The 144,179-nt window shown below is 33.7% G+C and overlaps 3 protein-coding genes and 1 pseudogene across 4 annotated transcripts; 2 read left to right on the forward strand and 2 right to left on the reverse strand.

Annotated features, from left to right (window-relative positions):
• Positions 1-9,802: 9,802 nt before the first annotated feature.
• On the forward strand, positions 9,803-10,336 carry LOC120077252 (cold-regulated protein). Its single transcript, XM_039031150.2, has one exon. The coding sequence runs from the start codon at positions 9,913-9,915 to the stop codon at positions 10,144-10,146; it is 234 nt and encodes a 77-aa protein (XP_038887078.2). The 5' UTR covers positions 9,803-9,912; the 3' UTR covers positions 10,147-10,336.
• A 39,895-nt stretch (positions 10,337-50,231) lies between these two features.
• Positions 50,232-51,086, forward strand: LOC150038449 (uncharacterized). Its single transcript, XM_090315452.1, has one exon. The coding sequence runs from the start codon at positions 50,471-50,473 to the stop codon at positions 50,897-50,899; it is 429 nt and encodes a 142-aa protein (XP_090171578.1). The 5' UTR covers positions 50,232-50,470; the 3' UTR covers positions 50,900-51,086.
• A 4,514-nt stretch (positions 51,087-55,600) lies between these two features.
• DEG7 (DegP protease 7) lies at positions 55,601-111,551 on the reverse strand. 2 transcript variants are annotated; one of them, XM_039046278.2, is made up of 24 exons: positions 110,779-111,551; positions 108,821-108,891; positions 104,869-105,003; positions 103,554-103,612; positions 102,249-102,285; positions 101,080-101,205; positions 100,886-100,975; positions 87,714-87,779; positions 87,563-87,619; positions 87,197-87,262; positions 84,647-84,754; positions 83,887-83,967; positions 83,137-83,186; positions 72,448-72,613; positions 71,539-72,054; positions 69,176-69,358; positions 68,994-69,099; positions 65,309-65,479; positions 65,154-65,233; positions 64,845-65,072; positions 59,391-59,606; positions 59,136-59,293; positions 57,856-57,967; positions 55,601-56,050 (listed from the first exon to the last, which is right to left on the reverse strand). In XM_039046278.2, exons 1-24 carry the CDS (start codon positions 111,065-111,067, stop codon positions 55,874-55,876), a joined length of 3,348 nt encoding a protein of 1,115 aa, XP_038902206.2. In that variant the 5' UTR covers positions 111,068-111,551; the 3' UTR covers positions 55,601-55,873. The 2 variants fall into 2 exon arrangements, with proteins under 2 accessions (XP_038902206.2, XP_090172000.1); XM_090315874.1 differs by having other exon boundaries at positions 110,639-111,284.
• On the reverse strand, positions 98,750-99,646 carry LOC150038450 (mitochondrial import inner membrane translocase subunit TIM50 pseudogene; annotated as a pseudogene).
• Positions 111,552-144,179: the final 32,628 nt, after the last annotated feature.

Raw genomic sequence — 144,179 nt, forward strand, 5'->3', positions numbered from 1 at the left:
AGTTTAAATGAAAATGGTTCAGATTTTTTTTTTTATAAAAAAAACTAATTAATATCCATACACACGCATATATATAATTTGTAAAGTATCAAATAACCATCTTACCATTAATCGACTTTTAATAAGCTATCTAGATTCTTTTGATACCTCTCTCCATGTTCCATAACAAACAGAAAATGATTCCCGAATGTTGGTATTCCAAATTCTTGGACATATTTATCCAAATCAATATTTCGATAGTATCTGCTGGCCATCCTACTAGTCGTACAATTCACCTTTGAAGAAATTATACGTTGGTTTAACTACAAATTGAATATAAATTATACAAATTATACGTTAGTTTAAAAATTGGTTTAAATAAAAATTATACATATTTTTATAAAAAAAATATGTGTATCTAAAATAACCTGAATTCTCTTCTACGGAGGATGATGCACCGATATGCTTGACTCTAAATACTCCACTAAAGCCTCCTCATTGGTGTGACCTACCATTTTTCCTATGCAAACAAAAATATATATTATACAACAATACATATGTTGCTAAATGAAAAAGAATTTACATGATTATCCCGTATCATTAAGATGTTCATCGAGACTCAAACTCCTATCAGAAGATGATTGTACATCCTCTTCCTCATAATTTATGAAGTCGTCATCAACTCGCTGAATTATTTGTTCTTCTACGACTATAGGATCAACATCAACTCTATATAAACTGATATCATTCATTGATTCATCAATTGTATAAAGAACACTATTCACAACTTCTAATAACTCAGATTGGTCATCCTCATGTTCTTCTACTTCTGGCATGTCCCATACACACTTGTTTTGAACTACTTCACCACTTTCCAATTATTGCCATATTTGGGATCATTGAGGTAAAATACTTGTTTAGCTTGACCGGCAAATACAAAAGGCTCGTTAACAAATCGACGATGGGTTGTATTAATTAATATATACTCCAAATCCATGTGTACTTTATTGGTCTTTTTAGGGTATGTGTCGAACCATGTACACTTAAACATAATTACACGTCTTCTTTTGGCATACTGGAAGTTCAAGACTTCATTGATAACACCACAGAAATTATGAAGATCACTCCACCTTCACTTTTTGAAGGCACCATGATCCCACTATTTTGCATACTCGAACAATTATCACGCTCAATACTATGATGGCGTACTCTATTAACAATAAATTCACTGTATGATCACAGATCTGAAGCCGACCCCATCGCTAGTGAATATATATCATTAGAAACATCTCTATTTTCACGCAATGAAAGAACCTGTTAATTCAATATAACACACTAGATCTTGAAAACTAATGTCACTCACATTAATTTAATGGAATTGTTACTTGTCTTTTAATATCTCACTGACATGAGATTTGAACCAATCAGGAGAGCCTCACTGGTGTCTTTCATATAAATAAACATGACTTTGAGTTTCATGTTGAATTAGTCTCAAATATTGCCTATAAGAAAGAGGCATATTTCAAATTTCTATTTCACAATTTGTATCAAAATCATCAATTAGGGGTTGTTTGGGGCGTTGAGTTGAGATAGGATGTCTAGAGTTCATATGTCTGTGTTTGGGGTGCAGAGTTGAGTTCATATGTCTGGGTATATAATGTAGTTTTTTGAACTATAAATAACATGCTTTTATGATTACTATTTTTGTTTTGAAAGTTTTTTATTCAATAATTCTACCCATCATTGTTTGAATAAAATATGGATTGCAATTTTTTTCTTTTAATTTATAAAACTTTTCTTTCTTTCTTTTTTGGGAAATGAACGAAAATTAACCCATTACATTTCTTGTAGAAATATGGTTAAATAAAATGAGAAACTAAAGCGAAATCAAAACATTTGATTCTTGCTAATTTTTCTCCATGAATTTCATTATTATCTTCTTCTTTTTCTTCTTTTTCCTATTGTTGCTTTATATTTTTATTATGTCGTAAATTTTTTAATTAAATCTTCTCCATCATCGTAACAGCCAATGGAATGTCGTCACATTTCTTCAACAGTTCCACTTTCATTTCCTCTAAATTTGGAGGATCATTAGAGAACAAATCTCTATTTTTCACAAATTCTTGCTAGAAAATGTTCCAGGAAAAAAAAAATTTATTTTATAGTTTTTTTTTTGTTATATGTTACATACTTTTCAACTACATACTTTTTGTCTAAACATTCTTAACACTCATTTGATATGTGAATTCATTACGTATAAATATTGCATTTAATGTAGACAAAATAATAATTTTTATATAATCAACAACCTTACAACATACTTTAACAGCCATTAGTCTTATAGTAGTTGAAGTAGTTGTTGAAGTTGATTATCGAAGATGATTTTTGCTGGAGTTTGTAGTGAGAGGTAGTTTTCGAAGCCTGAAGTTGGTCACATGAAGGTGTATTGGAGTTGGTTGTCAAAGTTTGTCATCAGAGGTGGTTTTCGAATATCAAAGTTGGTCGAGCAAAAGTGGTAATTGAAGTTGATCGTTGAAAATGATTTTCAGTGAAGATTATAGTCGGATGTGACTGTCGGAGCCCAAAGTTAGTTGTATGAAGGTGGTATTAGAGTTGGTTGTCGTAGTTTATCGTCAAAAGTGGTTGTCAAAGCCTCAAGTTGGTCGTCAAAGTTGCTCACTCAAAGGTGATCATCGAAGGTGGTTTTCATCGAAGTTTGTAGTCGGAGATGGTTGTCAGAGCTTCAAAGATGATTGTTGGAGTTAGTCATCGGAGTTTATTGTCAGAGCCAATTGGTCATCGGAGTTGGTAATGAGAAGGTTGTTTTTGGAGTTAGCTCACCGGAGACGGTTATTGGAGGCCAGAATGGGATTTTGGAGTTGGTCGCCGGAGCTGCTATCTGAGGTGGTTGTCGGAGACTGGATTTCATTGTCAAAATTTTCATCGGAGATGGTTGTTGGAGACTAGAGTTGGTCGCCGGAGTTGTCACTAGAGGTGGTTGTCAGAGCTCGGAGTTAGTTCTCAAAGTGTGATAGTGGCCGATGGGTGAAGTTATTGAAAACATGGAAGAAGGGAGAGTTTGGGTGAGTTGGTATAAACTCAACTCCACCAACATTTAAAGTTGGTGGGCCAAACAATGAGTTGGTATATTATACCAACTCAATTCAACTCATGTTGGTGAGCCAAACACTCCCTTACAATAAAATGTTCAAAACATACTTTCGATAAGATTTTATTTCCATGCAATTGTTCAAGATGTACCAATGTGCACTACATTTCTCTTTTCTCGATAATGTCCTTACTTTTGATACTCCTAATGGTCGTGTATTTTGTCTAAACATTGAAATTCACCATATATCTCATTCCCTATAATTCTGTCATCATTTCTTTCATCTATATTGAACCTCGTCTCAATTCCAAGAATAAAATACCAACGACTCGTTCATTATATACACTTTTGCCATAGAACCTTCAGGATGTGCTTTGTTTCTTACATATTGTTTCAATGTCCGTAAACTTATTTCGATAGAGTACATCCAGTTATAACTAATTAGACCCACAACTTTTGTTTCATAGGGTAAATGGACTACTAGGTGCATCATTACATCAAAAAATACCGTGAAAATACTTTTTCTAACTTACAAAGTATGATTATAATGTCTCTTTGTAATCGATCTAAATCCCCTATAGATATTGTTTTTGCACATAGATCATAGAAAAAATTGTATAACTCAACAACAACAGTGGACATATCTTTTTTTAAGTATGAACACCAATTGGAAGAAGCCTCTGAAGCAGAATGTGATAGTCGTGAGTTTTTAGCCCCTATAGTTTTCCATCCTTCTCACTCACACATCTTGATATATTTGATACAAATTCATCAAGAAATTTGACTGATTTCATCCACTTACAGAATGCAACCTTGTCACTAGTAGTCAATGTGTATGCAACGTGTGGCTTTACAACTCTATCCCCTACCTTTTGCAGGTATAGTTCTTTTCGTATATTTAGATCTTCTAAATCCAAAAGAGCATTAATTGTATCCTTATTCTTTCTTTCAATATTTAACAATATGCCTACCAAATTATCATAAATATTTTTTTTTTGATATGCATAACAACCAATTTATGTCTTAATAAGAGTTTTAACCAATATGGAAGTTAGAAAAAATCTACTTTTTTTTATTCCAATTTAAACTTTGTTTTCATTTTTTTTGCATTTCTCTGGATGTTTTTTAAGCATGAAAAGGTTTAAAAAGTTCACCACTCATAAGATATTTTCTCCATCCATGAAAACTAGAGGAGGTCTGCGTTTTACTTTTCCATCATATCGCTTGCTCTTGTGCCAGTTGTGATTCTCTGGAAGATAACGTCAATGCCCATAAAACATTATTTCCTCTTAGCCTTAATAATGATGTATCCTCTTTACAAATAACACGTACTTGGTAACCTTTGGTACTCCATCCAGATAGGTCACCATACACAGAAAAGTCATTAATAGCCCATAATAAGCTCGCGCGTAGTTGAAAGTATTCGCTGCTAACACAATCATAAGTTTGTACACCATGATTCCATAACTCCTTTAGTTCTTCAATCAATGGTTGTAAGTAAATATCAATTTCCTTTTTAGGAGATTTTGGCTTGGGTATAAGAAAGGAGACCATGAAATTTGTCTCCTTCATGCACTTTCAAGGTACAAATTGTAAGGAATGAGCACAATTGGCCATATACTATACGAAGTACTCATATTCCCGAATGGATTGAAGCCATTTGAAACTAGTCCTGAAGGAACATTTCGTGGGTCTGGAGAAAACTGAGGAAACTCGATATCACAATAAAACTGAGATGTGTGACTCTTGCATCCTCTAGACAAGTCGACTAGGTCTCAATGATATATCCATTGAGGATACGATAGAGAAATTCCATTAATGAATAAATGATGTTCAACTCCATCTATTGGCTCCCACATTGCATTCATACATTTTATGCATGGACATCTTGTTTTTCCCGAGTTATTAACAAGAAGTTTTGCAACTTCAAAGAATTGGGGTATTCCTTCTGCAAAGTCAGTTGATAACTTGCTCCTAATCTTAATCCACTCTTTATCCATTCTTAATAATATATGTGATAAGTTGAACCTATATAATTTAGACAATTAGTTATAATATAACTTATGGCTTCAATCTTTAAGTATTAATTTTTTGTTAGAAGTGTTCTTTTATTTAAGAACTATATTCGACCACAAATAATAAACCCAAGTTAAAATATATATTAATACTTTTAATTTCGTTTCATTTTTTCTTATTTGTGTTTCTTTTTTGGGTGAATTTCCCCAATCATCCTTCAAAATAAAGTTTTCGTTTAAGGGTCTCTTTCCTTTATTACAAGGATTATCATTCCCATCTGGGGTTGTTTTTTTTTTTCCTTTTTCTTTTTTTCTTATCATTTGCATTGTGGTTTTCAAATCCAAAGCCATTGGTTTGAATTTGGAGATTTCATAGGTTTTGCATCTTTATCACATGTTGCCAGTAAGAATTTAAATAAAAATGAAGTACTGAAATAGATAATAACAGGAAAAAAAAATGAAAGAGAGAATCACACACAATAATTGAACACATAAGAATCAAAATAGAAGCTAGGTGCAACTAAAATAAACAGAGCAGATTATTCAACACCTACATTTTCACTCTAATTCTTAAATTCAACAAACTCCCTAGAAATTGAACAAAAAAGAAATAGTTTAAAGTAATCCAATCAAACAAAGAAAGATCAAAATGAAATAGAAAAAGATGATGCAAGAAGAAGTAGCTGAAGTAAGAAACTTCCAAGAGTTTGGGCAATAAACAAGTTCGGAACTATCAATGAATTTAGACACAAAGGTAACATAAACACAAATATGGAGCTATTGAACTTAAATCTCAATTTAAACTTAAATTTAAACATAACTATGCATTTACCTTTATACCAAGTTATGTTAAAAATTTGTATTAAGTTTTATGGGAGACCAAAAGTAGAATTTAACGAATAGTAAAAAAATTAAAAATTGAAATTTTAGAGGTTACAAGAAATTGAAGAACAAATCAAACTAACACAATTTTAAAGATTAAAAAAAAAAAAAAACACATACCTCTTGAAGAACAAATTAAACTGATGTGGTAAAGATGGAAGGAACATTGTTCGGAACAACATAAGCTATAGAAGAAAACGAAACTAAATTGAATACTTAAACTAAGTAAATGTTATCTAATATGAATAAAAATATGAACTACAATACATATGGAATAAATCAAGAAGAATATAAGGAAATGATGCCAAAAAAAAAAAAAAAAAGCAAACATGAAAAACCATTGTGATTAAATGATTTCAATCACTACTCCCTTAGGGGATAATAACTCTCACGACTTTTCAACAAAACTTTCATCTACCTCATTTATAATTTACACTTATTTTTCTTCAAAACAATGTCATTCTCTAGGAACTTCAATTTTCTTTTCTAGCCAAGGCCTATCCTTTGTACTCACAAGCGACCACAAAATGATAAAAGAAAAATGTAAGTACATTAGTGATTCAAACATCGAGCAGGCAATCAAATAACACATCATTACGTTAGGAGGAAGATGATAACAATAAATCAGAATTAAAATTAGTTAAACAAAAATTTCCCTAATTGTTAAAAAATGCATCAAATTGAAAATTTTCGATTTCGACAAACTCAATCATGAATGAGACGAAATAAAAATTCGATCCACTAGTAGAAATGAAAGATCTCAAAGAACTTAATAAATAAACGTCGAATCAAAGAAATTAAGTGCAGAAGCACCACCAGTGGTTGGCTCAACAATAGCACCAATCAAATGATGTGGGCTCTCCGACAAGGATGACGTGGGTTGAGCTCTCCGGACAACATGGTATTTGGAGAACAAAAGAGAGAAAAAAACAGGGGAGAAGAAAAGAGCTCTCGGACGGCAGCTTTTGAAAAAGGATGTGGGAAAAGATGAGGGTTTTAATTCTATCCCGATGCCCATAAAACCGCTGGGCTAAGTACGTTCTCTAGTAACTTTAATAATATTTTTCCAATCTTTTTTTTAAACTCGATGCCTCGTCTATATCGTCGGGATATGCACTATCTCCCGACACTGCAATCTTAGCGTTGGGAGAGGCCAACAAATTCTTTTCTAATGTGTTTTATATCGACGGTCCAAGAGAATGGCATCGTGAGAGCCAATTTTTCTCGAAGTTATTAAAATTTTCGTTGGAAAATTATCTTTTTCCCAATACCAAAAAAAGCCTCAGGAAAAATCAGCTCTCACCACGCTTTTTTTGGCGTTGGAAAAAGTTTCATCGAGAAAAAATCAAAATTCTTATAGTGATTTTTGAAAAATTATAAAAACAAAAAGATTAACAATGTGAATTAATGAAGAAATATTTTACGCTTTTTTAACAAGTTAACATGTTTACTACTTAATTATATTTATTTAAATTAGTGATATTTTGTTGTTTATTTTTTATATCTCATGAATTTTTGACAATAGAACGAAAATGTCGATTCACCTTTATTGTCGATGTCAAATTCAGTAAAATGTGGAAATATAGATAGAAATATCGATTTGTTAGCATAAATTTAATATCATAAAATACAAAAGAATTAGATTAAATGTTTTAAGAAAATAATTTTAAAATAGGGCACTCGTAAGAATAGCAAAAAAACATTCTTAAATTTACAAATTTAGCCATGGTTTTTAAAAATTTGTGAATCTAGTAAAAGACATAAACCGAGATTTTTGCTTTTATTATTCCACATTTATCTTTATTGGTGTATCTGCATGTATATCAATAATTTATCTGATATATTTATATTTGATAGATTAGACATTTAATATACTTTATATTTGGTATATTAGTATTCATAAACTATATTTACTATTCATAAACGTATATACTAAATTTACTATTCATAAACTATATTTATCAGTCAAAAAGTGTCTGTTAATTTACTATTATTTATGGACTTATTTTCAATCATTTATTGGTTTGTCATAGAATATTGTTTTTCTAGTAAATTATAACCAACTTATAATATTTCAATACGTTATGTTAGTAATCATTTTGAATGAATGTTGATAAACTATCGATAAACCAATGTTAGCTTGAAATTGATTTTGAATACATGTTAATATATAGTTGATATAATTGGACAATTTTATTTTTAAGAAGTACTGATATATTAATGATATATCAAGGTTTTATATTTGAAATGAATTTTAAATTAATGTTGATATAATACTAATACATCAATGTTATACTTAAATTTTATTTAGAAAAAATGTTGATATATTACTGATACGCTAATGATGTACTTGAAAGTAGTTTTTTATGAGTATTGATACAATATTAATAAACTAATTTATACTTTAAATGAGTTTTGCATAAATGTCTAACTATAACTATGAATGCACTAATAATATATATACTTTTTTCTCTCTATATATATATTGAAAATGAATTTTGAATGAGTATTATTGATATATTATTGATATAGCAATTCAATACTTCAAATAGTTTTAGATCATGAGTGATATATTATTGATACACTAGAAATGTACATAAAATTGATTTTTAATGATTACTGATATACTATTGATACATTCATGTTACAATTTTAAATAAAATATGGAATGTTGATAAATTAATTTAAGTATCATTTTAAATAATATACTTCATATTTGTTATATAAAAAATATTATTAATTTGTTTTTTTTTCTTTCTAAATCAGGTATATCAATACATTAATATATAAAATATAAAATATTTGTTATATAATTGATATACCAAATTAAATATAACTTATATAATATTGAAATCATATAAAGAAAATTGAAAATATAACAAGTTAACTAATATAATTTATATTTGGTATATCACTTGACAAAATTAATGCATTTAATATATACCATCAATATCAACTATATCTAGACGAAAAAAATTAAAAATAATACATATCATAATCAAACAAACAACATCAGTCATAACACAATTAAAGTCATGATATATCAGTTGTATAAATGATATTCTTTAAATAAAGTATATAAATTGATTGATATACCAAATATAATATATATCAGTTGACTGCTATACCAAAATATAAATTATATCCGATATGGCTATTGATATACAAATGGGGTAAAATCGTAAAAATAAAAAACATCGGAAACTAGATTTAATTTTTTTGCTATATTTGCCATTTTCAACCCTCGCTATATTTGCAAATATCTTTATATTTTTTTGCTACCTATTACAAATTTTCCAACATTTTGGTTTGAAATTATTTGGAAAAATATGACGGCTCTTTTGTTCTTTTTACGTATTATTTTAGTTTTTTTACTTTACACAAAAAAATGTCAAACTAGACATAACACAATTGACTTGTATCATTGACTCGTTTCTCCACTTTCCACCAAGTAAAATGACATTCGCTGATATAGTTGCTCAACCTTTTTCCACATCAAATGAATTTAAAATCACTTTTGTTTTTTTTTTCCCTTTTTATGAAATATTATTTTGCTCTCCAAATTTGGAGGATTGTTCAAGGTAGAGGTGGAGAAAATTGGGCTTGTTTAAAACTGGCAAAAACAGACTGGGCCTACTTTTGGCCCATTAGCAACATCGGTTGGGCCCAAATTCAAGTAAGCAGTAACACCAAGACATCTGTACCACTCTCCAACTCTAAGACACGTGTCTAAAAACTTTTCTGAAGCCACCACGTGTCCATTAAAATCCCAAATTTCCATAAACCCTCCCTCTATAAATAAAAATTCCTCGAAACCCCTAAAATTCCCAAATTACCTATTTTGACCTAATCCATTCCCTTTCACAGTCGGCGCATCTTCCTCTTCTCCATTAAACTCCGTCGTGTTCCGGTGACTAATACCGGCGAATGGCTGTTGGAATCGGCGTTCCGATCTGCATCGAATGTGGGACCCACAGCAATCCGTGTAGGTGCAAGGTGGTGGGGCCGACCCTGGGGTTCTTGGCCTTCGCTGTGGCGGCGGTGGTGGAGTGGCCGGTCGGAGTTCTGGTTTACTGTTTCCGCCACCACAAGGGCCGCCGTATCATGGGGCATCCGGCCACCGTCGTTTACCCGTCGGTGTCTAATGCGGTTCCTATTTGAGAGACGCATTTAATGCGGTTCCTTAACATGCTTTTTTTATTTTTATTTCATTTTCTTTTTCTGTTTAAGTTGAATGTATACTAATAATAGTGGATGACATGTAAGAGTAAAAATAATAGTCTAAATATACCCTATGGATAGCCCAAAATAATAATAATAATAATTTAATAAATAAATCTAGTTGAATTCAGTTATTATTGCAAATTTTTTTTTTGGCCAATTAGTATAAATATAATTAAATTTATGAGGTAGATCCATGACTCAACGTCTTGTCATAACACAAGAATGAATGTGTTTGAACCTCAAAATATATTTTCATTTTCTATTTAATATTTATTTCTACTGTTTACAAAATTTTAGTCCTTTTCTAATTAACAAAGAATATTAATATCCAATTATAGCAATATTTTTTTACATGCAAACATAACAAACAAATACAACCACCAGGGGGCTCTAATCAAGACGGTAAAAACATTATATGGACGAGATATCCATGGGCGGGGACGGGGTAGGTTTTCCCATCTCCATTTCGGCTCTCAATCATTCTCCGTCTCCCCTAAATTTCCATTGAGGAATTTACGGAGATTGGTTATCGTTGAAGAAATTTCTTCGTTTTTTATTTTAATATATTTATTTTTAATATTTTTTTTTATTTTCAATCTAAATAAAATTATATGCATTAAATGAGTTATTTTTAATATATTTTTTTATTAAAAAAAATATTATAAAATTTTTGGAAAAGTTAATAAAATTATATATATAAAAATATAATTTATTCTTACATAGTTTTTTATTTAAACAAAAGCTATTTGTAGAAAATCTTAAATATTTAAAATATTTAAAAATATTTAAAATACAAAAAAATTGAAATAAAAATTAGAAAATAACTTATTTTTTATATTGTATAGTGTGTATAGAAACAATAATAAAAATTATTTAATTATTATAATAATTATAAAAGTAATAATAATTATTATTAACTGTAAAAGATATGGGTTAATAATAATAATAGTAGTAATGATAATAACATGCTTATTTATTGTAAATTTAAGGAGCACAACAAAAAAATGTTAATATTAATAAAATATAATCTTAAAATAAATATAATATAATAAATATTAGAATAAATTAAACATAATATATAAATATATGAAATAAAAAAAAACAAAATTAAATAAAGAGGTGGATCACATAAACATTAATAATGTGTAATATTGAGATACATGGACAACACTTTGGAAAATGAGAGCATGACACATGGTCAATGGACACTATACATGAATATTTAATGGACATTTATTATCATAATATTTATAATACTCCCTCTTAGATACTCATTATACATATGAAATATGTGTTGGGATTGGTGTCCTAATTCTCCCGAAGTCTCGTAATTTATAAATGGTACACATTGTTATGAATAAAATAAGAGTTATTTTATTTAGCATTTATTCACTTATATTCAATAAACAAAGCTCCATGGTTATTATATGTAAACTTAAGCATGTATATGAGATATATAAGTGGATTATGTCTTAAGTGATAACCTAAAAAGGTCTGTAGTATAAGAGGATTAAGGAGGGATACCTGATCCTGGTAACACTACGAATACGACCCGCTTTGTAGAGGCTTACAAGTATTGTGAACTACTACAGATGGTAGATCCTGACCATTCATATGGAGACTAGTCTCTTTATATAACGCTGTTGATACTTGAAACTTATATCTCACCTAAACGACTAAGGGTGACATGACCTTAATCTTGAGTGTTTTGGGAACTCTTGCCTTTGAGGGCGGTCCTTTGATTAATATGGGCGAGAGTGGCCAGATTGCCAACTCAACATGCCTATCTTTTTGGGGATTTGTCTGATTTGGAAGCTAGAAACTCAATTACACAAGATGAAATTCACTCCTTCCCCAAAGCAGGGGTAAGTAGATAGATTGCTCTCTTAAGGGCTGATTCTAGGTCTTGAACATAGTGGTCACAACTTCTCTTTAGTAGAGAGGATTCAATCATAGTCCTCATAGTAGGACTATGACTTATGTTCATTAGAGGGATTAGTGGTACTTAAGAAGTTAGATGTAATTACAGGAGCATAACGGTTATTGGCCTAGTTGTACTTGCGAACGATCTGTGAAGGGTTATCGTACTGTTGATTGGTTGATATGGACACAAAATATATCTGTAGTAAGGAAAGTGTGGCTGTTAGTCTTTACTAGAGTGCCTAGCAGTTAACAGATGGTGGATCCCGTGACTAAAGAGTTTAGGTTATTCACGTACCGTTAGAGCTTCAAGCTACAGGTTCATAAGGTCCCCTTGGTAACTCATTGGATTCAAGTTGAGAGTCAGTTCTTGGTGTTGATTTAAAATGTTCAAATTGATAAGAGGAAATTCGATTATATATGATATGATCGGTGTGATGTATGAGATACATCAAGTGGGGGATTAATGTAAATGTGATTTATAATAAGTACCATAAAGTAGAAAAAGAGCTATGGTTTATATGTTTTATGAGATGAAATATTAAAACTATAAGTTATAAATATAATATGGTAAGTTTGTTATCATATATATTTATAATAATATTAATTAATGGATAATTATCTCTTTTTCTCTAATAACCAATTAAGTGGGAGGTTATTGGTAATTTTATTGTAACCGTGAGATAAAAAGGAAAAATGTTTTTCTAAATAAAGAGGAGTTTCTATTCTCGGAAAGAAACTCATGGTTTGCTGTCAAGTGGAATTGTTTCACTAAACGATAGCTGAAAGAGAGACTAAACAATCGTGGAGTGACACTATACGATAGTTCACTCAGCTGGTTGTAGCTAAACGATCACAGCTTTTTCTATACGATTGAGCATTCATCTATATAATAGACACTTCTTATCTCCCACTTGCTCAATCGTCTACACGATTGTTATTCCTCTGGTATCTTCCTCTATCCAATTCCACACAGAGCCCACACTTCTGGATTCTCACACCGAGAATACCAAGGTAACCATTATGGTGGTGTCCTCACTGAACTTGATTGTGTTCGAGGTTTTGGAGGCCATTCGTTGGGTTCGTGATCTTGGAGATCGTTGATTTCGTGTTTGTTGTTGATCGTGTTGTGTTGCGGTCGTTGTGTTTGAGTGTTCGTGTGTTACTGTCTTGGAGACTGAACGAGCGTTCATGATCGAGGGAGTTTGAAGCATGAGTTTTCAAAGGTATGTATACTTTATCCCTTGATCTCTTTTGAAAGCATGCTGTAATTTCGTATTGTGCATGACCTATGAGTTTTCGTTTCTTTTACTGTAATTATGTATGTTCAATTTCGAATGGAATTTGAAATGATCATTCTGTCGCTTATGGAAATCCTCATGTCTGCTTTTCTTCAATATGACTTGTTAAAACCTTATTAGGAAAAAATCCTAGTAAAGGGGCAAAAAAAGAGTACATATTTCATATATTTTATACTTTTAAAAAATATATCTACTCCTCCTCATAGAAATATCACTTGAAATCTCTGAGCTGCTGCATTTCAATGATGTGCACCAGTTTTTCAAAGATTGTGTTAGGTAATGTCTTTGTAAATAAGTTTGTCAGGTTATCTTTCGAACAAATTTGTTGTACAGTGATGTCGCCATTTTCTGCAAGATCATGAGTGTAGAAAAGCTTTGGTGAAATATGCTTTGTTCTATCTCCTTTAATATATCATTATTTGATTTGGGATATGCATGTTGTGTTGTCTTTGTATAATATTGTTGGAAGATTTTTATTAGAAGCAAGCCACATGTTTTACTAACGTGATAAATCAATGATTTTAACCATACACATTCTCGACTAGTCTCGTGAATTGTAAGAACTTTAGCATGATTTGAAGAAGTAACCGTTATGGTATGTTTCACTAACTGCCACAATACAACAGTTCCTCCACATGTGAATATATAACCTATTTGAGATCTAGCTTTGTGTATATATCCAAAATTTGCATAATCAATTAGATCAAAATTTGATTTATTTGAATAAAACAAACTCATATCAATCGTTCATCAAGGATAAGGGAGTATATGTTTAATTCCTTTCCAATGTCTTTTTATTGGAGAAGAACTATATCTTTCTAATAAATTTACTGAAAATGCAATATCTGATCTTGTATTTGTTGGAACATAAAGAAAGCATGCAATAGTGGAAGCGAATGATCGATAACATTCTAATTACATAAAACTAAGAATAAGCATGCATAAAGGGTTAGAAAATACAACCTTTATAGAATCCACTACAATCTTCCTCTCTGTGCTCGATTGACACCACCAATGGTAAATCCTCGCTATTCTTCAGTTGAAGAACACGGTGGTGGGATCGTTTTGTTAGTGAAGACAAGGGAATTTCACTCTAGAAAAGTGGAGAGTAAAGAGATTTTGGTGGAAGAGTCAAGTAAAAAGACAAAGAAGCATTAGTTTTTACACATTTGAAAAACCAAACTATTTAAAGACAAATTTCAAGCAAAATCCTATTTTGCACGTCTTCCACATCAAAATCCACTAGCATGTAATCTTTAGGTGTTAAGCTTGGGAAGTGACACTTCAAAGTCCACTTAGTTAGTGGGAAAATCCAACAATTGAATTTTTTCATGAACTAATTGAAAAGATAAATAAATCAATATTTTATGAAAAACATTTTCATAATTTAGAAAATATTTAAAAATAAATTTAATATCACATATGAAATTATTTTTTACACCTAACTTTGATTAATCACATTAATCAAGTTTAAAAAATACTTTCATACTAATGTTAAAAAATATTCTAAAAAATAATTAATTAATAAATAAATTATTTTATTGTAAATTATATCTCATATAAAATACAAGTTTTCCTAAAGCCCGAATTTGAACATTTCAAATTCTCACTTCACCTAGTTCTTTAATTTTATCTGTAGTGAGCTAGCAGGAAGACCTGATGAACCTACAGATCATGGGCTTCAACGATCCGAGTCTAACCGGCCAAACTCTTTAACCTAGTTAATCAACATTCGTTAACTAACAAGACTGTCCACTATAGCTTGTAGTTGCACTCCCTTCACTATAGATATATTATGTGTCCATTTGATATAACCTCGATGAGTAAGTCAACCCTTCATTGGATATTTATAATAATGGCTGGTTCATAAGTTGTTTTACCCCTCGAGATTCCATCTTGCTCCTTAAGTCCCACTGATCCTTTAATGAACAATTGGTTTGTGATCCAATCATTAAACCGAGTCCCTCTCGGGCCAATGAGAGGGTAGGGCCCTTGTTCAAGACTTGAAGTCAGCACTTAAGGGAATAACCTCTCTACTATCCCTAAAAGCGGATAGGAGTAAATTTCGTCTTGCACCCTATGTCCCCAGCTATTTGTCCAGTCTTACTCCTGAAATGGGAAGCTTATTGAGCCAACGTTATTGAGTCAACCCCCACCCATACAAATCTAAGGATAATCCCAAATAAATAGGAGTTCATAGTTAGCTCAAGATTAAGGTCAAGTTACCTAGGTCATCGCTTTAAAATAGCCAGTCTTAAATAGTAAACAACACTATAAAGTAAGAAGGACTTAATTTTTTGTCCGATCTTATGCAAACTCATTGCATAGGATGCCTCCGTTCCTCATATCAATGCATGAATGAATCATGATAAATTCATTTGTAATACTTTACAATAAATTGTAACAACTATAGAGTGGGCTGCATCCGATAGTGTTACTAGAATAAGGTACCCAGCGTTATACGTATACTATAGATTATTTTGGCTATTTACTGAATTTGATTCATTCTTATGTCTCCACATAAAGTTCATGTATTCATATAATAGTCATGGATCTTTAGTTTATTGGATTTAGACTTTACAAGTGCAATTCACATATTCAATAATAGTTTTATTGAATAAACATCAATAAAGATCAATAACATCTTTATTGATAATAGAATAGGTTTAACACGAAAAATTGCAAGTTTTAGAACATACAACCCAATAGTGTTATTAGCAAAATATATAAGTGCACCAATTACACTAAGATATGGTACTTCAGGACTAAAAAGTTCTTCATTATCATCTTGAGGTCGAAATATATCTTTCTTCATATTTAGTGAACGAACTTCCGTTGGAATATTTAAGGGATGTGCTTTGTCCATGTAAATCATATTCAAAACTTTTCCTATATAAGTTGACTAATGAACAAATATCTAATTCGTTAAATGTTCAATTTGTAAACCCAGGTAAAATTTTATTTTTCCAAGATCTTTCATCTCAACTTCTTTCTTAAGATATTCTATTGCCTTTGAAAGCTCTTCAGAAGTCCCAATTATATTTAATTTACAACATATACAATTATAATAACAAATCCTGACTGTGGTTTCTTTATAAAAACACATGGACATATTGGATTATTTTGAGATCTTTCTTTCAACAAATTTTCACTCAGACGATTGTACCACATTTGTCCTAATTTTTCAATCCATATAGCGATCTTTGTAACTTTATTGAATACAATTTTCAGGAATTTGATTTATATGTTTCAAGTACCTAAAATTATTTTGGGATTCTCATATAAATATCATTATCAAGAGATCCGTATAAATATACTATGACTACATCCATAAGATATCAAGATTTTCATACACAATCAAACCAATCTTAGTGTAATTACATCCACAACTAGAGAATATGTCTCCTCATAACTAATACCAGGTCTTTTTGAAAAACCTTATGCAACCAGTCTTGCTTTATATCTCGTGACCTCATTATTTTCATTTCTTTTCCTCACAAACACCCATTTGTATCCCATAAGTTTGACACATTTTGGTGTTCGAATTCCAAAAACCTGACTTTTGAAAGTGAGTTTAATTCTGCCTCGATTGCTTCTTTATACTGAAGCCAATCTTTTCTTTGTCGACATTCTTCAACAGATTTTAGTTCAAAATCTCCATTTTCAAATATAATATCAAGAGCAACATTATACACAAAAATATTGTCAATAACTACATGAGTTCGGTTCCATCTTTTTTCTCATGACATAGTTTATTGAAATCTCATTATCATCTTTATATATTCCACCTTCCTCATTAGTCATGTCATGAACTTCTTCATGAGTATTTACACCCACAACCAAGTCTTCTTGACTATTAATTATTTTTATTTTTTCGAGGATTTTTATCTTTGGAATCCACTAGTCTACCACGCTTTTGGCATGTTCCAAACTCATTAGTGATAACTTACTGTGTTGAGATATCAATTTTCAATGGAACATTTGCAACTGGTATATGTGACTTAATTACTTTCTTTGCATCTATAAATGCATCTCATGTCAGATTTGCTATATTTTACAAATGAATTGTCTTATGAACTTCAAGTTCACATTGATCTGTACGAGGATCTAAATGAGACAATCATGATGCATTCCATGTAATTTATTTTTTCAGATTCTTAATTTCTTCCCCTAATATTAGAAAATTTGTCTCATTAAAATGACAATCAGCTGACATGTAGTAAATCATCACCCGTCAGAGGTTTAAGATATTTAATAATTGATGGGGAATTCTATCCAATATATATTCCTAACCTCCTTTGAGAACCCATCTTAATACGTTGTGGTGGAGCAATTGGAACATATACTGCACATCTAAACATTCTCAGATGGGAAACATTTGGCTCATGGTCATAAACTAAATGTAATGGTGAGTACTTACGATAAGATATTGGCCTAATGCATACAAGTGGCGTTGCATGCAAAATAGCATGTCTCTATACAAATGTAGGAAGCTTAGCTCTTATAAGTAATGGTCTAGTAATTAACTGCAAACGTTTTATGAATGATTCTGCTAAACCATTTTGTGTATGAACATGAGCTACAGGATGTTCGACACTTATCCCAATTGACATACAATAATTATCAAAAGCTTGCGATGTAAATTCACTAGTATTATCAAGATGAAGGGTCTTAATTGTATAATCAAGAAATTGTGCTCTTAACTTAATTATTTGAGCAAGTAATCTTGCAAATGCAAGATTTCGACTTAATAATAAGCACGCGTGGGATCATCTGCTGGATGCGCCTATTACTGCCATAAAATATCTAAATGGTCCACTTGGTGGGTTAATAGGTCCACATATATCACCATGAATTCGTTCTAAAAATGTAGGGAATTCAATTCCCACTTTAGCTGGTGATGGTCTAATTATCAATTTTCCTTTCAGAGCAAGGTTGAAGAATCTTCTGGCTCTTCAATGAGTGTCCATTTGAATTCTTAATAATTCCCCTCATCATTATAGACCTTGGATGACCTTATCTGTCATGCCAAATTGTAAATATGTCTAGGTTCATTGTTGCATATATTTCAATTACTCGTATATAAGTATAATATAATCTAGAAGATAAAATAGACAACTTTTTTCCAATATACTTTTTTCATATATTCTTTCTATCAGTCTCGATATGATAATCATTGCAACGTATATCTTTAAAACTAAGTAGATTTCTCTTTGATTTACTAGAGAACAATGCATTGTCAATTGTAAATTTTGTTCCTCTAGGCAAAATAATATTTGCTTTTCCAAAGTCTTCAATTAGGTTTGCAGAACCCGATATCATATTGACTTTTTCTTCCAACATTGTCAGTTTGGAAAAATATTTTCTACTTGTAAGTATTATATGTGTAGTTGTACTGTCTGCCAAACATAGTTTTTTTTTACTCATTTTTTAGTCACCCAACATATGAAAATGATCTAAGTTTCTTCACTAAAAGAAAATAATTACAATAAGAAAAACAACAATGGGAATATATAAAGGTTAACATCTACTAAGAAGAAAAAAAAATATGGATATGAATAAAAAAAATAAAATTAACTCTAGATATTTTCAAAGTCAAAGGAAACGCGTGATGTTCCATCAATTCTGCCGATTTAAAGAAGTCAGCCACATCCAAATTTGTCATATGGGATGGGTCAAATATGTCATTATCCTTGTATGCAAAATTTGCTTCCATATTTTCCTCTTTTTTTCCTTCAGGTATGCTTGATAGAGATCAACTAAGTGTTTTAATGTACGATAAGTACGTGACCAATGCCCAGTCATCCCGTATCGAAAGCATTTATTTTTTATACTTTTTGAACTCTTATCTTGTGACCATCATTTTTTGTGGTTCTTTTGAAATTTGAATGATTAGAACAACCACTACGAAAATAATAGTTATTTCTTCTTTTCCCACGGTCACGACCTTGACCACGACCATGATTGTTATTAAAATTCACAAAGTTCATTTCAGGGAATGGTGTCGTCCGGGTTGGTTGAGATTCATGACTTTTCATCAATAATTCGTTATTTTATTCGGCCACGAGAAGACATGAAATAGTTCAGAATATTGTTTAAAACCTTTCTCTCGATATTGCTAATATAGGAGCATATCCGAAATGTAGAAAAATATTTTCTCTAACATATGGATTTAAAATTTTGGAGCCTCAAGTGCATCCATTTACGACGAGCTTTAGGAAGAAAAATTATTTTTCGATGATCATATTTTTATAACATCCAGGTGTATTTTGGCATCAAGCACTAATGATAAAGAATTATCGCCATTAATATCAAATCGTACAAATTCTAATTTTGTAATATTTTTCATAGTAACACTATTACAAAATATTATATTTATATTAGAAATTTAATATATATCAAATATGTAAAACAAAATTTAATTTATTAATTATAATGCAGAGAGAGAAAAACCAATATACATTTAGGATCTACCTTTAGCAGATAAAACGATAGTGCTGGTACTGATAAGGTGTTGTGAATTTGAGGAGCACAACAGGAACACATATACCAATAAAATATAACATTAAAATAAATAAATATAATATAATAATAAAATAAATAAATATTAAAATAAATTAAACATAATATATAAATATATGAAATAAATAAATAATAAAAGTAAATAAAATAAAAAGGATGGATTTCTCCACTTTCTCCAATCTTTTACTCAATGTGTATCTTCCAAAACCCACCAAGTGCCACTATTTACAAGCAATTTGGCAAGTAGGAGGTGGATTATATGGACACTAATAATGTGTAATGTTGAGACACATGAACAACAGTTTGGGAAATGAGGGCATCATGATACATGGTCAATGAATACTAAGAATGAACATCTAATGGGCATTTATTATCATAATATTTATAATATTATCATTATTATATAAATATAAATATATATTATATTCATTGGAGTAGAATGGGGAACCAGGGGGGATGGGGTCGGTGACGGGGACAGGGAATATAATTCCCATCCTCGTCCTCGTTTGGTCAATGGAAAAAAAATCAACCTCACTCCCTCCCCTATTTCCCGTCCAATCGGAGATTTTTCACCTTGTCTAGGATGGGTCCTTGTGGGGCCCTGACCCCAAGGGATAAATAAACATCTCTAATATGGATAAACATCTTTCCACATAAAAAAACATCCTTAAGAGGAAGCTTGGTTGCGATGTTACCAGTAGGTTTGTTCTCCTCTCAAACCATATGATAAAAATTAACAATAATTAATAATATTAACTATTTTGAACAAAAAAAAATCTTCAATGAGGATTTCAATATGAGAAAAAGAAAAATTATCTGTATTCAAAAGCTTGATAACCTCTAGTGCATCTCAAATTTCACTTCAATAGAAGGGCGGTTACTAAACTACACCTGCTCGATCGTGCATAAATCCTATAATAATACTTTCACTTCCAACAAACTGACTCTTCCACACCTTTGGATCAACTTGCAACCTCCCAAAATCGTTTGACCCTCATGTTCGTGAACCAACTAGTTGAGCCTGCCTCTGTCATTCACCTACGACCAAGTCGCATCTAGGGGAACAATCTCAGCCATCCATAGAATCCTTAAACTGGGAGTTAATCCTAATCTTAAGCAAAACAAGATCAGACACCTCCTTTATTAAAGGAGATCTTATTTCTTAAATTCTATAGACTCCAAATATTGACCAAAGCCCTGTCCAACACTTCTCTCAAATATTAGGATTGTAAGCAATCTTAATACTTGAAAAGAGACCACCTGCCCTTACCAATGAGCCAAAAAAAAAAAAAAGAAAAAAAGAAAAAAAAGAAAAAAAAAATTGAAATGAAAATTACATAAACCTCTTATATTCTTTTGAAAATATTCCCTTTTTAATTGACGTTTGTGGTTAGGCTCTCAAATTTTATTTTACTTCATATACTATTCTATAAATCTACCTAAATTCTATTAAAAAAATCAAATAATCCCTAGAAAAAATTGATTTTGTTTATGGTTGTGAGGGATAACTCTTCAAATTGATTTTTGTTTATGGTTTAAGAGGATAACTAGTTTGTACTTAGAGATTTTTACATGAGAAATCCAAATTTTTCACCGAATGTTTTTAGGCTTAATTCTGGACAATTTTACCCTTATTTCCATATTTTAATGTATTCCTTTTTTCATTGTAATTAATAAATCGCTTTTTCTTTTGGTTACTAATGATTTTTTTTTTTTTTTTTTTTTTTTTTTAACATTTGGTTGTTATAAATATTTATTTCTATTATAATGCATTTAATATGCGATTAATGAGCTATTTTTCTTTAATTATAAGGGGTGTTATTTCATCTTCTTCATCCCTTGATTAAGGATATATGCTTGTCCTTAATTGTAGGAGTGTTTATTCGTCTTCTCCATCCAATTGCAGAATTATGATTTCAGATATTCATTTTTTTGCTTTTTATGTACATATACAAGGCTTATTTAAAATATATACAATGGTATTTCAAATATATATGAGATTATTTCAAATTCAAATATATAATTTATATTATATGCAACAAATTAGACCATAAACTGGAAGGGTTTGGAATACCCCAAAGCGGAAGCATACGAATGTGCATGTCTCGATTTTCATTTTACAGAATATGGAAAACTTAGAGGACGAAAACATGGATAAACTAAATTAATTAAACATGCTTTCTCTACTATGAAATTCAGAGAGGAGAAAGGATTGAGATTCACCCTTGAAGAACATAGTCTTCTCGCTTCCTCTCCAACACAATACGAACTCGAGCAAAACTCCTAAGAAAGAACAATAATGCAAAACGTACCGTAGTAATAGCACACCACCACAATGTCTTCCTTGTTATTCTCTAGGATGAGAATCAAAGTGGAGTTTTGTGGGCTCGCTTGTAAGAATTTTGGTGAAAGGGAACAAATTTTTCTTTTAAGAGAATTTTCACACACATAGGAAAGATTGCAAAAATCAAAGGATGAAGATGAAGATGCAGTTTCTCTGTCTCTATATTCACATTGTGATGAGAGAATAAAGGGGTGAGGGAAGTTATAAAAAAAAAAACCCTCCCATTTTGAATTTTCAATAAATTCAAATTAATGAATTTAATAGAAATAGTGTATATATATATATATATATATATATATTAAACCATATGTTATATCACATATAATATATAACCTATAGTTTATATTATATCACATATAATGTAACTTATAGTTTGTTATTCTCTCATATAACCTATAGTATCAATATGAATCATATTCATATTAATTTTAATCTATAGTTTTTATATGAATCAAATTCATATAATTAATATTTGAATTATATTTAAATATTTATTTCTCTCTACAAAACTTTATATTATAATATATCATATAAATTATATAAATTATATCTTATATAATTAATTCCCTTTAATTAATCTGAACAATTCAAACTAATCCAAAATTAATTTTATTCTCATTAATCCTTATTGATCTAACAAGGGGATCTTATAGACCTATAGATTGAAGCTTCAATGATACTTGATTAATTAATTAAACTCTTTAATTAAATCAATCAACCTTCATTAATTGTCGGTCACTCCACTAAAGATCGATAACTGCACTCTTCGCACTATAGATATATTTCTGTATCAGTTGGATATAATCAATCAACAAAGCATTGACAATTCACAAATTGCTCGTCAGTACAGCTAGGTCAAAATTATCGTTTTATCCCTATAGTTACATCTAACTCCTTAAGTACCATTGGTCCCTCTAATGAGGGATTATATAGTCCAACTATAACTGAAACTCTCTCTGGCCAGGAAAGGGTGTGGCGACACATTGTTTAAATCCCAAAATCAGCTATTAAGGGAGCAATTTACTAACAATAGGAAATGAGTGAATTTCTTCTTGTATAGTTGTGTTCTCAACTCCCCAATCAGACGAATCTCCAAAATGGTGGGCTTATTAAGTCGGTGAATCTATCTACTCTCACCCATACAAATCAAAAGACTACCCTCATAAGCAGAAGTTTATAACTCACTCATGATTTAGGTTAAGCCACTTATGGTCATCCTAGTGAAATGTAAGTCTCTTCTAGTTATAGTATTATAAAGAGAGACTATTCATTTCGTTGTCCAGTCTTACACAAGCTCTTTGTATAGGATACCTCCGCTCATATATCTCCACATGAATAACCAAGATCAGATTATTTGTAGCACTTTACAACAATTATAATAACTAAAAAATGGATTGTATCCGTAGGTCGCCAGGATAAGGTACTCAACCTTATCCATCTATTACAGACCGTTCAAATTATCACTTAAACATGATCTACCGAATATCTCCACATACATATTTAAGTTACATCTAATAACCTTGGATCTTAGTTTATTAGTTTTTGGGTTAATGCAACTAAATGTCAAATAAAATACAACCTATTTTATTAGATAAATAATATGTTTGTACAAATATAATTACAAACTACAAGACCACGAGATTTAGGATATCAAACCCAACAAAACTAAGATAGATGACAACATCAAGATTTTAAAAAATAAACCAAATTCGTAGAGTTCAAAATCTTATGTTAATGATCCAAAATGTGCTAGTAATCTTTTTTCTCCTTACCATACAAATATTCAATTGAATATTTGATATATATTGTAGGAGAAAATCGTAGGAATATACAATATCTAGTCAAATATAACAGACTAACATATTTAAACAACAATTTATATTTAAACGTATATCATAAAGTAACTATGTTTAAACAATAATATATATCTTTCAAAAGAAAAAAAAACAATATATATTTAAATGAATATCACAGACTAACTATATTTAAACAACAATAATAGATGATATTATAGCCACAATAATCCTATATATATTTGAAATTGAAAACAAAATGTACAAATACACCCAGATATCCGTCATACATCTAGTTGTAACCTCAGATCCATTGTCCAGATCGACTAAATACATATAGATTATATGAAATAAACCCATATATATCGAGCGACAAGACCAAGATCCATCATGGACACCCATCTTAGCTTCATTGGTTTGTAACCTTAGATCTGATTTCATTTTGCTCTTCTCAACTCCCTCATCCATCTACGGAGCTTTACAATCTCAGATTTCGCGTCGCTAGCGAAGATTCGGTGTCGATCAACCCATATCCATCATGGACGTCCATCCTCTCGTGGATCTTTACAATCTTAGACCTGGCTTCATCCTTTCATTGCCAGCTTCGACTAGCTTTACAACCTCCTTTGCTCGCTGGTTTCAGAGGAGGGGGAGATGATTTTGTAATTTGAGGAAGACATTGATGAAGGAAGAAGAAAAAAGGATTAGGGAAGAAGAAAGGAAAGGGTGAAGGAACTCTAATGAGAGAACCTTGAGCGGAAGCGAATTGACCAAATTCCATTTTCATTGAATACAAAATTTACAGTAAATAAACAACAAGATATGCATTTAATTCTAAATTACAACATGCTTTAGAAAGAAAAGGTTTCAAGAAACCTCAGCTTTGAAGACCTTTCTTCACGTTTTCCCTCGAACAAGTCATGAACTCCTTGAAGACCTTCTTCAAGATTACTTCGAACAAAACTAGACATTACCACAAAAGTTACCTTGGTATTCTTAGGGTGAGAACCCAGGAGTGGTGGCTCTGATTATTTTGGTTAAGAGGGAAAACTTAATGTAGAGGAGGAAGATTGAGAACTTTCAAAAAACAAGACAAAACACAGAACTCTTCTGTAATTTTTTCTTTCTAAATCGTCCAACCAACAGCCTCGAAGAAGAAGAAAAACCTTTTTCTTTTATTCTTCTTGCCATAAGTAACCCCCACCCACTTACGTGGGTGGAGAGAAAAGAGGGGGAAGGGAGTTGTAACTCCCTTCCTTATTATTAAAATAAAAATAATAATATAAATATAAATATGATAACTAAATCATTATATATTATATATATATATATATATATATATATATATATATAATTATATAATTATATGTTATATCAAATATAACATATAACCTATAGTTTTAATATTGTATCACATATAATATAAACTATAGTTTCTTTTCTCTTTTATATGACATTTAATATAAATCTTATTTATATTAAACTTAACAACTATGAAACCAATTTACAGAAATTATATTTGAATCTCCTTCAAATATTTATTTCCTCCCATTAAGTTATAATATATCAGATATATTTTGACAATTATATCACATTTAATTGAAACAACTTAATTATATCATATATAATTAAATCCCTCTATTAATTTGAACAATTCAAATTAACTCAAAAACTGATTCTCAACTAAATCCTATTAAGCTACCAAGGGGACCTCATGGACTTGTAGTTTGAAGCTCCAATGGTACATGACTAATTAATTAAAAATTTTAATTACATTATTCATCATCTGTTAACGGGCACTCCATTAAAGACCGACGGCTGCACTCTTCGTACTACAAGTATATTTCTGTGTCCATTTAATATAACCAATCAACAGTACGATGACCTTTCATAAATTGCTCGTAAGTACAGCTTGGCCAAATTATCATTTTGCCCCTATAGTTACATCTAACTCCTGAAGTACCACTGATCCCTCTAATGAACAATAGATCATAGTCCAACTTTGACTAGACCCCGCTCGGGCCAGGAGAGAATGTGACACCATATTGTTCATGTGAACTCCGAGCCCTAATTTCTCTACTTGAGTATGTTCTCTACTGAGACCAGTGTGGTGAGTAGATTAATGTGGAAATTAATGTGTAATTGTAGAGAAAACGGTGAAAAATTAGAAGAAAAGTGTGAATTTGAAGGCTTGAATCTTGGGTAAAGAAAAGTGTAACCCATGCGTTAGAAGCTAAAAAATTGGCTAAGTATTGTTCCATCGTTGGCCTTGCTCATTTAAAGGTTATTTGGACGTTGAAGAAAGCCAAAGTGTGGCCAAGAGAAACGCATGCAGTAGCCAATGTCGTTAGGTTAGCAAAGCATACGCGGGCATGAGTGCTAGACAATCGTGTAGAAAAGAAGTGGTGCTATACGATGAGGTAGCCGATCGTATAGTAAGTAAGCAGCGCTACACTATGAGGTAAGCGATCGTGTAAGCGGGCGCTGGACGATCGTGTAGCAATGCGGTATGCAATCGTGCGGTAAAGTGCAACGCTAGACGATGCAGAAAGTCGGGCTAAACAATAGCGCTATGCGATGGGGTGATAGCATTAGACGATGAGGCATTAACACTACACGATCGGCATCAGCGTTAAACGATGACGCTGGGCAATGGCACTACACGATGGGCGTGTGAGCTAGACGATAGTCATGCTTCACTAGACAATGGGCGTCAGCGCTACATGACGAGCAAGAGCTATGCGGCAACACTATGCGATGGTGCTATGTGGCAATGCTATGTGATGGTGCTATGCGGCAACGCTATGCGATGATGCTATGAGGCAACGCTATGCGATGGTGCTATGCGGCAGTAGTACTAGACGATGAGCTATGCGGCGATGAGACAATCCATGGTGGACGCATTGTGAGACGTCTTGCGTTGCTAAGGCTTGCGGTACATAAGGTTATTATGCGTTGGTGATGTGCTATATGCATTAGACATCCGAGGGCATGTGGGCGCATAGGACAAGGCTAATAGTATGCGTTGGAAGATTGTTGGTCATGATCCTAGTTGAACACATATGGCAAAGGTAAACCATGCGAAAGAGAAGGATATGCGGCCAAAGATGAGCCTTGCGAGCATCTAGCATATGTGACCAAGTTGCGTCAATTGAATGCACAAGGTAAGATTTAATGAACGCATTTTGATGTTGGATGATTGCATTTGAGATTGAATGAACGCATTTTAAGGTTGGATGGACGCATTTGTGGTAGATGGACGCATTGAGATAAGATGGGCGCATATGAGATTGGATTGATGCATTCAAGGTCGTCATCCGGACATGTGGCTTGTTGGGGAGAAATCTTAGGCCTTAAGCAAATGAGGTGGTTGCACAAGAAGACATGCAAATTTAAGCATTTTGTGTTGGCTAAGGAAGAGGAAGACACCTTAGATTGCGGTGACTTGAAAGTTGCGTTGATAGTATGGGGAAAAGACACTTGGACATGCGGCCAAGTAGAAGGTGTCGGCCTTGGAGAGATTTTGGATGCCTATAAATAGGGCCAAGGACTTCATATCATAACCTAAAGAACAATAAGAAGAGTGTATGGAGGCTGATTATGAGGAAACTATGCGTTGATAGCAAAATTATGTGTCAGTCATAAAGCTTCAAGAGGAGACGCAGTTGGATAGTGAAGTCAGGAAATAGCATTAACTTGGGACGAGGAGTTCTCCCAGCATACTCATGCATTTGGAGTGATTCTAAAGCCACTTGAAAGCTTCGCAAGTCTAGTTTTCAGGAATCGGAGAAGAAGCTTCAAGGAATCGGACTGGAAAGTGAGGAAAAGACAGAAGGGTCAAGCTATAGGGTAAGCTTGGGCCAGTCTTGAGAATTTGAAGATTTCAATCAAACCACAAGAATTTCTGAGCTAAGATTTTAAGGTAAGCTTTCTGAGACATTGTAGAGCATGTTTACAAAAGGAAGTATCTCAAGATAAGACTTAGAACTATGAGTAATTTGAGCTTTAAATTGAATTTGGATCTTAGGGTTCAAAAGGGAGCCCGAGGTAACCAAGGATCTTCTAGAGAGAAAGGTTCCGAAATGATCAAGGTGAGTGACTAAATATTTACAATTGTTTTAAAGAAACCATGTTTTATAGAAAAATTATTCTCATGCGAGCTAGTTTTACAAAGTAATTTCCAAGCAAATCATGAGTTACATTTTAAATGCATGCCATGTATGAAAGTTTATTGCAGAACTATTTATGTGTGTTTAAATACACCAAGCATGCGTTAGTATCTTTAAAGACATGTTTTCTATGTGTTATGCTTTACATGCTTTAAAGAGAAAGTCATTTTATGACTAGATTTACTTGGAACGTGATACCGAAGGAAATTTGAGAAGGTATCCGACCAACTCAATACCGAAGGACATTTAAGAAGGTATCCGACCAACTTGATACCGAAGGACAGTTGAGAAGGTATCCAAGTAGCTCGATACAAAGGACAAGTTTAGAGAAGGTATCTGAGTAGAAGTACCTAAGGTATAACGGTACTTAGTATGGCCACGTGCACGCAGGTAGTTAAAGTCAGAGATGGAGCAAAAGGGTTCTCTCTTGACTAGCAGTCAGAGATTGAGCAAAAGGGTTCTCTCTTGACTAGTAGTTGACGTTGAGATTTAACCACAACAGGGTTATTCTCAACTAAGGAATAGTTTTAATAAAAACAACTTTAGATGCTTTATGCTTGGAAATTGTTTATACTGCAGTACAAGGTTACTGTAGAAGTTTATATTTCAGTTTAATCTCTTTATTGAGACTTTTGCATGAGAATCTGTTTTCTTTCTTAAGTCATTCACTGGGCTAGCAAGCTCACCCCATTTTCAAATGTTTTCCTTTCCCCAGGTAGCGGTCAAATCCTCAGGAGATAGTTCTGCATCTGTTCTGCCACTAAAGAACAAAGATATTGTAACCCGTCTGTTAGGTGGTTACTATAAATATTGTACACATATTACAGTTGTTCATATAGAGACTAAGGTTTTGAGCATCGGGACTTGTGAAACTAGTAATGTAATCACTCTAAATATGTTGTGTTTTTAAAATTAATAAATTTGGCCTAAGAGGCATCCGCTGTATATGAGTTTGTACATTGGTATCAGAGTTATTTCCACAAGAGTTATCAGGCAGTAAGTATCAACAAAAGGGTTGATAACTACTGCAGTCATGTCCTTTCCTAGGCTCACAGAGTAGTCTAGGACGGGGTGTGACAGTTCAAGACCCGAAATCAGCCTTTAAGAGAGCAATTTATCTGCTTACCCCTACCACGAGGAATAAGTGAATTTCATCTTGTGTAGCTGTGTTTCTAGCTCCCTAATCAAACGAATCCCCAAAATAGTAGGCTTGTTGAGTCGGTGATATGGGCACTCTCACCCATACAAATCAAAGGACCACCCTCATAGGCAGAAGTTCACAACTCACTCAAGATTCAGATCATGTTACCTATGGTCATCTTGGTGAAATGTAAGTCTCTATTATGAACGACGTTATATAATAAGACTAAACATTTCGTGGTCCTGTCTTATACAAACTCCTTTATATATAATATTCCCGCTCGCATGTCTATACATAGATGTGAAGGAATTCTTATCAAAGAGAACTTGTGAGCGGAAACAAGATCGTTCCAAATTTATTGTGACAGAAAAACAAGCATTCACAAACACGCACAGTAGTTATGCATTTCAAAACAAATTACGACATGCTTCTAACAAATAAATACAAAGGACCGAGAGACTCACCTTTGAAGAACACTTATTCTGCTTTCTCTCACTTTCGTCAGGAATAACACCTATCGCTGTCGTTGTGATCGCCAAGCCAATCGTCTACCAAATCTCGTTGCTGCTCAACATCGAACAGTCTTCTACACGAACAAGCAGCAACTTGGACACCAGTACTCAGTGACCTTAGTATTCTCGGAGTGAGAATCCAAGAGGTGTGGGTTCTGTTGGATTTGGTAAAGGGAAGGAGGAAAGACGATCGTATTCAACGACCAAGCAAGTGAGAGAGTTTAGAGTCTATCGTATAGACTGGTGCTTGATTGTTTAGTAAAAGGTTACGATCGTTTAGCAAATCAGGTTGTTCTTTTAGACGATTGTTTACGTAATCTCGCTCTCGCGCGCGATCATTTAGTAAAAGCTATACGATCGTTTAGGTAGACTGCATATGTACACGATCGTTTAGGAAAGCTTGAGCTGTCGTGTAGGCTCTGGTTAGCTAAACGATAGACAATGTACAATCTGTGAGGCGATTATCCGATCCCTTTGCAAAATGAAAACATTTTTCATTTTATCCTTTCAGTTATGAAAACTGAATGCAACCTCTCACTTTTACGCACAATTATGGAGAAAACCACAAAAAATTATCTCATAATTGTTTTAATTATAAATAAATATAATGATTAACTTATCATATTATATTTATAACCTATATTTTAATATCACACCATATGCAACATATAAACCATAGTCCTTTTCTCCTCCACTAAATATAAATCATATTTATATCCTTTTCCACCAATTAATGTATCTCATACATCATGTAAACTATATCATATATAATTGAATCACTTTAATTATATCATATATAATCAAACTCCCTTTTGTCAATTTGAACACTTTGAACTGACCCAAAAACTGATTCTCAACTTGAATCCATTGAGTTACCAAGGGGACCTTATGGACCTGTACCTTGAAGCTCCAACAGTACGTGAATAACTGACTAAACTCTTTAGCCACAAGATCCACTATTCGTTAACTGTCGGACACTCCATTAAAGACCAACAGTTGCACTCTTCTCACCACAGATATATTTCTATGTCCATCGGATATAACCAGTCAACAGTACGGTAACCCTTCATAAATGCTCGTAAGTACAGCTGGGCCAATTTACTTTTTTGCCCCTGTAGTTACATCTAACTTCTTAAGTACCACTGATTCATTTAATAAAAAATATCTCATAGTCCTACTATGAGTGGACACCTCTTGGGCCATGAGAACGTGTATGGCGTCACATCATTTAAGCCCCAGAATTAGCCCTTAAGGAAGCAATCTATCTACTTACCCCTGCTTCGAGGAAGGAGCAAATTCCATCTTGTATAATTGAGTTCCCAACTCCCAAATCAGACGAATCTCCAAAGTGGTAGGTTTGAGTCGACAATCTAGCCACTCACACTCATGCAAATCAAAGGACCGCCCTCAAAGGTAGAAGTTCCCAACTCACTCAGGATTAAAGTCATGTTATCTATGGTCATCCTAGTGAATATCATGAACGACGTTATATAACGAGACTAAAACACTTCGTCATCCGATCTGATACAAACTCCTTTGTATAGGACGCTCCCGCTCGCATGTTTCCACATGAATGATCAGGATCAGATCATCTATAGCACGTCACAACACTTGTAACAATCTACAAAATGGGCCGCATCCGTAGTGTCACCAGGATAAGGTTTCCCTCCTATATCCATATACTACAGACCATTTTGGTTATCACTTAAAGCATGCTTCACTTGTATGTCTCCACATACATACTTAAGTTACAATGACAACCAGGGATATTAGTTTATTGATTTGTGGTAAAGAAAATAAAACATCTCATGTTTCATAGAAATAATGAAGAAAATATCATATATTATTATATCACAAGCATTTGTTCAATACAGACATTTACAAACTACAGGACCCAACGAGAGTTTAGGGTATCATCCCTGATAGAATGATCAGGATCAGATCATTTGTAGCACTTTACAATAATTGTAACACCTACAAAGCGGGCCATACTCGTTGTGTCATCATGATAAGATACCCAACCTTATCCATCTACTTCAGATTATTTAAGTTATCACTTAAACATGATCCACCCGTTTGTCTCTACATATATATTTAAGTTACAAAAAAACCTTGAATGTTAGTTTAATTGTTCGTAGTTAATGCAACTAAAATATCATATATTTTATAATGAATAAAATATCATATATTTTGTTAAATACATAATGAGTTTGTTCAATAATGTTTACAAACTATAGAACCCTACGAGATTTAGGGCATCAACCTTGACAAAGGGAAGAGGAAGAGAAATGAGAAACACATAAACTAGAAAAAATTTTGGGGAAAGGAGAAAAATGGGAGATTCAAATAATTTTTTTTTAAAAAGAAATTAGTGAGTGCAAGGGTACACGAAACCTTAGGTTATGCATGGATGGAGGAGATATACAAAATCTTAGGTTTTTTTTTTTTTTAAAAAAAATTGTTTTGTTTCATAAAAATAGTGTCTTAATGGTAAATATACCACAACATTAGGGAAAGTTTGTAAGTCATTGGGTTATTTATATAATAAATAGAGTGTAGAAGACAATAGTGTAATATGAACTTACAATTGAGGCCTTCTATGTAGAAAGCCTTTGATTTTATGGGTTCAAAATGTTTTTTTAAAAAAAGATAATGATGCGTATAATTTTTTCAAAATTTTAAAACGAAGTCTCCAAAAGAGTAAGGACTCTTGTGTATATTTTGCAAGGAAATTAAAACTAAAAAGAAAATTTTGATATAAAATTGAAGAGTAGATGAAAATTTATAAAAAGAAAGAGAATAAAAAGGTTGATATTTTTAGTCCAAGGACCTACTTTTCAAGAGGTATTTGGAGTACTTGAGTTTGTTATTATAGTTAGTGGTTATTATAGTATGAGGTTGTTGTTGGCTTTTTGGCCCTTAATCTCAAATTAATTAATTTTAATTAATTAATTAATCAATATTTTGATGATAAAAAACTCAATTTTTTACTGAAAATCATAGTGTTTTAATATGTCCATAGTGTAGAGCTCGGAACAACGATTCCAACACCTCTTGAATCACTCAAATCGGAGTTAAAACGAAGACGATATAACCGAAACAAGCCTATAGAGAAAATACCATAGTGAATGACGTGGCATAACCAGACCATTTGCATGTAAACATGTGGCAGCATATTAGTTGAATGGTGGATCATTAAGAGATTAACATATGATGAACTTTTGATTTTTGGATTGATTTAAAATAAAAATAATTGAAATTTAAAAGAAATTTAAAAGGAAAATAAATTTAATATTATTTTATGTCTGTGTCTAACGACTAGTTTTTTACACATAGTATGTTTTTTTATTTTTGGATTGATTTTTAAGAGAATGAATTTTTAAAAAAAAATGAATTAAAAGGAAAATGAATTTAATATTAGTTTATGTTTGTGTCTAAGGATTAGTTTTTGACACATGGTATGTTTTTTTATTTTTTGGATTAATTTTAAAAAGAAAATGAATTTCAAAAGAAAAGAAATTTAATATCATATTTTGTTTGTATCTAACAACTAGTTTAATTTAAAATCTCCACCATTAATTTTTCTTTTCCAAAATCCAATGGTCCAAATTAATTGTGGTTTCTAAAAATTTTTCCATCTCTATATAAACCATCTTCCTCTCCAAATTTTAAACCAACAAATTTTACATTTCATAATCCTCCAAAACTCAAAAGTTCCATTGTTGCTCTCTCTAAGTTCCCAATTTTTTTTTCTTTTCATCTTATTCTTGAGAGAGTGTTATTGTATTATGAGGATAAACTTGTTGAGTGCTTAAACATGTAAATCCACTCTAGTGAGAGTTGTATTGTGTTCTTCAAAAATTCCAACATTTGTAACGGTTTGATCATAAACTGTGGAAAGGAGCGGTGGTGTAACGGTTGGGTTGGGCTTTAATTCGTGGAAAGAGTCTCAAAGATTTTATTCAAATTCCCAAGAGGCACTTGAGGAGTGGAGTAGGTTGAGTTTGACCGAACCACTATAAAAATTATGGTGTCTTCTTCTCTAACTCTTTCCTTTTTATTTTTGCAATTAATTTAAGCAATTTATTGTATGTTTAAGTTTGTTCTTATTTATTTGCTAAAATTTGATAGAATTAAATTATCACATTTTTTGTCATCTTATTTGTTGCATAATTTGAATTTTTCTTATTATTTATAAAAAAAGTGTATTAATTAGTTTAATTGAGTTAATTTAGAAAAAAAAGTATAATTAAACCCTATTCACCCCTCTAGGGTTACCATATCGATCCAACAATTGGTATCAGAGTAGGTTGTCTTCTTGAAATATTTATTTCTTGATAAACTTAATTTTTTTTTTTAGCTATGGCAACTTTTGGTTTTATCCCTTTTACCGATAGTCAATCTATTACAAAGCCTCCTTTCTTTAATGGTACTAATTATAGTTATTGGAAAAATAGAATGAGATTTTTCTTGTTTTCTATTGATTATGATTTATGGGATATTGTTGAGGAAGGTTTTAAAATTCCAACAAAACATGTTGATGGTGTTAGCATTATTAAATCTAAGGAAGAATGGCCAATAAATGAAAAGAAAGCATGTTCTTTAAATGCCAAAGCTATTAATTGCTTATTTTGTGCTTTGAATGAAGTTGAGTATAATAGAGTGTCTATTTGCAAAACCGCTAAAGAGATATGGGATAAATTAGGAACTACTCATGAAGAAACTAGTCAAGTAAAAGAAACAAAGATTGACATGTTAGTTCATCAATATGAAATATTTAAAATTGATGAAAATGAAGCTATTTCCGATATATTTATTAGATTTACTAACATTGTCAATGCTTTAGAAGGACTTAGGAAAAAGTACTCAAATCTTGAGAAGATAAAGAAGCTATTGTGGTCTTTGCCTAAACAATGGGAGCCTAAAGTCACCGCCATTCAAGAGGCAAAGGATCTCAAATCTCTCTCCATTGATGAACTCATGGGCTCGGTATTGACGCATGAGATAAAGATCAAGAAAAACATGGAGGATGAGAAGGAAAAGAAAGAAAAGAGTATAGCTTTAAAGACCATCTCTTTAGAAGTCAACTCCCAAGATGAAGATGACTTTGATGAAGATGATGTTGCCTATCTTTCACGTAAGTATAAGAACTTCATCAAGAGAAAGAAGCAATTTAAGAAGCATCTCTCCAACCAAAAAGAGTCAAAAGGTAAAAAGAGCAAAAAGGATGAGGTAATATGCTATGAATGCAAGAAGCTGGGTCATATTAGAACCGATTGTCTTTTTCTCAAATCATCCAAGAAATCCAAGAAGAAAGCAATGAAAGCTACTTGGGATGATAGTGATGAAAGTGAAAGTGGGAGTGATAATGAAGAAGTGGCCAATTTTTGCCTCATGACTCATAGTGACAAAGAGGATGAAAAAAATGATGAGGTAACTCTAGAACCTCTTTCTTATAATATATTGTTCGAAGCTTTTGAAAATATGCCAAATGATTTAGAAAAACTTAGTTCTAAGTATGTTATGCTTAAAAAGAAATACAATGTTTTATCTAGTAAAAATAATTCTTTACTTGAAGAAATTGCTTGCTTAAAAAAGAATGAGCATGATGCTATGCATATTGATGAAATGAATATCTCTTGTGACAAACATGCTTTTGATTGTGATGAGAAAAATGCCTTGCTTGACAAAGTTAAATTTCTTGAGCATGATAGTTGTGAAAAAGATAATTTGATTAAATTACTCAAAGAAAATAAATTTAGTGCTTTGTAAGAACTTGATAAGGCTAAAGAATCTATTAAAAAATTGACAATAGGTGCTCAAAGATTAGACAAGATAATTGAAGTAGGCAAGCCTTTTGGTGATAAAAGAGGTTTAGGCTATATTGATGAATGTTCTACTCCTTCAAGTTCTAAACCTATCTTTATTAAAGCATCTCATAATATGTCTAAGCTTAATATGCCTAAGGTTGTGTCTAAGTATGTTAAATCTAACTTTGTGCCTATATGTCATTATTGTGGTGTTAAAGGCCATATTAGACCTAAGTGTTTTAAATTGAAATATGTTCATACTACTTCTCCAAGAAGAAATTTTTTTCAAAGGGCAAAGTTTCACAATGCTCCAAGGAATAATTTCTCCAAGAAAAGTAGAGTGTATAAATTTGTTGTAAGAGATAAATCTTTGCATAATGTTTGTTTCTCATGTGGCAAGTTTGGACATACAACTTATTCTTGTTACTTGTCTAAATCCAATGCCTTAAATGTCTATGCAAAAATGAAATGGATTCCCAAGTTTGTCAATGCTAACCATCTAGGACCCAAACAAGTGTGGGTACCAAAGAATCAAACTTGAACATTTGTGTTTGTAGGTTTGTTTGAAAGCCTCTAAGAAAAACAAGTGGTACTTGGATAGAGGTTGCTCGAGGCACATGATGGGAGACCCATCCAAGTTTGTCTCTCTCTCCAAAAAGGATGGAGGTTTTGTAACCTTTGGTGACAACAAGAAAGGTAAAATAATTGGTAGTATAGGTAATGAATCTTCTATTTTAATTGAAATTGTACTTTTGGTTGATGGTTTGAAGCATGATTTACTTAGTATTAGTCAATTGTATGATAAAGGCTTTAGAGTTGTGTTTGATAAAAAGAATTGCATAATTGAAAATACTAGTGATAGAAAAGTTATATTTGTTGGAAATAGAGATGAAAATGTTTATACTATTGATTTGAATGATTGTCTTATTAATGATAAATGTTTATCGGCTTTGCATAATGATTCTTGGTTATGGCATAGAAGACTAGGACAGTTAGCATGCACTTAATTTCAAATATTTCCAAGAATTCTTTGGTTAGAGGTCTTTCCAAATTTAAATTTGAAAAAGACAAAGTTTGTGATGCTTGTCAAATAGGTAAGCAAACTAAGTCCTCTTTCAAATCTAAAATTGTAATCTCTACAACTAGACCCCTTCAACTATTATACATGGACTTATTTGGCCCTTCTAGAATTGCTAGTTTTGGAGGGAACCATTATGCCTTAGTGATAGTTGATGATTTTTCAAGATTTACTTGGGTTTTGATGCTAAAACATAAGGATGATGCTTTGAAAAGTTTTTTCTAGTTTTGCAAAAAGAGTTCAAAATGAAAAAAGTTTTTTGATTTCTAAAATTAGGAGTGATCATGGAGGAGAATTTGATAGCAATGCTTTTGAAACTTTTTGTGAAGAAAATGGTTTTTCTCATAATTTCTCCGCTCCAAGAACTCTTCAAAAAAACGGTGTAGTTGAAAGGAAAAATCGTACTTTGCAAGAATTTGCTAGATCAATGTTGCATGAGTATGGTTTACCTACATACTTTTGGGCGAAAGACGTTAACACCGCTTGTTATGTTTTAAATAGAGTTTTAATTAGACCTTCTTTGGATAAAACTCCTTATGAACTTTGGCATAACAAAATTCCAAATATTGGGTATTTTAAAGTTTTTGGTTGCAAATGTTTTATTTTGAATAACAAAGAAAAACTTGGAAAATTTGATTCTAAGAAGGATGTTGGTATTTTCCTTGCTATTCCTATACTAGTAAAGCTTATAGAGTTTTCAATAAAAGAACTTTAGTAATTGAGGAATCTATGCATGTAGTATTTAATGAATCTTTCAATGTTATTTCTAATGAGCCTATTTATAGTGATGTTTTAGAAGGAAATTTTGGAGATTTACTTGTTAGTGACAAAGGCAAGGAAATTGTTTCAAGTAAGCAAGTGAGCTTAATCGAAAAGAACGAAGTTGGTTCTTCATCCATGCCTAAAGAGTGGAGGTATGTTCCTTCCCATCCCAAAGAATTAATTCTTGGTGATCCCGAACAAGGTGTGAAAACTTGTTCCTCTCTTAATATGTTTAATAATCTTGCTTTTGTTTCTCAAATTTAACCAAAAGGTTTTAAAGATGCCGAAAATGATGAATTTTGGATTTTAGCTATGCAAGAAGAATTAAATCAATTTGAAAGGAATAAAGTTTGGGAGTTAGTCCCTAGGCCCTCTCATGCTTCTATAATTGGAACTAAATGGGTCTTTAGAAATAAAATGGATGAAAATTGAAATATCATTAGAAATAAAGCTAGACTTGCAGCTCAAGGTTATTGTTAAGAGGAAGGAATAGATTATGAAGAAATTTTTGCACCCATTGCTAGATTAGAAGCTATTAGAATGTTGCTTGCTTTTACTTCTTATAAGAATTTCATTTTGTATCAAATGGATGTGAAAAGTGCATTTTTAAATGGTTATATCATGGAGGAAGTTTATGTAGAACAACCTCCGGGATTTGAAAGTTTTGATTTTCCTAATCATGTCTATAAGTTGAAAAAGGCTCTTTATGGTTTAAAACAAGCTCCAAAAGCTTGGTACGATAGACTTAATAATTTCTTGCTAGAGAATGGATTTAAAATGGGTAAAATTGATACTACTCTTTTTATTAAGACTAAAGAAAATGATATGCTTTTAATACAAATATATGTGGATGATATTATTTTTGGTTCTACTAATCCATCTTTGTGTGAAGAATTTTCTAAGTGTATGCATAGTGAATTTGAGATGAGTATGATGGGAGAACTTAGCTTCTTCCTTGGACTCCAAATCAAACAACTCAAGGATGGTATTTTCATAAGTCAAGAAAAATACACAAGAGATTTGCTCAAAATGTTCAAATTCAATTAAGGTAAAATTGCAAAAACTCCTATGAGCACATCCAGTAAGCTTGACAAGGATGAAAAAGGTAAGTGTGTGGATATAAAAACTTATAGAAGTATGATTGGATCTTTACTTTATTTAACCGTTAGTAGGCCCGATATTATGTTTATTGTATGTCTTTGTGCTAGATTTCAGTCTTGTCCTAAGGAATCACATTTACATGCCGTTAAAAGAATTTTTAAATATTTGTTTGGTACTATTGATTTAGGCTTATGGTATCCTAGAAATGTTGAATTTAATTTGGTAGGCTATTCCGATGTGGATTTTGCGGGTAGTTTACTTGACCGTAAGAGTATTAGTGGGATTTGTCAATTTCTTGGTAGTTTCTTAGTTTCTTGGTTTAGTAAAAAGCAAAATTTGGTTGTCTTATCCACTACCGAAGCGAAATATATTGTAGTTGCTAGTTGTTGTGCTCAAATTCTTTGGATGAAACAAACTCTTTGTGATTTTGGATTAAAGTTGGATAATGTGCCTATATTTTGTGATAATACTAGTGCTATTAATTTGACTAAAAATCCTATACATCATTCTAGGACTAAGCATATTGATATTAGGCATCACTTTATTAGAAAGCATGTGCAAAATGATAATATTACTCTTGAATTTGTAGGTTCTAATAATCAATTAGCGGATATTTTTACCAAGCTTTTGAATAAAGAAAACTTTTGCAAAAATAGGCTTGAGCTCGGTATTATTCGTTGTGATGCCTCTTGATTTTATAATTTTACTTGTTAAATCTTTTAGAAGGCATTTTGATAGGGGGAGATATATTCATGTTTTTAAGGGAAACATTTATGTAGTTCAAAATTTTTCTTAATTATTCTTTTTGATGATTCCAAAGGGGGAGAAGTCTAAGAAAAATATGCTATAAATTTGTTATGATTTTGATTGTATTAATTAGGGGGAGAATTTATTTTTTTGAGTGAATTTCAAGAATGATCTTTATGGTGATATGTTGAATTTTATTATGTGCTACATATGGTTTACATGTATTTCAAGCTATTTTTCTTGAATGGTTTGTCATAAAAAAAAATGGGAGATTGTTGGCTTTTTGGCCCTTAATCTCAAATTAATTAATCAATATTTTGATGATAACAAACTCAATTTTTACTAAAAATCTTAGTGTTTTAATATGTCCATAGTGTAGAGCTCGGAACAACGATTCCAACACCTCTTGAATCACTCAAATCGGAGCTAAAACAAAGATGATATGACCGAAACAAGTCTATAAAGAAAATACCGTGGTGGATGACGTGGCATAACCAGATCATTTGCATGTAGATATGTGGCAGCATATTGGTTGAATGGTGGATCATTAAGAGATTAACATATGATGATTTTTTATTTTTGGATTGATTTAAATAAAAAAAAAATTAATTTAAAAGAAATTTAAAAGGAAAATAAATTTAATATTATTTTATGTTTGTGTCTAATGGTTAGTTTTTTACCTATGTTTTTTTTATTTTTGGATTGACTTTAAAGAGAATGAATTTAAAAAGAAAATGAATTAAAAGGAAAATGAATTTAATATTAGTTTATGTTTGTGTCTAACGACTAGTTTTTGACACATGGTATGTTTTTTTATTTTTGGATTAATTTTAAAAAGAAAATGAATTTAAAAAAAAAGAATTTAATATTATATTTTGTTTGTATCTAACGACTAGTTTAGTTTAAAATTTTCACCATTAAATTTTTTTCCAAAATCCAATAGTCCAAATTAATTGTGGTTTTAAAAAAATTTTCCATCTCTATATAAACCATCTTCCTCTCCAAAGTTTAAACCAACTAATTTTACATTTCATAATCCTCCAAAACTCAAAAGTTTCATTGTTGCTCTCTCTAAGTTTCCAATTTTTTTTTCTTTTCATCTTATTCTTGAGAGCGTGTTATTGTATTGTGAGGATAAATTTGCTGAGTGCTAAACTTGTAAATCCACTCTAGTGAGAGTTGTATTGTGTTCTTCAAAAATTATAACATTTGTAACGGTTTGATCCTAAACCGTGGAAAGGATCGAGTTTGCTCTTGAACTCGTAAAAGGAGTAGTGGTGTAACGGTTAGACTCTAATCTGTGGAAAGAGTCGGAAGATTTTATTCAAATTCTCAAGAGGCATTGGGGGAGTGGAGTAGGTCGAGTTTAACCGAACCACTATAAAAATTACGGTGTCTTCTTCTCTAACTCTTTCCTTTTTATTTTTGCAATTAATTTAAGCAATTTATTGTATGTTTTAGTTTGTTCTTATTTATTTGCTAAAATTTGATAGAATTAAACTATCACATTTTTTGTCATCTTATTTGTGGCATAATTTGAATTTTTCTTATTATTTATAAAAAGTGTATTAATTAGTTTACTTGGGTTAATTTAGAAAAAAAAAATTAATTAAACCCTATTCACTTCCTCTAGGGTTGCCATATCGATCCAACAGTTGTAGGATATAATAGTATGTGTTTGGAATGCAAACTATTTTAGTTTAGGTTTGAAAATGAAAACGTAAATGACGTGACCATAGGCGGTTTGAAACTGTTGAGATGATTGTAAATATGTCACATCTTACTTCAGTTGATGATGGGAATGTCCTTCTATTGTCAATGTGCCACATCAGATTCTAATTGCATTAGGGAGTGATCCTTCTATTATACATGTGTCGCATCAGACTCCTATTGTAAAAGGGTATTGTTCTTCTTTTAGAAAATATGCCTCATAAGACTGCGATTATAATAGGATGTGGTCCTTCAAAAGTTGGGCCATTGGTGAGTATTGTTAGAAGTGGAGACTTGATCTTGCATGCACAATCTTCTTAGGGGTAGATAGGCCAAATTTTCTTTTGTAAGAATGACTTACAGACGAGGTTATCGATGTTGGCCATTGTTGGGTTACGGAACAAAGGCCTTAGGTACAAGTATACACTGCCAACAAGTAATATAAAATGGACAAGTCTAAGTATCAAATCCCAATGGAAATGAGTAAAATTGAACAAAGGAAGACCTCATCTTAATTTAGAATCAATGGTAACTAAGAAAATTGATTTGATTTGTAGTGTACTTTAAAAGTAACCGATTGTAATGTTGGAAAACAATCAAGAAAATGGTAAAATGAAATATGGTGTGAAAAGATGCGAGAAAAATGAGATTCAAAAGAAAGTTTCAACCTGTATATTGCATCCACTATGTGTTCACAATTATGCTTCAATTAAATCCAGACACAATCTCACATGCTACTTAGATGCACCTGCATCTTTGTTCTGTCTAGTTAATATTGTTGATATTTTTTATATATTAAAGATAAGTAAATCATTCGAAATGATATACTTAAAATATAATATTGGGTATTTTAATTTTATAGTATTACTAATTCAAAACGTATTTCAAATATATCATTAGTATCAATAATATATCCTCCTTCACTCAAAATGTAGTGCTCAATATTGCATTAATAGTGTATAGTAGTTATCAAAATTCGTTTACACTTTAGCAGTGGTATATCATTATTATATTAATTAGTAGTCATTAGAAAATCATTTTTAAGTATATCATTGGTGTATTATTAGTATATCAATCTTCTTTAAAATACATTTATTCCAGTATATCAATCACGGATAACAACTCATTCACAATTTAATTTAAGTGTAACATTGATGTATCAATAAGTTATCAATATACATTTAGAATAGTTATTAGCAGGATGAATTGAAGCAACTAATAATTTTGGTATACTGAATGGTAAATTTGGTATATTAATTACATAACTAACTGATCTACTAAATATAAAGTATATAAGTTATCCGATATACCAAATATATAGTACACCGATTAACTAATATCAAAACATAAATTGTATTAGATATACTCTTAGATATACATGCCGGTACATCAAAGAGACACTAAGACTAAAACAATAAAAAATGGAATTCAGATATGATGTTATTTTCTATATTAGTAAATTTTAAACACCAATGGTAAATTTACAAATTTTAAAATATATTTTACTATTCTTGCTATTGCCTCCTTATTTTAAGTCTATTTTATTAGAAACTTTCTTTAAATATTTTCCTATTAAACAACCTTGAAAAAGTATTTTATCGTGGTGAATTTGAGGAACATAAAGGTACACAATGAGACCACATATATAGAGAAAATATAATATAATAATAATATATAATAAAAATAAATAAAATAACAAAGAATGGATTTCTCCACTTTCTCCAATCTTTTTGGATTGATCACCAATATGTCTTTCAAAACTCACCAAATTTTACTATTTATAAGCAATTTGGCAAGTAGGAAGTGGATTGCATGGACACTAATAATGTGTTATCTCGAGACACATAGACAACACATGAGGTAATGGATAAGTGATACACGACTAATTGACACTAATAATAGGTGTCTACATTACACCTAATTTAATGTATTCATAATATTCAGAAAAATGTAACTTCTAATAATATAAAATTGACACAAAGTGGTTATTAATCTCATATATAAATGAAAAACTTAGGCATAACCAGCCAATATTTCTATTTTATTTTCCCAAACTCATATATATGATATCTGTTAGAGAGCAAGAGTTCTATAATTTGAATCTCTCATTCTTTATTGTATTAAAAAAGATGGTAATCTTCGGTTAGATTTTTTTAATATAATTAGAGGTAGGGGAACTCAAAGCGCGAACTTCATATTTTCTAACTCAATTGGATGTCAATTAAACTATGCTCGATTTGGCCTAATTAGATTTATCCCCTAAAGTTATTTGTGTGAATCAAAGTTGTGATACAAATAAAACTTAATTGGGATAGAAAAAAATTCCTTTAAACTATAACTCAATTATAAAATTCAATAACTAAGGCGTTTAGTAACCATTTTGTTTGTTTGTTTTTATTTTTAAAAATTAAGTCTATAGACATTACTTCTACTTCTAATTCTTTGCTTTGTTATTTAATATTTATCAATAATTTAAAAAACCAAACAAAAATTTGAAAACTAAAAAAATAGTTTTAATTTTTTTTTTTTTTGAAATTTGACTAAGAATTCAATAATTATACTAAAAAAACATACAAATTATTGTAAGAAAAAAAATTGATTACCAAATGGGTCTAAAAAATTTTATTTTTACCAACTGAATATTTTATATTGAAAAGTAAGACAGTATAAAAGAATTGGATCCCTCTGGTTTAAAAGAATGGCACTTTCATTCCCTTTAGAAAAGAAGAGGATCAAAGCCATAGCTTTTCTTTCATCTTTTACATTCAAGAGGGTATATGATTCCTTTCTTCTTCCCTTCTATTTTTCTCCAAACATATATAAGATTTATAATAATCTAAAACAGAAAAAGAATAATTAACTTGACCATAATATAGGGTCAAAAGGAGGAATTAACATTTATAATATATAATTAAAAAATTGGACATATAAAATTATATTAGTACTAATAAGATTAATTAAGATGTAAATTTGGTCTTCTGAAGTTTATTTCTGTTCCTACTTTTTGGTCTTTGATTTAACAAAAAAATATATTTTAGTTATTTTGAGTTTTAATTAGTTTAAAATGGTAGTGACAGTTTTAAAATTTTGAGAAAATTAAAATCATTTTTCACCTATAAATTTGGTAAGCTCCTCAATAATTTTTATCATAAGCTTTTTTTTCATTAAATTAGACCTTTAAATTAATATATGTTACAAACTTTTACTTTAAACTTTGATGAGTGTTATTATCTTCTAAAAACTTTCGTTTGATAAATAGTTTGAAAAATATTGAAGCATATACGAAATTGACATTAAGTTGAATTTTTGTTGAATTTCATGAGTGTTGGGAGACTATTCATTGACCAATAATTCTAAGAGTAAAGATTAAGTTACACCTAATTTCATATCCCATAAAAAATGAAATAATTCATTTTTTAAAAAAACAAAACCGTTAAATGATAATTCTTTATTGGAAAGGACTGCACAAAGATAGGTACAATCCAAACAACACCTAAATATTTCTCTAATCCTAATATACACAACGCAAATATTTGATTTTTTTTTTAAAAAAAATGTTTAGTTTGTATGTTGAAATTAATAAATTTTAGGGTATTTATACTTGTTTTTTCTTTATTAAAATTAGTGAATGAATTTACCAAAAATTGAACGGGTTTAAATGTCAATATTTATTAGAGTCTAAGTTGAATTTCTTTTTTCTTTTTATCTTTTTTTGTTAAAAATATAGGTGACATGATTTTTTGGATTAAAATACTATTTTTTTCTCTTTATTTTGAGAATTTGTTTTATTTTAGTTCCTAATTTTTAAATGTTGAATTTTAATCTTCTTATTTTTAATAAATCTTAAAATTAATCTCTATTATTAGTTTATAATCAACTCTTCTAAAACAAATTTAGAGTCTATTAGTTTTTCATTCCATATATTCTAGAAACATTAATCACACTGTGTCTTGTTTTGAATACAAATTAATATGTTGATTTTACCAATTTAATAAAATTTAACTCTAAATTAATAATATGATCTATTTTAAAGATTTATTTGAAGTAAATAATAATCAAACTTTGGCATTTGAAACTATAGACTAAAATAGATATAGTCCAAATTACAAATATTAAAATTGTATACATTTTTTCTTGCTCTAGAACTATTGATCTTACCAATTATACATTTTATTCATTCATTCTTTATTCTTCTTTTTTTTTTTTTGTAAATTCAATAATTATAGGATGAGAAATTTAAAATTGATATTTTATTTACTAAGACAAAAATGAAAAAATTTGAAATATCAAAACGATATTTTACCTATGTAATAATTATATATACATATAATTTTAAGGTGAAGACTCCTTTCTCCTAGAAGTCGAAGGTTCAATCTCTTAATTCTACAATCATTTTAATAAAAAGAAAAAATTAAAGTGAAGGAATATATGTCATGGTATTGATACAGAACACTTTATCTATAAAGAAGAGAAAAAGGATTCATTAGCTGGAAAGAGATTGTTAGCCCCTTCCTAATGACTCTTTAAATCTCTTAAGACTTTAATAAATGATTTATTTACAAAATTCAATTTTAAATATTTAGAGAAGAAGAATTCTTCCCTTTTTGGAAACATGATGAACTTTGGACCAAAATAAGAGAGTATAATCACTTTATGATTAGTGTGTACTGGAGCGGATCTATGAAGGAGCTAATGTCTTCTCACATCGGATCGTTTTACATATATATATATACTTTGTTTTTTATTAGATATAAAATAAATTATATTTATATTTGCAATATAAATTAAAACGTGCCCCAAAATACTGAAAGTAGCTTGCTTCAATGGTTAAGAGGTGTATAACTATATAATTTTAATATAGTTAAAAAAACTTAATTCCATTTTTATTTTTCTCACATATATGTACATGTTTATATATAAATATATTTTTTTTAATTTTTAGATTTGTTTAGTAACTATTTGGTTGTCGATTTTTAGTTTGAAAATTATGGTATGTAAACACAATTTTTACATATGCTTTATTATTTATTTTTCCATTCAACTTTTAATTTCAACAACTCTAATAAATCCCTTAAAAATGCCTCATAATATGTAAACTTTCAATTTGGTATCTAAAAATCTCATAAAATATTAAAAACTCTTACAAATTAACCGTTGTATTAGATAATTTCTTTTTAAAATTAAACCTCAAATTTTCAATCTTGTAACCAATAGTTACATTATTTTTTTAAAAAAACCATGTACTATATATTAGACACACAAATTGAGTTGTCAATAATCTAATATATATTTTTTAAAGTTTAAGAACTATATATGATACAAATTTCAAAGTTAATTGGCTAAAATTTTAACCTTATATAAATTTGTGCCTCTAACATGAAATTCTTGATCTACCACGATTAGTAGGTCAATTAGCTATGCTTACTTTGACAATATTATATTATTTGAATATTTTATCAATGCAACTAAAATTATATTTATATAAACTTGTGCCTCCCCTTACTTAAGATCTTGGATCCGCCACTATGTATGTATATATTTTTAGTTTTTTTCTGAATTTGATGTATGTATTTGACGTCGTATCTACTAAGTTATGCTGAGATGTACAATTTGTCATTTTCTAAACAAGCTTTTAATGTTTTTTTTAGTTTTAATTTTATTTTCTACATTATAAAACTTTTTTTATTCAAATTAATCTCTCTACTCAGTGTTGAGAAGGATGATAAATCAGGTATTTATAAAATGTTTATTTCATATGAATGGAAGTTTTTCAAATGTTTAATATCTACTTTACTCTAGTTAATAATTTTAGAGAAAATTCATTTTATATATATCCTTAAATTTGGGGTTGTATCACTTAAAACTTATAATTTATAGCTAATAACTATATTAATTTAAACGAAAAAGTTTTACAATTAAATATATTTTAAACCATCTAATATTTGTTAAGATTCTATTTAAAAAACTGTTAATGCCTAATTTTTGCACTTAGATAAGACTTCTTTAAATGCAAGAGAAAATATAATATTAAAAAATGCTGCAATCGTTTATATATAGTAGCAACTTTTCATTAATATATGACTATATGGGTGATTGTCAACTTCGAGCTTTCGTTATTTTTCACTACTTATTTAGTAAAAAATTTATGTGATCTAAACTGATTCATTAACTTAATTATATAGTTATTAGTTTGAAATTTTAATTGAATATAATTTCATTTTATTTACACAAATTCAAATAGATTCAATGAATTAATATATGTTTGGTAAATCATTTATTTTTCTTAAAACTGTTTATTTCTGAAAATTTTGAAACAACCCATTTTGTTTTTATTGTATCTAAACTTTGATAATATAGTATATTTTCAAACACATTTTGAGATCGTTAAAGGTTCGATTTTTCCACCTCATACATTAATTACAATATTTTTTAAAAAAAACACACATTTTGAGAAAAGGTCAAATAAAGATTGAAATTTTTAAATCTATTATTAAATACATATAATAAAAACAATAAAAATTGAAATACAATTAGAATTTTGATTGAATTTATTGTTTTTAAATTTCTATTTTCAACGCATTAACCAGACCATGCCCTTAATTTTAATTTGTTATTGGGTGGAAATTTAATTAAAATTTTTAGAAGAAAACATCCATTTATACCCATAAATTTTGGATTTGTACCAATTAGAAACTGAATTAATAATTGTATCCATTTAAATTCTAAACTTTCATAAATGTATCAATTTACACCTTACACCCTCTGTCAAATTTCATTAGACTATTTTCATGTGAAACTTATAATTTAAATCAACTAATTTCCTTAAACTCTTCATTATAATTACCTTTGAAAATCTTTATTCATGCATTAATTCTTAAATGTGTGTGGACTTCTTCAAATGTCAGTCTTAAAAAAATAAACAATCAGAGTAAATGCATAAACGATTTTCAAAGAAAAATTTGCCATTGATTCATTTATGAAAGTTTAAGTGTTTAATTGATACAACTATAAGTTTCAGACAAAGTTTTTCCAAACGAGACATAATAGATGATATAATTGATATATTTACAAAAATTTAGAATTTAAATTGATATAAACTATAAATTTTAGGAGTATAAATTAATATTTTCTCAAATGTTTATACCACTAAAGGAAGAAAGGTCAAAACAAATTAGAAAAAGATGAATAAATGGATACCAAACACAAAGGGAACATATTCCAAACAATATTTTGTTCCACTTTTGGTTGAAATAATATACTTTTTCTTAGCTATTGAAGAGTTGGATGCATATGAGGGGGGTTTTTTAAGAAGCATTTCTTTAATTTTATTAGAAATGATTTTGCAGATTAATGTGCAAAATCCATCAATTTATTTACTTGGAAGAAATTTTGGAAGATTGTTTTTTTTTTTTTTCCTGTTTTCATTATTGTAATCACTTTATCTACATATTAATTAGAAATTAAAATATTAAACTACTAGTTTGATAACCAAAGTTTACATGTATTTAAGTTTTAAATATTATACTTTAGTTTCTCATTTTAGACTAAATTAGAAGTTTAATTAATCTGTTTTGTATTTATTAATTCGGTGAATTTTCATTTTTTTCGATCTAATAGATCCCAAATTCAAAATATTTAAAAATTAATTGATCTAAATCTATTAGATATAAATAGATATAAATCTCAAAGCTGGGAGACAAACCTTAATTATAAAAACAAATTATTCGAAGAAAATATGTGTTTATATAGGTAAAAATTGGATAAAATTACATATTCAAATTCCAATTCATTTTTCTTTACGTAATATAGGTAAAGACGAGTTGTCTACCGTTAAAAGTGAGCTCAATTCAATAGTAATTAAGAACACAAACACAAAGTTTTTGATTCCGCATATTTTATAATTATTTTGTATAGGAAAAAAATTATGGTTGAAGGGGAAGTTGAAAAGAGAAAATTAGGTGGAATGAGGTCCCTCACATTTACAACATCCACATGCAATTCACTATCTAAATCATAGCAAACCCCTTTTGAAAGAGTCCCTCACAAGTCATACCCTTTCAAGAATTATTCATATTATTCTTTATTTCCATTCTTTTTAAAAAGCCACAAATTTTGTTTTTGTATTTTACTACTTAAAATTATATTTTCTTTTTTCTAAATTCAATTATGTCTCTTTTTGTTTTTATTTAGTTATTTGGAACTAGAAGTATAATTAATCCAACTTTAAAATATTTTTCTATATATTTTCTAAAAAATTTGTCGGTTTAAATTTCCTCTCCTAAAAATACAACGTCAAAATGAAAGATAGAATTGTATTTTGTTTTTATGGTTTGTTTCATTAATAAAGAAAAATAGAATTGTATTTGATATATAAATGTTCTTTTTATGGATAAAAATATCTGTTTCTTGTTAATGAAATTTTAAATTAGTATAAGTAAAATTCAATATAAATATTTTTTTAAATTAAATAAAAAAAATTAAACTATATATTTATTATGCATTTTTAAAAGAATAACAAATATACCTATAATACATTTCTTCGTGTTTTAGAAAGATCATATCAACAAACAACAAGAAATTTGATTTTGTTGTTTTCAAAATTCTACACAACTTTGAAAAGGTTTTAGAAAAATGAGAAGTGGAATTCTTTTATACTAAAAAAAAAAAAAAAAAACTAGAAACACAAACAAAATTAAGCGAGTGCTTAAAGTTTTTTTTTTTTTTTTTTTTTTTTCCATTTGTCTACTAAAATTTTCATAATTGAGATATTATATAATATATATATACATAGAAGTTTGAAAACGGAAGTTTGCGATTGAATTATAAATCTGGCCTCTATAATTAAAATAAATTAGAATTTATTTCATATGATTTTAAAAATTATAATATAGTCCTTATGATTTGATAAAAGCATCCTAAATAATCCTTATGATTGATAAATCTCTTATAAATATTTCTCACGATATTTACTATTTAAGAGGATTTTACCAAATCGTAGGAACTAAATTCTAAATTTTTCAAATTATAAGGACTAAAATTGTAATTTAACCTAAAATTATCTTTTCTCACACACACCTCTACCCACCTCATATATTTGTGAAGTAATATTCTCAAAAGACAAGAAGTATAATCTAAAGTTGTAGGCTAAAAATTCATATATAATAGAAGTAAAAATACAAAGAAATAAATAAAAAGTGCAAAAAGACCAAAAAGCCCTTCCCTTTCCCACTATTCCCATGCACCTAACATAAGCAAATAACAGCCCAACACTCACCTTCACATTAATTCCTTCTCTCTCTCTCTCTTCAAAGCTCAATCCTCATAGATTTCAGAGCTCCCTCCTACCTGAAAATGGCGCCTTCCGCCGCCATTTTCCTCTCTCTTCCTTTCTTCTGCCTCCTCATTCTTCTCGCCGATGCCCAAACCTCCGCCCCGATACCGGTAGATCCGCAAAATCCCGACGCTGAAATAAAATGTGGATCATGCCCTTGTTCTAACCCATGTGTTCAACAACTACCGCCGCCACCGCCACCTCCACCTCCTTGTACCCCGACGTTGCCATCTCGACCGCCGCCTCCGAGGTTTATTTATACTACGTCATCGGCTCCACCACCACCTTCGAGGTTTATTTATACAACCGGAGTTCCCGGTGACCTGTACCAGGTGGATGCGAATAATCGTTGGTATTACTTCTCTAGCACGACGAGGAAGCGACCGGCCATGGCGGCGGTTGTGGTGGCGCTTGGCTGTGGAGCTTTGGATCTTATGGGGGTTTGGTAAGTGGTGAAGGATGAATAGAATATAAAGCAACTTAACGATGTGTTAAATTTGGTCTAATTATTAAAAGAATTACTCTCTCCAAAGTATAAATATATATATATATATATAAGATCTTAGATGTCTATCTATTTACCTTTTTTTCAACAAAATTAATTTAGTATTCTGTCAATATATTTTTATAGTTAAATTTTGGTGTTGATAGGAACATTGAAGAATACAAATTTATGGTGAGATATATATTGATGTTGATGGATGTTTTTAGAGACAGTAATATATACGAAGACTTGTAAAGATAGAACAAAATTTAAAGGGATTTGTAGAAGAGTGTTGGGACAAGATGGTAGGCTTTATTAAAGTTACTTTTTTTTAAAAAAAAAAAAGTATTTTAATAAAAAAATACATAGACAAGTTTAGATAATTTTTTTTTTGGTCATTAAAAAAGTGGATTGTTTTCTCACATTTTTTATAAGTTCATCATCTTTCTTAAACATATATTCGAATTCTAGGCCAAAATTCAAAAATCAGAAACTGAAGAGATAAAATAGTTATCGAATAAAGCTTTAATATATATATATATATATAATTTTTTTTTATTGAAGTTACTTTTATTTAAGTATGTTATTAAGAATTACATGGGGAAATTTTGATAACTATATTATTCTTTTTTCTTCAAAAAATTATGATTGTTTTCTGACATTTTTTATAACTTTTTCATCTTTCTTAAAATCACATTCGAATTCTAAGCCAAAGTTCAAAAACGAAATGTCAGAATATAAAAGTGAATAATAGAGAAACAAAGTTATAGGTGGAAGTAAAATCTATCACATTAATTTAATTTTTGAAAATGAAAAAATGGTTATTAAATACGGACTTAATATTATATTTTAGTTTTAATATCATAGAAATGTTTTCTCTATCTGGTTGTATAGATTTTTTCGTGTACTACTTTTCAATAAATATTTTTAGACATTAGAGAGGTTGGCAAAAGAATTGTGTATAAGTGAACACTAAAAAAGAAGAGAAAGTAGGGTATGAAAAATGTGATTAATGAGAGAAAAAGATGTGTATGAAGAGGAAGATTACTGAGGGATTATACACAATACATATGAAGTGAGAGAGTATATAATTAAAGTTTGAGAATATAGAAAGATTTAATTAAAGTTTGAGAACATAGAAAGATTAGTGAGAAAAAATGAACACCATGTAATCTCATTTGGTAATTATTTGATTTTTTTTTAAAATTAAGTTTATTTCATCTACATTTTTTTTACAATGATTTGTATCTTTTTTAAGTATAATAGTTGAATTCTTAGCCAAATTCTAAATTTCAAAAATAATTTTTTGAAAGCTATTTTTTTAGTTTTTAAATTTTGGCTTTATTTTTTAAACCATTGATGAAAAGTAGATAACAAAAAAAAAAATGGAGATGAAAGTAGTCTCCATAAGCTTAATTTTTAAAAACAAAAATAAAAAATAAAATATTAACTAAACGGGGCCTAATTTATTAAAAAAAAATTATGCAAAAATTAATTAGAAAAAGAAAAAAGGAATTTTTATTGAGCAAGTAATTAATGTCAATGAAAACTACTAACTAGGTAGAAATTTTAAATGATCATAGATGTCGAATCTATAAATATTTAGAATATTGATGAAAAAATTAAGGACAATTACATTGTATAACAAATATATTTTAAGAAATCAAAGTTATGACTTCAAACTTTTTGTAATTACAAATATGACAATCACATAAAAATCACATAGAAATCAGTTAGGAATCACATAACAATCATATAGAAATCAGATAGCAATCAAATTTTTAGGCGGAAGTTTTTTGACATGTTTGCAAAAAAGCAAAACCTTGGACACGCATCTAATTTTCGATTTTTTTTCTTCTTAAAGTTGCAATTGCCCCAAATATTCACTCGCGACAAAAATTAATGCCCTAATAATAAAAAAATAATGAATGGAAGTTAACTAAAACATTTGATAAAATATGTCTACCAATAATCTAAATGGTTTCAAGTTTTTCGAATATTACTTCTACATTGTAGTGAATAAAAACATTTGAGACTATTTTCGTTTAAGATATAAACACTCAACATTTCATAACTAGAAATTTAATACTTGAAGTAACTTTTCTTATATTTTTGCCCATCATATATTAATATGTCAAAAAAAGTTGATATATATAATATAGTCTCATAATTGTAAATTTATCTCGAAGAACATATATGTTGGTTAATTTTATCTGTTATAACAAATATTTATTTGCTAATTGAGATAGTTTAGTTGGTTAATATATTAATAATTCATTTAAAGACTATAAATTGTAATCTCTAACTCTTTTGTTTGGAACATCAATTGACCAAAATTTGTAACAAAAAATGTGCTATGGACAAAAAAAAAATTACTGTTATATATCGGGGGATTTTTGAAAATAAAAATAAGGGAAACTATTTACACAAAATAGCAAAATTTAATCTTCTTTTATAAATGTTGATAGAGGTTGATAGAAGTCTATTAATGATAGAAGCTGATAGAAATCTATCATTGATACTATCAGTGATAAAAACAGATACAAGCTTATCACTGATAGACACTGATAGAAATATATCATTGATAGAGGTTGATAGAAATCTATTGATGTTTATCAATGATAAAAATTGATAGAAGTCTATCATCGATAATACAGTGATAGAAATTTATACAAGTCTATCACTGATAGACGCTGATAGAAGTCTATCAATGTCTATTAGTGTTTTTTTTCCTATTTCTATAAATAGTTTGATATTTTTTCTATATGTGAAAATTTTCTCTTGTATATATTTGTACGTCTTTAATTGAACATTCATTCAATGTGTACTCAATGCCAAAGTAGAATTGGAAGTAAATGATAGTATACGACATTGCTAACGACATTATAAATTTAGAAGGTTTGAATGATACAAGATTTTAGGCCATGTTTACTGCAGTTGAAAGACAATCCATTAATGGTAATGTAAAAGTGGGTCCTAGTTGATTACTTATGTTATCAATTACTTGCTATTTGTAATCGTAATGGGATGTAGGACCGCCTTGAAATCTGTAATCAAATTATGTAATCTAATGGAAGAATGAAGGGTGCTCAATCTAATTGTGATTAAAAATTACGTGGTACCTACTACCTTTATCGTTACTATTACAGGTATTGTTATCTTTACCGTTAGAAAATTATGAATTTGTTATATTTATTGTTATCGCTATCGTTACCGTTAGGATCAAGCAATAATGGTAGCGATAATAGTAATGATAACGGTAGTAATAAAATGTGACAGATTCATAATTTTAAGTAAACACGATCAAAAGCAATCTAATTATATATATGATTCAAGTTTATTATCATTCATCGATCAATGAAATCTTATTCCAATTATATCAATTTTCATTACGATTCGATCAACATAACCTTAATGGGCTAAAAATGAAACAACAAACCCACGTCACATTAAGTTAGCACAACTTGGCAATTATAATGACATCATTTCATAGCTTCAAGTGGCCTTTTCATGTCAGACACCGTCACAATCTAATTAAATAAATGACCCTTCTTTCATATAGATCAGATTTTACTTTGGTTCTTTTCAGAAAAATTTACCACATTAAAAAAACATTGGAAAAAAGAATACTCTTTTATACCCAAGTCTTGATCAAGTTTAGTTTGTTGCATAGATTTCAACGTGTTATACTCAAATAGTTTTGTTTTGTTTTTATTTAATTTCAATATATATTGATTTACACTTTATGTTTGAATTTTTACGGAATACTCTCCTTAATGTTCATACCTATAATTAATTTAAAATAAACAATTATTGAATTAAATTAGTTTTCACTCATTTTTCATCACTAATAAAATTAATTTAAAAAATTTTGCATCAAAATTATTTTAAATTAATTGATTGCAAGTTGACACCTAAGATTAAATGTGAGCATTAGTAAAAACAGGAAGTAAATGTGAAAAGTTTTGAAACTTATAGACTAAATAAAAATTCAAATTCAAAGATAAAAATGTAACATTTTGAAATTTAGAAACTAAATGGAGAATTAAATTCAAAATTCGAGAATAAAAAGTAATATTTCAAAGCTTAAAGAAACGAATGGGAACTAACTAAACTCAAACCTAAAGACATTTGCTAGATCACAACTATATTTAATGAATGTTTTTAATAATAAAGCAAAATTTTGAAGGAAAAAAGAAAAAAGACGTAAGCCCCACTTTCTAACTATTTGATTTCTAAAAATTGTATTTGTTTTCTTATAATTTATTGTAATGGGTTTCATATTTTTTTAAAAAATATTTGAATTATTAACCATGATCGGGAGATTTTCAAAAATAAAAAAATAAAGAAAACTACTTATACAAATAACAAAAATTTAATCTTCTTTGATAAAGATTGATAGAAATCTATCAGTATCTATCAGTATTTTTTTTTTTACTATTTCTGTAAATAATTTTTTTTATCCGTGAAAATTTCCATAGTTATATGTATATTAAAAAACAATAATAATAAAAATAAATAAGGCAGTTGGAAATGCATTTTCTATCCTCAACTTGGAAGTAATTTTAAGCAAAGTAGATACTGTTGCCATTGGTGCCCATATTATTTTCTATTGATTTTTTTTTTTTAAATTATGATTAATAACAAACCTCCTAGACAAACTATATTTGTAAGTAGTTGTTATTATATTCATGTTATTATGTTGGAACTTCATACAAATAATACAAATATGAACATCCCCCAAACATTAAGATATTTATTTACTAGAATATGGACTCATGTGACAGTTTAATTTAAAAAAATGTTACGAAATTTCTCAGCTGGTTTCAAAATTGTGAGGAAGAAGCTGTAATAGTAATTGACTTCAATCTCCAACCTTTGATGTTCCTCCAGGAATTGTGCTCTGCAACCGGCACTAATTTAAGGATATGACTGCTCTTCACAGCTTACTCGAGTCCAATGCTTTAATTGTCACACGACGCCACATTGCAGTGTCGGGATCGAATCTTAATTCCCATGTAGGCCAATAGTGTAAATTCTGCTTCAGTGTTAGAACACGAGGCTTCCCATTTAGGTGGACCGTCCTCACACGGACGAACTGCTCGTGTTCTAGTTCCTAATCCACGTACAAAATAATTATATTCATAAGCATCTTCACCAAAGTGAAAGATTTCAGAAATGATCGCCTTATATATCCACGTCAGAGATAAAAATGAAATACATCCAAGCATCCAAAGGTTAAGAATATATATTGGTAAACAAATACATTTGTGTTATAAAATCATCTATCAAGTTCTTCAAATTACTTGGATATTTCGAAAAATAAGAAAATTTCGTAAATATTCAAGTAATTTGAAGAACTTGGATAGCGACCTTTCGAGTAAGCTTAAGCCTAAACAACTAAATCAAGTCTCCACCCCCGCCTACACACACTGTTTACAGCCGATCTTACTAACAAACCTCTCAGCTAATTACTGATATGCCCTTCTTAATACTGATAATAATTCTGACATATACTCCAATAGTATTCTCAACACTATATCAGATAGATAATATGTTTTTTAAGAATGGTTGATGTAAGATCGAGTTAAGAGAGATGAGAATCATTTGAGGTATGGGGATGATTCAAGTAAAAGACAAGTTGTTGCTGCCTTTTAGGAGCGATGTATTTATAAGGTAGGTATGCATGAGGAAGTTGTTTCAGATGTCACGTATGTGGAGCAGTTTACTAAAGATCAATTCCAAAAAATTATCGAGGCTTTTCCTTTATTTTATAGTAGAAGATCATGGAAAGATTCCTCCATTTACTCTCAATCCAAGGATACTGAAGGAAGAAACTTGTACTGTGCCTCTGTCCGACGGATTTCTTGAGTGTTCGCTTAGTGAGGAAACTTGATTGATGACAACCAGGAAATTGGAGGGTCACTCATCCACTCAGATTTTTTTTTTTTTTTTTTTTTAAATTAGTGAAAAATTTAAAAATACCAGACTCAAAGGTGCATATGTTTTAATCTTTTGAAACGATCCAATCAATCAGAAAAGAAGTAGATGCACTTTGAAAGATGCAGGATTTGATGATAACTTAACTCTGATACAGTGTTAATAATATCGCTACTAGGTTGAATGAATCAAGAATTAGTAGCCGAAAGGGTTATCCAAGTAGTCATGTGAAAGGACATTTTTATTCACGTATGTGGAGCTGTACACTTTTCAAAAATGGTTTCTAGATGCTAGTTTTTTGTAGTGCAGCAGCTTGGTGCACCTTCGTGGGAGTAGTTTTGGTTACTCGGCTTGTTGGCTTGTTGGCTTGTTGAAACCTTATTGGGCATTTCTCCTTCAATATTTTATTTTTGGCTAATGTAATTAGGAGATTTTCACTTTTTTTTTTGTTGTCTTTCTTTTCACTACCTTAGAGTTTGAGAGTTTGTACTTTTCTATCTTTTCATCTATCTACTTATAGTTTATTACTTGTTGAAAATACAAAAGCATTGAAAAAAGATCAAGCTCTTGAAACAAAGTGGACAAGTGGCTGATTGTTTAAGAAGAGCTTGATGTTTTTTTTTTTTTTTTTTGTTTGGGGGGGGGGGTGGGGGTGGGGGGTGTTTAAGAGAATAATTCATGCGTGTGTTATGTTGATGGAAAGTGAGGAAGATTATAGATTTAGGAGAATAAATACTTTGATTTACAAGTATGGATAATATTTATATTAGTAGTGTGCTTTTGATAAAGTAAAAAATAAAAAATAAAAAAAATAAAAAAAACCACAATTACATATTGGCTTAGACCTTAAATGGAAAAAATATTATGCTAATATGGAGATAGAGAGAGTTCATTATCCTAGGAACCAGAATTTAATAACACAACAAAAGGAACTGGAGAGAGAATATTGGGTGAATGTGTTATTCAAACTACGGAACGTACCTTAGTCACATTAACAAAAGTATCTAAATCAGGAGTTAGCTTCCCATTCACTTCAACTATCCATTGAAGAGCATAAAGACCATATCTATGTACAGGACTACCATGGCACCACCTGGAAAAGTGACGTGACAGTCATCATGGAGAACATATGCAATATTAAGAAAACTTCTAAAACAATTACGACAATTAATATATAAAAAACAGACTGAGTTCTTACTATCTAATTTGGTTGGATCTATGATCGAAGGTTTGACTTGGAAAAAACTTAACAAAAGAAGTTTTGACTTGGAAAAAACTTGACAACAAAAATTAATTTCAAATTTGAAAGATGAAGGAAATAAAGATTGAATGTAATGTTACCTCTAAAAAAGCATGGAAACGAGACAAACAAGATGGAGTATAGACATGATCAGAACATTATTGCTAAAAATTTAAGACACGGACATGAAAAAGACTATATATGATTATTTTAAACCATTTCAATGTTTCTGACGTTCAAAACTTGTTTCAGCATATGATATTTTTTCTAATTAGAAACAATGAAAAAAGAAATTAAATATGTAGTGAAAACAATTGAAGAAACTACCTAGTTTGCCTAACATCATGCAAAAAAAAAAAAAAAAAAAAAAAAAGAAAAAAAGAAGAAGAATCATTTTTTCAAAATGATTTAATATCTTCTAAAAAGACACTTAAAAGTTTAATATTTACACATTCTTTTTAAATTTGTGGATTATCTTGCGCCCACCTCGACTACTCACAGGATGGCTGTTTGACCAGCTACATTTTAGTTGCCTAGGAAATAATATCTTCACATTTATATGTTTAAAATAATTTTTCTTTTACCTCAATTTATTATTTTTTTCCTAATTTCTTTTCATGTACACTGTTATTTTAAATGAATATAAATAAAAGTCTGAACACTTCAATTCTAAGTGTGTGTGACAGAAAATGCTTAACAAGTATGAGATATGCCTAGTCTGCTAAACAACTCAACTATGCCTAACAAGTAGTGTCTATTGTTCAATTTGTGTACTAGTGTCCATTGTTCAATTTGTGCTCAACAAGTATCTCACACATGTCTAGCAAGCATTGGAAACTTCGGTACACAGCAGACAAAGATGTGTTATCCTATCGAACATGCAAGTACCTCTAGGGGGTTTGAAATTAAATTTACCCTTATTAATTCATTTTATGCAAGGTTGCCGCAAAACAAATTGTGAATATCACCAACTCATGTCCTATGAATCAATACCCAAAAAAGTTGCTAAATAAAGCAGTACCTTGCTACATACACCCCATGACCTTCTTCAGGAAGAAATCCAAGAGCACGCACTGCCGGATGGGGATCTTGAACAATACACCCGCACCAATTTATTATGCGGGTTGTGCCATTCCCATCTCTTACATCTGTCCCAACAAGAAGATCAATTTCATGCCCCTGAAACGCCATCAAAACCATATAAATATCATAGAGGCTGTTACTCTTGACACCATTCCTCTTTAAGAAAAAGAAAAAGGCATATCATTTGGCTCACCTGCCGGAAAATAGTCATGTTAAGTTTTCCGTTGGTGCTATTGTTTCTGTCTAGTTCCTGGCAAGCATTTTCTATGTCATAGAAGCATGTAATTGGCTGTTTATTTATCGCCAAAACCATATCTCCTTGCTCTAGTAAGTTTTCAGCCTTTGATCCAGCCAAACAACCTTTAACTCGTAAAACCTGCCGCCTAATTGGATCCTTCTTAACAAGATCCTTGAATAAAGGTCAAGAGACAGTGAGAGAGGGAATGACAATTGCGATAATATTAACAATAGTCTTTTGATAACAAATATGAGCTGCACAATTTAATTCAGACTTCAGCTAAAGAAAAAATGGACTCTAGAGGAAATCATCAGTTAAATAAAATAAAATTTGCAATGAAAAGTTTTGTTTCCTTTTCAAATAATAATAATAATATTAAAACTTGCAAAAAAAAAAAAAAAAGGTTTCCCCATATTTAAAGTATATCATATATGATAATTGTTGAAAGAGTGATATATATGTTCCTATAACAACCTTGGCTCCAACAAATCACCCAACTCAAACAGTTTCACTGCTGAATTCTATAAGTCTTGGCACATCCTTATATTGTGAGAGTGTTCCTATACTTTTCTAAAAATGATATTATTATTGCTAGATTTAATTTCTTCATTTTTTTTAAATGAACCAAGTTGACTTTCATTGAAAAGAACTGAAAGAGTATGCAGGCATACACAAAAGGAAAAGCCCACAAAATGGAGCCAAACTACGAGTAGGGACACCAACCAAGAGAAATAAGACCAAGCAAATAGTTACAAAGAGTCAAGCTAATCCCATCGTTATTAGTGGGAGATCAAGAGAAAAACTTTGTGCTACGAGAAAAATAAGGCAGGGAGATCTACTCTCATCCAGTCTTTTGCTTTGGTTATTGATAGTCTTAGTAAGCTAATATCACAAGTGGATATGAAATGCAATAACTTGATCAAAGGTTTTATTGAAGTATTAATATAATTAGATTTATCATAAATATAATCCTTCCGTTAAGCTTTTGGGTTGATTGGTGATTTAACATGATAATGTAGTAGGAGTTCCTATGTTCAAACCTCTATACATTTCCTCCAACAATTAATATCGATTTCTATTTGTTGAGCCTTCTAAAAATTTTTAAGGAGTATTGAAGTATTGACATAATTAAATTTACAACGACTCATCAATAACTTAAGTTTTTAGGTTGATTAGTGATTTAACAATTTTTATATTGGACGAGGAACCATTAGCGTTAGCCACCTCAAGTTTGCAGATGACACCACACTTATCTCTATCTTTGAAAAGGAAGCATTGCAAACCACTACAACAATATCTAACTTTTTGAAGAATCATTGGGTCATAGCACAAATAAACAAAAATCTAAGATTCTCGACATTGAAGCTAATCAGGTGGAAATAACTGCCCCTAACTTCGGCTGTAAGGTGGGAACTTTGTCCAACTCTTACCCTAGTCTTCTCCGAAATGGATAACTTTGGTCCTATGCCTTTTGGGCCCCAATAGTGGAAGAGGTGGAGCCAAAAACTTCAATCTTGGTGCAACTCTTACCTAAGGGCAGTAGGTTTACTTTAATTAAAGCAACTTTGGACAACCTACCTACCTACCTACTATATGCCTCTATAATATGCGCAACAGGATTGCTAAATAATTGGAACGTCTGTTTAGAAACTTTCTTTGGAAAGGAAAATAAACAGATATGGCTTCCATTCAGTGAGATGGGAGAAAGTCCTCCTCCCATTGTCTAAAAAGGTGGCCTTGGCTTTCACAACATGAAGTGGAGGAACTATGCTTTACTAGCCAAACGGGCTTGGAGGTTCCATATGAAGGAATAGCTTTATGGAGAAAAGTTATTGATGCAAAATTTGGAACTACCACTCTCCATAAGGAGCCAGTAAATTTTTCTCTACACACCTCATGGGGTCCTTGGAAATCCATCATGAAATTCAAAGATTTGGCGCACGATCACATGGTTCGTAAAATTGGAAATGGGCCAAAATATCTTCTTGGAATGAAATTTACTTGAACCAAGTTCCATTGGCTTCTAGCTTCAATTGACTCTATGCCATCGCCAACCACAAACATGCCTTAGTAAAGGACCTTTGGAATGACGAAAGGAGCTCTTGGGGTCTTCATCTTACACACAATCTTAAGGATGAGGGAACTTGAGGATTGGGCTTCTTCGAACCATATCCTAGCAACTGTTCATCTCGCATAATCTATTGACATTTGGTGCGGGAAGCTAAAAAATAGTGGCAAATACTCAAGTCCCTCCTCAAGGACCTAAGCAACAAAGGAAAGAAAGTCCATCAATCCTATCCAACTCTACATGATCAGGACACCATCCAAAGAAGGTTAAGTTCTTCATATGGGAACTATCTCACCATGCCATCAATACTCTGGATAAGCTTCAAAGTCATACGCCATCTATGGGCCTATGGCTATTTCATTCTATTAAAGTTAACTAATGTTTATTTTCTTGTATCTTTCCCTTATCTAGCTTTTCCTTTTCTATTTCTTTCCTTTGTTGTGTTTGATTAACTTGATTATCCAATCAAATATACAAAAATTAACATGGTATCAGAGAAAGGTGCTAGGGTTTTGTTTCATTGAACTTTAGCAGCCGCCTTGTCCTATCTTTGCTTCCGTCGATTTGGTTCACCTACTTAGTTGATTCTGCATTTTTTCTTTTCAATTTCAGCCTCTGTTATGTTTTCTGATCTTCCAAGGTCTCTGTTTCATTTTCAAATCAGCAATTCGTGGGTTCTCTTTTAGATCTCTCTATGAGGATCTCTGTTTCCAGTCCAGAATTTCTCCATGTTTTAGTTCTTCGTGGGTTTTGTTTCCAGCCCAGAAGTTCTTTGTATTTTAGTTCTTCATAGGTTCTGTCTCCAGCCTAGAAGTTCTCTGTATTTTAGCTTTTCGTGGGTTCTGTCTCCAGTCCAGAAGTTCTCTGTGTTTAGTTCTTCATGGGTCTTTGTTTCCAACCCAGATCTGTCGCGATTTGATTGGGGGTTTTCATCAGTTTCCATCATTAGCTTTAGTCGGCCGCTTCATAAATTCAAATTGGTTACTACTCTACCACCTTGAATTTGATGGAGGGTGTTAAAGTTAATTAAGGTTTATTCTAATTACCATTTTTCTTATATCTGTTCCTTATCTAGTTTTTTTCTTTTTAGTATTTTTTTCTTTTCAATTTCTTTCTTTTGTTGGTTTTGTTTTGTGTCTATTTATTCGCCTTTGTAATGTATTTTGATTAAGTTGATTATTCAATCAAATATACAAAAGTTAACACATCCCGTTGGCATGTTATGTGCAAAAGAGAGGGAGAGACAACGACATTTTCAACTCATGTCCTCTGCCTACTCATTTTGGAGCACCATCACAACGCACTTCAATTGAACAATGAATCTCCCTCAAGAACCCCTTAATCTCATTTCTCTTACTCTACTGAGGTACACATTTAAAAATGAAAAAAACCTTCTGATGTGGTAAGATTATGGTAGACTAGGGCATCTTGGTCAAATCATTGATTGATTAGGATTATGATTAGTTTTCTTGATTAATTAGGATTATGATTAGTTTCCTTGGTTAATTAGGATTAGTTACCTTCATTAATTAGGATTAGGATTACTTTGTTTTCTAATTTTCTATAAACAGAGTAATTGTCTCCTTTCTTTGATAACTTTTAATTGATAATAAAGATTTTGATTTTATTCTTGGAGATTTCTCTACTTTTATCCTTTAGGCTACATCAATTCGGTATCAGAGCAACTACTTGGGCTAACGGTGACTGCCGTTGGTGGAATAATGAGGATCTCTTGACAACACCGATCACAAGAGAGAGTTTCATGAGTTGTGCTCATTACCACACAACATATATCTAATTACATGGGAAAACCCTTTTAGGTTTAAAATTTTAAAGAATCGTCCAAGAATAGAATTTTGGGCAGAAATCATTAGGTTGGTTATGGAGAATGTGCAACATATTCAAGAATATCCAATAATCAGCCTACAGTAATTAGGTTGAAACTTATTCAAGAACCAATTTGTACATCAATCTTGAAGTATTGGAGGAAATGAAAAAAAGGAGCAAAAGAGATCCAACGTTTGTTGGGAAAAGATGACTTGAAACATGGATTAGCTTTTAGAACAATGGCAAGAGTTCAACAAGAAGCAATTCAAGAAAATCAAAACCCAGAGCTTGCTGGATTAAAAGAAGATCAAGAATTCGACAAAGGTTGTCAAATCTTGCAAGAAACACATACGACAGAAAGCTCAAAAGAAATTTGGAACCCACATGTGGACCAACTGAGCAAGGAAGAAAAAATGAGTGTATAAAAATTTAAGGCAAAAACTAACTGTGTTTGAGAAAGAAGATGTGATAATAGAAGGAGACGATTCAGGCAAAGAAGACGACATCCATGGACAACCCGATTTGAAGAAGTTCAAATCTTTGGTTGCAATCGATTGCTTGGAAGACAGCGAGGAAGAATACGTAGAAACAAGACTTTGATTTTTCACTAAAAACGAGAAAAAGCTTCTGATGTAGTAGGATTAGGATAAATTAGGGTTTCTTGGTCAAATCGTTGATGGATTAGGATTAGTTACCTTGGTTAGTTAGGATTAGGATTAGTTTTCTTCATTAATTAGGATTAAGATTAGTTTGTTTTCTAATTTTCTATAAATAGAGGAATTGTATCCTTGTATTGATAACTTTTAATTGATAATAAAGATTTTGATTTTATTCTCAGAGATTTCTCTCCTTTTATCCCTTAGGCTACATCAGCTTCTTTAGTTGAACATCACTATGGCCTTCTTGTGGTCACCTTGGAATGAGAGGACTCATCGTCGTTTTGGACAAAGAACAAAACAATCTTATGAAAATGTTTTGATCATGCTATTTTCCTTTCTATTACTTGGTGTAAATTGTCGACTCCTTTTCACTCTTACAAAGTCCACTAACCTTTTTTAAAAAAAAAAAAAAAAAAAAAGAAAAGAAAAAAAGAAAACAAGGTTTTTCATTGATATAATGAAAAGAGACCGACGCTCAAATTACAATGAAATAAAATAAAACAAAATATATCAATTACAAGCATTTCGGCCAAATACAACCAATAATAGCACTTGAAAAGAAATAGAAGCCCTTTGTTGTCCAATTGAGGAGATTTATTGCAATTCTTTTCAATAGGGTTTTTGCTCCCTTCATTTGAAATTACATACATCAATGCAATTGTTCTTTATTCAAAAGAAAATAAAAATGATGGAAATACACATTAATCCATCAATTTGCATATTAGAAAAAAAGATAAATAAATATATATATATATAACTAAAGAGTTCTGAATGTAAGTTCAATAAAAAAGGATAATGGATGCAGCATAATCACCATACTTCGAAAGTTAAATATTGACCATACTAGAAAAGTACCTGCACCCATTCATCGCTCAGCCCAAAACTTCTAGCCTTCGAGAGCAGTGTTGGATAAAGTTCAACTTCCAAAATTCTAACTAGAGGCATTGGCCTTTTCACTCCATTTATTAAAAGAGGAGGTCCATTTGCCCCAGAAAGAATTTTGTCAAGGACTTGGCTGATGGTGTATATAGGAATACCTCTCACAAATTGATGATCTTCTGAAGAGCTGCAACCAAATTTCAACTGCATACATGATCCAAAAACAGTCAGCTACAACAGCTACGATCTACAATAAAGTTTGGTTCAGAGGCAAAACTTACTCACCTGAGTAGAAAAACTTCCCCAGATAGCTTGGACCCTCCCATGCTCATCTGTGAGCACTCCCGAAAATGTACTGCCAAAATCTGATATAAAATTCTTATTGTAAGATGTTATAATATCATAATTGATGGTTTATTATGTCTAAAAACTTTATTTACCCGTGTCAAGCTCAATTACTTCCATATTAGTTGCTCTGTATCGTGGAGAATCAGCAGAGCCAATATTTAATGCAGCACAAGGATTGGTTACAATTGATTTTCTGGAAGTTGCTTGCAAACTTCTGCTTAATCCAACAAGATAGACTGAATCACCACGCCGTAATGCAGGCTCTGTTCAGGAAGAGTAAAGAGTACTCTGTTCAGGAGAAGTAAAGAATTTCTTACACAATAAATTAAAATTAAATAAAAGAAACACATAAAAAAAACTCTTAATTTGAGTGGAATAAAGTATTTTATATTTCAATAATGCAAGTGTAAGGTACATAGGAGAAAGGCTCAATACTTGCAACCAACAAAAACTGTCAAAGAACAAAATGGAAAGGGAGTTATCTTTCACTTTGATTTATGAATGGAATTACAAAAAGAAGGGGATGAGCCAATCCAAAAGAGTTACAAAAGACTTCTTTAATTGGATGAAACAGAATCAAAGCTATAAAAATGAAAAAACAGGGATAATTTGCACCAAGATAGAGCGATGAAAATGGCATGGTTGAAGGAAAAATCAAAAGCTTGAGCTTTGTCATTGAGAACCCGGTTGTTCATACTACCAACAAGAATGCTCTAACATTATGCAACAACAAAAGCCTTTTCCTCGCATTAAAAAAAGGTGGCCTCCAAAGACCTACCTAATTTACCCCATTATCTTATGAGCCCCAAAGAGTGAAATTTTACATGATGAAATCCATAAACTCTTAGAAAAAGGCCATATTCAACCTAGTATCAGCCTATGTGCCATCCCAGCTTTACTTGCACCTAAAAAAGACGGTTCTCGGCACCTTTGTGTTGATAGTAGGGCCATTAACAAAATAATAATCAAATATAGGTTTCCTATTCCAAGACTTTCGGATTTACTAGATCAATTAGAAGGAGCATCTGTTTTTTTCAAAATCGACCTTAGAAGTGGGTACCATCAAATTAGAATACGACCCGGAGATGAGTGGAAAACAACTTTCAAAACAAACGAGGGACTTTTTGAATGGCTAGTTATGTCATTTGATCTATCCAACGCCCCAAGTACTTTCATGAGACTAATGAATCAAATTCTCCTTCCATGCCTCAATAAATTTGTAGTAGTCTATTTTGATGACATATTAATTTACAGTTATACATATACTTCCCATCTTGACCATTTTCATACTATTTTCTCTGTTTTACATCAAAATGCTTTATACATTAATTTCAAGAAATGTTCTTTTTTTTCAAGAAAAGCTGTATTTTTTAGGTTTTCTAACAAGTTCCAAAGGAATTAGTGTTGATCCTAAGAAGATAGAAGCAAACTTAGATTGGCCCCAACCACAATCAACTAAAGAAATTCAAAGTTTCCTAGGCTTAGCTTCATTCTACAGAAAGTTCATTAAAAATTTTAGTACTATTACTGGACCTCTAACTTATTGTCTAAAGAACAAAGTTCCATTTTTCTGGGAAAGGAACAAGCTGAAAGTTTTAATCACCTTAAAAACAGCTCTTAGTACAACCCCTGTTTTAGGTTTTCCTGATTTTAATAAACCCTTTGAAGTCTCCGCAGATGCTTCAGGTATTGGGATAGGAGCTGTCCTTAGCCAAAACAAACACCCTATTGAATTCTTTAGTGAAAAACTTAGTTTGCCTAGGCAAAAATGATCCACTTATGAACAAGAGCTTTACTCTTTAGTTCGAGCTTTAAAACAATGGGAAGATTATCTTCTAGGCAAAGAACACGTTTTATTGACTTGACCATTTTTCATAAAAGTTTCTACAATCTCAAAAAACTATTAGTCGTATACATGCTAGGTGATTACAATTTCTTCAACGATTCGATTTTGTTATAAAACATACTCCAGGTAATATCAACAAAGTGGCAGACGCATTAAGTAGAAAAGGTACACTTCTCACCCTCCTTCAAGGTGAAATTATTGCTTTTAATCATTTAAAAGATTTATACTCTACTGATAAAGATTTTAAAGACATATGGTATAACTGTTCTAACCTCCTTCCAGCAAAAGATTTTCATATTTTTGATGGGTTTCTTTTTAAAAATGACTCTTCGTATACCACACACATCACTTAGAGAATCACTTTTAAAGGAAGCACATTCCAATGGTTTAGCTGGACATTTTGGTAGGGACAAACAAGACTTTTGCTTTACTATCTTCAAAATTTTTTTGGCCACAATTAAAGAAAGATGTTACTAATTTTGTTAAACGGTATTTTATTTGTCAAAGTTCTAAAGGTACTAGCACAAACCAAGGACTTTATTCTCCTTTACCTATACCAAAAAATAATTGGAAAGATCTCACAATGGATTTTGTCCTTGATTTACCTAGAACTCAAAGAGGATATGATTCCGTCTTAGTCATTGTTGATAGATTTAGTAAAATGGCACATTTATTAGCTTGCAAAAAGACTAATGACGCTTTGAATGTTGTAAACTTATTTTTTAGGGAAATTTTTCGATTACATGGAATACCAAAGAGCATTGTATCCGATAGAGAAGTCAAATTCATGAGCTACTTCTAGAAATCTTTATAAAAATGTTTCAGCACTGACTTACTTTTTAGATCTACGAGTCATTCTCAAACGGACAGACAAACCGAGGTTACAAATATAACACTTGGTAACCTACTAAGATATTTTAAGTGGAGACAAACCACCTCTAGCCCCAGCTGAATTTGCTTTCAACAACATGGTAAATCGTTCCAAATGCCCATTCAAAATAGTCTACACTCAAGTACCAAGACTAACTTTAGATCTTGCTAACTTACCTATTCCAGTCGACTTAAGTCCTGAAGCAAATATTATGGCTGAAAGAGTGAAGAAAATCCATGAAGAAATCCGTCAACATTTAGAAGCAACTAATAATTTTTACAAAACCAAAGCTGACGAACACAGAAGAGCTATTGAATTTAAGGTTGGAGACTTGGTTATGGTACACTTAAAGAAAAACAGGCTACCAACTGGACAACACTCTAACTCACAAACAAGAAGATTGGACCCTTCCTATTGTCAAAAAATTGGGAACTAATGCCTATTGCGTTGATCTAACTCCTACAATGAAGATTAACTCAACATTTGATGTTTCAGATATACATCATTACCATCCACCAGATGGCTTTAAACTAGCACAAACAAACTCAGTGACGAGTTTGATCTTCTCAGGTGGGTAGAGCTGATGTAGAAATAGAGTTATAACTCTTTTAGGTTGCTGATTAATTAATTGTATGGTCAAACATTTAGTTGTTTTAGGAGTTTAGTCCAGTTGGTTAATATTTGTTAGTAACCGGTTGTTTAGGTAACCAGCCTTAGTGACCGGCTGTTTAGGTGATCAGTCACCTTTCTTGTATAAATAGGCTTATGGCCATTCCTTCTATTCGTTAATAAAAGAATTACACTTGCATTCTTGGAGCATTTACATCATGTACACGTGTGTGTGTGTGTATATATATAGATTCAGCTAATAGAATAAATAATTCTGAATCTCTGATTCTTTCAAACCTTAGCATTTACATCTTTTATAGATAAAGTAAAGGTATGGCATAGCTTAAAAAAGAAAAATGGCAGATCCGGAGAGGTAAATTATCAGACAGCTTGACTTCATGTTCCAATTAACTTCCTAATAACATTGGATAATCATGAAAAGAAACCCTACCGGGAAGTAATTTTGCAGCCTGAACTGCTGTGGCACCAACAGATCCAAGAGAAGAGGGGTCATATGCAACAAGAGCAAAGTTATGAACAGGATGCAAAAAGACCACCTGCAAGAAAAGAAGTGAAAATTTTGCAGTCCATCAATGTTGGCATAATTGACATCCAGACCTACAAAATATTTACCTCCCCTGGAATCTCGATGGGAAAGGCAGCAAAAGATAGCATGATATCACAAGCTGATATTGCAACAGTATTCTTGTCAACAGCAACTAGTCCCATGTTTTGAGAGTGGTATATTATTACACCTGTCCCAAAAAAATGTTGCGAATGAACACCATCAAGCATACAGGATGGTGGCACGTGAACCTGCAGGGTGATGGAAACATCATTTTGTTTCAAGATAATGAACATTTATTAACTGAACAATATATACAGATGAGAGAAGGAGAATTAGGTATCTGTCTGAACTTAAATGACAGGAGAGAGAACACAAGAAAATGAAAAAAAAAAAAAAAAAAGAAAAAAAAAGAACAATAGGTGGTTAAATAAAGAAAAAAGAAAATTCATAATTGTTTAAGTGTTTATATAATTAAATTTACAACCACCCATCAACTTCAGCCAGTGTTTTCAAAGCGCAAGGCACATTCTAAGGCGACAAGTCTCCTAACCGCTTTAAGGCAAGAAGTGATAAAAACACGTCACTCGAGTGAAGTGAGGCGCATATAATAAAATGCTAAAGTAATACTATATATAACTATTTTATAGGTAAAAAAATAAAGACTGGAATGAAAATAAGAACAAAACTACTTTATTTTAATAAAGTTTGGAAAAAGTACGGATTTTCAAGAAAATAAAGTAGAGATTTTTTTTTTTTTTTTTTTTTTAATATTGTAAAAGGCCGGTAAAACAAGCTTCAAACAATGCCACCTGTTGGTCATGGAAGAAAATATTGCTGTATTAAATTTAATGGAAGAAATAGATTGTCATTTATCATGAAGCATGCAAAATGCAGTGTTAATGTTTCTGACTTTACTTCTTATACTTCAGTTTTTTATTCATTTCACTTCTATTTCTTATTGATCGAGTTTAACGCTTCATCTTCTTCAGTTTGAGAAATGCATACCAAGGCGAGCGTCTGGTTGAAGGCACTCACCTTGGATACTTCAAAGGCGCAAAGGTTCCACCTTGCCTTGCCTCTCGCTGTGAGCAAGCGCCTGAGGTTGCCTCAACAATATTAGCTTCAGCTTTTGAGTCAATTGATGATTTAACATGGTATCAAAGCATGAGGTCTTGTGTTCAATGCAATATCATTTCCTTTCCAATTAATATTAATTTCCATCCTTTGAGTCTTCTACAAATTTTCAAACCCATAAGTAAGGAGGAGCGTTAAAGTGTTTAATATAATTAAATCTACAACAACCCGTCAACTTAAAGTTTTCGGTCAACAGTGATTTAACAAGAACTGTCATAACCGTCAGCCTTGCTTGTGTTCAGAAACAACATCAAAACGAATGAATATTGTTCTTGCTATAATGATAAAAAAAAAGAGAGAAGCTGCATTATTACCTAATGGTTTAAAATTTGTTTCTTGCACGAATTGCTTTTTGATTTCAATTTTCTGAGTTCTTTATTCAATTCAAAAAGAAATTTTTGAGTAGTCTATTTCCCTTGGAATGACGAATCCCTTTAATGAAAATTAATGAGTACCTTGGAATTCATAAGGGATTTACTTGTCTTTGTATCGTTCCATTCGATCTTTTAGGTCCCTACTTCACCTCGACAGTTATGCCACGATGCCTTAAAGCCTATATGCGATGGATAGACTCCTTTAACCATGACATATTTGCTTATTTGAACATAATTTCATTTCTTTCAGAAAGAAAAAGGAATGGTTAATTACACAAAAGAAATCCGTTTTTTTTTTTCACGAAGTAGAACTTCAAATTCCTATTTATTACTGAATCGACCATAGACCAATTCCCCTTTTATTTGGGATGCAACACACTCCCTTGGAGAGATGAAAACATTAGAAGATCACAACGGCGAGAACAACTACTTCCACAAATCAGGGAAAAAAATAATAGAGATAAGGGATAGTGAATACAATCATCAGACAAGGTATCCAGTAAGTTTCAGAAGAAACGTATGGGTACTCAACTTTTTCTCTTTCGTTTTTTGTTATTTCCTCGATGACAACAGTGATTCTTGGTATTAAGATTGATTTCATTCATAAAAATAGAGATGGGAAGGAGTAGTAAAGTACAGAATAAGTTGTCCTTCGTTAGCATTAATGCTGGAAATCCATGGGAGTAAATTAAGTTAGAAGAGAAGAAACTTTCCTACTTTTCCAAATTACTCTACTTGGATAAGAAGAAGAAAAAGAACCACTTTAAAGAAAATGAGGGCCATAAGGAGAATGCTTCATCATTACACACAAGTATAGCAATATTACCTCGCCTTTGGTGATGTATTGCATCTCTCGCACATTATTTCATTTCACTAAAAAAAAAATCGTTTCTTCATCCGAAAAAGCATTGAAGTATTACCTCAAACATCACAAGCGTGGGCTCTATGATACGTTCAGGAAATGAAGCATTCGCTGCTACTGCTACTGTTCCACCTTGATAATCCCGTATAATTGCAGTTTGCATAGCAGTGGCATCCTCCAAGATGGTCTCCTGAGTTTCATGAAAAGAACTGTCAGCAACATTTCCATCAGTCGATCGATCATCTTCTACTCTTCGTTTCTTAGTTCCAGTATCAGATCTATCTTGAGAACGTGCCTCCTCTGACCCATGTTCAAAATTGGTTTCCATACTAACCACGCCATCAATTATTTCAAGGTTGTTCACTGGATGCATATGTCTTAAATGAGAAGAATCATCACTGAGTACATCTGTTTGATTCATATAACCTTCTCCCACATTAGTCATTGGAGAAGACTCCAAACGAGGGTGAGGTTGAATAGCAGGCTTCGGTATCCACAAACCGGTACTATCATTGCGAACATATATTTGAGGAGGGGCATACCATTCATGATGATCAACTGTGACTAGGACAGACTGCAGGTACCAAATAAGGCAACAACAAACTGATAAGCATTTCAGTATGCACAAATGCGTAAGACAAGTGACAAAGCTTTACTAGGTACCAACTTAAAGAAGCAAAAGTGAAATTAGAATAAGAAAAATAATCTATAAACAAGCAACAACAAACAGGACCTCTTAATTTCAAATTAGAACCTCCAAACAGTTGTTTCTTATTCAAAAAAATATTTGTTTCCATCTTTTTCTACATTGTAGACATCAATGAAATTATTTCTTATCCGAAAAAGTTCTAAATATTTTTCCATGTAAGCCAATGCCATTAAAGATGCGAAGTCAAAATTCGTTCAAGTACAGGTAAACAAGAAGCAACAGTATAGTAATGTTCCATCTTATAGCGCTACCAAATACCTTTCTTCGGTGACGATCTGTATAGCTTATATATTCCAATGGAACCCGAGCACCTCTAGACAACTTCGATAACACTGAGACTAGGTCCTCAACTCTTGAAATTTCTTCACCAGCAAACTTCTTGATGATAGCATGACGTGGAACTCCGGCTCTAAACAACATATATCTACAACATAGAAAGTATACCTCTTAAATAATGAAATATTTCAAATAAAAAATTTTCAAATTAGTCAAATTCTTCATGATAAAACCTATGTGATATTGTAAGACCCCCAATTATAAACACATATAAACGTAGGGGCACAAAAGGGAATAATGAGGAAAGGAAGGACTAAGTGGTAATATTCTGATGGTTAGTTAGAAAGGAGGGAGGGGACCAGTGACGAGGGGTTTAAGAAGAGAGCACCCTGTAGGTAAGGGAGGGTTGTCATCGTAACTTTTCCCTTGAAGTTCATAAATAAAATATATATCAGAGTATTGATCTGTTCTTGGGAACTTGTTGGGAATTTCTCATTGCAGGTGTGGATTCCTAATAGATATATTTTTTAAGGTTAACAATATATGGGCATACAAAAAGAAAAAGCCCACAAAAGGGACCAAACTACAAGAAAGGGCTTAATCGAGAAAAATAAAATCTTGTGAATCATTACAAAAGAGTTTGGAAAGAGAAGTCCAAGAGAAACGAGAAATCTAATAAGGGACCAAACATCACTCTAAGAACTCTCACACCTTCTGAAGATTTTGTTGTTTCTCTCGCCCCACAATCCCCACAAAATAGCACACTCCAACAGCCACAAAAACCACCTTTGTCACAAAAGTATGATGGAGAATAGGTTCCAGTGTCGACGCAACTCTGAAAGCTAACAAAGCTAAAATCAACCACCTCAAAGAAATCGCACGAGCAAACTCACAACTTCACATGATATGATCCAGGTCCTTTGTCGCCCTTTTTCAAAGAATACAACCATGCAACCCAACCACTAAAGACCCTCTAACTGAGATCCGATCCAATGTGTTAACTCTTCCATGCAAAACTTGCTACACGAACAACTCCACCTTCATGGGACCTTTACCTTCTAAATTGAGAATAGAATCACCAACCAAAGAAGGGTGAGCTAAACATTGGGAAAAAAGAAGCTACACGAAAAGTCATTGGACGAACAAGGAGACCAAAGGCAAACATCCCCTCTCTCGAACCTAAGGCAAAAACAGGAGAGCGAAGATAAAAGAACCAAGACATCCGAACTATGAAGCACATACAGTCCATTTTAAGGCGAGAGTCAATGCCAAACACGTGTTGGACACGAATACATTCAGACATGCATCCAATACGAAAATTTGTGTCTTATTTTATTATTATTATTTTATTTCAGTCACATGGGGACACGACTAGGACACTTCCTAGACACATCTAGAAAACTTCTTTAAAGAGAAAATAGCCCAGCCTTTTATGTTGAGTCCAAATTCAAAGCACAAATCAATTATATGTTAAACAAAGAAAGAAACAACCCAACACAACACAAAAAGACAAAAAACAAAATAAAGCTCACTTTTTAACCAGAGATAAACAAACAGAAACACAAAGGATTAAAGAAAAAACCTGAACATTTCTTCTCCTACAATTGTCGATAACTTGACATTTAATGTTTTTTTAGTTGAGTACATTTTGTATTTTATGTTAAATGTACATATATCTTCTTTTTTTTTTTAAATATTCCCAACGTGTTTGTGTCCTAGTTTTTTAGACATTAGCATATCATTGTGTTATGTTAAATGTACATATATCTTTTTTTTTTTTAAATGTTCCCAAAGTGTTTGTGTCCTAGTTTTTTGAGCATCCGACATTTTCCTATTGGTCAACGAGCATCGAAAATGAAGGTAAGGGTGAAAAATCTGCCTCATTAAGAATCAAAGCCACCAAATGGTTTTTGAACAAGGATAAATGATATAAGTGAAGGTACAAGGAGCATAGTGGTTTATCCCCCAACCACTTATCCTCCCAAAAATAAGTATCCCACCCACCCCCACTACATTATGGATAAAATGAGGAGGGAAAATAAAAAATAAAAAAATAAGGAAGCTCCGTCACAATCGTTTTCCACGAGTTTCTGGAAGTGCCTTTTAATCTCTCACTAATCCACTCAAAGGGATGGGGCCCGTACTTAATACCAATAAAGTTGTGCCATAAGGTATCGACTTCATAATAGAATTGCCCGAGTCATTTAGCCAACAAGGTTCTGTTATTCATCCTAAATTACCAATGCCTAAACCCCTCAAGTCGAAGGGCGTAGAGGCCACCTCCCAACTCACCAAAGCGTTAATCCACATGGTCATAGGCTTTCTCAAAATCAATCTTGAAAATAGTCCCTTCTTGCTTTCGAGCTCTATAATTCTCAATGGCCTCATTTGCAATAAGGGCTTGGTCCAAGATTTGTTTGTCCGCTAAAAAAGTTCCTTGATTACTAGAAATCGTAGATGGGGTAACTTGTTTAAGCCTATCGGCCAGCTCCTTTGAGATAATCTTATGCACACTGGTAATAAGACTAATGGGCTTGAAGTCCTTGACTTTGGTGGCCTTATCCTTCTTTGAGATTAGGTAAAAAATGCCACTCTCGTTGAATCCACTAAAGACTTTCCACAAGTCCTCCTAATACACTCCCAATTGTCTTGGAAAAAGGCTGAAGAAAAAGGGTCAGGATCCAAGGCTAGGTTTCTATTCAATTAAAAAAGCACCCCTAAACGGACACTTCCATTTAATAGTGAAGATGGCACCTACTCTAGAATTAATAAGGGAATTCATGGCAACCCCTCATTTAATGTTAATACATAAATGACACCCAACAGCTGCCCTTGCTAGGAAATCCAAACAACGACAGAACAGAGAACAACTCGGTCACTATTTTATTGCCTCCCATTTTCAAAAAAGGTGAAGCTTCCCCACCTGCTCGCGCGTCAAAATAAAAAATAAAAAAAAATCTCAACTACTCGAACCTTTTTCAAAGCACTTCACCCGGAAGAAGACATCCTTCAGCAACTCTTGGACAGCCTTAGTAAATTCTCATTTGCTTGAAGAGTGTTGCATCAAGGCCCAAATTCCTGGGATACTCCCTGCCAAGTCAGATAAATCTAATCCCAAAACTTTATTCTTTTACTTATTCAGACTTCAAAATTGCTGGCTCAAGCGTGCCTTTCATGCGAGGTACCCTGGATTCCCATCAAGATGATGATCAAAACACCAAATACAATTCTGTTGGATTTCCTTTCTTTTCTCTTGTAATATTGGATTGTTAATATGTGTACATTCCTCATTTATGTTTGTAATATTCTATAATATTTTTTTCTTATTGGTAGATGACCTTTCTTCTATATAAGACCTTGTATTTGATTCATAAGTAAGAAGAATAACATTACATTATTCTCTTCTAATTTCTACATGGTATCAGATCAGGGAAAAAAACCTTGATAGAAACCCTACCCGTCGCCGTCAAGTACATCGAAACCCTACCCGTCACCTTGAAATGACATCTCTCCTTTAAGTGATCTCTTGATTTGTACGAGGCTTATTGCTGATTTATCCGTGGGTTTGTCACACTATGCTACTTCGCCGAAACCGGTTGCACCCACCTGAAATCACCACTGAAATCGCAACCATCACGTGACTTCAACATCCAAATTGTCGACGTCTACACCGAACGAGTTTGCTCCGTTTTCAACATCCAAACCGGTGGCTACAAGTCTGCTCATCGACGTCCACACCTCTACCTGTCAATGTTTGACCCTCTATTCGCACCACCGTGCTCCGATTTGTTCAAAATGGTGCCAAGTTCCCAGATCTGCTACTTCACCGCCGCCGACAAGCCTTGTTGGTCCTTGCCAATCCTCTCCTCCGCAGTTCTTTGGTAATCTCGCCAGTAGCTTTCCATAGCTCTCTGACCCCATCGTGGGTGTTTCACGCTGGCCCTCTTCATCAATTCGTGAGAATATTTACAGCTCACGTGATAATATTCAAATCAAGTTTTGTGGGTCAGGTTTGGTTCATAATTGGCTTGGTTTGATTCAAGTATGGCTGGTTTACATTAGCTTATCTGATTTAAATTTTGGTTTGGTTCAAATTTTTTTCCCTCTGAATCTTCACACCTATTATTTTTTCTTATTAAGCCGTTGTTGGTTGTTGACTTAAGTTACCTTATTATGGAACAAAGTCATCAACTCCTGACACTGTTGCAAACCAATTTTTCATCCGGTAATCTTTGTGTTTCCTTGGCACAGGTAGGTAACTATCCTCAAGCTTCTTCTAATAATAGTTCATCTCCTTGGATCATTAATTCAGGAGCCACTGATCACATAACTAGTCCATCCCACCTTTTTGATCCGTACTCTATTTCTCATGAAAATAAAAAAATTAAAATTGTCGATGACAGTTTCTCTTCTATTGCGGTAAAAGGAACCATTAAATTGACTGATACTCTTTCTCTGCAGTCCGTTCTCCATGTTCCTAAACTAGCATGTAACCTTTTATTTGTTAATAAACTTTGTCGAGATTCCAATTGTCGTGTTAGTTTCTTTGATTCTCATTGTATCTTTTAGCATCAGGAGTCGGGACAGCAAATTGGGAGCGGTAGGATGCTTGATGGTCTCTACTACTTTGATCGAGGTTTTTTTAGTAATAAAATAACTCAAGGTCTTAGTAGTATTAATTCTCTTTCTGATCATGAACAAATCATACTTTGGCATCGTAGACTAGGACATCCCAAATTTCACTATCTTAAACACATGTTCCCAAATTTGTTAAAAAAATATGGATTATTCCTCCCTTCATTGTGAAAGTAGCATTTTTGCAAAAAGTCATCAATCCACATTTGTCCCAAAACCACACAAAGCTTCCAAACTGTTTTATCTCATTCATAGTGACATTTGGGGCCCTTCTAAAATTTTGACTCATAGTGGTAAAAAGTGGTTTGTTGCTTTTATTGATGATCCACATTTTTCTGATTTACCCATAAAGATTTTTTGTTGCACTGCATATGTTCACATGCCTAGTCTTTTTTTTATCGAAACTCGATTGTAGAGCTACGAAGTGCATTTTTTTTTGGGTTATGCTTCAAATAAAAAAGGTTACAAATGTTTTGACCCTCAAAAGAAAATTTTTTATGTGAGTTTGGACATGTCTATTTTTAGAAAAACAACCATATTTTATCCAAAATTCTATTCAGGTGTGAAGTCAAACTTAAAAGATCATTTTGGGAAACCCTCGTATTTGTCATCTTGATATGTCTGTCCCAAGTCCTGCAATGAAAAATATAGAAATGTCTCATTCTAGGATAAACAACTTATTTGTTCCAAGGAATATATAAGAAGCCTTAAATGATCCAAATTGAAAAGTGGCAGTTATGGAGGAGATGAATGCTCTAAGACAAAGTGGTACTTGGGAAATAACAAACTTACCTGAGGATAAGAAGACCGTGGGGTGCAAATGGGTGTTTACGGTAAATTGTAATGCTAATGGCAGTGTTGAAAGGTACAAAGCCAGATTAGTAGCTAAAGGTTTTACTCAAACCTATGGAATTGATTATCAAGAGACTTTTGCTCCCATTGCAAAGATCACTCCATTAGAATCTTGTCGTTTTTTACAGCTAACTTAGATTGGCTTCTTCATCAATTAGATGTTAAAAATGCTTTTCTCAATGGTGATTTAGAAGAGGAAGTGTTTATGAGTCTACCACTAGGATTTGAAATGGAATTTGGAAATAACAAAGTCTACAAATTAAAGAAATCATTATATGGTCTCAAATAGTCTCCAAGAGCTTGGTTCAAACGCTTTGGAAAAGTAGTCACTAGTTATGGGTACCAACAAAGTCAAGCAGACCATACAATCTTCTATAAACACTCGAAAAGTAATAAAATTGCTATTTTAATTGTCTATGTTGATATTATTCTCACAGGAAATGATGCAGAAGGTTTGATTGATCTTAAGAACAAGCTTGCAAGTGAGTTTCAAACCAAAGACTTGGGAACCTTAAAATATTTTTTAGAGTTGGAGTTTGCAAGATCTGAGAAAGGGATTTTTGTTAATCAAGGGAAATACATTATTGACTTACTTCGAGAGATAGGTTTACTTGGCTGTCGGATAGTAGACACTCCTATTGAACCGAATCTGAAATTACAAGTTGCAAGTTTGGAAGAAGTAAAGGACAAAGACAAATACCAAAGACTTGTAGGTCGATTGATCTTCTTATCTCATACACATCCAAATATAACATTTGCAGTTAGTATGGTGAGTCAATTTATGCACTCACCGGGACCTACTCATTTCGAAACAACGTACAAAATCCTAAGATTCTTGAAAGGAACTCCAGGAAAAGGTGTATTATTCCAGAAACATGATCATTTTCAAGTTGAAGTTACACTAATGCAGATTGGGCTAGAAGCACTACTGATAGAAGATCTACTTCTGGCTATTGTTTGTTTGTGGGAGGAAATTTAGTTACATGGAATAGTAAAAAAACAAAATGTAGTAGCCAGGAGTAGTGCTGAAACGGAATTTAGAGCCTTAGCCCATGGAATTTGTGAAGGTATATGGATCAATAGTATACTCGAAGAGTTGAAAGTGTCTCAAAAGAGACCTATACGAGTTTATTGTGATAACAAGGCTGCCATCACTATAACTCATAATCCAGTTCTACATGATAAGACAAAGCACATTGAAGTTGACAAGCATTTCAAAAAGAAGAAGGTTGATGCAGGTGTAATATGCATATCTTATCTTCCAACGACAGAACAAACAACAGATATGCTAACAAAAGGCCTTTCGAAACAAGAATTTGATAAACTTCTCAGCAAGCCAGCCATGGATGACATCTACAAACCAGCTTGAGGGGGAGTGTTGGATTTCCTTTCTTTTCTCTTGTAATATTGGATTGTTATCATGTGTATATTCATCATTTATGTCTGTAATATTCTATAATATTTTTTCCTTATTGGTAGATGGTCTTTCTTCTATATAAGACGACCTTATATTTGATTCATAAGTAAGAAGAATAACATTACACTATTCTCTTCTAATTTCTACAGATTCAGATTGTGACTCTATAGCCAGTGCCAACAGTGAAGAACTATAAAAATCAGAAGCAGAGGACTTCCAAGAGGGAGAAGAGACTTCTAGTAGATATGGCAGTGATCTTCAGTCCCTTTTTCAATCAGGAGAAGGTCTATTAATAGGCAGTGCTGGTGTCTCATCTATTCAACCTATTGACAAGAAGGAAATTCCACAAAACCTGGTATCAATGGTTGAAGATTGTGATTTAATCCTTGGTTCAAATCCGATGTCAGAGATCCATTCTCATTTTGTTCAAGCATGAAGATACTTTCGTGGAATACAAGAGGCTTAGAAGATGACTCCAAAAGATTGGGTTTGAGAAGAAGTTTAAAGAACATAAATCTGGATTTGGCCTTAATTCAAGAAACATGCAAACTTTATCAAAGAGTTATGGAGCTCGAAAGACATTGGATAGGCCTTTGTTGAAGCATTTGAAAAATCTGGAGGAATTCTAACTGTGGAATGAAAGCAAAATTTCAGGTGTTGAAAGGTGGTTATTCTCTATCCGTTAAATGTTTGACTATATGTAAGTCTTGTTGGATCACAAATGTATACGGACCAACTGATTATAGAGAAAGGAAGTTTATATGGCAAGAACTGCTCTCACTCTCGGATTATTGTTAAGAACCCGGTTGTATTGGAGGGGATATGTTTCTATCCTCCAATTCACTGATGACACCTTGATATTTTGTAAAAATGATGATGTGATGCTAGAAAACTTAAGGGAAAACCATTGAATTCTTTGAATGGTGCTCAGGACAAAAGGTCAATTGGAAAAGATTTGCATTATGTGGGATTAATAATGATGACAACAAGCTGTATGCAGAGGCAGCCAGGCTGAATTGCAAGGCTACTCACCTTCCTTTTATGTATCTTGGTCTACCTTTAGGTGGCTATCCCAAACAAATTTCTTTTTGGCAACCGGTGATCGAAAAAATCCAAGGCAAATTGGAGAAATGGAAGAGATATAACCTCTCTAGAGGAGGTCATTCCACCTTATGACATTCAGGGGAAAACTAAATCACTTAGTCAAATGGGATTCGATCACCCGAACACAAGCAGATGGTGGGCGCGGTATTGGTGGCCTTTCTAGCTAAGTGGGGGTGGAGATTTATCGAGGAGAATTCTTTATGGAGTCGAGTAGTAAAAAGCATCCATGGCAAAAGCTCATTTGGGTGGCACACCAATGGAAAAGTCACTTGCAGCCTTCGTAGTCCTTGGATCAGTATATCAAGGATGTGGTTAAAAGTGGAATCTTTGGCTGCTTTCAAAATTGGCAATGGAAGAAGAATTGCATTCTAGCTTGATCCTTGGGTGGATAAAATTCCTTTAAAAGATTCTTTTCCAAGACTATATAGAATCTTCTTGAATCCAAAATGGGGCAGTCCATGAATTTTAAGATCCCTCACTGGCCTCTTGATCGATTAGTTTAGAAGATTACTAGAGAAAGAGATAGTTGATTTTCAAATTCTCATTGGCCTTGTTGCAGGAAAAGTAATCATGGCAACTCCTGATAAATGGAGTTGGGAGCTAGGGAATTTCACGGTAAAATCCCTTGTCACACACCTTTCCACAACCTCCCCCATTTGGAAATGTTTGGAAGCTGCAATTTGGAAGACTAAAAGCCCCCAAAGGATTAATATTACAATTTGGATAATGTTAAATGGGCTTCTCATTTGCGCAACTGTAACGCAAATGAAATTACCCACTCATAGCCTTTCTCCGCAAGTCTGTCCTCTATGCTTGGCAGATTCAGAAGACCTTCAACATTTATTCTTCACATGCGGCTATGCTGAAAATTGATGGCACCATTTGTTTGATTGCTTCAACCTTAGTTGGGCATTTGGTAATGGCTTCAGCTAACCAAGTGACACCCTTATACACTAATAAATGAGAAAGGCCACAGGTCATGAAAGAGGTTGACCCCCATCCCCCTTCACTATGTATCACATTTACAACAAGTAATGGCTTAGCTGACTCTGGCAAAAGCTGGACCAGGTAATTCAAATCGAAGCAATTGGATGTTCGACTCAGACCTATATGACATGACCGAGCAATAGAAATACTTTAACAGTCCACCAAATTCAATTCCCGTCCTCAACCCATGACCAATGTGAGCTCGAGGTTTCCTTCGTAACTCCCGAAACTTCTTTGTAGTGGCTCCATTCCATGCATAATTTCATAGAGAACCTCAAAGTGTCGTCAATGGTCCGCTACCTTGAATGAGAGTTAGGTCTTCCTGATTCAACTCGGTCAAATGCAACTGTGGGTCTTGACCAGCCATTCTAAAGGAGTAGTTGATTTAGCAATTTCTAGTCTTCATCTATCTGGAATTTCATCCATTTTAGGTTCTATCAATTTTATAACGACTATTTCCAACATGCGTGGATGCATGAATATGATGTACCAAAAGATCTGCAGTACTTAATAATATTAAGCAGCTGCTGATCGGTCCTAAGCTCAAAAAAAAACCAAGGTTGATTTGGGTGAATGCAGTAAAAGCCTTGTTAACAAAGCTTTGGTTTGAAAAAAACCAAAGAGTTTTTCATGACAAAGCTTCCCATTGGACAAACCGTTGAGATAGCTCGGGTAAACGGTTCATCGTGGTGCTCCCTATCAAAAGTCTTTGAAGTTTTCTCCATCCAGGACATTAGCCTACTTCATCTTTCCTCTAACTTAATCTTATTTATTTGTTTAGAGCATTTGTTGGTTGTAATGTGTAATTCTATCTTTGTAGTAGGTTCAAGCTATTGTACTATTTGAGTTTGGTTTTGTATCGAGTCCTAGTGGTTTAGGGAACCTTGCTCTTGTTTAGTTCTTTATAATATTGGAGATGATGAGAGTGCTACAGAAATGTCAACCTAGTTGATATGTCCGTGTGCACTTGTTGATCCTTATGTTTGTTTCTTCATTGTACTATTCACTCTGTATTGTCTCATTTCATTATCTTAATGAAAAGGCTTGTTTCCTTTTTCCAAAAAAGAGAAAAAAAAAATGCACCCCTTTTAATTTCATGGAAAAAGACACCTCCAGCATGGTTCACAGTCCTCAAGGGAAATAGGACACCAATCCATCCTTCCACGAACAGATGAGGTCCAACTAGAAAACCAAACAGAGAGGAGAAGTAATGAAGAACCTCGACCTCAATTTCTTGGTCCTCTAATTGCCCTCGATTTTCTTCTTAGTGGAGTCGATGAAGTTCTTGTTTCTTCTTCTGCTAGCGATTCTATTCAAATAGGTTGAGTTATAGCCATCCTCTCTAGCCACTTCTTCGCTTCTTGCCTCCAACTGACATTTTCCTTTATGACTATCTCTACAAATTCAGCCTTTAACTCTAGTTGCTCCTCCTTCCTCGCCTCAGGTAAACTCCCTCTGGAAGGCCACATTGTCCAAATGCTTAACTCTAATGTCCCTAAAAACCTCCATATTCCAAGCCTAGTAGAACCTAAATATTGATAACTGAAAGAAATGTAGTATGGTCATGAAGATGTCCAGGATAAACTACTAATAATAATAATCTAAACTGTACATGGCTATGAGAAAGCATTCTATTAAAAATATCATAACCAATAACTAGATCACTATAAACATACCCTGGTTCCGTAACATAGACAAGACCGCATTTAAAACGAAAGTTTCTGGCCTGCATTGATGAAAAACTAAACTAAGTTATGGTGCAGTTTCTTTAAAGAAATTAAAAGAGACTAATATTCAAAAGATTACAAGCTCTATAAAAGGGGAGAGAGAGAGAGAGAGAGAATGGTAGAGAAAATACAAACAATAAACGATAAATAAGAAAAATAAATTACAAAGAAATAAAGGCAGCCCAATTCAAATTAATATCATGAAGAGGAAACCCTCCAAAAGGCTTCTATAGGAACATCAAAGAAAGACCTTCAAAATGAGCTTGCCCCAAAACAATTAAATCGTTGACGATGCTTGTGTTTAAAGACTAAGTTATGGTGCTATTCAAGAGGCATAACCATTAAACGCTATACACCAAGGGGGAAAATAGAGATAATTAAAAACGGTAAAGAGTGACCTATGAAGCTAGCTAAACATGGATTTAGCACAGGATAAGTGCCTGCAGAAGTTTACTTAGCAAAAATTTGATTAAAATAAAAATAGAACACGATAAAGCTCCCATTTTAAGTATGAGAACAATCACCAAGCCAAAACTCTTACAAGCAACAAAATTATGAAGCAAACATGAGCTTAAATATACTGACCATGCAAGTATATAATGCTAAAACTGCAAATGGTCCAGAGGATCAATGAACGACCAACATTAGAACGTGAACAGACACTTTTTGCAACTTACAAAAACTGCAGTTTCCACCTACCTGCTGGTATGAAAGAGGATGTATCACCGCACCACCAACTTCTAAAAAGTAGTCCGGAGTTATGGAATGCAGATCCTGTACCTGAAGTTCACATCATAAGAGAGAAGACAAGGTGGAAATATATTAATAACATAATCCCATAAAACACAAATGGATGAAGTATGCAAAGGTGAAGATTCACAAATAAAACAGTCATGCTATTCGGTTAATTTTCTTTTCCACATCCATTGCACACTTCCATGGAACGGGTTTTCAACCAATTTTTTACATATAATGTTTGCTATCTTTAATTCATCTACCAAACAAGAAGCAAGCAGACCGAGTGATATTACATCAGGTTTTTTGTTTAAAAAACTACTCTTTTAATTTATAAGAGACAGAATATATTCAAAAAAAGCAAAGGATGAGAGAGCCCCCACCCAAAAGAAACTACATACAAACAGCCTTCTAATCTTTTTTTTTTTTTTTTTTGAAAAGAAAACAAGCCTCTTTATTGAAATAATGAAATCACCCAACACCCGGACATCTCAACTATGTTGACACCCCCTTACTCTTAACACTCTCATCATATCCAAAACAAACCATAATCAGATATCTCATTCTAGCCCAACAGTATAACTCCCCTGATTTTTTCTTTACCCTTAGATTTTGTTCTTTTTTCAATTTCCCAAGTGATATGCTTCATGAACAAAGATGTTTGGCAAATAACACCTACAAAATTAGACAAGGATTTCCACATTGTGAAATGATAAAATCTCACCACTAAGTGTACTGTGAATGACGTCCCACCCCTTTCAACTTGCAAATCAATTGTCTGTTTCACACTGTCATCGAGTAGAGTCTCCATTTTCAGAAACTGAGTAATTACCTGTACCATTTTTCAATGAGAAAATCATTATAAAAGATAATTTATATGGGCAAACTGAATAAGGTATCTAGCCAAACTAAAACAGAAATAATATGAATAATAAAACACAGCTGAGATCCAAAACAAACAAATGACAAAATAACCAAATGAGGACAAAAGACAATTAATCTGGAGTGAGTTTAAAGAAAGAAACTTTAAGATCCTCTTCAAGATAAGCAAATATAGAAAAGCATTGATTGAATCTTTTTTCATCTGCAAGTCTTCAGAGACTCCTTTTAAGATTTTTGGTTCGTGAGGATTCAAAGGGATTTCTATGTTAGTCTTCTCCATCGGTGCTCTAGATTTTCATTATATAAATGAAAAGTAAAAGCTAGCTACTTCTTGGTTGCAGCCCTCAATTCGCTTTTTATGTCAAGCACATGAGTTAAAGATCTCTGCTCTAGCTTATGGATGGAAAGGAATCGAATCTCTAAAGACTTGGACCATATTCTTTTGGGATGTGAGTACGCGATTCGTGTTTGGGATTCTTTCTTCTAGACGTTTGGTTTGTTGATCACTCGCCATAGAGACATCACTGCTATGATCGAAGAGCTCCTCATCAATCCACCTTTTGGGAGGAACAGCAGTTTTTTATGGTGTGCAGGGGTGGGCACGATCTTATGGGTTTTGTGGGATGAACAAAATAGGAGAGTGTTTATGGGGGTGGATAGGGAAATTTGGTCATTCATTTGTTTTCATGTTTTCTTTGGGCTTCGATTTTGAAGGAATTTTGTAATTATCTTATAGGCATTTTGTTACATAGTTTGGAACTCCTTATAGAGAGAGCTCCCTTTTTGTGGGCTTGGTTTTTGTATACTCGTGTATAGTTTCATTTTAAGAAATTGACAGAAATAACACTATCAAGTTTTTCACTTTCCAAAACTAGCACGTTTTTGAAAATTTGTTAAACTAGTTTTTCTTGGTGCATCTTGGTATGGATCGACCACCAAGATTTAGTTAAAAATTAACTTATTCTAACTTATTGCTTGTTTTAGGCCTTCTCAGTGAAATCTCGGGTAGTATTAACACCGAGATTGTACTAATTTTTCCAAATATTATATAACCTTTCCAAATCTTATACCAAATTTCATATCTTTTCAAATTTTCTCCAAATTCCATTATTTTTACCAAATCTTATATCAAATTTTTATATAAGTTTTCAAATCTTTACCCTAATTTATGTTTCCATAATTTTATGAATTTCTAATATTTCTTTTGGAAGGAAACAAAACTTTTCATTGATTCCAAATGACCCATTATGATTTTTCAGATGGAGCTCAAGTGCAGTGTAATTTTTAATTTTTGTAAAAAAAATCAAATTTTGCAAATAAAAAATTAAGATTTGGGAAAATATAAAGAATTTCAGTGTTAATCTATTCAAGATTTCACCGAGAAAGCCCAAATATATAGAATCTCAGTATTAATTTTGGCCAAGATATACCGAGATTCTTTAACACCTCCAAATCTTACTTATTTTTTAGCAAAATTTGATCTTTGGGCTGAAAAATTTGATACAAAATTTGTCTTTACAAATATTTAGAAAAATTGATAGAATCTCGATATTAACTACCCGAGATTTCACTGAGAAGGCCCAAAACAATTGATAAGTTAGAAAAAGTTAAAATTTTATATAAATCTCGGTGGTCAATCTCGGGCGAGATGGACTGAGAAAAACTATTGTAACGAGTTTTCAAAAAAATGTGCTAGTTTTGAAAGATAAAAACTTGAGCAGGCTATTTCTGACAATTTTCCTTCATTTTTCTTAATGAAAGTTGTTGTTTATAAATTTTTTAGGAAAAAAACAAAAAAATATATTATTATGCCTTAGACACGAGGAATTTTTTTGAAACTATAACCAAGCTGCAATCCTTCAAGATTGAAAGGTAGTGCTCATTAGTTTTTCTTTGAGAGGGGACTTCTCATCTCCCTCCCCATGTGTTGTTTTTGTCATCTCTTTTGTGATTAATTTTGTGCGTCTTTTGTTTGTTGTAACTATGAGCAAAAGAACTATTTTTTAGCCAAAGTACATTCACAAAAGTGTTGCATCCATTCCCCACTTTATAGGTGGTATGTTGAAAACTAGCGTCAATGTATGGAAAGATAAAAATATCTTTCCAGGGACCTTTTGCAGAAACTTATAGGATGGGTTGGGTCTCAACTTTATGGGTTGTGGAGAATCACAATTTACTGAAATTACATCCCATCTCATGATAGGATTAATATTTCTCATTTTCCTGGTCATGATGGTTGAAGAAAATGAAACCAACGTAGTCACATTCTTGTCCTCACCACATACAAAATGTCAACAAAAAAGCTAAACCACTGAAATTGTCGTTAAAACTAAGAAACAACATAGGTATAGAACAAAGGAATGAATAATTCCAGATTAAAGATTCTCCTTACTTCTCCATTCATGCGAACAAGCACATCACCTGGCTCCAAAAGTTTATGGGCAGGGCCACCAGGTACCTGCAACATTGACAAAATAAATGGTAGGTTAATATAAAGCCTATTCTTTTGAAAGAAAAACTATTCACTAAAGAATGAATACACAAGGGAGCTCTCTTCCCTTTTCTCTTTTCTACTAAGAAACAAAAGTTCCCTTGGTTTATGAAAAGCAACATATTACTCTCCCTTTCGGAGTGAAAAAAGGGTATCAAAAGAAACCAGCTAGGGGGGAAACTAAAACCCCCCAAATTAATTCAAATATCATTATAATATAAAGTCTAATTGTAACTTGAAATTACAAAACAAAATAAATATTATTACCACGGAGTCTACAACTAGCATTCCAGTTTCACTAGGTGGAGAAGCCAGGCGAACCATCTAAACAAAGAGTCGTACAAACAATGGAAAAGCTTTAATTTGTTTTGAAAATAATTCTGGAAAAGAAAGAGAGTGGTTTGAGCATGAATTAAACCTGCTCAGTTTCACTTCGGAGGCCAAGCCTGCGTATCTCATCAAATCCTTTGTGTAGAAAGGTTGCCTATATTCAAAAATGGAAAACAAGAAGAAGATGATGATGATGATGATTTCAAAATGTGAATTTGTGAACTTAATGTAAAAGTAATGCCTCTCACCTGCATAAAAGCTATTAACATAATAAAGTCGCACAAAAATTCCAGTGAGTCAAGTTATTCACCCCACAATAAAATCATAGCCAAAGCAGACAATACTTAAAAGAAGTCGTTGCATATTTTGATTAAAATCAGGTATGGCCCATTCTTGGAGAAGGATTCCAGATACATGAATTATCTACTGGGAGTATGATTTAACTCATTCTTCTCACCAACCACACCAAGCAAAAAACAACTTCCGATGTTCTCTGGGTAGACATCAAAAAACAATTTTGCTGATCTTGAATTGAATCCTCAGTCAAAGGATTTGTATCTATTCTTTCAAGGATACATCTGGTGCAGGCATTTATTGGGCATTTCGCTTTAATTGATACAAACTAGCACTTAAAGCTAGTAGGTGGATATTTAGCCGCTAAAGGCTTATCTAGCCACTGGAGGGTTTTTAGTTAGATAGTCAATTAGCTGTTAGTTTGCCTATACTGGTATAAATATTAGCTCTCTTTTCTTTTTTTTCTTTTTCGGAAACGGTAACAAGCTTTTCATTGATATAATGAAAGGAGACTACTGCTCAAAGCACAAAGCTCAAGATATAACGATACAAGATAATAATCATAATAATCCAGAGCTCTATGGATCAGTAGGTGCACCAGGACATCTCAACTAGATTGACACTCCTATAGCACCCTCATCATATCCATTTACAAGATGAAACTATCAAACAATAATCAAAGACTGCTAATTAGTTACAAAGAAGATATAAAAGCATTCCAGTTGAGGCAATGTCCTGGATAGAATAATCAACAAAAAAATTGGACTGAAAGCACCAAGAGGAAGCTAATAGGCGGGTTGAACCAAATATGTCTAACCATTCGGTAGCCTTCTTGTGGAATACTCTTTGGTTTCGTTCAAACCATAATTCTGAAATTAATGCTTTAACCACATTGGACCAAAGAATTTGTGTCTTAGAAGACAAAATCGGTCCAATCAAAATATGGGAAACATTGCTGCGAATGTTCTGTCCAAAGACCCAATGTAGATTGAAATAAGAAAAGAGATTCTCCTAGCATTTTCTGGAATAAGGACAATCAAAGAACACATGTTGTAAGTCTTCACTACTTGCTAGGCATAAATGGCAGATGGTGGGTGAAAGATAATGAGATTAAAGTTTATGTTGCAACACTTCAGAGCAATTAAGAGATCCAAAAATTAAAACCCAAACGAGAATGTTGATTTTCCTCGGGCTTTTGGACTTCCAGCGGGCCTAGAAAAGCTCTTTTTCCAAAGGGAAAGATGAGTTCAAGTGCTCTGATAAGGACTTCACTGAAAATCCTCCAGACAAATTCAATGACCGGACCCTTGCATGAGCCCTTTGGGTTGGTTTTTTGCCTTCAAGACAGCCCAGTAATTGCGGAATTCTGAGAATTCCTCATCCTTTAGAGGCCTTCGAAATAACAAATTCCAATAACAAAATTCCGGGTCCCAATGTTCGCTAATGTTACCTTTAGGCACTGTAGCAACACAGTAGAGATGAGGGAAGCTTTATTTGAAAGAAATGTTGGAGCACCATGGGTCAAGCCAAAAATAAATGTTGGTTCCATTTCCCAATTTGAAAGTTGCAAGGGGTTCAAACTTGATCCATGTCTTGGATATGCTAATCCAAGGGCTCCTTATGTTTCCCCGAGGTATGCCAAAAATGAGGGTCTACTCCATGAATACTCTTTACACCATAATGAGTCATGTTCTTTTAGAAAGCGCCAATTCCATTTGAATAATAATGCTAAATTCCTATTCTGCAGGTTACCAATTCCGAGGCCACCTTCATGCAAGGCTGTAGAGACTTTCTCCCATTTAACCAAATGATTATTTTGCTACCCTTCTGGCCTTCCCAGAAAAAGTCGTCCATTATCCTCTCTATTTCAGAAATTATGGAGCAAGGCATCTGTAAAATGGACAAGTAATAGGTTGGCAAATTTGCCAAGACAGCATTACATAAGGTTAATCTTCCCCATCTAGATAGGTTGTATCTCTTCCAACGATCAAGCTTCAGATGGATTTTGTCCTCAATTGGCTGCCAAAAAGACTTCTGTTTCGGATAGCCACCATAAGCCTAAGTAAAAGGTAATTTTCCAGCTTTGCAATTGAGTCTTGTGGAAGTTGAAATCAGTGAATCTTAATCAATGTTGACTCCATACAAAGCAGATTTATCCCAATTTACCTTTGCCCCGGACACCATTCAAAGAAACCAATTACTTGAATAAGTTTGTCCAACATATTTTCATTGCATTTGCAAAATAATACTGTCATCCACAAATTGAAAAGTTGACAAATGAACCTTGTCTTTTCCTACCAAAAAAGCCTTCGAGCAAACCACTATCAATGTATTCAATCAATAAAAGCACTGAGAACTTCACTTACTATGAGGAATAAGAAGGGTGATAAGGGGTCCCCTTGGCGAAGTCCCCTTGTGGCAAGAATGCGGCCTCCTGGTCTTCCATTAATAAAGACCGAGAACTTTGGGTTATTTATGCAACCCATGATCCATTCAACCCATTTTGCATGAAATTCCATTAATTAAGGATTTTTTCACGAAATGACCAATCCACATGGGCAAATGCCTTTTCTAAATCCAGCTTTAAGATCCAACCCTTCTTCTTTGCTCAATAGTCCTCTAAGGCTTCATTGGCAATGAGGACCGGGCAGCTCTCTCTTCTAAACATGCAGATTTCAGTTGATTAATATATTTTAATTTCATTACATCAAATGGTGTTAACACACCCTATCCGAGTTCTTGATATTAGATAAAAGACATTTGTGAGCTTGACAAAAGCCATCCATGGATTGCAGAAGCCTCCACCAAAGCCCAAGATCTAGACCAATGCTTGCAGTCAGTTGAGCCTTCAGTGGAAGACATTTGGAGTGGACACTACCGAAATGGTAGTAGTAATTTACTCAAGTGGAAGACTACTTTACTTGTCAGTTATGAAGGCCCTGGAAAATAACGTTGAGACAGAAATAGAGCTCTTCTCATCAAATGGCTTTGGAAGTTTGCTCATGAATCGAACGCTCTTTGAAGGAGAAATGTTGTTGTCACATATGAGGTGGATGATTTAGGTTGGCTGCCTAAAATGGCAATAGGGAAGAACCACTTGGGTGGAAAGCTTTATTACCCAAAGGGAAGCTCCAACAATCAGCCTTGGTTTGACTTCGCTAAAACAGCCACTTTGTTTGATAATTCACTAGTTTTGTAGTTGGTAATGGGCAGTGTATCAACCTCTGGTATGATGTGTAGCTTGGCTCATCTCCTTTTAAAGACGAGTTCCTAGATATTTTTAATCTCTCTTAAAATCAGAGTGCTATGGTGGCTTACTGCTGGGAGCTTGGGATAGCGATCAGGGAACCTGTAACCTAAGTATTAGAAGAGGCATTTTTGACTACTCAATTTGAAAGTTTTTGTTTGGGCTCCTACGAAGATAATTTATGTTGGTATCTAGATTTCTTGGGTCATTTTTCTACCAAATCTATTTTCTCCAGCCTGATTAATGTGAGACCACTCTCAAATGTGCCTTACTGAACCTGATTTGGGGTTTCAAAGTCCCCAAGAAGGTGAGATTTTCTTGTGGTTGGTGGCTTATCGAAGCTTGGATACTCATGAAAGGCTCCAAAGAAGATATCCAACTCTTGCTCTTGGCCATCGATTTGTCCGTTATGTTGGAGTCATGAGAAGCCTTTAGCTCACATCCTTTTGCATTGTCCCTTTGCAAGACGCAATTAGGACAAGATGTTAGTCACTTTTAATCTTCATACTCGCCTTCCTAACAGGTGGATAATTGGATGTTAGACCTATGAAAAAGGCATTCTTAACAAGGCCATTTCAGAAATGTTTGTTTGTGAAGGAGAACGTAATTAGGGTGAAGGATTTTAGATCTATTAGCCTCATTACGAGTGTTTACAAAATCCTTGCAAAGATTCAGGCTAATCGGCTGAAAAGGGTGCTCCCTTCGAAGAATTCTGACACTCAAGGGACTTTTGTTGCCGAAAGACAAAATTTGGATCAAACCCTCATTGCTAACGAGGCGATTGAGGATTATTGAGCTAGGAGGAAGGAAGGTGTGCTTTTCAAGATCTATTTTGGAAAAGCTTATGACCATGTGGATTGGAAGTTTATGGATAAGGTGATAGAGAGGAAGGGTTTTGGTTATAAGTGGTGAATATGGATGTGGGGTTGTCTGAGGAATTTTAGTTACTCTTTCCTTATCAATGGAAGCCCCAGAGGTAAAGTTATGGCCACGAGAGGTCTTAGGCATGGAGATTCCCTCTCTCCCTTTCTCTTCCTCTGGATGTTTTGAGTAGGATCGTGAGTAAGTGTATGGAAGGTAATGTCATTGAGCCGTTCAAGGTAGGATGGATCAGATTCCCTTTTCTCACCTGCAATTTGTTGATGATATGCTCTTCTTTTTCTCTAGAAAGGAGGAATCGTTCTTTATGCTGAATCATGTTTTAGCCTTCTTCGAAGAAATGTCGGGGTTGAAGATCAATAGGGGAAAATGTAGTGTTATAAGAGTCAATTATGATGAGGATAAGCTAAAAGGTGGGGAGTGGATTGGGTGTGACGTTTTGGTGTCTCCCTTATCTTGGTCTTCCTTTGGGTAATAATCCGAAGTAAGTCATTTTTTGGGACCCTAATGTGGATAAAGTTCGGAAGAGATTAACCTCTTGGAAGAAAGGCATTTTCTCTGCAGCAAGAAAGCTCACCCTAATAAAGTCTGTTTTGAGTGGTATTCCTGTTTGTTACTTTTCCCTCTTCAAAGCCCCGTGTGAGGTGTGTAAGGATTTAGAGAGATTAATGCGAGACTTTCTGTGGGAAGAGGTTGACGAAGGGAAAGGTAAAGGTTCCCACTTGGTAAGGTGGGAGATCATTGAGAGGTCGGTCGTTAAGGGGGGATTGGAAATTGGGAATTCAAGGATCCGTGACAAAACTCCTTTAGCCAAATGGTTATGGCGCTTCACCTTTGAACCTAACTCTCTATGGCGTAGGATCATTGTGAGTAAACATGGCCCCCATCCTTTTGATTGGCTGTCCAAAGAGGTTAAAGGTTCCAACCGGAATGTTTGGAAAGGGATTTTGAAAGAGCTTCCCTCTTTTTCTCCTTTGGTCCGTTGCGTGGTGGAGAAGGGGAGAGACAGCTACTTTTGGGAAGACCTTTGGGTGGGAGAGAAACCTCTCTGTGGTTTCGTTCCCTCAGTTGTACCACTTGTCTTCCCTCAAAAACCATTTCATAGCCCATTTTTTAGTATGGTCGAGGAGGTCTTGTTCCTTTTCTTTTGGTTTTTATCGCTCTCTTTCCGATAGGGAAACGATAGACGTGGTTGCTTTTCTTTATTTAATTGAGAACCACCCCTTTTGTTTGGGTAGAAGAGATGTGAGAATTTGGAACCCCGGTCCTTTGGAGGGCTTCACTTATAAGTCTTTCTTTCAGAGTTTGGTTAGCCCGCCCCCCTCAGGTGAGTCGATCTTTTCAGTGCTTTGGAGGATTAAGATCCCTAAAGATGAGGTGTTTTTCCTGGCAGGTTCTTCACAATCGTGCCAATACCTTGGATAGGCTTGCTAGGAAATTGCCCTCACTTGTTGGGCCTTTCTGCTGTATCCTTTGTCGGAAAGCAGAGGAGGAACTGGATCATATTCTTTGGCGGTGCAGGTTATGCGAGCAACGTTTGGGATTCTTGTCTTCAAACGTTCGATATGTTGAGTGTTCATTGTAGAGACATCAATGCTTCATTTGAGGAGTTCCTCCTTAATCTGCGTTATGGGGAGAAAGGCCGTTTTCTTTGGAGTGCTAGCATGTTTGCTATTGTTTAGGTGTTATGGAGGGTGCGTAAAAGGAGAGTGTTTAGGGGTGTGGAGAGGGAATTTAGGGATCTTTGGTCTCTTGTTCATTTTCATGTTTCCTTTTGGGCTTCGATTTCGAAGACTTTTTGTAACTATTCTATAGGCATGATTTCGAATTGGGACCCCTGTCTGTAAGGGTGTCCCCTCTTCATAGGGCTTGATTTTTTGTATACCCTTGTATTCTTTCATTTTTTTCTCAATGAAAGCTGTTTATTCTCATAAAAAAAAAATAAAGGATGTTAGAATCCTTGAGAGGATGGCAGCTGGGTGACAAAGCTAGAAACATCTGTTGTGGAGCTTGCGGTTGGAGAGAAATAAGGGAATCTTTGAAGAATAGTTCTCTATTTTTGAGTTTTGATTAAATATTTCTTGGTGGTGCCATAGCTTAGCAAATTCTTTTGTAATATCCCCCCTTCATTGATACTTTTGGATTGGCATGCACTTTGTAATTATCTCCTTGGAAGGGGGCTCTCCCATCCCCTACCCTTATGTTGTTAAAAAAAACAAACAAACAAAAAAAAGCAATAGGGAGCTCTAAATGAAGAACTTGAACAGACATGGACAAGAACATGAAGGGTTCTCCACTTTCTTTTTTTAAAAGGAAACAAATTTTTCATTGATATAATGAAAAAAGTGTAATGCTCAACTTCCAATGAAACATAAAGAGACAATAAATGAAAATTAGACAAATGAAGAGGATACAATGTATCCAGAGAATGGAGAGCCACTCTTTGTAAGTTAGTACTTCCTAATCTCCCTACTTACTATATGTCTTCTTTCCTAATGCCCGAAAAGGTGCTTGCAATCTTGAAAAGAATTATGAGAAATTTTTTTCTGGGAGGGGCATAAAGGTGGCAAATTAAATCATCTCGTAAAATGGGAGCTTGTCACACAAGGACAAGAAGATGGAGGGCTCGGACTTGGAGGTTTGAGAGCACATAATCTGGCTTTATTAGCCAAGTGTGGATGGCAATTTATCGATGAAGAAAACTCCCTTTGGTGCCAAGTAGTAAAGAGTATTCATGGGAGAAGCTTGTTCAATTGGCACACGACTGGAAAGGTTAGTCCAAGCCTACACAACCCTTGGATCAGCATTTTAAGATCTTGGCTAAACGTGGAAGCACGGGTTCTTTTTCAGCTTGGAAATGGGAGCAAAATTGCCTTTTGGCTTGACCCTTGGATTGATAAAACGTCTTTGAAGGTTTGTTTTCCTAGTTTATTCAGAATTGCTCTCAACCGAAATGGATCGGTTTTGGATCATTGGGACACCTCCTCCTCATGGTCCATCTTCTTTCGAAGACTTTTAAAGGAGGAAGAAATAATTGCTTTCCAGAATCTCTTAAGTCTAATTTCCAAAAGAAGGGTGATGGTTTGTCCTGACAAGAGAATTTGGTCATTAGAAGCTAATGTGGTGTATTCTTAGTTAAATCCCTAGTTACATATTTATCATTGGTTTTCCCTTTAGACAAGCATTTGGAAAAATGCGTTGTGGAAATCTAAGAGCCCTCGTTGGGTGAATATTATGGTTTGATTATGTTATTTGGGTATTTAAATTGCTCTTCTGTCATACAAAGGAAACTGCCATTGCATTGTTTGTCTCCAAGTATTTGCTCACTATGTTTGGCCGATAAAGAAGGATTTGCAACACTTATTTTCTTAATGTAACTATGCTGAATAGTGCTGGCAACGTTTATTTGTTTGTTTTGCGTTCTCTTGTATTGGAGTTCATTTTGTAATAGTTGTTATTTATTGTATTAGGGGTGTATTTTTGTTATGATGGATTGGTTATTTGGTCCATAGGCTGTTCTGTTTTATTGTTTTGGAAATGATGGGAGTGCTAAGGGGGTGTCAAGCTAGTTAAGATGTCCGGGTGCACTCACTAATCCTTAGGTTTTAGTGCTCTTGTATCTATTTTTGTAACTTGAGCATAACTGATGTAGCGTAAATGAGAGTTTTATTCAAATGATTCAAATCTAATGAATACAAGAGAGGGGTTCTCTATTTATAGAGAATGAAGTGTGAGATAGGGTAACTAATTCTAAACTCACTAAATTACCTCAATTTCTATTACATCATATTCTATCCCTCTCCTCGAGTTTAAAAAAAAAAATTGAATAAAAATAGTGGGCGAGTCATTGTTGCAAGAATACTTCTTTCAATGATTACAAAATACTCACGGAAAATTTCCTTAAGATCATGAACATGTCAAAGCTTCCAAATTAGTGATACCTCCAAAGATGTTAAAAATTGGCGTAGAAGAACCTAGAAATATCCTCTTCCTTGAAAAATACAAAGCTAAATTGATAAACTAGTGTAGCCCAATATCCTCAGGTCACTTCTTTAAAATAGATGGGTTGGGCCTGATTGATGAAGAAAAAACCTTTGTTTGCAAATCTTTCATCGTCGTCTTCCTTGCGTGTTTCTATAACAAGTTTGGCTTTCCTTCCTTCGTGCAATGAATCAATTGCAAACAATACATTTTTCTCAATTTTCTCCATAGATTTTTCATTCAAAATTGGTTGCACAAGCCTTGATTTCAAAATGGTTTTACTTACTTCATCTCTACAGAGATTTCTTCTTCATTCTCAACATCTCCATCTTTGATTTTCAAATTTTCGATCGATTGTTCTTCCTTATCCAATTCAAACCGTGCAACCTCGATGTCAGCTCCTTCAATTTTTTCTTTTTCGCCTAATATGGCCTTCACACTTGTGTTTCATATCTCAACCTGTTTGCTTTCAATTCTTTCATACACGTCTCAAATCTCTTAGCCTTTCTTTTTTGTTTGTTTTCAGTATATTTTCACACCTTGTTTGATTGAATTCTTGATCTTCTTGAGTGCTTAAATGTAGTTCTTGAAGGTTTCTTGGAAAATCTTGAAGATTATAATTATGCCTTTCTTGAATTTTGTAGTAATAATTCTCTCCTTCACTTGACAAATCAGAATTTTGCAACATATACCCCCCTCGGTTTTCTTGTGGTGGAAATCTTGACTGATACAAATTTCTTGAAGTTGGAATCCTGCTCGGTCTATGTTCTTGATATGGAACTTCAACAATCTTGGTCTTTCCTAGGTTTCATGTAGGTTCAAATCTTTCAATAAGGGTTTAGTCGTCTGGTTTCTCCTTGTTCACACCTGAATCTTGTGATTCTTGAATTTGAATACCACCTCTGTTCTGCCAATCAATGTGTTCTTGATAGTCTTCCACGGATTGGATGTCCAATCGCAGCAAGACTTGGGCTAACATGGAACGGATTTCTCCAATTTCCCCCTTCATCTCAAAGACTGATTTCTCAAACAAGACAAATGGGCTTCCACAACCTTAGTTGATGAGGACGCTTCCACGTCCATGATGTTTCGAGATCCAAAAGGAATGCGCATTGGATCGACGCTCTGATACCACTTGATGTAGCCTAAATGAGAGTTTTATTCCAATGATTAAAATCTAATGAATACAAGAGAGAGATTCTCTATTTATAGAGAATAAAGTGTGGGATAGGGTAACTAATTCTGAACTTACTAAATTACCCCAATTCCTATTACATCAATAACTCTCTATTTCATTCTTTCAGTGAAGATATGTTTCCTTTTCAAAAAAAAAATTATCTTGTACTCGTTGTTTCTTGTTTCATGTGACTTTGTATTTTGAGCATTGACCTCTTTTCATTATATCAATGAAAAGTGTTGTTTCCTTTTAAAAAAAAAGTGTGGTTACTTTGTATAGGCATATTGCCACCAACACTTGTGTTCTCCTATTCTCTACTTAGTCGTGAGTGTGTATTCTAAGTTCAAACACCCCTGTGAGAGCAATCGTGTTTAGTGTTTTTGCAGGTACTTTACGGGTAAATTAGAAGGTTGAACTAAGGAAACCTCCTCTCCTAAGGCCGCATAGGTAAAGGGCAAAAAATTCCTCCTTGGAATCGACCCCGTGACACTTTCCAAAATGAAATTCTTTTGTCATCTCCCAACTTAAAAACAGCAAAGGCTTCCACTTGCAACCAGGCTTTAGAAATACTGATCCATGAACTTCGAAGGCTCACTTTAAACTTTCCAGCCATGTACCATGAAAATTGATCCTTACCATGTATTCTTCGTACCACTTTACACCAGAATGAATCAGATTTCTGAGAGAATCTCCTGCCCCATATAGCCAAAGTACCAAGTTACTATTCTTTAAGCCACCAAACCTGAGACCTAAATCCTTCAAAATTTTGGATGCCAAATCCCATTTAACAAGGTGATTAGTTTTGCTGCCTTTATTTCCTTCCCAGAAAAAGGTCTTCATGATTCTCTCAATAATTGAAATCACGTTGGATGGCATTAGGAAGAGAGACAGTGAATAGGGAGATTTTCAGAAATGGCTTTGCATAAAGTCAGTCTTGCTCCAACGAGACATATTAAAGCGCTTCCACCGATCTAACTTTCTCTGATTCTTATCAATAATAGGCTGCCAAAATGAAACTTTCTCGGGATAACCATCCAAAGGAAGACCAAGGTATAGAAAGGGTAGTGATTCAACCTTACGATGTAGGCGAGAGGAAATGTACAGCAGCTTATCCTAATCAACATTTATGCCACACAATGCTGATTTTCACCAGTTGAACCTTCTGAACCAAACACCACTCAAAGAGTTGATTACCTTGATAAGTGCATCCAACATACTATCATCATACTTACAAAATATAAGTATATCATCTGCAAACTGAAGAATAAAAACATGTACTTTGTCTTTTCCCACAATAAAGCCTTCGAAGACACCCTTCTCATAAATAAGGTCAGTAAGTGCATATAAAACTTCACTAACTAAAAGGAATAAGAAGGGGAAATTGGATCCCCCTTGCCTTATACCTCTAGTAGCTTGAATGCGGCCTCTTAGTCTTCCATTAATGAATACTAAAAATTTCAATAACGGACACAGTCTTTAAGCCATGAAATTCATTTTGAGTTGAATCCTTTAAGCATAAGAACTTCAAGGAAATTCCAATCCACTCTATCAAAGGCATTTTCTAAATCAAGCATGAGAATCCAACCCTTCTTCTTATTGGAGCGATACTCCTCTCCAATGAAAGCACTTTGAGAAGCAAATATGATACAAGGCATCACTTTCTTTAGGTTTAAATACTACTTTAGTCCCTATATCTTTTATTTTGGTTCATTTTGGTCTTTATATTTGTAAATTGTTCATTTTGATCCAAGAAAGCATCAACTTCAGGTCTTTTGAACGTCTACCAACCTCTTTCTCGCGTCCAAGAGTACACTAGAGTCTCATTTAGATCTAGAACAAGCGTAAACACGTGTCGTTCCATGGGATGCAAATCTGGAAGAAGCATTTCCACATGGGGTTCAGTATAAACTTTAACTTGTTCTTCAATTGTCTTCCTCAAATCCAAGTAAACATCAACGAGTTTTGCAGGTACTGTCATTATTGTGGAGTAGAGCATGCCCTGAACTTTATCAACCCCAAAGACATCGTCCGTAGCAGTATGACTAGCAGGACGACGGAGAGCAAGCCTTCTCCTCAATTTCATCACAACTATAGGCATAGCTGGCTTAACCAGCAACCGCAGTTGCACCTGTGAGAGCACCAATCAAACTATACTTGAGAAAATTCAAGGGCTTACTAGAGGAGGAAGGAGAAGAAGTAGTAGTAGTGGGTTGAGCATCAGGTGGAATCTGATCGGAGACAAGCTTCTGTGACGCATTGAGGGCATCTTTGGAAGGAGTGGAAGTGAGTTCGGAGCTCATAAGATGGCCATGGTGATTCTTCAGCAGGGAAATGAATCAGGATCGAAACAGAGAGGACTCTTCTTTTGGTCCCTATACTTTAAAAATGTTCATTTTAATCCTTGTACTTTTAACTTTTTTTCACTTTGGTCCTTATACTATTAAAAAAGTTGTCATTTACTTCCTTGCATTTTCACTTTTAAAGGGTAAAAATGGTCGTCTTTTTTTTTTTTTTTTTTGAAAGTTCAAGGACCAAAATGAACCAAAGTCGAAAGTACAAGGATCAAAATGAACATTTTTAAAGTATAGAGACCAAAATGAACCAAAGTTGATAGCATAGGGGTCAAAGTGAATATTTTCAAGTAAAGGGACTAAAATGAATAAAAACCAAAAGTACAAAGATCAAAGTAGTATTTAAACCCTTTCTTTAATCTTTCAACTAAAACCTTTGTAATGATCTTATAAATGGATGTTGTAAGGCTGGCTTATAAGCCGAAAATATTTGACATAGGCTGCTGTCTCTTTTTTGGGAATCAAACATATAAAGTTTTCTTTAATACAAGCATTCAATCTCCCATTTTTGAAGAATTCCGCAAAAAGTACTAGAAAATCAGCACTCAAAAATCTCCCAAACTTGAAAAAAATGCCTTGTAAAACCATCTGGGCCTGGAACTTTATTCTTTTCAAGAGCTTTCAAAGCATACAATATTTCCTCGGCAGAAAAAGGGTAAGTTCTGTATTTTGAGCTGCAGAGACTTGAGACAAAACAACATTAACTGGGATACCACGAACCCCCTGGATTTGTTGATACAAAGATGCAAAGAAAGATAATACTTCATTCTCACAATCTCTAGAAGGATTCTCCACTTCTGTTATCTCCAAATTTGTCGACAAGCATAGACTCAGAAAAAGGTACCTCTACGAACACTTGGAAATGAAATGTTTTGTTTCCTTCTCAAAAAAAAATAAATAAATAAAACCCACCTTTGAAAAGATGTATCAACATCGTTTCCTTCCCTTTCGTTAAGCAAGCATAGCTCAATTGGTATCCAAGTGTGCTAGTATCCATGAAAGTATCTTGGGTTACCTCAGGGTGGAAATCCTAATTTGTACCATTGTTGGCTCCTTGTTGCGGAAACTATTATGAAAATGATGGATAGATGGATAGTTTTTAACAGCTTCAATAGATTCTTTCCAATCTTGAAAAACTATCTAGCAGCCACTTTATCTGCATTTATTTTATTTTTCAGAAAAACAATTTGATACATGCAACTAAACACCACCAAAGCATCAAAACCTCTTGAGAGAGGAAAACTAAAAAAGCTTCCAAACAGACTTAAAGGCAGGTAGGGGGATGAAAAACTCTGTATTTAAATTTCATAAGGATTATTTCAATAACAAACCTGAAGCGTACCACGGGGAATGGGAACTGCTTCCCACTTATGAGCATAACAATCCATACCCTTCTGAAGAAATGTCAATGCTCTAACAACCTGCACCAAAAACAATATTTCAATGTATCCTTAGTCCTAAGGAAATAAATCCACACCCGAAAAGCTGCACACCATCTGTTGCCACCAATATACAAAGGACATACTCTTTCCAAAGGTAAGAAAAATGCTGACGCACTTGAGGACTTGCTTCCAGCATTCAATGCCACTGCCTTGCCTTGCCAATCGATTACTGGGGAACCACTTGAGCCACCTTTTGTTCCAGATGCAGCCTGAAAAATAAAGATACCTTGGGAGATTAAACAGAGCATGAATCAATTCTAAGTCTTAAAACAAATCAATCGGCATCCTCAGAAAATAGACATGTACATGGGATATAGGCACAAAACCAATACAACGATATAAGACTGATTGAAGAATTAAATCTATCTATAAGGCCAACAGCAGTAACCTTACTCCAAAAACACATCAATGGTTGAAGCACCGGATGAAAGAAACTTTTTGGAAAGATGCATGTGTTGGAAATCGAACTTCTTCATTACAAGTTCCTTGCATTTTTTAAATGGTCCAATAACTTTGGAGTGTTTTGGCGGTTGTGAGAATGAAGTTGAAGTTGGCCTTTTTCCTTTTGCTTGTAAAGAAACTCTTGCTTCATTGAGTGAGTTTTGTTATCTTTATTGTCTTTGGGTTGGTCGTGGATAGTTTATTGTACTTTCGGTTCTTCATGGAGTTGTTTTTGTTCTATTGTTGGAAGTTCAATTTTCATTTTATCAATGAAAAGTTTTGTTTGGGGAGGGAAGTACGAAACTTGGAGAATTATTACAAGGAATCTACAATAGGAATTTTCTTTTTTAAAACGAAAACAAATACTTTCCATTGTTATAATGAAAAGAGGTTAATGCTCCAAAATATAAAATTCATCATTTCAATTAAAAGTTATGTCTCCTTTCCCAATAAAATGAGAAAAATATAATAGATAATTATAATTGATGGTGAGTACAAGCCAAATAAGATGAAAGTCTACAACTAAGAAACACCAAAAGTTTTGATCAATCAAGCAAAATATCAAATAAAAAAAATAACAAGATTGCTCTGCAACAGGCCAAAAAAAAAAATTAAATATCACCATGAGAAAAACGAGACGCAATACGAATGGAACTTTATTATTTTGACAACTTAAATAGGTTAGGATCTGCCATACACCTAATTCCCCTCCCGTTTCTTCAAATTTTTCTCATGCCATACAATTATTTCTAATCGGTTCTAGCAAAAGACAAAAAAGATTTATTGACATACAAAAAGTTAAATCACTCACTTGCATGTAGAATGTGTTGAAATCATTATATCCATCTCTGCAACAAGCATAAAAATAATCGTTATGCTACTAGAACAAAAAGATATTTAATAGATCTGACAAATAGCAGGCTAGAGGTCACAGACAACAAACAGAAAAACTATAACAATAGCATAAACATCGGTCCAAAATTCAAATCGAATCATGCTAATAATGCGCTTATCAGCAAAAAAGGAAAAAGGAAAAGGAAAAGAGAACAAGCTTCTACAGATTTTAAACAGAAAAATAGAACATTGGAGGAGAATGAACAGGGGTCACTTCTATTCCAGACTTCACTTCTTTCTTTTAAGAAACATAAACTTCAGTCCACCCATTAGGAGAATGTGCCAAAGGATAAGGGAAGGTGAAACCCATACATCAAAGTTGTTACAAAAAAACATCAATATAAATTGGTCAAAGACCATTTATTTGTCATTGAAGAGCCCAGTGTTCTAATTCCAGACATTATCTGGGGCAGAGTATTAAAATGTATAAATATAAAAGCCTATTAACATACATGCTGTTTTTTCTAATAAGAAATGTAGATTTTTTCATTGAACAAATTAAATGAGACTAACATACACATTGTTATAAACTTATAATTAGTGTCCTGTTAACACTTATATTTGTTAAACTTGATCACACCTTTAATATTGGTAAGCTACATAGGTGTCTTCCCTAGAATTAATTTAACCCACCTCATGCTTAAGAAGAAATTAAATTTTTTTTAAAAAAAAAAAAAAAAAACTACATAGGTATTTTCTTTTTTATGTTTGTTTATTTTACTAACTCCTTTCCAACATTACAAAAAGAATCCACTTAAATAATTTTAACTATTTAACTTAAATTAATTTTAGTCTTAAACCCAACTAACGTAATCTATCTAATTCAAGGGAGGAGAGTTTAGAAGTCCTTACATGTCCCTCAAGGATTCAAGATGGTCATTTTCTTAAGAAAATAATAAATATTGCACCAAATAGTAAATCCAAAAACTTAATTCCCATGATGAATTGAAAAATCTCATCATTTTAGAAAACAAAAATTATAACATTTACAAAAATCTGATTTAAAGATGTCTAAAATTGTAAATATATTTTTGGTATGACTTGAGTGTATGTTTATTTTTAATATTCTTATAAAAATTAGAAAATAAAAGTGAATGATCTACTACAAATTCTTTAACATAATATAAAGAAGCATAATACCAGGATCATAGATTCAATGGTAAAATTTGAAGTGAAGGAAAAAGTAATTTATGTAAAATACAATTAAATGTGCATAACATACTTCTTATAGTGAGGAGCCTCCCGATCCAGCCGAGCAAGGGTACCAGCTAAGATAGAAACCTGTAAAATTATTAAGTAAGACTCAATTGGCAAAAGAAAACAGAAAAAAAAAAAGAAAAGGAAATAACTGTCAGTAGGTATACATTAAGGATCATTAAGGATATGAACGAAGTTCTAAAATAACAATATATTACATTATAATATAGAATATTGGCTATTATCGTCTGCCACACATCCCATCAAAGCACTAATCCAACTACATTTATAATATAGAATATTGCAAGGCTAAGGTTACGTTTCTTGGTAGGTTTCAAACTATCCTAAATTCTTTTTTAATTACAACCTTCTTCTAATCCTAAATGATTGGAAGGCCCTCATAGTATAGCTTATTGGGAGGGAGGTTTCTCTACCCCGGGCCCCTAGGTTGTTTTTTGTGGCCTTTATATACCCTTCATTAATTATTAATAAATAAGTAAATAAATAACCACACCTTAAGGACAAGGTGCATACCTTATTGAAGCGGATAATGATAGCAATGTAATTAGGATGGGAGTGAGAATAATATGAAGTATTGAATGATATATTAGTATTTAAGTAAGGAGATGTTGATGGAGGTTAGTTATAAATAAAGTGGTGGTGTGGGGGTGTGGGAATGAAGGCAGGCAATTGTTTAGTTAGATTAGGAATTGAGTTAGTATACTCACGACAGAGGAGATTCGAAGTATCCCAAATACTTAGCACTATATTGTAATTTCGTTGTCTTTTATATTTCAGCATTTTTATGCAAAAGCACACTTTATTGCAAACAAAATGAAAGAATGCACGGAGTACATATATATATGTATGTATGCATATGTATGTATGTGCGTATGTATGTGTCTACATATATATAAATAAATAAATAAATATGTATGTATGTATGTGTGTGTGTGTGCGCGCACGCACACGCATGTATGTCTGTGTAATATGTAGTATGTATATATACATACATATATGTATGCATGTATTTATATATATATGTATATGTATATACATATATTGAGTGAAGTAATCTAACAAGTCCACTGTCACAAAATATATTGCCTTTCTATTTGGCATTTAAGCTCAAAATCCTACAAAATCTCATACTATATGATGAAGGATTAAATTTTTATTTGCATGCAAGAAAAGTACTTATTTGGCATTTAGCAATCAGAAAGATAAAGTGGGACTAAAACAAAGCATTATTGTTCTTTTTTTGTTTTCCTTTTTTGTTTTCCTTTCTTTTTTTCCTTTTTTTTCTTTTAGGGAAAAAGGACAAAACAATGTGATTGTACCTTCTCCCCACTATCATTACCAACAACTCTGATTTCAAGTCCAACACAAGCAGCCTCGGGTGCCAGGGGAATCTCCTCATAATTGAGAAATTGAATTGCACCAGGATCATATCGAAAGAAGCCAAAATCATGAACCTAATAATGATGATTGTGATGTGCAACAAACTATTAGTGTTCTCTTCCATCTCACCATTGAAAGAAAAACAAAGCTATAAGACTGCAAAACAGAGTTAAAATATGTTATCATTATAATAACATCTGGAGTCACTCATGTTGCAGAAAATGCCCTTCCACAAAATTTTTAACACTATACTTCAGAACCTATAAAATAAACATATTAAACACAAATGTGTTAAACTTAAACAGAGCAGAAGAATGAAATGAAATTAATGGGAATCAGAACTTCCTTATCGAAACAAGGGCCAAAGGCTATTCGGAAAAGGAGTGGACAAAAGAGGGGGGGGTTTTTCGTCTAGGTGCCTTCTTGTAACAGGTTATACTTCATCCAAGTCGGTATGCACTGTATTTTCATTTTTCAATATGGTAAATGCCCCCATCCCCCTCCAAGAATGTAACTGGTATAGGGAAGCAATGACAAAGGTGGACATCGACTGTATGGTGTTCAGTGTGGGAGAAAGGTGTAGTTAGAGGAGCGTGGTGGATCAAAGGTTTGGGACTAGGTGATTGGAGTTGGACCTAGTAACAGTTTCTTGGATTAGGAACTGTCTGGTAGCAGCGTCTAAGGCAGAAAACCCTTTAGGTTTATGGAGAAGGTGGTTGGACATAGCGGTTATCTTCTTCCAAGTTCTGTCCAATGTGAGGGGTAGGTAAAGTCCTTTTTCCTTGGAATCTTTCAGAGGGAAAAGGTCTTTAATCTTTATTTCACGAGGGTTGCAGGGTAAGGGATGGTGCTTGTTGGTTGCAAAGTTGTCAGGACTCCTTCCTCTCCATGGTTAGGAATCTAAAGGGAGGAAGGAGGTTTCCATTGAAGCTAGGTTGTCTTCAATTTTGTGATGAAAGTGATTTCTTAGAATGTGAAGGGGTTGGGGTAGGATTAAATGGAGTCTTATCAAAAAGGTCATCACCAAAGAGAACTCAAATGTTGCTATTCTATTGGACACTAAACATTAGATTATTGTGTCAGTTAGTGAGAAGTCTTTGGGGTAAAAGAAGAGTGTGGGTCCTTGTCCCTTCAAAATAGAGAATATCCGGTTGGATCACTTGTCCTTTAAGTCTTTCTTTCAATCATGGTGGAATGTGGAGGCCCCGAAATTGGGAAGGATGACATTTCATGAAAAAGTTAAAAGCTATTAAAAGGTAGTTAAAAGGCCTGGAATTGAGAGGTCTTGGAGGATCTCAGGATTAAGAAGCAGGAAGTCTTTTAGCTAATTATTGTTATTAATGGTTTCGATGAGAAGGGTCGGCTAGAAAATGCACTACAGGAGGAGTGGTTTTCTTTAAAAATGAATTTGCAAAGTTGGTAAGTATAGAGAATATCAGCGGGAGGCAAAAAGCTAAAGTGAGATGGGCTAAGAACGAAGACTACAATTCTGCTTACTTCCATAGATTGGCGGATGGTAGAAGAAGCAAGAACTTCATTGGTTCCTTGGAGAACAACAGAGGGGAGCAAGATAGGGAGGAGAACGAGATTGAGGAGGAGTTTCTATCTTTTTGCTCAGGCCTCTATGCCCTGGATGTGGTTCCCAAACTCTTTGTCGAAGATCTAGAATGGTGTCCTATTAAAGTGAGCTGACTGATTTGAACTCCCCTTTTTCATTGGATGAAATCAAGAATGCAATTTTGAATGTGATAAGAACAAGTCCCTTGGTCCTTACAGTTGTTCTTGGGCCTTTTTCTAGGATAACTGGGAGAGTATTAAGGAAAATCTTGAGTGGGATTTTAGGAAGCTCTTCGAAAGGGGTATCTTGGACAGTTTTCTAAATGAAATTTTTGTTCGTCTCATTCCCAAAAAGGAAACTCGAGTACGTTAAGGATTATAGGCCCATCAGGCTAGCTATGAGTGTGCATAAGATCATAGCTAAAGTATTGGCTAATAGACTGAAAAAGGTTCTCCCATCGACTATCTTTAAGGCTCAGATTACCTTCATTGGGGGGAGACAAATCTTAGTCTTAGATCAGATTCTCATTGCTAACTAGGCTAACTAGGACTATAGAGGTCAAAAATAGGAGTTGGCCGTCTTTAAGATTGACTTTGAGAAGGCTTATGATCATGTGGATTAGAACTTTCTCGAGGTCCTCGAAAGAAAGGATTTGAATACAAATGAAGAGCTTGGATTTGGTGTTGCATTAGAATGGTTTTTTTATTGGAGAGAAACGATTTTATTGATAAATGAAATGGCAAGAGTGAAAAATTCAACCACTTCCAGTGAATGTGAATTACAAAACTACTGTGATTAAATAAGAAAAGTTATAATGGGTAAAAGGTTGCTTAGTTAAAATGGGTAAAAGGTTGCTTATTCTCGCACCAGACAGAAGTTTCTACAAGTTCCATAAGATGATTAAAATTGTAGGAGACCTCCTTGAAGACACAACCATTCCTAGCACCCAAAGAGTCTAGAAATTCTTTGTCGGAAGGCAGAGGAAAACTTGGACCATATTCTCTATCACTGTGATTTTATGAGTTGTGTCTGGGATTATTTTTTCTAGACGTTTAGTATGATGATCATAGAGACATCAGTATTATAATCAAGGGGTTCCTCCTCAATCCACCTTTCAGGGAGAAAGGTTGCTTTCTTTGGCTTTCTGAGGTGTGTGCGGTCATATGGGTCTTGTGGGGTGAGCAAAACAGTAAGGTGTTTAGGGGTGTGGAGAGGGATCTGAGAGAGTTATGGTCCCCCGTTCGCTTTCATGTTTCCCTGTGGACTTTGATTTCGAAGACTTTTTGTAATCATTCTATAGGTGAGATTTCGTATAGTTGGAGTCTCGTCTTGTAATGAGAATCTCTTTTTTTGTGAGCTTGGCTTTTTTGTTAGCTCATGTATTCTTTTTTCTTTTCTCAATGAAAGTTGTTTTCCAAAAAAAAAAAAAAAAAAAAGTATTCTTCCAAATCACTGTAGATCAAGTGTTTGGATTTTAGTTAGCCAAACAAAAAGATTACAAGGAGATGACCTTGGTGTTCCTTTTCCATTTTTCGTATTCATGGAATAAGAGCTTTATTGTAAATTCCATGTTTCTCGTTGGGTCGGTGGCACGGTCTTTTTGTAATTATTCCTTTTTTCTTAAGAAGATAGTTTTTGTAATTATTCATTAGGTTCAAATCTCCTTGATTGGAGTCCCTTTCTTTGATGAAGCTTCGTATTGCGGGCTTGATGTTTTATTATTTTTTATTTGGATACCTTTGTATTCTTTAATTTTTATCTCAATGAAAGTTTGGGTTTTCTTCTTGGAAAAAAAAAACACAAAACAAAAAACAAAAAGCTGATATGCACAGTGCCACTTTTTTTTTTTCAAATTGATGGAAGAAAATGTTGAAAACCCATGCTTTGTTGCTATGAAGTACAGACACTTAAGAAACATTTTCATGTCTATGTCTGATATCCATTAAATACTTTTAACACTTCAATACTTGTTGAACATGAGCCCGACACTATTTAAGCAAACGCGAGTCCAATAATAACCATGTGTCAGACACTCATGAACATTGAGTTTAAAATTCAGACAATATACCAAATCCAACAAAAATTGGTTTTTAAAATATTATTCAAAGGTTTTGGCTTTCCTTGGCATTCATATGCATAGATTTATACAGCTTCTTGTGAGAAATAGCTATTGAAGGGTCTTTTCTTAAAAAAAAGGTTTAAACTTCCTGCCAAAATCAACGGCCTTTTTCACCGATCCATCACAACGGCTCCAGTGGTAAACCAAATTGGTTGGTGAAAAGCCATATATAGGAAGTAGAGTAGCAAGAACATCAAATCATGAAAAGACTGACCGGGTCTCTGTATATAGGTCGTACAGGAACTTCTTCCCTATTCACAAACATAGCCTCTGCTACTACAGGTCCTGAAACCAAGGAGAGCAAAAATAAATAATTAAATAAATATAACATTAGATGGCCAAATTTTCAAGATTCATGCAACCATAAGTGACATAGAACAATTCTTTATATATATAAGAAACAAGAGGGATGTATTACCCCAAAAAGAAGGCATAAAACAGCCTAAGGGTTGGGAGAAGTGAGAACCCCCGCCCAAGAGAACTACTCACAAATAAAGGGTTCCAATCCAACAAGATAATTACAAATAGATCAATGAAACAGTGACACCACCAAGAAGCATAAAGTTGTACACAATCCCAACAAAACATTGAAGGGGTGATTTTAACTTAAAAAATTCTCCTGTTGTGTTCCAACCAAAGAGGCCAAAGAAGAGATCTTGAAGCAAAGGACCATGAAGACATGGAGCAATATAAAATTTGCATACCCTACCAGCATCCTCAGACGTCTTTCTTGGCTCTTTCTTGGGGTAAATTGATTCTCCTTTCAAAAAGTATAGCATTAATTCACTTACAGCCAGTTGAAAAAGTTTCTTGGAATCCTCTGGCACAAGGCTTAACTTTCCTCCCCTCTTTTCATATCGTCTAAGAGATGATTTATCATCCAAACAAAGATTTTTTTTGTATAGCAATCAAAGTTTCAACGATAGAATGACATGTACAAAAGATAGAGATAGATGCCCTGGAACCTGAACAAGGATTACAGACCTCTATAGTTGGCTAAGATGTTAGCTAAATCATAATTACAAAAATCGAGTGCTTCAGTCACTTGTAAAAGATTTAAGAATTCAATGCAAGCACACAATTTCTTTAAATAACAAATTGCTACTTGAAGAACATCATTTGTTTTCCTGCATGGAGAAAAATGAGTCATTAGCCTAGGGGAGGTTCAGGGTATGCATAGTCTACCACTTCTAAAATAAAAATCCATCTGTGATACTAAATTCCTTAAGCATCTTCATGTTATTATGATTTCCCACTTACCATATGTTAGCAAAATCTAGGAAGGTTGAGGTTTGTTCCTATTAAGCAAGACCTAGGAGCGTTGACACTATGGATCATATTTCAATATATTCTTCTCTCTTGTTGAGGCCACAGAGGTGCATACTTTGTTGGGAGGCGTCTGGAGATTTTTTTTTTTTTTTCTTTTATAGGAAAAAGGAGTAGACATCTGATGAAGATTTGGATCATATCCTTTGAAGATGCAAGTTTCTCCTCAAACTTGGAAATTTCGTCTTGGAGACATATGGTGTGTGCTTGGCTTGTAACAAGGATTGTTTTCACATGATCAAGAAGGTTTGATTCCATCCACCCTTTCATGATAAAGGGTGTATTCTCTGGCATGCTAGTCTTTCCTCTTTTTTTTAATGGCATAATTGGCTAGATTTAGAGGGTCGTAAAATCTCGGGAAGAGGTGTCGGCTCTTGCCAAGTTTAATGTTTCTTTATACGTGTCTGTCACTAAGAACTTTCATAATTATCCCCTCCATCTTAGCTCTTTCTTAACTTATTGGGTCGTTAGTAGCTGTGTTTTGGCTCCCAGTTTTGGTTTATGATTTTTGTTAGCTTTTATGTATTCTTTCATTCTTCTACCAGAATTTTCATCTAAAAGAGAAAAAGAGACTTTATTCATTAAACTAACCAGGTTTCACTTAAACAAATACGAAACAACTTGAATTTCTACTACCAAATGGAGATCAATTACATTTACAACACCCCAAAGGAAATCCCATCAAACAGTTGAAGACTTAATTTACCTTCTGAAACCCATTACACCTTAGTTCCAACGAATTTCAGAAGCTAAACAACGTCGAGATCGGAGAATTGAACTTCCACTCCATTCAGCAATTGCAGAACTAAGAAAGATGAGGCACCAGAAATCAAGGTCCAAGAATACCTGGCTTAACAACATGTCGATTGGTGAGGATAATCCCACGGCGCTTATCAACGACGAATCCAGTAGCATAGCTCGCACCAGCCGATTCAGTATCGAAGGCCCGACAAGCGGTGGTGCGCAACACAACGACAGCAGGAACAACCTTGTTCAGGGCTTTCCTCCAGTCGTCAGCAGTGGCCAAATTTTCGCGGAAAGGCGGGTCGATCTCCATGCAGAGGTCGTCCTTGGTGGTCGAGTCAATCCGAATTGCCGCCGATTCCGAACCCCAGCTTTCGGAAGGATCAGCCATGGAAATAAATTACTAAGAATATTCCGAGGTATTGGGAAATGGGGAAGAGAGAGAATTTAGGGTTTGATCTGAATTGGGTTTTGGTTTCAGAGGAGAATTGAAGGAGAAAGTCAAAATTCAGTCCATCATTTCGACTGAACGAATAATGATTGTCGAATTGGGAAGAACGAAGATCTCTGTGTTGGTTGGTCACTTCTCCAAGATCTTTTATTTCTATATTGGGTTTTTTTTTTAATAAAATATTTATTATTAATATTATTTGTCGAAACTGAATACTAAAAAAACGGATGGAATAAAAGGAAAACTATAAATTTGGAAGGGGAGAATGTGCTGACGTGGCACTTTTACGATCGGGAAATTACGTGATAAAACAATTTTAGTTCTGAAATTTTATGGAGATGAGAATGAAATAGAGAGTGAACATGGATGGAAAATAGCATTCTTGACCTTAGCCCGCTCATGGACATTTTAGTTCTGAGGCACTAAAAATCTTATGCGGAAATCTTAAGCATTTTTAACATTTTGTTAAAAAAGAAATTAGAGCAAAACTTACCTATAGACCCAGACCTGCAGCCCAGTTATGGGGCCATTCTTGTGGTGCCACATAGGAATCTTTTTTTCTTTTTATTTTTTTATTTTTTTCCTTTTTTTTTTCAGTTCGCCTATCTTGTTTATTTGCTGCCTTTTTTCCTTGTGATTTTCTCTTTTTTCCAAATCTCACAACTCCAACTTTTTTCTTTTTCTTTTTCTTTAATATCTTTATTTTACCATTCATCGCCTTCTTTCTATAATTCTTTGATTCGTTTTTTCTTTTATTTTTCCTATTTTAGTCCAATTCCAACTAAAAATCTTTTTTCTTTTGGTGTCTATTAAAACCATAACAAGCAAATGCTTTCATAGGAGAACACCAAAATTCTTGTAATCTCGTAGTTTGTAAACTTTATATAAACATGTTGTTGTTAATAAAACAAGTGTTATTTTATAAGCATATACTCAATCCAATAAACTAATATCTTACGTTATTTTATGTAATTTAATCAAGTATGTAGAGACACATAAGTGGATCTTGTTTAAATAATAACCTAAACGGTCTGTAGTAGTTAGATAAGGTTGGGTACCTCATCCTGGTGACACTACGGATACGACCTGCTTTGTAGGTGTTACAAGTGTTGTAAAGTGCTATAAATGATCTGATTCTAATCATTCATGTGGAGACATGTGAACAGGGGTATCCCATACAATTAGTTCGTATAAGACTAAACCATAAAATGATTAGTCTCTTTATATAACGCCATTAATAATAGAGACTTACATTTCACTATAATGACCATAGGTGACATGACCCGAATCCTTAGTGAATTGTGAACTCCTGCTTATGTAGGTAGTCATTTAATTTGTATATGTGAGAGTGGCTAGATTGCCAACTCAATATGCCTACCATTTTAGGATTCGTCTGACTAGGGAGCTGGGAACATAACTACACAAGACCGAATTCACTCATTTCCCAATGTCGAGGCAAGTAGATAAATTTCTCCCTTAAGGGCTTGAACAAAATGGTCACACCCTCTCTTCGTCCGAGAGGGACTTGGTCATAGTTGAACTATGACTTATTGTCCATTAGAGAAATCGGTGGGACTTAAGGAGTTAGATGTAACTACAGGAGCAAAACGGTAACTTTGGCCCAATTGTACTTACGAGCAATTGGTGAAGGATCATTGCACTGTTGATTGGTTATATCCAATGGACACATAAATATATATGTAGTGCGAATAGTGTATCTATCAGGAATGACCGACGGTTAATGAACGTTGGGTAATTTAATAAAAGAGTTTAATTAATTATCCAAATATCATTGGAGCTTCAATCTACAGGTCCATTAGGTTCCCTTTGTAGCTCAACAGGGATTTAATTGAGAATTAATTTTGGATTAATTTGAAGTGTTCAAATTATTGAAGGAATTAATTATATATGTGATATAAGTAAATATAATGTATTTGATACATTATAATATAAGGTAATATGAGAGGAATTTGAATATGATTCAAATACTAATTATATGAATGAGATTCATGTAATTAAATTTAATATAAATATGATTTATATTAAATGTCATTAATAAGTTGAGAGGAATTAAATATTTGGATATGATTCAAATATCAATTATATGGATGAGATTCATATAATTGAATTTAATATAAATGTGATTTATATTAAATACCATGTAATATTGATAGAAAATAAAACTATAGGTTATGTTGTATTTGATGCACAACTCCTCCCCCCCCCCCCCCCCCTAATCTCTCAGTCTTCAACGTGGGTTGTGGAAGAATGAATGGTTCTCATTCATCTTCTTCCACAGTTCTCTATATGTGAGTTGGTTCTCTCTGAAAAAGGTTTATAAAGAAGAAAAATCCTCTTGTCCTCTTTTTCTCCTTCCCTCTTCCAAACCTAAAGATAGAGCCCACACCTCCTGCCCATTCTTAAACCATAAGGAGAATACAGGAAGTTTCAGTCTGGTGGTGTCCCAATTAGGTTTCCAGATTGTGATCTTGATCGAAGGAGTTCTTGAAGAAATTCGTTCTTTAAAGGTATTTTCTTCTTCCTTTCTCCTTTAGAAAAGCATGTTGTGGGTTTAAATTAAATGCATAATCCTTCTCTTTTAAGTATGTAATTCTTGTAAATTCTATAAAAAATGAAAATTGGGACCCATCCCGGCATTCCGTTACGTAAACCTTCAATGGTTTTCCCTTCACAAAGTCCAACGCGTAAGCCCTCCTAGAGCTGTCATTTCAGTCTTTTGCATGTCCTATTATAAGTCCACCTCACCCTAGGCTCGATCAGGGCTTCATTTGGTTGAGCCGCGTACCCCTTTTGTCGTCAATCCAACCTTGCTCTCCAAGCTTCCAAACTAACGCATGGTAATCTATGTTCGGTGCATGGTTGCTTCACCAACCATCCTCTATGCATCCAACATCTTTATGAACCCAAGAAGTGATTCCAACACCCTCTTAGGTTTGGATGTATGGTTTCTTAACTATGTCACCAACTTATCTTCTATTCACTACATAGTTTCCTCTTTGGTCAATGGTAAAGGCATGTGTCCCTTTCACATTCTCCTTTCTAGTCACGCGTCTAACTAGGATTCTTGGGCTCCCTTGGTGTAACTCTCTTCAAGGGTTTATCTTATACTTCCATCTTACTCCTCATAGGTCTAAAAATGGAATCCATAAGGTCTCCTATGCGCTAAACCCTGGTCCTATATGCCCAACTCCAACCTCATGCGCCAATCCTTCTTCCTCTTCCTTCTCTCTTTGTTCTTCTCAAAGCATAGCTTACTCCTTCAACTCAAGACATAGCCATGTGTCCTCTTTGTCTCTCCTTTCCCTCAAACCATACGGCCATCTATGTGCCCACATGGCCATCTATGCGTCCAAGCTTCCATCTGTGCGTCCAACCTTTCCCTCTTTAGGGTTTCCTCCATTTGTGGTGTCTTATGTTGTCCAACATTTAGTCAATTTCTCTCCTAGAATACTCCATGCGTGTTGGGTTGTATGTCATAAAACTCGCAGTTTGTAAAATTAAACATATTCTATTTGCAATAAAGATGTTATCGAGGTTTATTCAATGAAGATGTTATTGAATATGTAAAATGCACTCATAAAGCCTAAGTCTAATAAACTAACGAACATTTGGCTATAGTATGGAAACTTAAACCTTATGTGGTTTGGATATATATCCAAAATGGTCTAGAAGAATAAGGATAGAGTTGGGTACTTTATCCTGGGGACACTATGGATGCGGCCCGCTTTGTATTTGATACAAACGATGTGATCTCGAAATCATTTATGTGGAGACATGCGAGTGTGGGCATCTTATGGAAAAGATATTTGCATAAGACCATATCATGAAATGGTCACTTTTTCTCTATAACTACCGTTTAGTGTCAAAACTGACTATTTCAAACTGATGACCTAAGATAACTCGATCTTAATCCTAAGCTAATTATAAACTCGTGTTTATTCAAGATTATCCTTTTATCTGCATAGGTGAGAGTGACTCAATAGAGTCGTTCAATAAGCCTCCCATTTTAGGAGTAAGACCAAATAGATAGTTGGGGACATAGTCCTGGAATTCACTCCTACCCATTTTAGGATAAGCAGATAGGTTGTTTCTTTAAGTATTGACTCTAAGTCTTGAACAAAGGGGCCCCGTCTTCTTTATGGCTAAGAGGGGCTTGGTTTATTGGTAAGACCATAAACCAATTGTTCATTTGAGGATCAGTGGAGACTTAAGGAGCAAGATGTATTACAGGGGTAAAACAGTAATTTTGACATTATTAATACGAACGACTTGTGAAGGATCAACTTACTAATCATGGTTAAATCAAGTGGACATAAATATATCTACAGTGAGGAGAGTGCAGCTATTGGGTTTTAGTGAAGTGACCTGATAATTAATGAATGTTAATTAATGAATGTTGATTAATGTTGATTATTAGCTCACAAACGAACTAAACTTTAGAATAGCATGATGAGAAAATTTGAAACATTCAAATTCGAATTAAGGGAATCGATAATTATATACGATATAATTAAACGTTTAATTAACGAATTAAACGAACTTGGAGAGTTTGATCATCTTTAAATATGATTTAAATATTAAATACATGAATAGGGATTCATGTTTAAGGAATTGATGTTCAATTAATTTAATATTTGATATTAAATTAATTTAATTAATTATTAAGAGTTAATTTTATACAAAATTAATTATGGAATTAATTTTGTTTAGAAATTGATGTTTTTTTTATTTAATATTCATTATTGAATTAATATTTTATAAAAATCAGTATTTTTGAAATTGGATTTCAAAATTAGAAAACTGATTTTGCTTAAAATCAATTATAAAATGAAAAACCACTAAGTGGATTTTTCCCACATTGAACACTTAAATTTCCACTCAATTTATGATATGTGGTGTCATTTTCTCATGTTCTCAAGTTGCATGGTTTAGTTAAATTAAAATAAAAATAAAATCTTTTGCTGAGATAAGTAGGTTCATGCAGCTAAAATTAAATAGAGAGAATTGGTTCTCTCTAGCAAAAAAGACACAAAATCATAAAAACTCTCTCCAATTCCCTTCAAATTCATCCTCATTTTGGGTTTCACCACCCAATCTAAGGGCCAAGAGGATAGTAGAGAAGATCAAGTGGTGGTCTACAAGCATTTGGAGTGAAGATTACATCTTGACTTGGAGAAATTTGAAGATTTCTTCAAAGGTATTGTAATATATGAAACCCTATTTTAATATGTTGAACTGCATGCTTATTACTCAAATTCATGTAATTAGAGCATGTAATGATTTTGTTTGCTTCTACTTCTTGCATGTCAACTCTATCAATGTGTCCATTATGCTTTCCTTATATGTCCATCATGGTTCTCTATGTGCCCATCATTGTGCTCAATGCATGGTTCCCTAGACTCATAACATAATCTCATAACAAAGCTCCCACATCCCTATACATCCAAAGTTGGTCCAAAATCCCCCTTGGGATGCACTTGCTATGCATTCAACATGCTTCCTCTACTACACCATGCGTTGAACTCATCCAAGATTCTCTGTTCTCTCCTATGCTATGAATCCAACTCTTATTCTCATAGCATAATTTGGACACTTAGCTAGATTTTCCACTCTAAACTACTATGCCTCCAACACTTAGAAATCTTTCTTCCTCCAAGGCATAGTCTAGGTGCTTAATTTAAATCTTCCTTTCCAAAGCTTGATCTCCAAGCTCTTCTCTCCCTCTAAGGAAATCCTGTGAGGGCTCGGGTGATATATTTACCCCTTTAAGCTTTTAATATGCATCTGTTCGGCAGCTTAAGAATTCTTGTCAAGATCTAGGTGTTACACGACTAATATTGAGAAATGGAAATGGTCAAATTACGTGTGTCAGATGATCATTATAAAGATAAATTTTATGCGTCGATGAATGATTCAAGTTCTTGTCCTCGGCAACGGCGCCAAAAACTTATAAAGATTTTAAAAATGAATGATTATGATGCGCTATGACTTACGATATTGCGATACTACGTTCTAAATGTATGCGATGATACTTAAATGCTTCGTAGTATGCGTTCGTGTAGTGCATGTCACAAGTTTTTTTTACGCTGGAATGCAAGTTTCTCAGAGTGATCTGAAGTCAAACACGGAGATTGTTGTGATTAATGCGATACTAATGTGGTATATGCGACCGGTTTAACATAAAGAATAATGAATGGTGTTTGCAGAAAAATAAATTACGATGAAAAGTAAATTGCGGTAAAGAATAAAATGCGATGGTAAATAAATTATGATAAAGTAAATTGCAGTGATAAAATAAATGAATAAACTATTAATGATACAAGTTGAGGGCTGGCTGTAAAGTTGTGCAAAAGAATCTAATGAATGCAGTGGCAAGTCTTGTGAATGAATCAGAAAGAGAACGGGTTGAGGGAAAGGATATTGCAAGTTCGTCAATCTTGTTGAGGATGCAACTAAGGTTCTGCTTTCCCTTGGCTTACACCTTTCAGTGATCGGCCGCGTTCCTATATGTCTATGGTGAAACAGGGATGAACGTGATGAACGCAAGGTTGTTTCCATCTCTGGAAATACTTCTCGCTTTAGTTAATGCATTCTTCCAACCTTCTTTCAATAGGCGGAATAATATCTTCACTTCTGCTCTCACAGGTAAAGATGCCGTCGAGCATGCTTTAGCTAAACTTAGTTGATTTCCTTAATATGGATTAACTCATTCGCTTAATCCTTCCCCTTACCCTGGGGATTAGTTACACATGATGGAGAAAATGGAGGATGAATGTATGGAAAAGAACAGAGAAATGACAATGATTACGATAATGAATTTAAATCTAAAGATCAATGTTTGTTATAGATGGTAAATGAAAGATTAAAGATAGATGAACACAGTAGATGAATTGGAAAATAAGAACAAATATGGAAAGAGTGTCAATGTCTTGACACAGATCCCGATCGGAGACGTTGTGCTTGCCGGCGTGTGGATGAAATGGAGTGGAAAGCTTCCCTCTCAGGCTTGCTTTCCAGGTAGAAGTGACCTCTCGCACAAAGCTTCTTCTTCGGGGATGGAATTAATTTCTTGCTCAGAGACTTACCTTTCAGTCTTGTCTCGTCGTTCTCTCCAATTTTCTCTAGATTGTCTCTTCAAACCAGCCTCCTTAACATTGAATTTGAGGAAGCTATTTATAGACCTTGGCTCCTTCTGTATTAGTAGTCCCACTTTGAAAATATGATAATTCCTGTTATGGCATAATGGAAATATCCGCTCTGCTCCATGATCAATTTGTCAGAATCGTACAACAGAAAAGCTGTACACTTGTCAGAAGTCCATGCGAATGTGTTGCTCTTCTCATCTTTGATCGATCGCCGCATGCGGTGTAATTGTTTTGATCTCTTATCGATTGCCGCATGTGGTGGAAATGCGTTGATCACTTAAATCCATGATCGATCGTCGCATGCGTTGCAATTCCATTGATCTTTTCCGTTCTTGATCGATTGTTACATGCAATGTGGATGCGTTGTTCATTTTTGTCCTTGAACGATTATCGCATGCGGTGATCTATTTCCTGCAAAACATAGACTTGGACATTCCATTTTGCCATCGCAATGGGGTTAGCGGGTGTGTTCACTACACTTTACAATTTTCGTGTTTCTAAGCCAATTTCTATATTGTCGATGCTACTTTTCCTTTTTTTTTTTGCCGCATATTCTAAATAAAATGGCATAAATAACTTGTATTTCTACAAGTTATCAATCATTCTGAAGAAACTCATTTTAAAGAGATCCATGAGAGGAAGCGGATCATCCGAATTTCATTTTCATTGGAAAACAAATTTACAGCAAACATACAAGATATGCATTCTAATAAATTACAGCATGCTTTTGTAAAGTAAAAGAGTTCAAGAGATTATACCTTTGAAGAACTCTTCTTTGTGTAAAACCCTCAAACTGTCACGAACCTCAAACTCAGCAACCTTGAAGACTTTCTTCAAGAACTTAACAAATCAAGTCAGAAGACACAACCACCAGGAACCTTAGGTATACTCTAGGTGAGAGTCCAGGAGTTGTGGGCTTTGACTATTTTGATTAGGATGGTGTTTTGAGTTTGAAGAAGGAAGCAGATTGAGGAAGACGGAACTTTTATATCGTTTAGCAAACTTCAATCGTGTATCTCTCAAAACGTGTGTTTGTATCATATCGAAGAAAAGAAAAACATTTTTCATTTTATTCTATTTGCCATAAAAATCTACTTAACCACCCACTAATGTGGTTGGAGAGAAAAAAGGAATAATTATCCAAATAATAAAATTAATATAACTAAATATGATAACCAACTTATCATATTTTATTTACTTAAACTATATGTTCTATCAAATATTACACATAATCTATAGTTTTAATATTGTATCATATACAATATAAACTATAGTTCTTTTTCTCTATTTTATGACATTTAATATAAATCATATTTATATTAAATTTTAATAACTATTTGAATCTCATTCAAATATTTATTTCTTCCAATCAAATAATAATGTATCAAATATATTATGAGAATTATATCATATATAATTGAATCAATTTAATTATATCGTATATAATGAAATTTCCTCTTATTAATTTGAACAATTCAAATTAACCCAAAAACTGATTCTCAACTAAATCCTTTTGAGTTACCAAGGGGACCTTATGGACTTGCAGCTTGAAGCTCTAATAGTATATAAATCATTAATTAAACTCTTTAATTACATTATCCACCATCCGTTAACTGTCGGGCATTCCACTAAAGACCGACAGCTGCACTCTTCCCACTATAGATATATTTATGTGTCTATTGGATATAACCAATCAATAGTACGATGACCCTTCACAAATTGCTCATAAGTACAGTTGAGCCAAATTACTGTTTTGCTCCTGTAGTTACATCTAACTTTATAAGTACCACTGATCACTCTAATGAACAATAGATCATAGTCCCACTATGACTAAACCCCTCTTGGGTCAAGAGAGGATGTGGCGTCACATTGTTCAAGACCCGAAATCAGACTTTAAGGGAGCAATTATCTACTTATCCCTACTTTGGGAAGAGTGAATTTCATCTTGTGTAGCTGTGTTCCCAACTCCCCAATCAAACGAATCCTCGAAATGGTATGCTTGTTGAGTCGGTGATCTGGCCACTCTCAACACATTCAGCACTCCATTCTAGACTCTTTTCAGGGTTCCACTAGGAAGAGTGAAAATGCCAATAATCCTTGCTCAAATTGACAATATTTTGCTAAAAAATGAAAAGGGGAAGCCAGTAGTCTTTTTGGCTTATTTGACTTCTATGAGATATAAGGGCAATGGAAATATAAGGGAGTTCATTATCAAAATGTCAAATCTCGCTGGATAGCTAAAGGCACTTGATCTCAAGATAAAGGGAAATTTACTTATACTTTTGGTACTTATCTCTCTTCCTATACAATTCACTCAATTTAAGATAAGCTATAATACTTAGAAGAATAAATGAAGAATCAATGAGTTTATCTTGTGTGCAAGAAGAAGATAGGATTGTTAGCTCTCAAAAAGAGCTAAGTTTATAGTCTTAACTTTCCTATATTTTTGGGTAATCTTTGTGCTTTATTTATCTTAGTTTATAGGAGAATTGACCCAATGTAGCAAGTATGTTGCAAGGATGAAGAATCAAGCAAAAAGGGAGGAAAAACCGGGAGTTAAACGCACCAAATCAAGCTTAGATGCCAAATGACAACTCTTCCCTATTATAGGTTGCAGCGCCCTTCACAGGCCTTAGTCCAATGCTCATTCGATGCTGAAAGGCAGTAACATCAAGTGTAGGGCAGCGTTGCAATGCTAGCCCAAGCGTCACGATGCTCTGGAGTTGGGTCATCACCAGTGTTGCAACATATCTCAATGCTCGAGCTTTAACACTGTAAGACAGAACACTCAGCATTGCAACGCCACTTCCAAGCATTGTAACGTTGCGACGATTGACGAAAATTTGTTCAATGCACGGTGCAAGCAAGCGTTGGACGCATCATTGCGACACCTGCCCAACGCTCTTCGATGCGTGCTGCAGTGTTGTAATGCTATTTCCCAGCATTGCGACGCTGTGTGCAACCTATATATAATGCATTGAGGTTCAGCCTTCGGGAGGCAGAAAACAAGCAGCCTTATATCGCATTTCTGTAGCTAAATACTTCCAAATAGAGTGAATTTTGAGAGTTTAGTCCGGTTTTAAGAGCCATTAAAGCCAAATTACCGAGTGATCATCGCCATAGTCAGCCTCGACATTCTTTTGATCATTGTAATTCAAATATGCCTTTTAGAGGCTAGGTAATTTTCTTGGGATAGTTTGTATGTCTTAATTCTGAAGTTTACTAGTTTAATTTATTCAATTGTTGTAAACTCTTTGGGTGGATTTGATTTATTAACAATAGAATTTCGATGATTTTTTTAACAAATTAATTTATTGAATTTCTTGTATGCAAAATCATTCTAGCCTATGCATAATTGATTGATTAAGTTCGTATTAGGATCGCATGTTTAGGGTCTAGACTGTTTCTAGCCAAATTCTTCCCAAATAAATCATGCTATAAGATATGGTTGTCCGACTTGTAGTATGGCTTGACAATTGAACACTTTCTTAATGCTTTTCAGTTTTAACTTGTATGCTGCTGAGAACGAAAGGTTTTAAACTGAATTAGTATTGATTCAGATTTTTATCAAAATTGGCTAATTTGGCTATTAGAATTTCTAATAGGGGGTTCACATCATTGGAGAAATTAACTAGTATCTAATGATAGAAAATAAAAAGCATACAAACTAATGCCAAGATTTTCCCTCAAACTGATTCAATTTTTTTTTCTGTGCTAACTCTTATTTATTTTTCCTTGTTTGGTTTTTAATTTATTTTATAAAAAAAAAACAAGAACCATCAAAAACCTTTTTTTAGTGGAATTCATAAATTGGTCTAAGTTAATTCAACAGTCTCCCTATGGATTCGACCCCGATCTTACCACTTTCCTACATTTGTTGTATAAGTATTGAATTGGTGAAAATAAATTATCTTTTCTCGGTTCGGGAGCAGTTATGATAACACTAATCCCGGAGTTTGAACAAAATTGGCACCGTTGCCGAGGAGACTTAAGTTTCCTTTGGTTTATGACCCGCTCCTCTAGGAGTGCAAATTTTGTTTTTCTTGCAAATTTTGACCAGAAGGAGAGAGAATCCAAAGGAAACACAGAGAAGAAATCCCAGAAGAAGAAAATCCAGAAGTTGCTGACAACACAACAATGGGAGAGGTAGTTCGTGAGAAAACCTTGAGGGAGCTGACAGAGCCTTGTTGGGTTGTATGTTTTAAAACTCGTAGTTTTGTAAACAGTAAACATATATAAAGTTTATTCAGACAGGTGTTGTTAATTGTTTAATAACTCTAAATCCAGTAAACTATGAACCCTTGGCTATTGTCATGAATACTTGGACTTTATATGGAGACATAAACTTGATCAAGTTCGAGTAAAATAACCTAAACTATTTATAGTACTTGGATTATGTTGGGTACCTATTTCTAGAGATACTATTGAATACGACCTGCTTTATGATTGTTACGAATGTTGTAAAGTGATCAATTTGTTCATGTAGAGACAGACCACGAAATAATCACTGTTACATATTAACACCGTTTATTGTAAACATTGATTAATTTCACTTCTTGATGACCTAGATAACTTGATTTGAATTTTGAGTTGTTTATGACTTCTTTTTTATTCACGATTGTCCTTTAATTTACATAGGTGAGGGTAAGCCCAGTGTTTCTATTCATTATGCCTCCAATTTCAGGGATAAGACCGGGTAGATGGCTGGGGACATAGAATTTGCAAGATGGAATTCACTCATACCCATTTTAGGGATAGTAGAAAAGTTGTTCTCTTAAGGGCTGATCCCGGGTCTTGAACAAGAGGCTCCATCCTCTCGTTGGCCTGAGAGGGAATGGATTTAGTGATTATGATCCTAACTCAATTGTTCATTAGAGGGACAGTAGTACTTAAGGAGAAAAGATGTAACTCAGGGGTATTTTGGTATTTGACCTAGTTGAGGTTATGAACAACCTGTGAAGGATCAACTTATTGATGACGGTTAGATAAAATGGACACATAATATATCTACAATGAGGGGAGTGCAACTATAAGTTATAGTGGACAGTCCTGTTAGTAAACAAATGTTGATTAACTAGGTTAAAGAATTTGACCGGTTAGTCTCAGATCGTTGGAGCCCATGATCTATAGGTCCATCAAGTCTCCTTACTAGCTCAATACGGACAAAATTGAAGAACTAGGTGAAGTAAGAATTTTAAATGTTCAAATTTGGGTTTTAGGGAAAATTGTATTTTATATGAGATATAATTCATAATTAAATAATTAATTTATTAATTAATTATTTTTTAGAGTATACTTGATCATCAGCATGAAAGTGTTTTCTAAAACTTGGTTAATGTGATTAATCAAAGCTAAGTGTCAAAGACAATTTAATATGTGATATTAAATTTGTTTATTTTTATTTAATTGAAATTGTTTTGATTAAATAATTTCCAAATTTTAAAATTATATTTCATTTTTTTAATAAAAAAATTAGTTAGTGGAAAAATCCAATTGTTGGATTTTCCCACTAAGTGGACTTTGAAGGGGCTTTTCCCAAGTTTGACACCTAGAGATTACATGCTAGTGGAGTTTGAGGTGGAAGACATGCAAAATGAGATTTTTCATGTGTTCTCTCTACAAAAAGGCTTTATTTTTTTAATTTTGCAAGACTAATGCTTCCTTTACTTCTGACTTTTTTCTTCCACCAAAAATTTTCTTTACTCTCATTCTTTCTATATTGAAATTCCCTTATTTTCACTAGCACAACGGTCCCACAACCGTGTTCTTTAACGGAAGAATAGTGGGATTTACCGTTGGTGGTATCGATCGAGCTCGAGAGAGGAAGATTGCGGTGGAGTCTTCAAAGGTTGTATTTTCTATCCCTTTTGCATGCTTATTCTTGTTTTTATTGCAATTAGAATGTTGTCGATTTCATTGTTTTTGTTGTGCATGCGTTTTTTATGTTCATCCAATGGTATCAGAGTATGCTTAAAAAGTTCTATTGCTTTTTGGTGGGTGTTATTCACGTGATGAATGCTTGGTTCATTTAATTTCTTGTTGAAATTTGTAATTGCTCATATGTATATGAGCTTTAATATGTGGCAAACTAAAGGGTCTATAAATTTGCTAGAGTCGTTAAAGTTCTTATTAGGCTGTAATTGTTTCATTTCCGAGAAAAAGGACAGCTTAAATTTGGTGTAGATTGGCTCACAGACCCGAGAGGTTGCTCTAGACCCGGTCCAAACCTGAGAACCTAACTCGATCCTTGGTTGAGTTCTCGTGTGTGCGCCTCGTCCAAACCCGTGTCTGACCTACTCGCGACCCAATTCTATCAGTAGCCCCGTGTGCAGCCTGCCCGTCGACCTGACCCGCTCGCGCGCCACCTTCGCGACCTGGTTCGCGCCCCATCGACCCGAATGTTCCGTGTGTTGACTTCGTGCGCGCGCATTGACCAGCTGATCAGATGGTCTGGACTGTTGCAGTTGATCTAGTTGAGCAGGTTTGACCGGTTCAACCTAGTTTTTGGTGTTTTCAAGTCAGTTCGAGTGGTTTTTGGCTGGTTTGAGTTGGTTCAAAGTGTTTGAAGCCGATTTGAGAGAGCTGCTTGTTGAATTATGTAATAATTTAGTTGTTTATTTTCTTTTAATGCCAAAACCGATCCATTTTAGTGTTGTTTACTTATTATGCATGTGATGTATAATATTGTTTGATTATGTGTGCATAAAGCATGCCATATAGTTTTTTAAAAACCCCACCATAGGATAAGCATGTGGCATGTATTTGTTATATGTTATAAGTGTTATAATGTATATATCGTATGCATGTTAGGTTTTAATATAAGTGTTATATTAAAGCATGTTTATTTAAGGAAGTATGCTATAGATGAATGTTCTAGGGTTATAAATGTTATAATTTATTTTATAATTGTTATAAAATAACCTAGATTTTTAAAATCTATAACAAAGATAAGATGCATGCTCACCTAGGGATAACCGATGCAATTCAATCACCTTTTTAATAGTTAGAACAGGTCGATTACTTGTAAAATAAGAGTTGTTTACTTACCTGGGTGATCTTGTCTAAGGTTGGGGGTACTTATGTTGACGGTTTACAGAACACCTCCTACCTAGAGATCAAACTGACGTCTAAGTCAATAACCCTAGTTTTATAAGCATGCATCAGTGGTGTACGGTAATAAAATTGGTTTATCACCTAGACATATTAGGTTAATCCCAATATAAGAGTTATACTAGGAAAAATCACCTAGACTTAGGTTGTTGAATATTAGCTTGTTAATAACCAAGTAAATACCCAATCATTTATAAAATATAACACTTCAGCGGGAGACTAATAGTATATGAGATATATTATTTCTAGCTTTCACGTCCCTAAGAGTTCATATTGTGAAATCCATGCTCGGCTTCAAGTTGCTATTAGTGGCAATCTCCCTTTGAAAAATGTTTGCCTGGGTCAATAACAAGGTGAATAAGGGAAGTAGTTCATAGTAAGTGGGTGAAGGGTGTGTGTCAATACATCCTACGGTCTCTTCCATTAGGTCACACCGTAAGATTCCTATGTTGTGCTTGCTGGTTGGCTTTATGCGACCCTTTGCTAGTCGTTTAACAATGACTATCCCTTCAGAGGGTTGTAACATAGGATTCGGAATCCTGTGAACTCCAGAAATGAATAGGGTTACTTAGGTCCATTTTCAAACAACTGTTTCTCCTTCGAGGGCTTCTTTGATTCCGACCTCATTAATTCGAAAGTGGCAGGTATACACTTACAAGACTTACTAAGTGTTAGTAAAGATCCTGAACAAATAAATGGTAACTAAGTACTATAAGGATAAGAGTTATTCTGGTATTAGTATTTAGTTAAGCATGTATTGATTTAGTGAAGGAGTAGTCAACTGCCCTTCGGTGGGGGCTATTCTGACTCACTAAAGTATCGTAGCAAAAGAATAATGAGAATAGGTACATTATTTTTTGTTAAATAAATTGGATTAGAAAGAGTTAAATCAATTCTCTGATATTTTGTTTACTTTTTTTAGCAATGCCATCATCCATTATATAACTGCTAGCTTCTGAAAAACTTAACGGCGATAATTACAGAACTTGGAAATTGAATATAAACATGATACTAGTAATAGATGATCTCCGATTCATTTTAATGGAGGAGTGTCCTCAATCCCCTGGTCCCAATGTAAATTGAACATTTCGGGATGCGTATGACAAATGGGTCAAAGCTAATGAGAAGGCTCGAGTTTATATTTTAGCTAGTATATCTAATGTACTGTCTAAGAAACACGAGAGGTTAGCTACAATGACCGTCCACATCTGTCATGCATGATGCAATTAAATTCATTTACAATTATAGAATGAAGAAAGAAACCTCCGTAAGGGAACATGTTTTGAACATGAGGGTTCACTTCAATGTTGCAGAAGTGAATGGAGCCATCATGAATGAGAAGAGTCAAGTTGGATTCATCATGCAGTCTCTTCCGAAGAGCTTTTTTCATTTCAAAATGAAGGCAGGGATGAATAAGATAGAGTATAACTTGAAGACTCTTCTCAACGAACTCTGGATTTATGAATCTTTATTGAAAAATAAAGGTTCAGAGGCAGAAACAAATGTTGCTTTAACTTGAGGGAACCCTAGAAAATTTCGTTTTCTGGGAGTAAATCTGGCCCTTTTTTCTCAAAGAATAGAGGTATTCAAAAGAAAAAGAAGGAAACTGGGAAGGGGAAGGCTTCAGCTGCACAGAAAAGGCAAAAAGGAAGTTGCCAAGGGAAAATGTTTCCATTGCAACAAAAATGGGCATTGGAAAAGAAATTTCCCTAAATATCTTGGCGAGAAGAAGGCTGAAAAAGAAAGACAAGGTAAATTAGATTTACTAGTTATTGAAACATGTATAGTGGAGAATGAAGATTCTACCTAGATATTGGATTCAGGAGCCACTAATCATGTTTGTTTTTCTTCTCAGGAAACTAGTTCCTGAAGGTAGCTTGAAGATGATGAGATTACTCTTTGGGTTGGATCAGGGGAGCGTATCTCAACAAAAGCAGTGGGTGCTGTTAAGTTAACTTTTGGAAATAGATATATATTTTTAGAAAATGTTCTTTATGTACCTTCTTGTAAAAGAAATTTAATATCTATTTCCTGTTTGTTGGAAGATTTGTACAAAGTAAATTTTTGTCCATTATAAAAAGAAGTATATAAATATATTCTGAAAACTTAGAAAGTAACTTATATAAGTTAAAACCATCTAAAGTTGAAGCTGTATATAACACATAAATGTTTAAAATAACTGAAACTCAAAGAAAAAGGCAACGCATTTCTTAAAGTACCTATATTTGGCACTTGAGACTTGGACACATTAATCTCAATAGGATTGAGAGACTGGCTAAAAGTGGACTTCTAAACAAGTTAGAAGATATCTCTTTATCGCCATATGAGTCATGTCTTGAAGGAAAAATGAAAAAAAAAATCTTTTTCTGGAAAAAGTCTTCGAGCCAAAGAAACCTTAGAGCTCGTGCATTCGAACCTCTGTGGACCGATATGTGTTAAAGCACGTGGAGGTTATGAATATTTCATTAGCTTTATAGATTATTATTCAAGGTATGGTTACATTTGCCTAATTCATTTTAAGTCTGAAGTTCTTGAGAAGTTCAAGGAATTTAAGATCGAGGTTGAGAACTAATTAGGTAAATCTATTAAGACATTTTGATCAGATCGAGGTGGGGAGTATTTGGACTTGAAATTCCATGACTATATGATAGAACACGGGATTTAGTCATAACTCTCTACATCGAGAACGCCTCAGCAGAATGGTATATCTGAACGGAGAAACAGAACCTTGTTAGACATGGTTTGGTCCATGATGAGTTATACTTAGTTTCCTAACTCGTTCTGGGGGTATGTAGTAGAGACTGCAGCTTACATTTTGAATAATTTTCCCTCTAAGAGTTTTTCAGAAACACCTTATGAGTTATGGATAGGACATAAAGCTAGTTTACGTCATTTCCGGATCTAAGGTTCCCCAACACACGTGTTGGTGCAAAATCCTAAGAAATTGGAACATTGTTCAAAATTATGCTTATTTATAGGTTACCCTAAAGGAAGGAGACATGGTCAGTGTTAGATCTTTAGGATGATAAGGTAATTGTATAGACAAATGCCACATTCCTAGAGAAAGACCACATTTGAGATCATAAACCTTGCAGTAAACTAGTATGGGAAGAAATTTCAAATAATGCTATAGATGAATCAACAAAAACTGTTGATCAGCCTTGCTCATCAACAAGAGTTGTAGATAGATCAAGGACGTTTGGTCCATCACATCCTACTCAAGAGTTGAGAGAGCCTCGACGTAGTGGGAGGGTTGTGAGACAACCTGACTGCTTTTTGGGTTTAACTAAAACTGAAGTCAACATACCTGATGATGGCTTAGATAATCCATTAACATATAGACATATGGATTATGTTGATCGAGATCAGTGGATCAAAGTCATGGACCTTGAAATAGAGTCTATGTACTTTAATTCAGTCTGGGAACTTGTAAATAAACTTGATGAGGTAAGACCTATCGGTTGTAAGTGGATCTACAAGAGTAAAAGAGACCATATGGGAAAGGTACAGACCTATAAAGCCCGGTTAGTAGCAAAGGGTTATATCTGTTGGGATTGGTGTCCTAATTCCCCCGGAGTCTCGTTGTTTTGCAAAGATACACATTGTTTAATGAATAAAATAAGTGTTATTTAATTCTTGCATTTACTCATATCCAATAAACAAAGCTCCTTGGTTATCTTATGTGAACTTAAGCATGTATGTGTGATATACAAGTGGTTCATGCCTTAAGTGATAACCTAAATAGGTCTATAGTATAAGGATTAAGGTGGGATACTTGATCCTAGTGACACTATGGATACGACCCGCTTTATAGAGATTTGCAAGTGTTGTAAACTACTACAGATGGTAGATCTTGACCATTTATGTGGAGACGTGTGAGCGGGTGTGTCCTATACAAAGAGTTTGTATAAGACCTGGACCATGAGATGACTAAACTCTGTATATAATGTCATTGATACTAGAGACTTACATCTCACCTAAACGACCATAGGTGACATGACTTCAATCCTGAGTGTTTTGGGAACTTTTGCCTTATTTGTATGGGTGAGAGTGGCCAAATTGCCAACTCAACATGCCTATCTTTTTGGGGACTTGTCTGATCTGGGAGCTGGGAACTCAATCCACAAGATGAAATTCACTTCTTTCCCGAAGTAGGGATAAGTAGAGATATTGCTCCCTTAAGGGCTGATTCTGGGGCTTGAACATAGTGGCCATAGCTTTTCTTTGGAAGAGAGAACTCAGTCATAGTAGGACTATGACTTATGTTTATTAGAAGGATCAGTAGTACTTAAGGAGTTAGATGTAACTACAGGGGCATAACGGTTATTGGCCCAGCTGTACTTACGAGCGATCTGTAAAGAGTTGTCGCACTGTTGATTGGTTAAGATGGACACATAATATATCTGTGATAAGAAGAGTTCAGCTGTCGGTCTTTAGTAGAGTGCCTGGCAGTTAACGGATGGTGGATCCTATGACTAAAGAGTTTATTTAGTTATTCACATACCGTTGGAGCTTTGAGCTACAGATCCATAAGGTCCCCTTGGTAGCTCAATGGATTCAGTTGAGGATCAGTTCTTGGTATTGATTTGAAATGTTCAAATTGACAAGAGGTAAATTGATTATATATGACATGATCGATATAATGTATGAGATATATCTAGTGGAGGATTGACGTAAATGAGATTTACATTAAGTACCATGGAATAGAAAAAGAACAATAGTTTATATGTTTCATGAGATGAAATATTAAAACTATAGGTTATAAATATAGTATGATAAGTTGGTTATCATTTATATTTATAATAATATTAATTATTGGATAATTAAATCTTTTTCTCTAATAACCTATTGAGTGGGAGGTTATTGGTGGTTCATGGTAATCGTGAGATAAAAGAAAAATTATTTTCCTAATTTTAGAAAGTTTTTGAAATTTTTTTGCAAAAGGTTGAATTTTTTTTTGAGTTTTTCTCTCTCACGAAAAGAAACTCACGGAGCTTGTCAAGTAAATACCGATTTACTAAGCGACAAGGCTACATACACTGAGCTAAACGATGAGCTAAATGATTGCTTAGCTTTTGCTAAACGATTGGGCATCGACCTATACGATAGGTTTCTTTCGTCTCCCACTTGCCCAATCGTGTACACGATTGTTCATTCCTCCTTCATCTGCTTCAAACCAAGTCCACACAGAGCCCACCCTCTAGATTATCACACCGAGAATACCAAGGTAACCTTCTTGGTGGTGTCTTACTCAACTGGACACTGTCGAGGTTCTGTGGAGGCTGTTCGTGTTCTTACTGGAGTGTTCGTGACTGAGGCAATCGCTGAGGCCGAGCGTGAAGTGTTTGTGCAATGTTGCGGTCATGTTGTTCAAGTATTCGAGGTTGTTGTGTTCGAGCGTTCGTGAGCAAGGAGCGTGGAGACGAGTCGACAAACGTTCGTAGCTTTTCTCCTTGATTTCTTGTTGTATCATGCTGTTTGTTTTGTTTAGGACTGTAATTGTAATGTTCATATATGATTGTAATTTGGAATGATCTATTTTTCGCTGCTTATGAAAATCTCAGATTCGATTTCTTTCAATTGGTATCAGAGCCAGGTTGTTCTGATATTCCAAATTACAACTCTATTTTGAACTTTATTTGACAGTCACGATGGGTTTTCTGCATTTGTGGTTGATAACTGATAGAAATACAAGTTATTAAAGCTTAAATTATTAAAACAATGGGAGAAAGAAATGGTAAAATAGGCAATATTATGTTTGAATGCGCCAAACTAACAGAAATTGCGATCACTAATGCTCATCGTATAAAGGCAGTTAATTTACCTATTTCTGTGTAGGTACAATGCGATTGTGCATATGAAATTGCAATCCAAGGATACAATGCGATCCCAAGAAGTACTTCAAAAGCGATCACATAAATACCTTACATAAAGGCGACAACTTAATAAATCGTGATGGGACATAAAGCTGATAACGGTCAATTTCGAAATACAGTTGACAACCATTAATGACCATACCGTTGCAAATACATTGAACTTCCGATGACTTTCAAATGGCGCAACAGAGTATGGAAATTAATGCTTCCCATCTTTGCAATCATTAGTAAGAAGAGCTGCTTCATCTTGAAATCTATAAATACCTAATTCTACCAAACAAAAGAGAGGAGAGGGAGAGCAAGGAGGCGAGGCGAAGCCGAGGGATAGGAATTCTTGGAAAGAAATCGATTTTCAGAGAGGTTGACAGATTGTCGGAAAACAATACTAAGGAGAGATGTCCAACCCTTACGAGAGAAAGAGTCCACAAATCGGAACAGAGTTAAAGTGATAAAGAGCAGTGTAAAGGCCACGGAAAGCAAGACATTGCTTACCTGGCTTGATATTTCTCACTCCATTTGTTGTTTTGTACTCACTTTATTTGCAAAAATGGAAACTTCATTTCGATTTATGTTCAGTCTCTCCACACTATGCATGAGTAACTAAATTTGTGAATGGGTTGAGAAGTACTTAGCTAACATGACTTGCACTTTATGCGATCATCTTGTCTTATGTATGCGTCATTCATCATTTGGAGTACTTGAGAGAGTAGTCTAAAGATAGAATTTAGGCTTGAGAGAGTCGGATTAAATCGCATAAGCAAGAGTAGAGACTTAGAAATGAGTTCTATCTGCTACATTCCATACACATCGCATGTGTCCTAGAAATAGGAAATGTGGCATTATGCATTGAGAAATTTAGTACTTAATATTTGTGTATAGCATGATGCATGACTTGTACAAAACTTTGACAGATATTAGCTAAATCTCTTCTCAACCCTTTGATCGCATACTTATTACAACACTACCCTTTCATGCCTCTGCATTTAACTCCATCACATTGGAAAGTCTAATTTAAAACACCATCTATTTCTTTATCACCACCGCAATAGAATCAGAGAGTCCGTCGCATATCTTTTAGTAATCCCTGTGTTCGACCCTGGACTTACCAGGACCTTAAGAAGACTTATACTTGGGTTTTGTTAGGAAAACTTATATGATCATCGCATCCACATATCATCGCATGATAAACCAACGCATCAGTGGTTAAGTTGATGAATATTTCGGGTTTAATTGCCTTTTGGTTAAAGCTTTTTGTAATTACAAAGTGTTAATTATAAGGGCCCCTGTGTTTTTGGGCATAATTAACATTGCAATTGAGTTTGTAATTCAAAGAGTTTGAATTAGTCGAGTCGTTCGTGATGAAGCTTCGAAACATGGAGATGCAATTCTCAATCAAGAAGAAGACCAAGCATTGGTCATATCGTGTAGCCTCAGGTAAACGATTGTTGGGATATTACTAAGCGATCGTCTAGATTTTTCTAGATGATCGTATAGTATTTTCTAAACGATCATTTAGATAATGTTAAGTGATGGGGTAAATCGTTTACTCTATCGCGTAGCGTTGATTGTCTGATCATGTAGGCGCTGGAGGTAGACGATCGTAGAAGAAGCATGTGATGCTCGTCGTTTAGTAAGAGGTGTACGCTAGACGATCATGTAATTAGCAAGCCTCATTGCTTTGTTACTACCTACATGTTCGCACGTCGATATGGAGGCGCTAGCTAAGCGATCGCTTAGGCGATGGTGCTTCGCAACATTGTAGTCGTTTAGACGATCGCAGAAGGCGGGCGTTGTGTAGAGCGCTCTACGCGATCATGTACCTCAAGCTTCATCGCTTAGTAAAGGTACATGATCATGTAGTAATAGCTAACGATCATTTAGATTTTTCTAAATGATCGTGTAGTAAATGCTAAACGATCGTTTAAATCTGGGAGCACTGGTAAGCGATAGAGCAAAGCGTTTGTTTTATTGTATAGATGATCGCAAGGAGTTTAGTACACGATGGTTGGAGACGATGCTTTGCCCGAGCGATTCAAGATCCGGTTTTCCTATTTGAACCGAAGACTCATTGTCTTTGTAATAATTAGCTTTATTTTTGTGTTTTTAAGGCAATTTCACCTGGTTCATCAACATTGGTTTATTATGCATGTGATGTATGGTGTATATGCCAAAGTGTTTGACATATAGTTCAAAACCCACCTTAGCTTGTGCAAGTACTCATGCATCATGTATTATAATTGTTATAATCAAGCATAAAGAAATTACTTGAAAGCATGTGCATGCATCATGAAATATAAGAGTTATATTTTGCATGCAGTGAGCATTATTATGCATCATCCTTTTATTATAAGTGTTATAGTCTAAGGGTGAATGGAAGCATGTTTTGCTTGTTTCATTGTTGTTTTGTATAAGTATTATATAAAAGAAGTAGCAATGAATGGACAATGCATTTAACATGACACTTAGGATGTTTATAATTTTTATGAATGCCTTGCATGTTTTAGCTTAGCATTGTGGTTGGTTTCCGTTTATAAGTGTTATAAAGGAAATTAGACCTAAAATCAATAATTTAGAGTTGCATACAGACTTAGGGCGAACTCAAGTTTTTTAAAGAGGTTTTGAAATTGGATTGAGATAGACCTAAGTTCAAGTGATTCTAAAGGGTTTAGTAACCTAGATTAATCTTTTAAAATTGGTTTAATAGGATTAAATTGGTTGAAATGAAAGATTAAATTTTTTGGAAGCCTATCTATAAGGGACCTTTTGTCTAAGGTGGGTTCTGGCTAGGCTGGGGTTCTTAAGTTGTCGGAAACGTAACACCCCTACCAGGAAACCTACCTGGAAAGGTGAATTAGATAGATTTTCAATAAGCATACGACGATTTGGTCAAAGACTCCGTTAAAGAGTTTAATGGATGATGATCAAAAGTTGTTTCACTATCTAAGGTAAATGTTACTCTTTGGCAAACCTAAAAGTCACTTATTTAAAATCCTTAATCGTGTTTTTTCTAGTAAGCTAAACCCTAGTTTATAAAATACTATGTGGAGGAAGAGGCGTATCAGATATGTCTATGATTCCACTCACATTTCTCCCTGTATGTTCACACCGTGAGATTCATGCTTGGCCTCGTGGTGCCCTAGGAGCATCCCCCTTTGGATGGTATTTGCATGAGTCAATATCAAGGTGAATGGAGAGAGTGTTTATAGTAAATGGGTGAAGGGTGTGTGCCAACACGTCCTATGGTTCTGTCATTAGTTCACACCGTGAGATCATTCTGTAGTCCCTCGTGTCGCCTTTGAGCGTCCCCCTTCGGATGGGTTTTGTGCAGTTGGTCAAGATCAAGGTGAACTCCAGAAATGGATAGGGTCGCTTTAGGTTTTGCCCTAATTGGATTTTTTATCTTCGGATTGGCCTTTTGGGACGGACCTCTAGGGCCTAAAATGGCGGGTCACACTTACGGGATATTTTTAAGTAAGTTAATGATCTATTGACTAAATCAATGATGGCTAGTCATTATAGGAACATAAGTTGTTTTTGGAATTAATGACTGATTGAGATCTTCTCAATTCAGAGGAGGGATAACTGACCTCCCTTTGGCGGCTTTTGTCCTAAACTTTTGAAGCGTCATTGCGAAACTAGATGTCACACGGGGTTCATGTTAGTTTTGCTAAAACCTTATTGGATGTTGTTTTGTTTTACAACGGATATTTGCTCAAAACCTAACGTAGGTCAATGTGTTTTTCTTTTCAGAAACTCATTAGTATTTCCGTTTAAAGCTTTTAAAATGACCGATTACTTATAGTGGAAAGACTCGTGTGAAATGAATTTCATGGCAAACGACCTCAATCCCACTACTTCCCTAAGAGGAGATAAGACAATAAATATGATTTATTGGTCTTGGAGACGTCTCTGGTATAGATGATGATTCTGCCAGGATCATTTATTCAGGTGCTACCAATCATGTCAGTTCTTCTTACCAAGGATTTAGTTCCTGGCAAATGTTGCCACAGGGAGAGATGACTCTTCGAGTCGGTACTGATGAGGTTGGTTCAGTTGTTGCTATAGGCAGACTGAATTTATTTGTTGATAAGAAACGTTATCTGTTATTGGATAATGCTTTTATAGTTCATCATATTAAGAGGAACTTAATCTCGATTTCTTGTCTCATTGAACAAGACTATACTATCTTCTTTTCTGAGAATAAAGTGTTTATTTTCAAGAATGGAATGGAGATTGGTTATAGTTCAATGGAAAATAACTTATATGTTCTAAGACCGTTAGTCATAAAAGCCTTGTTTAACACTGAAATGTTCAGTACGACAACAAAAACTAAAAGACCAAAGGTTTCTCCTAAGGAAAATGCCCATCTTTGGCATTTGAGGTTAGGTCACATCAACCTCAATAGGATTGAGAAGCTGGTGCAAAATGGACTTCTAAAGAGTTTAGAATAAAACTTCTTACCAGTATGTGAATCATGCCTCGAAGGCAAGATGACCAAACGATCTTTTATTGGAAAAGGTTACAGAGCCAAGGAATCCTTGGAGCTCGTACATTCAAACTTCTTTAATCCGATGAATGTTAGAGCTCGGGGTGGGTATGAATATTTCATCTCTTTCATAGATGATTATTTAAGGTTTGGAAGTGACCTCCTTATGGAATGTCTTTTTTTTTTTTAGCTTAAATCTAGATTTCGGTGAATAAGAGGAAGTTGTTCAAACATAAGTCTATTATACGATATATAGATTTTAATTGCCATATCTCCACATAGTTTGCACCATGAGATTCATATGACACTTCGTGTCACCCTAGAAGTGGCCTCCCTACGGAAAGTGTTTTGTATGAGTCAATATCAAGGTAAACGTAGGAAGTAGTTCATAGTAAGTAGGTGAAGGATATGTGTCAATATATCCTAGGATCTCCTTCATTAGTCGGAACCGTGAGATTCCTATGTTGCACCTATTGGTTAGCTTTAAGCGGCCCTTTGCTAGTCGTTTAGCGAGGCTATCCTCGGAGGGTTGTAACATATGATTCGGAACAACCCAGGCTTCAGTAAAATGAATAGGGTTTTATAGTTCCATCTTGGATTTTGTCTTCTATTTCAGAGGCAAGTTCATACCGTCCTATAAGATCTGAAAATGACGGGTCACACTTACAATTACTAAGTTGTTAATAAAGTTCTTGACCGAAAACGATAACTAAACGACTATAGGAATAAGAGTTATTCCACGAGTTTTTGGTCAAAATTGTTTGCTTTAGTGAAGGAGTATCTGACTGCCCCTCGTTAACACATATTCTGACTAATTAAAGTATCGTTGCAAATAAATAATGGTTATGGGTACATTATTACTTTTTGCTAAAACTTGATTTTGGATTTAGTTATAATTTTCTAATTAGAATTTGTTTGAATTGTATCAGCATGTCGGATTCTTCTAGAAAACTCATTCCGATTTAAATAGTAATAAAATCAAATCAACAAACAAATTACTAGCGGTTGATTACACCAAAAGAGTTTTAATAGAGGATTGTCCTCTATCTTCCAACTCATCTGAAATTATGAATTATGTAGATGAGAATGCAAAATTCAAACAACAAGATAAATATGATTTACTTGCTATCGAAGCATGTTTAGTGGAAAATGATAAAATCTTGATAATTGATTCAGGTGCCGCTAATCATGTTTGTACTATCTCACAGAAAACAAGTTCCTCAAGACAGTTGACAGAAGGTGAAACAATCTTTAAGGTAGGGACCGGGGAGATTGTTTCAACCAAAGCAGTGAGAGATATGAAGTTATTTATAAGAGATAAGTACATTTATTTGAAAAATGTGTACTATATTCCTTCTATGAAAAGGAATCTAATATCTATCTGTTGTTTGCTAGAACAAAATCATAAAGTTTATTTCGAAAATGATGAAGTGTTCATCAATATAGGAAATAAACAGATTTGGTCTGCAAAATTAGAAAATAACTTGTATATGTTAAAACCAACTGAGGTCAAAGCTGTATTGAACATAGAGATGTTTAAAACTACTGGGATTCATAAGAAAAGGAGGATTTCTCCAAATTCCTATCTTTGGCACTTGAGACTAGGTCACATAAATCTCCACAGAATTGACCGATTGGTTAAGAATGGTCATCTAAATAATTTGGAAGACAGTTCATTACCACCATGTGAGTCTTGTCTCGAGGTAAAATGACAAAAAAGATTTTTTTTCTGGAAAAGGTTTTGGAGCCAAAGAATATTTCATTAGTTTTATAGATGATTGTTCCAGGTATGGGCATGTTTACCTAATGCACCAAAATTCTAAAACTTTTGAAAAGTGCAAAGAGTATAAGGCTGAGGTTGAAAATAAATTAGGTAAAAAGATTAAAACCCTTCGATCGGATCGAGGTGGTGAGTATATGGACATGGAATTCTAGAACTATTTGATAGAACATGGAATTCAATCTCAACTCATAGCCCCTAACACAACTTAACAAAATGGTGTGGCAGAAAGGAGAAACAGAAACTTGTTGGACATGGTTCGTTCCATGATGAGTTATGCTCATTTACCAAATTCTTTTTGGGGACACGCAGTTGAGACTACGGTGTATATTTTGAACATGGTTCCCTCAAAAAGTGTTTCTGAAACACCTTACGAGCTTTGGAGAGGACGTAAAGAAAATTATATCACTTCAGAATTTGGGGTTATCCAACACATATGTTGGTGTAAAATCCTAAAAAGTTGGAACACCGTTCAAAGTATGTCGTGTAAAATGCTAAAAAGTTGGAACACCGTTCAAAAGTATCCCTATTTGTAGGCTACCCAAAAGAAACAAAATGTGGTCTCTTTTATGATCCTCGGGAAGATAAGGTATTTGTATCGAAAAATGCAACCTTCCTGGAGGAAGACTATATAAAGAATCATCAACCTCGCAGTAAGCTAGTAATAGAAGAAATGTCTAGAGAAACGACAAATGTATTAACAAGAGTTGTTGATAGAGCAGGTCCTTCAACAAGAGTTGTTGATGAAACCGATATTTCACATCCTTCTCAAGAGTTGAGAATGCCTCGTCGTAGTGGGAGGGTTGTGCGACGACCTTACCGGTACATGGGTTTAACTGAAACTCAAGTCATCATACCAGATGATGGATTAGAGGATCCATTGTCTTTTAACTAAGCAATGAATGATGTGGACAAAGACCAATGGATTAAAGCCATGGACCTTGAAATGAAATCTATGTATTTCAATTCTATCTGGGATCTTGTAGATCAATCTGAAGGGGTAAAACCCATTGGTTGCAAATGGATCTACAAGAGAAAACGAGACCAAGTTGGTAAGGTATAGACCTACAAACTTAGACTTGTGGCAAAAGGGTTTACAAGAGGGGGTAGATTATGAAGAAACCTTGGTTTACAAGAGGGGGTAGATTATGAAGAAACCTTCTCTTCAGTTGCCATGATAAAGTCTATTAGAATACTCTTGTCTATAGCCACATTTTATGATTATGAATTATGGCAAATGGATGTCAAGACAGCTTTTCTAAATACCTATCTTGAAGAGAGTATCTATATGTCTCAACTAGAAGGGTTTATACAGCAGGGTCAAGAGTAAAAGGTTTTTGAGCTTAATCGATCTATTTATGGATTAAAATAAGCTTCTAGATCCTGGAATATGAGATTTGACACTGCGATCAAATCTTATGACTTTAAACAAAATGTTGACAAACCCTATGTATAAAAGAAAATCATTAACAAAATTGTCGCTTTTGTGGTGTTGTATGTTGATGATATTCTACTCATTGGGAATAAGGTAGAATATCTAGCGGACATTAAGAGATGGCTGGTTGCGCAATTCCAAATGAAAGATTTGGGAGAAGCACAATATGTTCTTGGAATCCAAATAGTTCGGAATCGCAAGAACAGAACATTAGCATTATCTCAAGCATCTTATATAGACAAGATGTTGTCTAGGTATAAAATGCAAAATTCCAAGAAAGGTTTTTTTTATCTTTTGATGACATGCAGAAATGCATGTCATCTTAGGCCTTTTACGTAGAATTTTGAAGGTTTTTAAGCAGAATATGCGGCAATTGTGCTAGGAATTAATGAGAAAAAGAGTTTGCGTCGATCAATATATCGAATCTCAGCTAACCCATTATTTTGCGTTAATTATGCGTTCAATGTTCTATTTTTGTAGCCAATGCAAGAAATGAGCGCAAACGCGGAAACCAGACCACCGCATAGACGACTGCATGCGGAGAAACACTCAACCGTAAGGGCAAACGGATCGATCAACGCCTGGGAGTTGTGCTCGTCAAGCGATTACGGTCATCATACAGAGTTGCGGTGTTAAGCAAATGTGGCCATTAAATGATTATGACTACGCGACAATGTATTCTAATGGGATCAATGCAAGGTAGGTGGAATGAACACATCAACGCACCTACCTCGAGAAAATCCAAATTTGATGCTAACATTTCACCTACCACGCCGTTGGTGGCAGAAGTTCAGAAAGGACTGACGCGCCGAACGTTAGACTCAGAGCAATCCAATTAATGCTGTCGACGGTCAAACTCTATAAATAGAGGCTGATGAGCAAAATTCCAAATCATCCAGGGGAGGATCCTTGGGAACCGGGGACTTTCCCTGCGATCCAGAAAAACTGCGTGAGAAGATGGCTGAGAGTTCTTCACCTCCTTCATCCATTCCGAGTGACGAGCGAAGCCTTAGACCGGAGCTCATCCACCCATCCATGGCACCACCGGTAACCTTGACGCACATCCGCTGGAAGCAAAGTTTTGCTTCCAGCCGATCATTTCTTTTTCCTTTCTTTTCTTAAAGTGTAATTTATGAAATTTTGAATTAAGAAATTAATACAACGTGTTTTCAATGCATTTCTCTTTTCCGTCGACTTCATCTCCATCTTCTTGCTTAGCATCTTTACTTTCATTGCAACACTTAGTGGGAGTGCTTGGGTATTGCATACTTAGTCATTTGGATTAGGAATATGAAACATGTGGCAACCCACCGAGAGGCGTGTGTTGTACGAGTATGTTAGTAATCTTATTTGCTTGGTGTGAAGCTGCTGCAATACCTGTCTATGGGCTAACGCATTGCTTGTCTATGAGTGAAGTCAGCAACAATCAACTGTCCGAGAGGGTAAATGGTTGGACACATTAAGCAAGGTATGCATTGTTCACTAGGGATAGTAACAATCTTAGGTCAGCGAAGTTTATGCGATTGTCTTGTATTATGTATGCTTTATTCGTCCATTAAGGATACTCGGGAGGGTAGTCTAAGGATAGGATCTAAACTTGGGAAGGTCAGGTCAGAATCTAGTCTCGGGAGAGTCAGATTAGAACGCATAATACAAGAGATAGGAACTTAGGAATGGGCACTGGAATTGTATTTGTACATTTTATTCTCTCCATATAAACTCAACATTGTATATTTGTATATATTGATCCACTGGAATTTTAGTCCAAGTGGGAGTATTAATGGGTTTTATGCCCTAAAAACTCGCAGTGTGTAAAATGATAAACATTTTCTATAATCAATAAACTTATTATTGATTTCATAAATTGTATGAAAGTCTAAATCCAATAAACTAAGACCCATGAGTATTGTATGAGTATTTGAACATTATGTGGAGACATAAGACTGGATCAGGTTCGAGTAAATAGTCAAAATGATCTATGGTACATGAATAAGATTGGGTACCTTATTCTGATAACACCATTGGATGCGACCTACTCTATAGTTGTTACAAATAGTTGTAAAGTGCTACATACGATGTGATCCTAATTCGTACATGTTATGACATGAGGAGTAGGGGTGTCCTATGTAATGAGTTTGCATAAGATCAGACCAAGAAATAAGTCACTCATACTTTATAATGTTGTTTACTGTATAAGGCTGACTATTTCACCTAGATGACCTAGGTAACTCGATTTTAATCCTGAGCTAACTATGAACTCCTATTTATTCAGGATTACCCTTAGATTTGCATAAGTGAGGGTTGACTCAACAACGTCGGCTCAATAAGACTCCCATTTCAGGGGTAAGACCTAATAGATAGCTGAGGACATAGGGTGCAAGATGGAGTTCGCGCCTACCTGATTTAAGGATAGGAGAAAGGTTGTTCTCTCAAGTACTGAATCCAAGTCTTGAACAAGGGGCCGCACCCTCTCACTGGGCTGAGAGAGTTTGGTTTAGTGATTGGATCACAAACCAGTTATTCATTAGAGAATCAGTAGGAACTTAAGGAATAAGACGTAATCTTGGGGATAAAATAGATATTTGACCCAACCGTTATTACGAACAACTTGTGAAGGGCGACTTGCTGATTATGGTTAAATCATGTAGACATAATATATCTACATTGAGGGGAGTGCAACTATGGGCTTTAATGGACTAACCCATTAGTTAACGAATGGAGATTAATCTGGTCTAATGAGTTTAGTCAATTCATCTCGAATCGTTGGAGCCCATGACCTGTAGGTCCGCGAAGTCCCCCTACTAGATCGTAACTGACTAGCTCTAGAATAACGTGATAAATTAATTTGAAACGTTCAAATTAGAATTAAGGGAATTAGTAATTATATGAGATATAATTACGTATTTAATTTGAGAATTAAATGGAATAGGAGAATTTGTATTTAAATATGATTTAAATATATAAAGATGGATGTGTGTAAAAATTAATTTAATATTTGATATTAAATTAATTAAGTTTTATTTAAAAATTAATTTATGAAATTTATTTATTTTTCAGTTATTAAAAAATAAAATAAATTTTAAAAATCAAAATTTGATTTTGAGATAAAATTGGAAACTAGAAAAACGAAACACAAAATGGAAAAACTTGGTTTTCCATTATCCATCTCCTAACTTGCTCACATAAAAAGCATTCACTATTGCCTTGTCTTACTCCAAGCATGACCTGAAACTCATGCAACTCTCTCCCTTGCATGTTAATATGCAATATATTGATGAGTTTAGAGTGAAATTCGGGCATGCAATTAAGAGAGAATTTTAGGGAAAATTCATGCTGAAGAAAGAGTTCTTCACCAAGATTGCTACTGTGAGCTTTTCTCTTTCATCCATTGATTCAAGATTGTTTTGAGTCCCACGACTTAATCTAGAGCACCAAGAGAATAGTGGGGAAGATCTTGAGGTGGTTTGCAATAAGATTTGAAGAAGATTGCAGCTGGAGATCGAGCTTTGAAGAAGTTCTACAAGAGGTATGTCTTGAAACTCACTTGTTTTCTGCAAGGGCATGTTTTATATTTGCCAAAATTAATGAATTAGAGTGCTTTAATGATCCTTGTGCTTCCATTGTTGCTGATAAAATCCTACAACATGTGTTAGGGAGATTCGTTCTTTTCTTGGTAGCACAGGTTTCTATAGGCATTTCATCAAGGATTTTTCGAAGTTGGCACTACCATTATCAACATTGCTTTAGAAGGATGTTCCATTTGATTTTGCCAGGAAGTGTTAGGAGACCTTTGACACTTTGAAGGAGAAGCTGACCATCACCTCGATTTTGCAACCACCAAGAAGGGACGTACTGTTCGGGATCATGTGCAATGCTAGCAATTTAGCAGTTGGAACGGTACTAGGATAAAGGGTCGACAAGAAGAGTCACTTCTAACTCACTGATTTTTCTTTTCTTTGTTAGAACATCCTTCAGGAATTTTACATACTTCGGCATTTATTCCAAGGCTTCTATAAGAGGAATGTTAATGTGGAATTGCCTTAGGATTTCAAGAAAACACTTGAATTGCTGCTCGCCATTCTTCTTTTACAGGCGTTTAGGGAATGGTGTACTTAGTTGCACCGCAGGTGCCTCTGTGTTGGACGTGCTTGGGTCGGAATTTCTTTGTAGAACCAGGCGTTTTTTCTTATTGATCTTCAAATGCCTTTTTGTGTGTTTTGTGCTCATCTGCTGAAGGATTGTTGTTACTTCTTAGGTTCATCTTCTTCTCCACTAGAGGTCTACTGCTTCGCAATGTTACTGCATGGCATTGCTCCTTCCTTTATTACTTCCCAGAGTTTTCGTGTTGCTAGGCAGTATTCCTTGTGGTTGATTCTTCAGTTCACTAGCAATCTATCCCACTTGCATCTCCAAGTTCCTGATAGATGACGCCTGGCTCTTTAACAATGCGTCATTCTGGGCTATGTACTTCTTCAAGAGATTTTCAAGCGGAGATGTTGAACTCGATGCCTGACCACCTTTATTGAAGGATTGATGCTAAGGTTGTTGTGATGACTGGAATCCAGGCAGTGATCTCTGCCTATGCTGTTGGTTTGTCCCCGGTTGATGTTGTTCCTACTGGTGACCTCCCCAAGAAAAATTTGGATGGTTTCTCCATCCAGGGTTATGTGTGTTGGAGAATGGGTTGTTCTTGATAAAACAGATTGACTGTGGGTTCTGCGGGCAGTCATTATAGGAGTGAGGTTCTCCATAGCGCACACAGCTAGCCATGGGCTGCATGAATGTGTCCACCTGATTCACCTTTTAAGTGCGAGCTATATTTCCTAGTGATAAGAGTTTGTAAAAGGTTTGTCATGGCAGCCACCTGTGAAGAAAGTGTGACTATTGCATTTGAATCAACATTGTTCACATTCTGAGAACGGCCCCTATTATCTGTTATGGCATTGTAAGTATCATCCACCCATTCCATGTTATGTTTGGCCATGCGATCTAATAGTTCCTTAGCTTCATTATAATACTTATCCATTTTGCCGCTAGCTACTGTTGCGTCAGCTACCATCTGAGAAGCTCTATTCAGCCCCCCTGCCCCCCGTAAAATGTTTCCATTTGAACAGACAAAGGTAGTTCGTGGTTAGGACAGTTCTTGACCAATCCTTCTAAGCGTTCCTATGAGGCACTCAAAGTCTCAAATTCTCCTTG

This window comes from Benincasa hispida, chromosome 1 (genome assembly GCF_027475165.1).
Source record: "Benincasa hispida cultivar pf3 chromosome 1, pf3_genome.v1.1, whole genome shotgun sequence".
Classification (NCBI taxonomy): Eukaryota; Viridiplantae; Streptophyta; class Magnoliopsida; order Cucurbitales; family Cucurbitaceae; genus Benincasa; species Benincasa hispida.

Coding starts and splice junctions, on each gene's coding strand:
- DEG7 (XM_039046278.2), bottom strand. CDS start 111,067: ATGGCTGATCCTTCCGAAAGCTGGGGTTCGGAATCGGCGGCAATTCGG. Junction 87,780..100,885: donor TTCCCCGTGGTACGCTTCAG/GTTTGTTATTGA, acceptor TTTTGAATATAG/GCAACCTTTCTACACAAAGG. Junction 57,968..59,135: donor CATGGGGTGTATGTAGCAAG/GTACTGCTTTAT, acceptor TCACTTTTCCAG/GTGGTGCCATGGTAGTCCTG.
- LOC150038449 (XM_090315452.1), top strand. CDS start 50,471: ATGGCGCCTTCCGCCGCCATTTTCCTCTCTCTTCCTTTCTTCTGCCTC.
- LOC120077252 (XM_039031150.2), top strand. CDS start 9,913: ATGGCTGTTGGAATCGGCGTTCCGATCTGCATCGAATGTGGGACCCAC.